Source organism: Accipiter gentilis, chromosome 10, assembly GCF_929443795.1.
Source record: "Accipiter gentilis chromosome 10, bAccGen1.1, whole genome shotgun sequence".
NCBI lineage: Eukaryota > Metazoa > Chordata > Aves > Accipitriformes > Accipitridae > Astur > Astur gentilis.
The window spans coordinates 9,824,287-9,968,465 of record NC_064889.1 but is presented as its reverse complement, the minus strand read 5'-3'; the positions used below and the strand labels follow the sequence as shown (position 1 = coordinate 9,968,465).

General features: G+C 39.8%; 2 protein-coding genes across 6 annotated transcripts; one reads left to right on the top strand and one right to left on the bottom strand.

Moving 5' to 3' along the window:
• Positions 1-40,153: 40,153 nt before the first annotated feature.
• On the bottom strand, positions 40,154-119,929 carry ALDH1A2 (aldehyde dehydrogenase 1 family member A2). Of its 2 annotated transcripts, XM_049812231.1 has the most exons (15): positions 119,725-119,929; positions 105,784-105,865; positions 100,468-100,584; positions 73,268-73,372; positions 72,930-73,070; positions 71,209-71,338; positions 65,289-65,350; positions 62,438-62,566; positions 62,193-62,306; positions 52,849-52,951; positions 49,840-50,024; positions 48,935-49,099; positions 47,786-47,943; positions 46,893-46,967; positions 40,154-42,365 (listed from the first exon to the last, which is right to left on the bottom strand). In XM_049812231.1, the coding sequence occupies exons 1-15, from the start codon at positions 119,730-119,732 to the stop codon at positions 42,293-42,295; spliced, it is 1,647 nt and encodes a 548-aa protein (XP_049668188.1). In that variant the 5' UTR covers positions 119,733-119,929; the 3' UTR covers positions 40,154-42,292. The 2 variants fall into 2 exon arrangements, with proteins under 2 accessions (XP_049668188.1, XP_049668189.1); XM_049812232.1 differs by lacking the exons at positions 100,468-100,584; positions 105,784-105,865; positions 119,725-119,929 and adding an exon at positions 97,117-97,305.
• Positions 109,613-137,787, top strand: AQP9 (aquaporin 9). Of its 4 annotated transcripts, XM_049812240.1 has the most exons (8): positions 109,956-109,973; positions 110,066-110,124; positions 116,409-116,514; positions 122,482-122,608; positions 126,182-126,319; positions 128,881-128,999; positions 130,642-130,859; positions 136,418-137,787. In XM_049812240.1, the coding sequence occupies exons 4-8, from the start codon at positions 122,542-122,544 to the stop codon at positions 136,578-136,580; spliced, it is 705 nt and encodes a 234-aa protein (XP_049668197.1). In that variant the 5' UTR covers positions 109,956-109,973; positions 110,066-110,124; positions 116,409-116,514; positions 122,482-122,541; the 3' UTR covers positions 136,581-137,787. The 4 variants fall into 4 exon arrangements, with proteins under 4 accessions (XP_049668195.1, XP_049668198.1, XP_049668197.1 ...); XM_049812241.1 differs by lacking the exon at positions 110,066-110,124 and having other exon boundaries at positions 109,886-109,973; XM_049812239.1 differs by lacking the exon at positions 116,409-116,514 and having other exon boundaries at positions 109,957-109,973.
• Positions 137,788-144,179: the final 6,392 nt, after the last annotated feature.

Below are 144,179 nucleotides of genomic sequence, written 5' to 3'. Positions count from 1 at the left end.
TTCAAGAAGTGCAATAGTAACAGATAACTTCTGCTACATCAGGGAGCTAGTACTTTGATGGGCAAATGAGGAATTACATCTCTATACTCCAAAAATACTTGATTTTGTATAAATATGAAATAACAAAGGGAAACAGTTGTACATCAGTATGTTTCAGTGGTTAACTTGGGTTAAATTAATATTAGGCTACCAGAAAAAGACCCAGTACATTTGGTTTTAACTTTTTAAAACGTGTGATGTGATGATTTTGGATGACATTTTGTGTGTTTGTTCATATGTTGCTTGACCACATTCTGGACTGTTGGTATGAAGTCAATTTTTTGGAATTTTCATTATGACACCAGATGTAAAAAGCATAAGAAAAATGTAGGCTAGCTTCCAAAATGGCTATTCCTGGGCATATAACTTTTAAGCAACTAAACGCAATACAATATGTCCCATTTTGATACAATGCATCTCAAATTAGTAGTCTCTGATTATTGGGATTCAGCAGATTTTTATAAGAGTTTGGGGAATTTTTTTTTAACATTTGTAAAGGACTCTTTATTAACTGTGCTGTTAGGACATGGGGAAAAAAAAACCAGGGCAAATAAGCTATTTGTTAATCATCTCAATAGCATGGGAATTTAAACAAATGTTACATATGCTTGCAAGCAAATGGTCAGCTTCTGAACCATGTGTTTAGTTAGTGAACTTCTGGTTCTCTGGTGATATTCTTTCATGTGCTTGCTGAGGACATGACTATGCCTGCATTTATTCTGAAGATATTAACTTAAAAGCAGCGTGACACTGAAGAGAATTTGGCAACCCTGAAATTGCAGCTATTCTTCATTATTCCAATGACAATAAAAAAATCACTTCTTTCATGAGAAGAAATGAAAGTGTTAAGAGCATATGGATCTGCATCACATACTTCATGGCCTTGTTCCCATGGTACCTGAATTTGACAGTGCTGCTCAGCTGCATCCTAGCTTTTAAAGAGAACACTTTGTGCTTCTGGTTTTACATCCTCTTATGAAACAAACACCAAGCTTTGAATTGGGGAAGGCAACTTGGGTTTGCTTTGTTGCTTTACTTTTTATAATCCAATTAGAACATGCACTGCCATATCTCAGTGTGTCAGAGAAGGACTGGAGAGCTGGGTTCTGAAACATTCTGCTTCATTACTAACTGTGAGGAATACTCCTGCCAGCCAGGGAGTTTTCACAATGTAGTGATCTACAGCAGCTTCTGTAATTCGTTTTCTGGTACATCCTCCCCTGTTATTGCAGTCTTCCCCCAATAAGACACAATCTGTTATAGCCAATAGCATGAACTGAAGCTCCATGAAAATTTCATCTAAGCCTGAGAAAGCCTGCATAATGCTCTAGGCGCCCATCTAGCATCAAGCTGATGGTCTGTCTTCTCATGGTTTCACTGCTGTTGTGCCAGACTAGTTAGATGAGAGCCAGTCTTGGCAAGTTACCGCAGACTGCAGTCATGCATTACATCACAGTTGGGCCAGTATGGAAAGTGCTCCAGAGTGATCTTGAAATCCAGCAGTGGCTGTATGAATACCTATGTGTTCTTTGACCTCAAACAGTACGTGGCTAATAAATGACACTACAAAACTGTTTCAAAGGTTCATATGAGTAGCAGGGCAGAGCCTTTATCCACAGAGAAAAATAATTTTTCAGGTTTTATGTTAAAAATGCTGAAAGTGTTTGATGCTGAAGAACCTGAAATGTTGTGACTCCCTATTCATAAGGCTGTTATGTTGCCTAATCTTTCAAAAACTCTTGGGGAGTGGGTTACCAGAACTGCAGCTGTGGTAAAGACTGGAAAGCAGGGCCATGTCTGTCACCAAAATCAGAAATGAAACTAGAAATTGTTATTCCTGAATGATATTTTGAATCATTTGGAATCCTGGATTTCCCATTCCTTTCTGAAGAACATTTAGAATAGGTTAGAAGTAAAATACATGCATTTCTTTAAAAAAGACTCTCGAAAATGTACATGTACTAGAGAATGACAACTTGAACCTCATTTCTCTTTGTAGGTTTTGTATGGTTTTTGGTAAATTGTCTGGGTGGAATATTATTGGTATCAACTCTACAGGATAGCTGAAGAACAATGAACAAATAGGATAATATTTCCTATTGTGTCGTATAGAACTTCTCCCATAAGCTTTTTCTGATATTTATCCCACCAAAAGTAAATAACATACCTGGAGGGCAGAGCTGAGATGACATGTGTTTGGGTTGCTGGCTGCACCAAGCACAGCTGTTGGTGTTTGCAGACAACTTGGCCCCACACCTCTATTCAGCAGGTAGTCTGAAGGTGATGAGAAACTCCTGAGATCCCTGCTGAGGAACAGAAGAAAGAAGCATCTTGTCCTTCACAGCTTTTATCTAAATACAAGTTAATCAATATGCTAAACACTGACAGCAAAATACACTCACTTAGACTGATGTTCTGAGGAGGTCTGGAAGGCACCATTTGTCCACAGCAAAGCTTTGTCAAGGGAAAAATAATCTGTGGAAGGAGTAAGAAGCTGAAAATATATTTATATCTTTGCTTTAGGGGTAGGAGATACAAAATAGTGATGACTGCAGAAAAGCACATCCCCATTAACACTTTCAAATGTCTCTACCACAGTTCAGTAAAGCAAGCAGACAAGAACGGCTAGAGAAATTATTCTTCATTTTTGCACTGAAATGGTGATTGAAATGATCTTGTTTTGGAACACAATAAAATGAACCTACTACTCCTACCAAATTATTTTTTAAATCATCACTTATTGCTCTGAATGGCTTAATAAACTGACATGTTTATGCAGTAGCTCTCATTTGGGGTAAAAGTGATTTTAGAAGACTTTGTCAGGACTCTGTTTCCCACAGGTTACAGTGTTGTGCCTGAAAGGACAAAGTGGTAGAACAGTCAAAGTTGTTATTTTGTCAGCATAGATAATTTCCATCACTACAGACCAATATTTCTTTCTCCATCATAATCTGTTATCTTCGTAAGAATAGATTCATGCACATTTCTACCATAATCTGTGTAGCAAATTAACAGATAGCTGGCCTGTTCTCAAAATTGTCCATTTAGACTGCACAGATAATACTTTCCAATGTATGATGATCCTGTTTTTGTTCTCACTTTTGTTCCTGATGACTATTAGCAATCCATTTTCTTTAATTCTTATTCAGCACTGAGTTGATACGAACAGGTTTTGAAAAACTGAGACATCTCTTTACCATGAGGTAATAGCTAATGATTATTGATTAACTTGTATCATTAAGGCTCGTTTTAACTTTTCTGCATTTCCTTGCACTTAGCAGCACTGAATTTCTCCTGTTATTTTATTTGCTCATTCGGTGTCATGTCACAAATGCTGTTTTCAGCTCTTCATAGTTATTTTTAATTTTGTGTATCCTGAATTCCGTGCTGTCAGTAGATTGTGTGTTCTTACCATTCTCTCAACTTTCAGTATAATTTGGAATAGGTTGAATGGTACTGGTCCCAGCTGTTTGGGACCAACTTCTGCTGCAACTTGTGGTGCAAAATGACCATTTAGACTCTACTTTTTGCTTTCTCTCTTTTAAAGGAAAGGATCTTTTCTGTGTTTTTACATGATAGCTGAGAGTCCTGAAGAGTCTTTTCTAGTGTTTTGTGAAAAGTTCTTGGTTTGATTTGTATTTACAAGGGTTGGCTTGTTCTTCCTTCTGTCATTTTTATCTGTGCATACCATTCTGTTCTCTCTCACAGTGTTACGTCACTTGCTCAGTATGGAAGAAAGGCTTGCTAATCTGTATCTATTCAGATTTATACTCTACCTTTTTTAAAAGCCAACCAGCAATACCACTTTAATCCTTGTTGATGTGTCTCTCCATCATACCTTCTTTCCTGAAGAGAATCTATGCAAGTGTGACTTTCAAGAGAGGTAAACCAGGACAGGATGGAGATAGTTAAATGTGAAGCAGTGTGTCTGATCCTATGGAAAGTTGATCTCTGGGGATCCCTCTAAGTGTGGGATCCAGTGTGTTCAGTTGAGTTCCATATACTTAAAGCCAACCTAAATGCATTAGTGATGGTAGTACCTCTTGAGGAGACTGTAACCTAATTAGCTACTATGTTCATTAGTTTGAAACCACATAGTCAGTTACATCTATGCCCATCTGTATTATATATATTTGTATATAATTTCTGCACCATCTGTATTGTATGTATTTGTATTGCCAAATGAAGGTGTCTGAATGGGAGTAATTAGAGATAGAGAAGTTAAGAGACTGTTAGAAGTTCATACTTCAGGTCCCCTTAAATGGGGCAAGAAACTGCCATTGCTTTTCACTTCTGCTCCTGAGGTAACCCTTGAGATTATGAATTGGGTAGAAAATGACTTAATTTGCAGGACAAAGCTCTCCAACCATCCTTTTTCATGTGCCAGCATTACAAGGCTACTTTTCACATAGAAACTTTAATTGTGACCTGATGGTTTCTTTAAGGTCAGAAGCTGATTTAAGTTATTTGTCTTGCTAACTCTGCATTTCCCCCCTTGCCTCCCCCTGCAGCAAGCTGCCTCCTCAATTAGTCCTGCATGCATTTGTTATGGGCATGAAGCAAAAGCTGAAGTTACTGTCTCATGTGGGTGCCCATCATTTACTCATTCTTCCTCAGGAGAAGGAGTTTCCTTCTGCAAGTTCCTAAGACTCATTCCTTAGTAACAAATTCCAGTTTTCTACATGGCAGAGAGACTGAAGAGATGGTGAGATCTGAGAAAAAACACTCCACATGGATTCATATTTCAGGCTTAATTGGGAGATTTTTAGCATAGGTTCAGTGCTGCACTAACATGGCTTCAGGAAACATGGGTATAAACCTTTAAAGTTTCATTTGTATAGGAAGTTATTTAGATATTAAAACCTTTAGTGTGCTGCTGCTTCTTCCGTGCATTCATTTAAGATTCTCTAAGCAATTAAAAATTACAAAATCAAGTCTGTATAAGCTTGAGAAATGTTTTAAAAATACAAACAAAACCAACACTGAAACAAGCAGGATCCTTATTAGAAATTTCAGCTGTTAGGAAATAAAATGGAAGTCAGTGGTTATTAACACTCCCTCTATCTAAAGATGCATCAATGGTTTTGTGGGTTCATGCTCTACCTGTTGTCTATTGCATTGCCTAAGAAATATCTTGCTTTGCGCTCTTGACTGCAGCAGTCTTGACAGCAGACTGTGTTTTCACTTGCATGTTCATGCTTCAAGTAAAGATGGAATATTGACGCAGTCAGGTTTTGCAGTACGTTTGTGTCACAGTGTCAACATAGGAGGGGAATGTCCCTCCCTAGCTGTTGTATTACAAAAACTGTGCATCTGGCTAGCCTGCTACATATTTTAAATGAGTTCCCACCTATAGGGTGCACGGCTCACCCTTCCTTCACAGCTCCCTGGAACACCCACTGTTCTAATACATTTTCTTGACCAGGACATTCACACACTCAGATCTGGACAGGCTCAAATGCTAACTGGGTGAGTCACCACATTAACTGATCCTGCTCTGGCACCAGCAGCAGCTAAGGAGTAAAGGATGGAATAAAAGAATGCACAGCATAAAAGCACACAATTGCTGACTTTCACAGAAAGGGAAGACTTTAACCAGTAGTATCAGGAAAGTATCATGGAGATTTATTAAATGGTTGAGTATTTGCCCTAGAGAGTTGGTGGAAGATCTATTTGATCTATGTCTTAGCTGGTTAAAGCTAGATTGCCCAAACAACTAGAAAGTTTGCTGCTTGAGGCAAACGTACAATGGCAGGCAGATAGATGCTGTGACCAAATAGATCTTGTTTCTCTTTGTTCCTTGGCCACCAGCTTTTAAAAGGAACAGTGTAAATGTTTGAAAAGAAGTTAGGCTTTTCCTCATCATCATAAACCTCCAGGTCTTTGTTTAATACCTGCCTCTATTGAATAAGATTCTTGCATGCAGACAGCTGAAAAATAGTTCAGAACTCACTGAAGATCTTAAAGTACATTATTTGGCTGGACACTTTAAAGAAGTTCTTCTGTGATAAAATTATTATAGAATGCTTATCAGAGAATAGAGGAATGCAGCTGAGGGGGTTTAGTTTGCCCTATTACTATGGATACACCATCTGTATGACATAGAATCACTTTAGTGGCGAATACTTGCTCTTAGCAAAAAAGAGAATACTGAGAAACCCTGATTATAAGACCACCACAATCTAATCTGTCTCCTTTCCCTAAGTTTATGGTTAAAATCTTTTGGCATATGGCCCACAACATATTGCCTCTCTTACAGCAGAGCAAAAGTATGCAGAAGTATTTCCTCTAACAATCAAAGCTTCAGTGCAAAAGTAGTGACCCAAATTAACTGTTTGGAAGAAAAAGGTTAAAGGTGTTTTAAAAAAGCATTCCTGACCAAACTGAAATAAATCAGCAAACTTCACTCACACATCCTCCAAACCTGCGATCAGCAATAATTTCATAGAAATAAAACAAATGGATTGCCACATTCCTTCATGTCTATTACACTTCTGTCTTCATTGCAGAAATTACTCAGAAATGAAAAGTTGGAAGGAAACTTGGCTGTTGGTAATAGCTTTATCACTTGTGCTACAGCAAATGTACTCTCTACAGAAATTTCTAGGATGCACTGTTGCTGGTTCTAAAAAACTATTCCCAAACTCTTCATATAAAAGCTCTAATGCTGTTTTTGTACATAATAGTAACGAGTTAGGCCTCTGGATAACAAAAGTGTATTAGAGCTACAGTTCAATTATGCCTAAGAAATTTTAGCCCCCATCCAAGAAAGGAGCTTGTTGTTTAGTAGAAGCACCTTAGCATGCATGTAAACTGTATTTTATACAAGGTTAAGGTGCCCTCTGGAACTGGGGCTTACCTTTAAAATAGATTTTTAAGTGCCCTATTTAGATGAAAAGATCAGTAAAATGGATCTTTTATGAAATCCTGTATTCAGCTACAAAACAAACAAGAACTCGGAAAAAACACCACCATATTCAGTGCTTAGTGTTGTAAGACATGAGATGGGTGATAAGTGGAGAGTATTTTGAATTCTAGCAGCATTAGAAAGGTATGTCAACTCTCACTTTTATTTACTTCAAATTTATAGGAAAGGGATGAAGTCAGCAACTTCTAATTAAAACTACAAAGAAATCAGTACTTTTCCTCCACAAGTATTAGCTAGGAATGGAAAAGAACAACTTGAGACTAGTCCAGAAGTAGGGCTGTGTGACTATGCTAGGTTTTGTGTTTTAATAAAGGCGGATGTGAATGAGAGATTATTTGTGAAGTGTTTTGCAAGAGACTTCATTGTACTTTTACCTTTTTGCTAGGGAGGATATCTTTGGCTCTGAGGATAGTGGATTTGAAGATCTCTAGCCTGATGCAATGGCTTGTCAGTTTTGACAGTGGACAGTAGGAGAGGTAGTTGGTGTTGCATGTGGTAACAAACAGGGAGAAATGAGAAGCTGAGACTGTCTAACAGGAGAGGTGGCATTTATTAGGAAGAAACCAAGTAGTGTACAATCAGTTCTGCCATAGTAAAAGGAGAGTTCCTGAAGAAAGTCTGGTTACAGGAAATACTGGTATAGGAACCACTGAGAGTGAGAAATAGAAAGAGCTTGGAAGGCATTGCTGAAGAGTTTATTGTGCTCCGAGAACTGGAGAGCATAGGATAGAGCCTTCTCCCAAGCAAGAAACCTCTTATTTTCCTTAATATTGTGATATAAAATATGAAATGCATTAAACTATTGAGTAGAGTACACCAATGTTTTTATTTTCAAAGCAAATAAAAACAGTTATTAATTTGGGAAAGGCACTGTGATGAATTCTTCTCACTTTCATAAAATGCACAAACTTCTTATACTGCTTGAAAACACAGACAATGGCAATGTAAATACACTAGAAATGCAATGTTTCAGCTTGACATCTCTCCCACTTAGAGAGCTTTGTGCTCCATGCCAGTGCTACCTTCCTGCAAATAATTTCTCTGAGCAGCAAATTATTAGCATTGTCTTTTGGCTTTTAGCACAGAAATAATGGCTGAAATGGACCAATAGGTTAATGTAATTATTCCTAATAGAAGCAGAACCAAAGAAAAATTAGTTACTAGGTGCTGATTCTGTGATATTTGTTTTATGCCTAGCCAAGTGCCATGCTGTGTGTGGCACCCAGGTTGGTTCTGCTCAGCACAGTGAAGCCCCATTGTGTCTCTGCTTTGTCTCTGCCCAACCTTTCATGTCTGCCATGCTCTGGCAATGGGAAGACAGTAGAAGTGGGAAGTGGACTCTGTCCCCTTTTCCCTCACTTCTGCTGATACTGTGCATCCCTCTTCCTGAAACCCTGCTCTGTCTTTGACTCCCACTGACATTTCTCTATATGGTTTAATAGCACTGAGATTCTTAGTAACATCATGATCCTTTCTTTTATGAAAATCATAGATGCATCAAATGGTACAAGCATCAAATGGCATAACAGGGTCCATACAAATACATTCACTTCTTCCTTAAATTGAAAACCCCATGTGTGTTGCAGTAAGGAAAGAATTTGATTATTAATGATTTGACTACTTTAGTCTCTGGGTTCTCCTGAGAGAAGCTTAAATCTCAATTACATTACATTTCAGTTTGATATAAAGTAATTACCTGAGAGAAAAGGTTATTATTTCAAAATTTGCTCTAAGGAGTCCTCAGAACTGATGCTGATTCACTTTTGATCAAACATATCCCTGGTGTAAATTGCTTAAATAAAGATATACTGACAAATATTGCCCTGTATATCAGCCCTACTTACAATATCGAGGAATGTGGTAATGTGGTGTTATTTGACACTGTGACCTTTACTTAGTAATAACTGCATATGGTACAATGGGTATCAGCTCTTACCCACCATGACTAAGACCATTTTGATTGTTTCCATAGATTTTTCTATGTATAAAAACTAAACAGTGGATTTAGGGTGGTTTCCCCCTCACTCCCTCATCTCCCAGCCACATATACTCCAAAACACAGAGCTTGAAACTCCAGCTGTTTATGTTCTGCAAAATGCACATCAGTCAGAAGAGAGAAGGGATTTGGCATTTCCATTTTATTAATGTACCTTTTATGGAGAGGAACAGCAGCTGTAACCAAAAAAAGCCCACGTGAAAGATAAATGATAAGGAGAGGGATAGGTGGCAACACTAAAGAGTCAGAGGTGGAACAATTGGAGAAAGTGCATACATCCGAACAGCATACCTTTAGGTATTCTCTGCTTTCACCATAGTCTTTTTCTTAGTGTCTTCCCTACATTTCCCCAAGATTTCATTGGGCATTGTTGACATGGAGCCAACTAAGTGTTAAAAACAATCCCTTACCCCCAAACAATAAAAGCAAAATGCACAACAGGTGCAATGATACAAAGGCCTCATCCTCTATAGAAGGCAGTAGACAGTACCTGAAGCTTTGGCTATAAAGTAATAAACATAACCAAAATCATTCTGGAATACAGATGTGAAATGAGGCAATACTCAAGTTCATAAAGTTCCTGCAAGAATCATATCCTTTAGATGATTTTTATCTCTCTGGATAGAAAGAACAGAGTCAGTGTGTATGTGCTCTGCTTTTAGTGCTTATTTTAGGCAGGCAGTCAATGTCAATGCAGTAACAAGGGTAAGAAATGCTGTAATTTTCTTTTGGCATCAGCACACAGGTCAAGTTGCATTATCATTGTTCTGTTTCCCTCATATTGTGTATGTTCACATTCACAAAGAGCTGAAACTCAGCCTCAAAAAATTAGTGGAATAGGTGAATTTTTCTTACTGCTGAGATCCTATTGAGAGTAGAAAAATAGATCTACACTGCTTGATTATTGCTTTAGTTTAGAAAAGAAAAAAGGATTTGGAGGGTAGTTGTGATATGGTTTTAAAATAAATATCTTGCATTGCAACAGAGGTCATATCTAGCTGTGATGGAAATAAAAATCCAGTAAATATGTTGTTCATATGTATGATTACAACATGAAAAGTAAGTCTGTCTGTCTTACTTCACTAATGCCAACTCTGACTCCCAGCATTCTTGAACCAAACTGTCTCGTGTTTTGCACTGTTGCAATTAATTGTTCCAAGTTAAACCAAACCTGCAATGGAACTCTTCATATCTTTATTAAGGCACAGATGACTTTTATCCTAAGATTTTCATGTACTTGTGCCTTCCGTGGCTGTCTTAAAGGTGAAAATACTGAAACATGACTAGAGTTATTAGCTGTAGTCATTCACATGGTTAGGACCTAGGTACTTATGCTACTGGAAACTGATTTTTCTGGGCTAGAATTTCAGTGACTTTTCAAGTGTTGTAGTCAGCTCTATGGAATAATTTGAGATTTGGCCATCCTTTATTTTTATGACACAGCAGTGGTGCTTTATGTTCTTGCAACTCAGTGCATTGCTGTTGCTGGATCACTCCTATGACAAATTTGCATGCTGTTACACTTGAGTAAATTGAGTCTTCAGTATCCATTTTCTTCAGTGGTGTGTGACTTATCATATCCAGCTGTATCAACTATAGTAACTACAAAGTTACATGCAGAAAATGTCCTTACCTTCCTCAGGGACTGATTCTTTTAAGATGGTGAATTTGTTGATGCTTAGAACAGGTGGGAGTCTTTTATCAGTCATTTACTGTTCTCCCTTCCTTCATAATACTTACATGCACAGTTCTGCCCATCCACAGATCTCAAAGCAGAGCAATTTTTGCCTTTTTCTAGTTGTTTGTCCTTCTTGGATTGTCTCACTTTTCTGGGACTCGAAACTATTTCCTTATCTGTCCTTCCTCTTAACCCAAAAATATGAAAGAGAAAAAACAGCTAAGCCACTACAACTGCCAGTTTTGCCCCATAACAGGCTTTAAAAAAAACCCCCAAACTGTTCTCATTGGCATAGACCTTCCTCTTGTGAGGCTGACTTCTGCTGGTGGTAGGAAAAGTCTGAAACTATAGCAATATTTTACGACCAGATGATGATGTTTAGTCCTTTCTCAATATGATAAGTTGACTTATTATGGAAGTGCATAAGAACTTTGATTCCATGAAATGTGCTTTGTGCTCATGGTAAAGGTGAGTACAGTGGAAAATGTAAAAATGGTGGTCTTTCAAACTTCAAGATATAAAAAGATTTTTTCCACCTGTCCTTTGGATAAGATATAATGTCAGGATTTTGCCCCCTTTGCAGAATTACTTTGTCCAAGCTGTTAGGGGAGTCATTTCTGTTCAAGTTTATAATCAGCCTAGTTCATGCAACAGGCTAATTCAAATATACACAGTATTCATCCTTATCTTTTCTGATCTTATTATGCAGTGTTGCTGTGCAGCAGTCAATAACTGTGCTTCTGCCCCAGATGATTTCCTTCATCTGTGAGTGGATGAATCTTAACGTATGGCCCAAGTCTGGAAGTTTTAAAGCAGCTAACTTCAGACCAGTAGTTGGTATTCCTGTTAGCTAATTTAAAGCTAAGTCAGGTATGGCCACAGTGCACTGTCATTGTAGATATCTTGCAGCCGTCACGTTATTAGGTCTTATCAATGTCAAAACAACTATGCAACTGGAGTCTGGAAGAACACTGCTGTCCTGTGATTGTCCCTCAAAGTACTTGTTTGGAGGTCACTTAATGAGGTGTTGTGTTGTCTCACTGTTAATTTTTTTCAGCATACCATCATAAAGTTTCTCATTCATACAGGGAATTAATATCACAATTTAAGTATGCGGTATCTTTATCTCTTCGATCCAGACATATCAGAGCCATAACATTTTCCTTATATAGCAGTATTCTTAGGACTATGTATATCTGCTGCTATCAGGATAACCACCTTGTATGGTTAAACAGAAGATAAAAAATGGCTGTTGCTAAATAAAGAAGAAGGGTAGAAGAAATAGGACCAACAATAGAGCTAGTATAGAAATTGTTACCATAGCAATCTCTTCAGATGAGCTAGAGAATGTTTAATTGCCAAGCCCATCATGGTATGGTTTATAACTTGATTACTCATCTCACACAGGGGAAGTAGTCATGGGGCATGCCTCAGAAATCTTATTCTCATCTGGGCTCCAAATGTGAACAGCCAGATTCAGCTTGATATGATTAGGAATAATAGAGAAGTTTTTGTCTAGACTGCAAGCTCTCTGGGCTAGGAACCAGGCTCTTTATTATTTGTCTATAAAGCACCTATTTTGGGTGGTGTCCCTGAGCATCTAATATAAATAATGACTTGGGAGATAATGAAAACTAACCCAACATAAATCTGCACATTGGTGACAAAACTACTGCAGTTCATTGAGAGTGCTTTGCAAGCCAAGGTCGCCATACTGGCATACCATGCTAATTTGCTATGTGATGTTTTCTTCCCTGTTTCTGACACCCATAGTCTTGCACCATTCAGATCCACTTAGAGTGAGGCTGTGGGGCTCCTTTCTTATCCTCCAGGTAAGCCAGGACATCACTCAAGTGGTTCCTACATTCTAACTAGCTCAGATTTCATTTTCACAGTCTCTCACAGCCTAGCCTTTCTGTATCTAGAGGACAAATTCTGTCTCAAGTATCTAGATCCCTAATAACAGAATCTGTTGAATATACTCTGATGCTGCCTCCTACACTTGGCTGGCACTCCACAAAAATCCACAACACTGTCTCATTGCTTCCCTTCTACACCCTCTCTAATCCTTTCCCTTGCTTATATGTCTACAGAAAACATGCCAGTGAGTAGCCCATAGGGGTGCTGTTGAGATGATGATTATATTCTCAGTTTCCAAGTGCATCTTGTCTCTCCATATCCAATTGACTGTCTTTCAGTATACGTACTTTTGGGGCATGGATTATCCTTGTTTAGACTGGTATAGATTGGTTGGACACCTAGCACAGATAGCGCCTAACTGGTGCATGGGAGTATGTGTTACATAATGACAGAGAAGTACAAGTAGTGTTCAGCCTTTATGTAAAATTTCAGAAGAAGTCTGTTCTACATGACAGTGAAGACTTGTTAGATTTATGTAGATGCAGTCTGAAAAGTTAATAGGAATCAGGCTGGTTGGCCCAGCTTGCTGACAAAGTCAAATCAGTCTTCCTTAATCTACAAGAATAGAACAGTAAAGAAGAGCGTAATTCTCAAGTGTCAGTTAGATTATTAATATACAGTCAAAACACGGTGGTAGTGATTATTTATGTGGTGGCATGAGGCAGAAACAATCACCACAGCTGATGCATATTACACACATCCCACAAAGTATGAAGTACTACACCCTCCAGGATTTCTGTACCTGAGCACGCTCAGTTGCTCATAGCTTTTCATCAGTTACCTGGCCTCTTTGCATTTTTGTAGTTTCAGTTTAAAAATGCCCTGTTTGTTTTGCTTGCTAGATTTTCTAAAATCCCAACAATCAAGGTGTGCCACCAAAATTGAAGCCATTTTTTACATTTTCACATCACTTTTTTACAACATTTTATATCTTCTGAACTCTTCTTTTTTTACATCAGTGAGTGCAAAATTCACTGTAGCACTGGGAGCAAGTCCCACCTGTGCTAAGAGCACATCTGCTCCATACCAGTTTACTGCTTTCACCACCTGCATCCATGTTACAGAGGAACATCTGGATACTATTACAATTATAAAAGGTGCAGGTTTTATTCTCAGTGCAGGATTGGACTCTGATTTCACAACCTTCCTCGAAGAGTGAAGCTTAAGTAAATACATCCTGTCCCATTTATAATCAACATACACCTAACATGAATAAAACATAATGGATCTTTATGTTAATTATATCTTAATCATCATCAAGCATAATTGAGGTAGTATTAATAATCACTGTTGCTGAAGAGTAAAGGCTATGAATTCAGCCCTCATCATCTGGAAGAGAATTGTGCTCTTTATGTCCTTTTCTTTTTTCAAGTAGCAAATTGGTTGTGGATTTCTTTATCTCACAGAGAGAGGAGAGATGGAAGGCTTAAGGCTAACTGGTTCTTGCTGACGAGTTCTGTCACTCAGAACGGAAGTGGACACTATTTATAATCCTTCAGAATTGTTTACAGAGTCTATTCCTACTCTCTGCACCCAACAAACAGTAGGAAAATGTCCACTGTCCTTGATTTGCATATAAGACTGAGTATTTGCATGTGCAGCGAGGTACAAATCCGTTCCACAACCATGGCCAGATAAGGGAACAGACCATAAGATGAACACGTGAAAGGGGACATGGAATGGAAAATGGAAAAGGTAAAAGCAATTTAAGACATTCTAACTGGGAAGGAGTATGAAGCTGTACCTGCTGCACGTGCTTCCTGCCTCTTTATGGCAGTATTTTGGAAATGTGAGAGACTGTTACTTTGCCAGAATGGACAAGAAAGCATAAATGTAACCACAATGTGAAATCCTTCAGGCATTTTAGCTCATTTACAAATGTGTTCACACCATTTTATCAGTCAGGCATTGCTAAACAGGTGTGACCGTTTCCTCCTGACATGTTTTCCCTGTTTCCTCCTCGTATGAGGAAACTCAGGCTTTTTACTTCTGGCTATGGTTATTTAAATATATAGAAGAGATACAAGCAGTTTGTGCAATACAACTGTGTGCTTGTTGAGTAATGGATTAGTAAAACCAGCATATTATATGTAGGCAGAAGCCAGTTTTTATATTACTTCGTGAAAGACTGTGTTTCCAAAATAGTTTATCACAGCACCAGATGATCAAATCAGCAATAACCTATCTGTGATACTGTGTCACTGCAGAGAGAGAACATTCTTTGGAAATAACATTTTCTGGATGTAAAGATCAAATCCTGAGCTTGCAGAGATGTCTGTACTCAGGCTGGAGAGATACATTATAGTTTGGCACCAATCTTCTTTTTATCCTCCATAATTTTCAATTAAGGGTTTTGTTATATGGAAGATAATGATAGTACATATATTCTGCTTTCAAATATATTCACCCTTCTGAACTGTTTCAGCTGTCATCCTCCTTCCAAGGTTGTATGTATATCATCCAGACAGCTGTCTCCCCTTCTACTTCTGTACGTAATGGTAATGCTCTCTGCTAAGATATGTACCTTTATACTGCCTAGGCCTCTGTCTTTTCCACTATTTTCTGTCTCTCCTACACCTTACCTTTACTCTTATTCCAGAACATGGACTGTGTTGTATTTGTATGGGATGTAAAGAGTGAATTCCTTATTTGAAAGACTTTATTTTTTGGTTACATCAATGAGGTCTACATCAGTTTTATATAATAAAAGATGCTACGCTTGCCTATGAACTGTGCCTTAGATTATCATGGCTTTAGTGATACTGTTATCACCCTAATCAGGTTCAACTGTAAATCTGTTCAGAGCCTTCAATAAATACCTTTTGGCTAATTTCTTCAACTAAATATCTCTCAAAAGCAGAGCAACTTTCTCAACATGACTGCATATCATCTGCCTCCCTTCTCTGCTCAGATGTTCTGATTACTTTCACTAATTACAAATTTGGCCTTCTGTTTGAACTCTGAATGAATTCCTCCTCTCAGCATCTATCATACCTCTACCACACCAAACGTGTATGCCAACATTCAGATTTGGTTTAGCCATAATCCTGTCTGTGGTTGGTTTTGTCTTCCCACCTTTCCTAATGCAGTTTCTTTCTATGTAGCTTCCATGCTTGCTCTCCTTCAAATTCCAGCTTGTGCAGAGCAGTGATTGTCTCACAGGCAAGAGAGCAAAACCCCATCACCCACATCCTCAAACAACTCAGATGGTTCCCCACTCAACTCACAAGCTGCTTCAGAAAAAAGCATTGCTTGATTTTAAAATTGTCTTGGGATCATTCCAGCCTTCTGCATGGACATCTTTTTCTCCCTTCTTTCCTCTGTTCTACTAGTAGAGGCCTGTTATCTACTCTTAACACTCTTCCATATTCATCTTTTCCTCATTTTGTTTCTCTGGATCATGGATTTCCACCCATTTTCAAAAAGCCTTTCAGCACTGATGCAAATAAAGTGATATTAATTTACACCATTTTCTTTCCATCTTTATCTCAGATTTTCTCTTGTGGTTTTACATTTCTGAAGCCTCAGTATTTTCACAGTAACACCTATTGTTGTGAAGCACCATCTGGGATATGACTCTAACGAAAATGGAGATACAAAATAACTTGGGTTTGGAGATATGCTGGTGAGAAACATTTGCTTAACCATATGGAAATTGCATTTCTCTAGAGTGCAGACCTAAAGCTGAAACAGTAGGGATGTCAAAGCAACTCCCGAGAAAATTCTTAAGAACTCACACAATATCTCTTAAAAAGTCTGTCACTGTTCCTTTTTTAATGGAGAAGTTCATTAGCAAGTTAATGAGAAATGGCACTTTAAACATGCTCTTCTGTAGCTTCACTGTGTTCCCCTTTAAGTCCTTAGCAAACTATGTACCTTTGAGAAGTGTTAGGCCAGTGTTTATGTTTTTGGTAAGTCCACCCAAGAAATCCAAGGCAATCATATTCTAAATCATTGCTATTCTTTGTGAATTGGATGGAGGATGTAAATGGTGTGCATACAAGTTGCTGTTTCAGATCAAGATTTGTGAAATCCTGATCAGAGAAAGTTTGAATGAATTAAAAAAAAAAGCAAGCTCTTTGTTGGGTAGGATGTAAGAACTGAGTCACAGTTTGCTTTGATAGATTTTTGGGGTAGGTAGGAAGGGATGTGGGTTTTGTTTGTAAATAGAATTTAATTTCACCCACTGGATGTAGAATTATGCAATTAAACCTTTAAAAAAGCTTCTGGCACAAGGATATTGCAGCACTGTAAAAAAGACAAAGGACATTTCACACCCAGAAGTTATCCATATGGCCACTGACCACATGTTTGGTAGAGATGTGAACAATATGTCATTGGTATTTACAATTCCAGGTAGTTTTCTTGTATGCCATAAAAAGTAAATACTTAAACAACAGTCTTTGCTCTGTAGATCTTTAATGGGTGTGGGAAATTCTCTTTATTTAGCCAGGAATGCCCATCATTTGCTGTCTTGGGAGATGTGTTGGCAACAGATGGGATCTCAAGAGCATTGTTTTGCTGTTATTCTGATTGTTAAAATGCAGTTCATTTCATTCCTTTTTTTTTTTCTTTCCTGCAGGGGTGAGAGGGACTGTGGAAAATAGGGGGGAAAGTAAAGAAAGCTAGAGAGAAAAAGAGAAAAGAAAATGAAATTTGAAAGAAACAATGGGATGAGAATCCCGAGAGAAGTGTTGAAAAATATGGGCGAATTGAGAGCAATAAATTTGGGTGGAGAATCCTGGCAAATATTCAGCACATACAGGGCACTGTAATGGCAAAAAGGGAAGAAATAAGAAAAACATACTGCTCTGAGTTCTGTGGTGTTTTTTCCCCCTTTTTCTTCTCCTTTACCTAATATACTAGGGATCAGTAGACATGGGGTAGGAGAAAACATACTGTGGGCCATGTTAATGGAACTAAATGCAATAGTGCAAGACATGGCATTGCCAGAAAGTGGCAGCTGACTTGGTCTTCCATGCAGCTGGACAGATATAGTGCCATGCACAGCTTAGCAAAACAAAATTTTGGTTAAAAACCTTTGATTTCATTCTTCCTTGGGAATTTTGTTTAAGGATGTCCTGGGAGGATGTTTGGAGATTCTATTGTTTTTCAGAATATGGCATGCTGCCCACATCTGTGTGGGGTTTTTCAGCAGAACCTTAACACTTCCAAACAGATGTTTCAAAAAAATTACTTTTCTGAAATGCAATATGCACAGGTCTGACTATATTTTTCTTACAAAAGTCAAACAGATTGACATGTTGAACAAGGAAGATAATGTTTTGAACCTAACATGAGAGGTAATCAAGAGCATTAGTTTAAAAATCCTGTCAACCTCTTTTTCTTGTTTTTGCCTATAAGCCTTGTGAGGAGAGTCCTTTCCCTCTCTTCACAGGAAAAGTCAGGAGTAATTTTGCATCAGATAACATGAAAAGAGACAATACCTGAGCTAACATGAAGGTGGCCTCACCATTTCAAAACCGTGTCAGTTGCACAGAAAATTATGGTTGTGATTTCTCAATATGGGAAGTGATTTGAGGACTCCCCAAATGCCATCTGTCCTTCACTGTTGAATTGATTTTCTGTTTTTTAGACTCCAGATTACCGTTCAAGACATGTTGATAACTTCCCTTTTTGCTCTTCCAAACATATTCTCTAATTTGAACATCTGGCAACTGGGGGATTTGAATATGAGCATTACCAGAAGTCTCGTGTTGTTTCCCTGTCCAGAGAAGGGAGTTCTATATAAGACATTCCAGGTGACTGACCAATTACAATGAAAAATGTGAAAATCATTATGCTAAACAAGCATGCAGTCTATCTCCTTGCACAAAGGAGTGATGTAGTCTACCTCAGTCATTCCCAACAGGTGTTTAACTATTCTTAAAGATGTCCAGTGATGAAGACACCACAGTTTTTCAGGTGATCTAGTCCAGTATAATATTTTAACATTAGAAGGATTTTTCCTACTACCTAATCTGAATTTCCACTGCTACAGTTTAAATTTGTGGAGGTCAGACTCTTCCAGTCCCTTTCATATAGCCTTTTACATGTTCAGAGGTTGTTACCATTCCTAACCTTCCCACCCCCCATCACTTTCTTGAGTGTTTTCACTGGGCTGTATACCTCTAGTTCATTGAGTCTTTCTGTGATCATGCTTTCAGAATCACTGGTCAGCCTCATTATTTTCTCTTCACTGTCTCCAGCCTGTAACTGTACTCTGTAAACATGTCTTCTTGCTTGTGCTTCTGTTTCTGCACTCTTGTGTTTACACTTTTTTGCAACAGCATAACATGGCTGACTCCTATTCAGTTTGTGATCCACAATAAACCACAGATACTTTTCTGTAAGTTTCCATTTGTCTGATGTGTCCACATCTGCTTTAGCTATGCCATATTTTGAACACCATCCGAAGTGGCAGTTCTGTTCTGATATTTTCAACAGAGCTGGTTTGTTTTTTCAAAAGCTTAGAAAGTAATGATCAAGTATTTTTGTGGTCAGGTATATTTTGACTCTTCCCTGACTCCTTTCCTCACTTTCCTTCTCTATTTTTTTGTGTCCTGAGGCCACCAGTGCTTAATGATTACAAATGAAGTTAAAATATTTGGAATGGGACCTCAGAAGAGGCTTATTAAGTACCTTGAATTTGATCATTCTCCTTAAGGGATTTTATGGTGACACGCCTGAGGGCTACTGAGAATAAAGGTCAATGTCCGTTTTCAAAGTGTTTTAAATAGGCCACAGTGATTAACCTACTCTGTCTTGTCCTAATTGTTTTCTCAGCTGACTGCTGCTGGATATTGTTGGGTTTTTATCTTTATAGGTTGGACCCAGATAGTTTTGAAATAGGTGCTCAGGAATGCATCATTCTGAGAGAGGCACACTCGATGGAAGTTACCTCCCCTTGCTTGTTTCTGTCATGGTTTCAGAAAACTCTCCTCATTCCCCATGTCAGGGTTTTATAACTCCTTGTTTCGTTTCCAGTTGGCCATCTTAACCCATTCAACAACTTTTGATAAAGATGCTACTTTGGTTTATGCTTTGAAGACAGGAGTCAATCAATGCTGCAGTAACTGTCAGTCATTACTAACCAGTTAATAGGATTTCAGGGGATATCATGAAGACAAAGACTAATGGGTTCTCTGCCATAGTTACAGGTCTTCTGCCTGAAGCTTGCATGGTGCTTGGAAGACTGTGTGACTGACAGCTGGTCAGCTCAGGGGTACTTCTCTGTGATCGTGACAATGAAAAGCCTTTTTACTAGGGAAAGGTAATCATTACAGACATTCTCTTGTTTTCTCTATTATTTAGGGGGAAAATGTTGTTTGTTAGTAGTGAATTGTGCTGAAAGTCTTTTCAATACTTGTCAGTTTAATGGATAGCTATCTCCCAAACATGGTACCACTGTGTCCTGTTGACCCAGTGTGAACAAACCTTATGGTTAATTATGAGTGTCTTGCAATGTTGCCATCCATAGTACATCCATCCTGAAGACTTGGGAGTACCTGCTGGTACTGGACTAGCACTGGGGTGATTCTGCAATTTTTTTAAGGTCTGAAGTTCTTGGAAGTTCTGAAAAATGTAGATGGTGGTGATAGGCAGTACTTCTTCCATTAGCCCCATCCTGGTATGTCTGTAGTCTGCAGTTAGCAATTAGGATCATCTCTGCGCTGTCTTACTTTAGCAGGTTGTAGCACTTCAGTAAAATGTTTCTGAAGATTTTAAAACACTGGTTATGAGCATTATGCTGTGCTGCTGCTGTTTGGTACAATGACTGCTGTTGCACTGTGTAGACAAGTGGCTTCCCTTTACTAGCTACTACCTTACTTTACTGTTTGAATTTCAGCTGCAGCTGAAATTCAAAGGGTAGCATTTTAGCAAACTGTTTGCAGTAATATTTGGAGAATGTGAAGTTGAAGCAGAGATGAACTCAGAGTCCAAGGAGCTCTTGAGTCCTACCTAGTGATTGAGGTCACCTTTTCTGTAACAGCATGATAGTTCTGGCAGTTCTTGAGACTGTGGGAGCTTAATTAAAGCCAGTGCAGAAATTGAATGGAAGAAGGTAGAGAACTAGACAAGACAAAGATACACTGTATTAGCTGAACATATCCTGATCTCATCACCATCTACACATGATCTGTAAATGGTAATGAATGTCATGTATGTTTATCATGGCAAGACATTATGGCGGGCATGTGAAGGACCAACCTAGTAAACATGAACTAACTTTTATCTGCATATACAGAGGAGGCTTCCATCACTGTGGATGGAAGAGGCTGTGGAATTCTTACATTTCTAAACAATAAACATAATAGTATACACAACATTCCCAGTTTCTTCCTATTCAACTCCTTGCAACTGTAAAACATACGATAGGAGCTCTCTGACTGACCTGCTGTGACTCAGTTTGAGTCATTTCACTTCTCTTTACCTCTGTTTTTCCTCAACTTCTTGCTCATCTTATCCATTAAGCTTTAAGTTTTTAAAACAGGAACTTTCTCTTCCTGTGCATATTTATCTTGTGCCTAACACAACAGCCTCGATCTTGGTTAAGGCCTCTTGGTGATACCAGAATACAAGTAAGAATAGTAGGAGCAGCAGAAGCAATAACAAAGTAGGTGGTTTAACCTTTGATGGTCTTTTCCTGAGTCATCTCTAGATACTGGAATAAAGTAACTTATCCATTCATTTACTTTTCTCTCTGTGGTGACTTTGAGTTGGCATATTGTCACGCTACAATGACAAGTCACCAGCGGTGCATGCATTGGCTGGCTCTTTCAGTCACTGATCATTTTTTATTCCATGTAATTGCCTTTTGTTTGCAGTTGTTATTTTAAAGGTGACCCCTAACCCTGCTCAGGGAAAGAAATAATGAATAGATTGAGGTCTGAGGCTTTCTTAGCATTACTACTCAGACCAAGTGAGTATTAGAAAGGGCTGGTACTGCTGCTCATCTGCACCTGCATGGAAGAAAAACTTGAAGGCTAGGGTGTGGTGGTGGTGAATGTATTTTTTTTCCTGCTCTCCCCCCCACCCTTCTCCAGCTGGTCCTTCATCCTGCTTCTCTCTTGTATTTCAGTTTCTCCTGTACTCATTTCTGTTGTGTGGAATTTGAGGTTTCTTAATACACATTCCCTGCCCCCAGCCCGAACACTCCCCATGGACCCAGCTTCCTCTCGCACATTCCACACTGGAGCGTACCACTCGGGAAGCAAAGTGGGCTCAGGGAAGAGTCCATCCAAAGCCCCTCTGTCCCAGGCTTGCTCCGTCATCGTCCTTACCGTGCGAGAGCACTTTCACTAGTGAAAATGCAAAGATAACTGTTCTCATGGCACTGTGAATTAGAAATTCCTGAAATATTTCCAACATCAGCCAGCAGAAAAGCAGGGTGATAGAAAACAAATGGTGACAGGAAGGCAACAGGGAAATAGGGAAGGGAAATTTAGGGCTTTATAGGCTAAGGCAAAAAAAGGGAGAGAAAGAGACAATAAAGCCAGGAGACAGGGAAAAAAAAGCAGAAAGAGATGAAAAGCTGAGAAAATGTGAGGGCAAATCAAAGAATGAACAAATGAACCATGCAGGCTATAAAATGAAAGAGAATAAAATTAAGTGCATAGAACAAATATTCGGATAGTGATCAAGGATAGAGAGCAGATGCTGAATATGAGTGAGAGCCAGAAACACAACAGGGATTAAAAAAATCTGTCAGAAGATTTGGGTAAATTCTCCTTCAGGTTGTATTTGGTTTGATTTGAGTAACCCATTCCTCATTTTCCTTTCAGCTTGTCCACTAGGAATCTGGTGTCAGCATATTATTTTATCGAGGGCTATTGCTGGTGTTTTGCTTCTTACTGCTTTTTTACTCAGTGCTAATTGGGCCTGTCATCCGGGTAGGTCCAGGATATAAGTGTTGTGACCTTTGTGGGAGAGGGTTTCTTCTATCACTTAATGTGTTTATGTTTGAAATCTATGCTCAAACACACGGTCATCCAAACCTGCCCGCATCTCAGAGTACACACTGTTTCTGGGAAGTCTCATGTTGCTGAGTATTGTACTGTCACTCCCTATACCCACCCTGCAAGGGGGGAAACCCACAGGAAGAAGAATCAGTGTGCTGATGTGTAACTTCTGCATTAGGAAGGGTTGTTATATAGCAGTTCAGAGTGGCACAATGAGCAGCAAAAAGTAACAGGCAGAAAGGAACCGAGCTAAATACAAAGGTTTCTCCCTCATAAAGTACTAAAGACAGATACCATATAAAACTTCATTTATGAGCTGCTCCCACTTACAAACCATCTCTAGCTTGGCAGCAGCACCTTTACCATACTGCTTTTAATAGAAGCTGTCTTCCTTTGGTACTGTACTTTTCCATACGAGCTTGAGGGGAAAGTAATTTAGTTTAATAGCAGCCACCCTCATTTTGAAGCAGGCCTTGATTTAAAGCCGGAAGTAATTAAATGTAATGAAGCCCTTAGCTTCTGCACTAGGATCAGAGCCATGTTATTCACAGCCGTACTTACACGTCCTTGTTGCTAATGTGTCACTAGTCTGTTTTTTTCCAGTCACTGTGGCCTGTGTTTTTAATTCCTGCTGGCCAGACTGTGGTACAGTATCTGTGAAGGTTAACAGCTTTACATCAGCTTTTTTTATCTCAGGACTGGGGTGTTTATGAGATTTCTGCTTATGATCTAAACATGGCTTTTTGTGCTCTGTTTGTTTTATTGGTTTATGTAGTAGTGGACTGTCAGTTCCCAACTCTAAGCAAAAGCCTTTAAGGCAATGTTTCCCAAATTTCCCTTCCAACAGCAAAATTAAAAATAAAGCTTGCCTTTTAAAGGAATTTGTATACTGCTGACTATTCCTTCTCCTTCTCCCCCTCAATAATTTAATTAGATTTCTCTGGGTGTTCCCTGGGTGTTCTCTGGGTGTCCCTTGCTCAGCTTTGCATCTACATGGCTCCTTCTTCTGTTTGGCTTGTTAGCTCTTTGGGGCAGGGAGTTTGGAAACTTCCTGAAGTCATTGGGAATTGTGCCATTGGCTTGAACAGGGACAGGCTTTTTAACCTTATGTTAACTCACTGGTAACAGTAACCGGACAAACCTCTCAGTGTCCCTTTCAACTTACCAAGATCCAAAAATCAGATGTAATGTGTGACAGAATCCCAAAAAGAGGGTCATCAAAACAATGGAATCATACAGGAATGCTGTGGGATCCACCCGCCAGTGTAAATAACTCTGTGACCTCAGTTTAATTATTCTTCCTTTCTGATGTCAATAACTTCCCACTGTAAAAGTGTAGCATGAAATGGAAGACATTTGAGAAGTCTGCCTACCAGCATGGCTCTCATATTCAGAGGTTAAGTAAAAATATATCTTTCAGTAATATGCATGTATACATGTGTGTGCATTTATATGCGGTGAGGCTTCATACTGACTTTTATAAACTGTTATTTCTAATTTTTTTAGAATGTTCTATTAAAAGCAGGATCATACAAAGGGCTTTTATTGCAGAGACTCAGGAGCGCAACCTCAGCTATCTCCCCCTTCCTTCACCCAGCGGTTCCTGAGTAGTCAGTCCTAGGAAGGGAATTTTTTCCATATTGTAATCATTAATAAGGCAGAAATATAACAGTGCCACAAACTTTAATCTCATTGCTCCTCTAAATTGCCTATGTTGATTAGTTTCCCCTTACCAGGCTATCCTCTAAACAACACTAAGAGTTTCCTCATTCAATTACTAGAAAAGTATGGTCCCAATATTTTTAACAAACAACTTTATAAAAATTACTCCATTAAGTTGAGGAACTAGCTTAACGTGTTGTACTGCTGGGGTCAGCAACATTTTATGAGTGGCCGGTACCCTATTTTGGTGTCCAGTGCCAAACTGGCTATTTCCTTCTGAAGTTAGAGGTGAAGTATGCAGGTAGGTCAGAGCTAATTGCAACACCTTTCTTCTGGCAAAGTAGCACTTCCAGCTCCTGTTGATTTCCAGACAGGCCAGCTGATGGGTGGTAGGGTGACTCCAGGCGGAGCTGAACTCAGTGGAAGCTGGAAGCTGCTACTTTCCATGGATACCTCCCTTCAGCTTTTGTAACTTTCAGCTCTCGGCCACACACTAGCCTTCCTACATGGTACTCTGAATTGATCCATGTGCTGACTTTGTTTGTCCGTGAGTGCCATGGGTTACTGATCCCTATTCTTAAGTAATTATTTTTGCATGCTAATGGGTGGGACAGTGTGCAAATTCTAGTGTCCTGTTTGAAAACAGTGACTTTTCGGAGCGGTGTTAGTGTGGGTTTACATTCACGTAGACTGCCTGTTATGCTGCAGGTTATTTTAGCAGTCTCCTTGCTACCATCCTGCATTCCTCTACCCTATCTACTCCTTTGCCAAAACAGGTCAGTCTCTTTACTTGCCATTCTAGAGCAAAGCTGATCTAATGGTACTTATTTGTTTAGATGCTGATGGATAGCCAATATCATGCCCTTCACAGTAGCACAGTACTAGGGTCAGTTTCAGGCGAAAAAAGCTGTAATTATTGCACTGTGGGCCACATTTAAATGAGCCTGTCTCATTTGCTTAGTGCCTGCTTGAGATTACAGCTCTTATAATGTAGGACTGAAAAGATGGCATAACTCTGCAAAGCATACATGTAGTTCCTAGATGCATATTCTACAGCATTGCTCATATTTAGATTTTTTGCCTTTTTTTTTTTTTTTCCGGCACAGGCCATACACTTTAAAAAGACTGTAAACTTTCTTTAGAAAATACATGAAAATATATAGAGTTAATAAGGCATCCATGAAGCAAGAGCATTCTTCCTTTCTAGGTTTGGAATGATCCTTGCAAAATCTCGTTTATTTCCCAGGAGACTTGTATATCTTTTGCATACATGCAGAATAATTACATTTCAAGGAAAGCGTTCTATTACGGCCTTGTTACTTGACAGATCTTCTTATTGTTTCTTCCACCATATGTAGAGATGCCTTTCCAATTCAGTAGATCTTGAAAGATCATTCGGAGGAATAACATCAAAGCATACCTTGCATAGCAGTGGAGACCCTTGTCTTTGAGACATACTTTGCATCTCTTAAGAAGTGACAGCTATGCTTTCCACAAGAACACGTGGAAATTGCTTATCTGACCTCCTGTAAACAACACGTCCCCCCCAACAGGCTCACTTTCTTTCCTCCTCCTCCTCTCCACAAAGAGAGCTGGATGTGTCTCAGGTATTGCGGGGGCAGTGTGCTCCACGTGCCACCCCACAGCCTCCTCTGCCCCCCTCCAACGCAGCAGAGGCTATTGGAAGCTGCAGGGTTTAGGAACCTGCCCGAGCTATCAGGGGAAGAGTCTGGTCTCTGGCACAACGTGACAGCCCTCAGAGGGGCAGCAGCCCAGCCCAAACCTGAAGTGAAGACTGCACAGCCAGAGGCATATGCATTCACAGTTTTTAAGTTTGTGGGTAGTGTTGAGCTTTCAACATAGTGTGCAAACTTTCACTGGTTTTATTAATTACTTGTTCTCAAGTTTGCACATTTTACTATGTTAAAATTTCTGTAAGAAGAAAGCATGTTTTTTAAACCCCTGTGGATTTTTACATTTTTAAACCCTATGGATTATATACAACGTAATGATACAGCATTTATCAAGGTATAGTTCCTGTAAGTTACTTCTAAAATCTGTCATGAAATCCATATGTTTTCATGAAGTATACTTATAAAATGGGTACACACATGTGGGAACGTAACAGCATATCCAGTCACATCGTGTCTCACCAGAATAATTTTAAGTGACAAATGATGTTTATTGAAAAGCAATGCAAATTTTCACAAAACTCCTTTATGCCATTCATGAAATTTGTTGCAATATGCACTAAATTTCACACCAATATTTGTGATATATACTATTTGTTATAGTCGTGACATTATTAGTTACAATCTATTAAACGAAACATTACAAATTGCAATCACAAGTTAAACTTCATCTGATTAAATTAAGCTTACTATATATAAAAACAGTTCTTAAAAATGACTATAATGTCGTATTTCACAGTTACCACGAACATCTATCTTTACTCCTTCAAAGTGGAAGGCAGAAATGCAATCCAAACCACATAAGGGAAAATAAACCCCAACCAGCTCCTGTTCTCAAAGTACCAACACAAAGCACCTAAAAATACTCCTCCATATGAGCATATTTTCTCAGTTTGGAAAAAAAATCCTCTCCCTCTCCCCTCATAGCACATGTAGAGGTCTCCGCACTTTTTGCTTACTGCACAGTTTTCCACCAGCTGCTATAAACTTAGGAAGGTAGTTTTGGCTGCTTTATCACAAGAAAGCACCGTATTTCACTGAAGTCTGTCCCGCACGGGCAGCCTTCAGCTGCTTGGGCTAGAGCTGCTGTGCAGCAGGTGCCTCTGGCCAGGCTGCTGGGAGAAGCGGCGCCAGGACGGCAGGGTCACGCCAGGGATATCCACCGCCACCGCGAGGGTGCGGGGTCACGCCAGGGATTTCCACCGCCACGGTGAGAGTGCGAGGACGGGTAACGGCTCTTGGTGCAGCTGACGATGAGGTGGCAGCTGGCGAGCTCGCAGTGCCGGACCACGGCCGCAGCTTCCTGCTGTGGCCCTGGCGGCACAGGGCAGTGCCCGGCAGCTCCCTGGCCCAGGCCGCCCCGGAGGTTCGAGAAGGTTCCTGCCCCGCCGTGAGGGGCCGCGGGGCCCGGCCGCCGGCCTGGCAGCGCTGTGAGGCTGGGCCCGCCCCGCTCCCCTCTCCTCCACAGGCTGCTCCCTGTGCGTGGCCGGCCTGGCTCAGGCAGGCTCTGGGGAGCGCTGTGGCGGCAAGGGCCGTACCAGCCAGCCTGCGGGCAGCGCTGCCCCAGCTGGCTGGCGTCACGGCTGGGGACGGCTCCCAGCCAGGGTGGCCTTGCAGCGCTTCGCTTCGTCCTGTGGCAGTGTCCAGAACGGGCCCAGGTAAACCTGCCTTTCCCCTGTCCTGTGTCCTTCCTGTGCTGGAAGTGTCATCCTCACCCGGTGCCACTGCCTTGGTGTATGTGGCTCACACTTGGGGCTTAGTGCAGTGCTCTGGAAAAGCGGGAAGTGCGGGTGGCTGAGGAACATGGCGAGAGTTAAGCCCATGCTTTGCAGTCTGGCTCAACTGAAAGCCGCTTTTCTGCTCTCTGGAGGCCCATTAGTGGGCCCAGAGCACATGTGGCCTTCAGGGATGGCTCTGCCATGGCAGAGGAGGGCCTCCGCCAGGCTAGGTGTGGGTGACCGAGCTTCACCCTTGGCTCACTGGCAGCGCATGGGCGTGGGCCGCCAAAACCTGGGAGGGGTGCATGGTTTGGGCACGGGAGCAGTTACAGAGAGGGGGGCTTAAACTGGAATCTGCCTTCTGGTCAGTTTTTCTTTTTCCAAAAGAAGCATGTGGGCTACAACCGGAGTGGTTTTATAGCAGAGGAGAAGAGCACGTGTTTGATACCATGTCAGCATTGGTAGGAGTACTAGAAAAGGGGTATGTATATAGAGTAACTGGAAAGCAGGGGACAGGAGGGTTGTGTTTTCTTCGGCTAGGGAACTCTTTTTTTTTTTTTTTTTTTGAAGTGCAAACGCCGAAGAAGCTTTCAGCGATAGGCCCCCAGGGGCTCCTGGCGGCGGTTCCTGGAACACTGTACCAGGGCGCGGGGCGGGGGCGCTCCGAGTCAGCAGTGCCGGCAGGCTGAGCAGGTGCGTGACACCTGATCAGTCACAGGGGCTGTATGAGGCAGAGGGTGATAGAAGTGGTGATCCGTTCCAGCGTCTTTAGAAAAACCCTGTAGATCATGTATTCTCTGAATGCATACAGTTTTCTGAAAGCAAGATAAATCATCTTATACCTGGGTCTGCTTTAGCTTTTTAAAAGATTGTACTGAGTGGTTGAATGCCTTACTAGCACCTACACACAACCTGACAACTGGTATTTTCCTGATGATACAAGGCTGTCAGACCTGTTAAAAAAAAATCCGATAATCTAATCCCATTAATAAATTATATTAAAATCATATAAGTACATGATGCAAACATTGTAGTTGTTTTCCCTGTTTATAGCAATCTTACAGCTGTTGCTTTGCTGGGATTAATTTGTCTCCAAGGGGTTTCAACACTATCCTCCCCAGTGCATTATGAGAGCCTGTAATGTCATGTAATTGGGGCCATATTATTTTTGTCAAAATCTCTGGGAGTGATGTAAGAGGAAAAAGGAAACTAGCTAACTCCCAACCATTTGACCAAAGGTTAAATTAGTCTTGGCCTTCTCCCAGCTGGACCTGAAGCTTTTCAGTCAAACATTTGTTCTGCCCTGCTCAAAAAAAATTTGATGTCTTTTCTTGTCTTTTCTCCCTCCCGTTTTTGTTTGTTTGTTTGTTTTTCTTTACCAATGTCACATGTTTTCTTTAGTGTTACACCCTTATTTATTGTGGAACACATCACTGGGGCAACAGATGTCACCTACTGGAAGGTCTGACCTTTGGTTCATGGTTCCTATAGATGCTATGGAATGCCATGGGTGTTAAGACTAAATTTTAAGTATGTCACATTACACTGTGCAAGAAAACCTGTTATTTTTATTGTGTATAGTAGCTGCATGATTTCAGTCCACTCCAGCCCAAGTTGCCCCAAGCATGGCCCCTTTATAACACTTGCAGAAGCTCTTTATCTGCTTGAAAGATGCTAGAAAATCTTGCAGCAGCAATGTTTTGTAGGTGGTATAAAAGCCTCCCTGCAGACTATTCCAGACCATGTAGAGTCTGAGAACCTTCCGGTAGTACAGCATAACTAGATCTGTTGTGTGTGTATTTTCATGTCTATTTCTATGTGCAGTGATGTATTCTGGTTTGGAATTTTTTTTTTTTTTTTTTTTTTTACATTTGTGTGTACACATTTAAGGCAAAAGGTGATAAGGCTCTTGAGGTTCTTTAGGCTGTTAGGTAAGAATTGTGATTTAATTGCAAAAGGCTAGTATTAAAGTGTTTTGTTCTGTGTTACGATCAAGAAATGTCTGAAAAGATCAGAAAGAACATTGGACTGGCCTTTCAGAAGTCTGGTTGCTTATCACCATTCTTTGGTGTGGAGAATGGGTTGAGCTGCCACAAGAAGAGATTTCCAACCAGAGTCAGCTGGACTGAGACAGTCATGACAAGAAAAAATTATCATCTGGTGCACTGAACTGTGAAACAGATTCAGAATGGGAATGAAGCAGGGGAATGAACAGGAAAAGAGGGGTACTTGGGTATTAAGCCTTAATAAGAGTTCAGAGATGTTAAACATTTTGCAAAAGTTCAAACTTTCTTAATTCATTTGACTTGTATGCCTTCTTTTAAATGCTTTTCTGCTCCTGTCTGGTTATATATTTGAAATACGGATTGACTTTTATTTGTGTAATCTATTATTAAAATCCTCACTATTTTGAAAAATTGCTAAAAGTCCAAACCCCATTAGGGGCCAACTCAAAGATATGTATGTAGCTGCTTAAAGAAGAGAATCATAATAAAAAAAATGCTATTTATGTACATCAGAATAACAAATGTAGTTATTGGGTGGCCAAACAATGATGGTCCTATAAAGAAGCTTGATTAATAACTAAAGAATTGTTATAGTACTAATCCGGTCAAATCCTTTGCCACACTAATATATTCTAGTGTTCTCTATTTCCACAATGCTTTAAAAAGCAAAAAATATAGAATTTATAATCTATTTAAATGGTGTTGTTTTTTCTTCTATTAAACCATTTTCTGAATGATAGATTTGGATGGGAATCACCAGCAACTCTTACAGAAACATAAAAAAAATAATTGAGGCTCGTGCATTTGAAAATTATACATGGCTTACACATTGATATGCTAGCATCTAATTTAAGCTTCCAAATAAAGTCACAAGAATTCAGTACTAGTCATGTACCTTTTCAGATTATCGAGGAGAATCTTTCAATCCTTGCAAGCAAAGCTGCAATTAATTAGTATTATGTTTTGCTCTTTGCTAGTTTATGTACTCTTTATATGAGCAAAGATAGTTCAGAGGTTAATTTTCTTTTCCCTTGGCTCTGCTGGGTGGACTGTGGCCCCCCCCATGGGAAGTAAGGGTTCAAAAGTGACCTTGCAAGTTGTTCTCCTTGGGAAGAAACAAGTTGAGAGTCTGGCTGGGGGATGCTCTCCACCCTTGGGAAGAACACAGCTTGCATTGCATCACTTGTTTGCACTGGCTCAAGCATATTATTGTAGTTGTGAAGGCAGCTGAATTGTCTGTAGTACCTGGTATCTTCTAGGACGGTATTACACTGTAATTGCACTGTAAAAAAAAAAAATACCGGGCGCTAAGAGCAAACAGCCAGTGTGACTATATGCAGTTTGTTCCATATTAAATAGGAAAAAATAGTACTGAGACTAGAAATAAAAAAATCAGAGAAAAATAACATGCAGGCTGGCATAAATCACACTATGTAAGTGCTTAGGTGAGTAAGGAGCCAAAAGAGTAAGTGGCAAGAGTTTAGGAAAAAATGTATCATCATTAATATTCTGATCAGTTTATAAAATCATTGGCATTTAGGATGGTGATTATCAAGAACTCAAAATGAACTTCTACTGTTTCTGCTTGTTTTCTCTCTCTATGTTTTTTAAAAATAATAGCTTTCTTTTTTGGGTTGCTTTTTTTTTTTTGGTTTTGGGTTTGTTTGGTTTTTTTTAGTTTTGACATTCTCAAGGCATTGTTGTGCCTGTGTTACAATGCAGTTGGATATTGGCACCTTGATGTTTTGAGTCTCCACGATTTAACAACAGAGTTAGTAAGAGGCTCTAATCAGGGTTCCCTGAGGGTAACCCAGCATATTGCATACATAGTTATGTAATTTTGCCATCAATTCATCAATAGGTTTGAGTTTAAAAAATGAAGCATTGAATATAATTTGAATTAATCTAGGTAAGGATTTAATTTTCAAGTAAGATTCCTAAATTAGGAACCTGGGCAAGATGAATCTCACCCTAAGTTGGTATTTCTATGCTGGAGGTGCTGACATCTGCTGTGTGGGTCTTATCTCCCATTGCTGTCTTAAGAGATCAAGTCAACAGAGTCAAGAGAACATTTCATCTCAACCTAGAGCTCTGACTTGTATGCCACTGCTTATGCTGGCTGGACCTCTGTCAGAAATCTCATGTAGAGGTCCATCTCTAGACTCAACGTTTCAAAGGTTTTTAGTCAGGCAACTTCAAACTGGTGTTGAAGCACAGCCAGCCACAAACTGATGCCTAATTGCTTCCTTGAGTTAAAGCCTTGCAGATACCTAAATACCTATATATCCTAGGTTCTCAGACATGCTGAACACTGTCAGTTCCCAGGGAACTCAGCAGGGATAAACAGTGCTTACGTCCTCTGCAAGCTCACCTCCTGTTGTGGGGAGCAAATGCAGAAACGGGGAGCGAAAGGGAGTGCAAGAGATTGAACTGTATGCATCCAAATAAAAAACCTGCAGGCTGAATGCACGTGCATGCATGCATGTGTGTGTGTGAGTGAAAATAAATAACTTACAGGCACATATAAGTATGGAGCTTGCCACTTGGCTGTGGAGAAACAGGAAACAACACACCAAAACTGCAATAAACTGATAAAAGTGCTGAAAATCTCATTTGTCTACGGTCAAGTCCTGGTGAAAGTTGATGGTATTATTTATTAGCTGAGAGATCCTGCACTGAGTCTAAATATGTAGAAATGAATGACTGATGTGCTCTTTGTAACAAGAAAAATCAGACCTCCCTATTTGAAGGTCTTAAAAAAATCATTAGTTCCAAAGAATTTCAAGGGCTTTCCCCAGCTCAGTTTGTCAGAAATGAAAAGCATTTAAATTCTACTCCTACAGATCTTTAGACAAACAGAATTCCTCTGTAAGAGTCTCATCAGTTCTCTGTGTATGTGTTTGCATGTATTAATTTTTCCTTTACAATAGTATAATTACAGTGTTTATATGCAAGAAACATGGCTCAGGAAAAAGCCAGTAGCAAGTAGGGCACTGTGCTGGGAGTCAGGAGATCTGTGCTTGGTCCTAGCCTTTGCAGCAGATTTTCCTCTGTAATCTTGGGATTAGTTGCTGCATTTGTTTCTCTCAATCAGCTCCTTGTCTGTAAAATGGTAATAACAATTATTTTCTTTTTTCCTGGCTTTTCATTTTACTTTTAAAACTTTTGAGGCCTAGACCAAATCTGTGATGTTTGTAGAGGACAGTGGGGCCATGGCTTTGATCGACTGCATACAAATGATCAGGTGATGAATTAACACCTTTTTCTTTTTTTGTGCCATGAAGGATTGACAAAGATGATGCAAAAGAAAGCAAATATTGTTGTCCCTGCAGGCCATTGCAGCTGAAATAATAACTTGATTTTATTAGAACAGTTTCAAAATGGATGCTTACCTTGTAACTGTAACTCCCTCTTGTAAGTTTGATTTGTAGACCATCCAAAGCCTATTTGTGTTGTAAATATATTCCATAGGAAGTGCCCATACCTGCAGTCGCATGAAGAGAGGACAAGTTTCTTTCCAGGTCTGAACTTCTTGAACATACCTGACATAAATAAGCAGCTGAAGCAAATTCATGGGTTTGGATTCTCTATGGATTCTGGAAATTCTGAATATAGTGTGAGATTTATGTAGTTTGATTCCTTATACGCAGAGGAACCTTTCAATTTAGATTTCTAAAATAATGCCACTTAAAGGACAGTTGCAGAAGGTTGTAGAAGAGGAGCTGTGCAGGAGATGTGATAAAGTGCACAACTAGGAGTGAGGCATGAGGCTGTAAGAGATGTGCTAAGGACTGTCAGGGAAAGAAATAGTGAAAGCCCATTTAAGCCACCCACTCCCACTACCCCTTCCCTTCTGTAAATTTCATCCTGGTTTATCAGGTTTTTTCTCTGCTCAGCAGCATCTGCAGTTGCTCAGATACTAACTTGCCTGTGATTACAATGGGAGATGGTTTATGACTCAAGCTAACGTAAGCAAGCATGTCTTCCAGAGCTTTAATAACATTCAAAGCAGGGAACGCTCAACTATGCATAGAAACCTAGCAAGTCTTTGTGATTGTTTATTTTTCCTTTTAAAGGTTATAAACCATGTTTGAACAATGAGTTCTGAACATATAGTACCTTTGCTGCTGCTTAACTTCCCAGTAAAAATAGATGAAAAAATTATTTGCTGTAAAGGTTGATATCTATAATTGGAAAAAAAGGCATGTTGGACTGGTTAAGACAGGCTGGTGCAGATGAGACTAATAATGACTTACCGAACGCTGGTTGCCATGACTGAGTCCAGAAAGTCAGTTATGTTTGCTGCCTTGGTTCTGCAGTGTAAATAATCCAGGAACATAGCCTAATGAGGAGCCACTGCCCGGCCTGTCCCGTGTTTAATGGCAAAGCTGGAAAATACTAGCAGAGATTATATGCACAGTGAAGTTAAACATTCAGTGCTTTGCCTCAGCCAGAACCTTTAGAGAGGCACGGTTTACTTCAAGAGGAGTAGGAATTAAGAAGGGAGAAAGAAGTCCATTAGGGAGAATAATGAGGAAGAAAAGTTGATTGTCCTGAAACTTTGTATAAAAATAAGACAAATTGGAAGAAGCCCATCAGTTTGTTTTCCTTTGTCAGGCAGAATCTGCTGCTGAATCAACACACTACAGTGCTGTGTGCAGTGTGGTTCTTGCTGCTGAACACAGCTTTCACAACGAATGCATGAAATCTACCTTTGTTCTTCTGAGCTTTGTGTACGAAACAGTTGAGAAGAGCATTTGCAGTGACTTAGGTTTGGTGACTATATTACTACCCCAAAGAGACAAATAGTAATACAGAGGAAAGCATGTTTTTTTCCCCACTTAATTTTCCAAAGTTCTAGAGGTATCATGAAATCTCTTGGCCAGCCCATAATCCTAAAGCTTTTAGAAAATTTCAGCAAAATGCCCCCACCCAGACAGATTCTGCAGTCCATAGTATGAATTTTGCTTCAAAAAGAATGGGGCCCCAAATGTTTGAAACTGCATGCTAGAAGGCTAGCTGGTAATTAGTCTTCCCAGAGAGGACATTGTAAAAACAAATCATTGAGCCATTTGTTGCAGTTCTACCTAAGAATACAGTTAGTGAAAAGAGCCTCTTTGCCAAAACCCTGACAAAGAGCTCAGGATGTTTTATGTGTTTTTAAAATAGAAATCAACTATCAACCCTGTCTTTTAGCACAGCTTTGCACCAGCCCTTCTATAATATATGCGCAGTTCACTACAGGGAAGAAAGCAGGTTTGGCATTTTCATAGGAAAGAGCTGCAAGGTGATTTGAAACAGTATCTGGGGTGATTTTGTCATCGTATTTTTTATGTCTGTTATAATGGAATATGAAATTAACTTAAAACATTTGTCCCAGAGCCTAGGCTATAAAGTTGCTACAGATGCAGGAGATGAGAGCATCTTTCTGGGTCTTTTTTAAAGGCATTGGGCAGTGGAGTCTACTGTCAATTTCCCACTAGAACTATCTGAAATGGTGGCATCAGAGTGGTTCACAAAGGGGATCTAATGGAATTTGGGGAAAGGGTCAAATGTTCTGCATTACCTAAGGAAACTCATGTGAAAGTCTGTTGTCCCAGTGGCATTTCCTGGGCATTTTTTCCCATAAATGTCTGGCAAATTGTGGTTGTCCTTGGGAGGCAAATGCTGCCAGGGGAATACCGCTGGAGGGGCAGGGCAGGAATTGCTCTGGGTTTTGCTGAAGTTTCAGTTATGGGAGTAGGTGGTTCTGTATATATTGATGTGATCAGAGGCCTGGCCAACTTAACAGTCCCCAGGAGCTCTCTAGCAGTGGCTTCTTGTGGCTTAAGGTGTCCAGTATGCACTGTGGAGAAACACAGGAGAGATTATCAGGAAAGAGTCCATTGCTCCAGTTTAGTTTCATGCCAGGACAGAAGCGGCATAGTGCTCTCAGCAACCTTACTAAACTTGCCTCCTCCACTACATCGGACATGGCAGCCCCTGTGATAAGGCAACCCTGGTGCAATGCAACATCATAGTGTAGAAGCTTTCCTTGTACTGCTCAGGGGCTCGAGGCCACTCAGGAGCACAGATTGGTAGCTCTACAAATGCCTGTTTCTTTGGAGGCAATGTGTTTTTCTCCTTTAATTTCACAGCCAGGTTGTATTTAAAAGAGAATATGCATGTGATGCTGAAGAGTATTTAGTGACTTTTCTGGACTTTTTGGAATGCTTGATTTGAATAAAGGCTCTCTGCTTACTCCCCATTGCTGTACAGCCTGGGGATAGGGCATCTCACTAGCCAGCTCTGAGTGAGAGCCATACTCTCATGGTGAATGAACAAGCTGGCAGTTCTGACTAGTGGCAGGACCATCAGATGCAAGGGGAGTGCTTTAGCCATCATCCTTAATCTGGAGTTTCTTGGTGGGAGCAAGGAGTACCTTTCCATTTAGCACCCTTCCCAGAAACTTGAGTGTTTGTGAAGTTTAGAATTAAAAACTGAAAGGAGGCCTCTCTTGCCAGGCACTGACTGTGCTTTGAGATTGGATGTCAAGTGCCAAAGACTGTGGGAGAGGTTTTGGACCAACAGAAACTAGGAAACAGCAGAAACTTCCCAAGAGATCCTGCTCTATGTCCCATCTTGTGTTCCCAGGAGAGTCTGAGAAAACCAGTGGATCATGAGCTGGAGCCCTTTTGCCAGGGGAAGCAGTGCAAACACATATTCTTTTTGTTTGACAGCAGGAGTGAGCTGCACACAAATGTCTTGCTAATTAAGCTGCTGTAGGAAATGGGAACTCAGCCAGGCATACAAAGAGCAGGGGAAAAAACCCAAAATGAAGTGAGTTAATATTAGCACAAGTTAAACCAGCCTCATCATGAAGAACCATAAGGGAGAAGGAGAGGGGCTAAACAAGGTCATGAAAAAAGATCAAATTGTGAGTGCATATACACAAATGCATGAATACTTTGACAAAAGCTAGTGGTGGATTCTTGAGAGGCCAATGCAGCTAAGTTCCTGCTTTGTTACATAGATAAATTGCCAAAGGAAACATTATCCAGACAGTTCTACTTCAAAGGCAAAACGACAAGCTTTGGGGAACTTGCGGTACTTTCAATCTGGCCAATAACCAAGTGTAAAGTGTAAAATATACATGTTTAGGAAGTAGGACACATGCCGTTCAAGACAGGCCTTTCCCATGCTCTCAGACCAGTGCAGCTTCATTTGATGTGCAAATGCATGATGTGTGATCTGTCCTGGCAATGTGCTGCCTGCCAGCAGCACAAACATTTCACAAGCACCCTTTTGGGTTACTTCAGCCTGCTGTGTGCACAGCCTCCTTGGCAACCTCTGCAGCCAGAGTTTTTCTTACAGTCTGTTGCTGTTGTGGTTGCACAATCCAGGTTTATTTAGCAGGTCTTGTCAAGAGACTCCAGGCAGATAAAACCACCTCAAAACCAGCCTGGAATTGCAGGATTTGATGTTAGATACTAGGATTAAATGACAATACAAGGAATGGTTACAGTAATGCACTGGGGAATATAGCAGTAATATAGACTTCATTGATCCTTAAGGGAAATTGTCCCCACAGATGTCCCAGTCTTCCTGGGCATTGGAGACTTAGGGGCATTACAACTGTTGGCAAGGGCCCTCCATAATGTGTTTATAAATGTCACCTGAAATCAGGTGAAATAATGTTCCCTGGAGTGCTTCCTGGTACTGCAGGCACAGCTAAATATGTATGTGCTGTGCACAGTACAGGACAGCCTCTGCTGCTTGATGAAACTCATCCTATAAACCCATGAAAAGTAATGGTGCAAATGCTCATCATAGAGAAGCAGTGGATCATGGGTGCAGTCCCTTTTTTCAGTAGTGCCTCGAGTGGATTTAAATTTGTTGATATCATTTAAAAATAGTTATGGTCTTTACAGTGCAACTGGTCTCTAGAGTACCTGCGCTAGGGGGATGAGATTCGCTTTTAGTGAGGGTTCAGGATTTAAACTCAGCTGGCTGAACTGGTTTGGAACTAACCATTCTGGTGAACTAGGGCACGTAGATGTGCTTTTTCTCCCCCTCTAACAGTAAGTAAGGGGATTAGGGACATTCTGCAACAGTTCTGGTGATTTATCCCAGTTGCACCAAGAGGCAAGTCACCCTTGTGCCTCTACTTAGTGTCTGTGGGACAGATTCTCAGTTATAATTGTGTGCACAGCCTCTAGGCCTCAATCTTAGATAGCCAAGCACTTGGCAATGAGCACTACCCCAGTGTAGCAGCTGTGGATACACAGACAGCTTAACCTGCTCTTCACTACTAAAATGACTCGATGCGCACTGCAGCCAGCTGTAATAATCTGTTGCTTGTGTTAACTTTGAATTCCAGTGTGTCAGTTCTGGTCCTCTGAGAAAAATTAGGCAAGTGCTTATTGAAACCAGCATCCCAGCACTCCACATTGTGCTGTGTGGAAGAGGAAAGTGGGACCCCAAGCCCTAGTAGTAGCATTTTCTAGCCACACTTCAGTCACATGAAATTATACCACTACTCTCACAGCAGCCTAATCTATACTTTTAAACAATGGCCCAAATTCATGCTGAAGTCCCTCACTTTGCTTCAGAAGTTCCAGAGCTTTCTGGCAGAGCCACACATATAGTTCCCTGCTATCTGTGCGCTGTCAGTGGACACAAGATACAGTGAAGATACAGAAAGAATTAATCAGTCAGCTATGTGTTTAACAAGGATGAGGAAGAAAGATGCGTTTTATGCAGCTGTAGTCTAATGTGCTGAGAGAAGTCTGTTTGAATGGGTTGGGAATGCTGATGGCACCTAATAGCCATAGAGGTTTTTCCCGCTTCCTGATAGATATAGTACTGAGAATATCAGTCATTGTGGTATGAGGTTGTTATGAGAAAAATAACTTCCTTTGTTGATGGACTTAGCATGCAGTAAATGGAGATGTATGGATGCAAATGTAGCGTTATGGTTGTAAATGTAGCTCACCAGAGCACTAGAAGTGACCATGCAGAGAGCCGTAACAAAACAGTAGAGTATATTGCTTGTCTTTGACTTCCTCTCAAGCTAAACTGGTGCTCTGAATTCAGTGTTATTATCGGTTCTCTTTTTTTTCTGGGGCAGAACTGAGAAATACAAGGGCACTGTATCACAGTGCCTCTGCATATGCAAGGTAAGCTTTTTTCATCTTGGCCTGTGTGGGGAGGAAGAGAAAGAGCATTCTTTGTAACAGGTCACCAATAAATGCATGAATGCTATTCAAGTAGTATCAATATCCATCACTTTGTCTGAAGGCCACAGAACTTAAATTCTTTTTGTCTTTCTTCACATCCTTTTCCCAGAAGAAATGCACAATTATTTCTGAACTCTCCCTTTACTACTACTGTATACACATTTATTGATACATTTACTTTCACTGGCTGGGGCTCCACAGAGTGCTTATTTACTATGGACTGAACTTTGCTCATTTCATTAGATGACAACACTCCTTGTTTTTCAGTGGGTTCCAGAACAGTCTTCATTTTGCTTTCAGAAAAGCACTCCATTACTTCTGCTTATGTGACTGCTTGGAGCGGTGAGACAGGTTGCAAACAGGTCATAGAGACAGGGAATATGGAAAGTGCTAATTGTCCATTCACAGTCCCATGACAGAGTGTTGTCCATGCCACTAGTTAAGTAGAAATGAAGCTCTGCTTAATATATTCCTGATATGCCAGACTTTCAGGAACAGGACTCCTTTTTGAGAGTGCAATTTCACTCCTATTTTTAAGTTTTATTCTCTTTTATGCCATCTGTTTTAGTCAAGTTACTTTATCTGTTGTGATTGCCTGTAGAGTGTTGATTAAACCAACAATATTATTCTGTGACACTGAGGTATAACCATTGCTTGCCATACAATGAAGTAGCTTCGCTTTATTAACTGAGTAATTACTTTATCTAAATAGGCACCATTTCAAAAGAGGAATGCTGTTCCTGGCAATGAAAGTAACCCTGGAATAAAGGGATTGCTTGAGGGAGAGTTGTATGGTACCTGGCCATGTGAATTTTTCTGGCTGTCTAATAACATTCAGTCAGTCCTTTTCCCCATTTTAACATTTTGAAGTTAAAGGCAAGTAAAATATCACTCTATATAAGATCTGGGTATTAATTTAATCATATCTGTGACTCATCTACTAGAGAAAGAAAAGGCATCATGATTTTTTTAAACATTATCCAAAACTCAAGCTGTGATGCAGCAGTTTGCAAGGGTGCCCCACTGGTTCTGCTGATTTCAGACCTTCCCCAATAGCTAAACTTTATGACCATGAGGGTGAGGATGAACTTCGGCTATGACCTAGATCTGCAATTCACAAGTGGTTTTCATACAGCTGCAATAATATTCCAGAAAATGTAACTGGCCTTTTACTTCATTCACTTTTGCAAATGAAAATGAAGCTACTGTGAGAGCAGATCTTTTGCTAAGAAAATATTTTAAAAAATATTTTTATAGCTCTGTCAACAATAAAGGAGTCTCACAGTCAAAGTCTTTCTCTAAACCTTTTTAATGGAAAAAACTTCATAGAAAATATCCTTTTGCTTTTTTAATAACATATAACTATATACATGATTAAAAACTGTAACAAAAAGCCGCAGGGACTGGAAAAATGTTTTGTTGGATCCATGCAGATGGTACATTTCACAAATCCATGTACATCAAATGAAGCTGCAGTGACAGGGTTGAAAAAAATGGCAACTCTGTATCATTTACCTGAATGTACTGGGAATAAAGCACAGACATACAAAATACACAAAAAGAATACAAAAGAGTACACGGTGTAAATGCTGTTAGCACAGGAAGTTTCTTTTTTAAGTAAATAGGAGAAAAGTAAAATCTCCTTTTTCACATTTTATATTGCAGTTTAAAAGATAACTAATCTCTTATTTGCTGTATTTTGTTTTTCTTCACTCTGACATACACTACAGTAGAAGTATATGGCATTTGCATTTAACAACTCAGGAATAAGTAAGTTGATTCATCTCCATGCCTGTGAATGTACTGTCATTTCTGAATAACATCGTGTATTCATATTGCTTTAAAAACCACATACACAGTTTAACATGAGTTAGAAATACAAAATATTGAGGGCCATCACACTACAAAGTGCTGGATACTCTTGTCCTGATCCAGCAGTATGTTTAAGGACACACACAACTTCAAATCTAAGAGGAATTCCTCAGAGAGTAAAGGAAGTTAAGAACGTGCAGAAATGATTTGCTGATCAGGTCTGGAGTTTTCAACAGTTCGTAGTAAAGACTCTGCAGCTAGGAAACTGTTACACCTGAGGCCATAATTCTGTCCTTACACCCCAGATAATGTAGCTATACAGTGTAGATGATTTACTGTACTTTTAAAATAAATTTTCTTAATTCTAAGTTAAAACATAAAATGAAGCCACTTTTTAAAAAGTCTGGGGAATTGATGAGCTCCGCAGCTGGAAAGAAGAAAGAGATGGTGTTTAGTTTGTTGGTTAGAAGAGATTCTGTAAGCAGCAGGTAATAACGTGACAAGTTTTATAAACACCTCATATTTTTGCTCATATTTTTGTCCTGGGCCAAAAAAAGAACAGACATAATTGAAAAGTCAGTACCAGCCAGTAAGCTCACCTGAGGCTCACAAGTATGGTGAGGATGGCAAGCCATCATTTAGTAAGAAAAAGTCAAGCTTACTTCTTGTCAGGTGGCCTTTTGCTGGGTTCTTCTTGCTGTAACAAATACTTAATAATTCTCAGTGTAATCACAGGCAGTTTAATAGCAGACAAATAAATGGAGTCTGCATGTGCATATACTTGTTTCAAAAAAAGAAAAAAGGTGAAAACAACAGTAAAACCACCACCAAAACTAGACAAGCAGTGAAAGCTGAAATACTTTGTGAAGCCTTGGGATCTGTTCCTGTTTGCTATAACACCCTCCCACCCTGTCTGGCCGTGCTCTTTTGGCAGGCAGGTAAAATCTTTTAAGTTCCTGTAAATGAGGGAGGATTTTTGCTTATAGCAAGACATAAAGTAATTATGAAAATAAGCTTTGAAAACCAAATCGCTGTGAGTCATGAAAGCCAAATCTCACTGATAAGTATTTGGATTTTGTTGTCCATATAATGGTTTGATTCCCTCCCCAGTTTGACCTCTTTATGTTAGCATGCTAATTGGAAAGTTGCCAATATACCAGTTTTTGCCTCGTTACCATTCAGAGTTTTTTATTTTTTAAGAGCATCAATGATACTTGTTTATGTTGTTCATTGCTAGCATTTTGGGTAAAAGCTGGCTTGTAAAGCCCTGATTGAAACTAGAATGTCAGTACAAGGCAGGTTTGAGAAGGCAACCTGAAAGCAGTAAGACTTTGTTTATTTAAACAAGAGATAAATGTGTGTATGCATGCATTTGCATTTAACAGTTTTATAGCTAGAACTGTTATTAAATTATGCCCAGTAGCAATTTTATCTCTTGTTATGATTTGTTTTATAAAGATGTAATGATTCTCAGGAGTGTTTTATGAAAACATGCAGAGTTGGTTTGCATTATGGATGCAGTTATGTGCCCAGTATATATGTTGCAACTTAATTTCTTAAATAGATATTGTGTATCACTTTTTATTCCTGAGTGCTGGTCTCCATAAGGAATAGAGAGGGTGGCATCATGTGCTCTTCTGCACAGCATGGTCCTTTGTCATTTTAAGAATTCTTCTGAGGGATCTTTATTGTCACAGTTTTAACTTCAGAATATTCTCTCAATCCACATTCACCCCTAAAAAACAAATTGCAGCATCAGCTTACACCAGACAATTCTTTATCAAGCAAAAACCTGCAAAGTGATTCCTTGATAAAGTTAAGATACACCTGAAATTCTCTGCTTAGGTTTTTGTTGTACTATGATTTTGTACAGGTTTTCCTTTCAGAGAACCTGAACATAAAGTTTCAGTGTAGGTCAGAAGAACAATGGATGGCTCCAGCATTTGATAAGGAGATACAGAAACACCGTCCGTTGATGGAACTGCTGGGAGCGAATTGATGCCCTCTGTCCTTTCCAGATCTTGAAAATATCCAAACACCAAGACCTACACTACTGGCTAGTGAAATTACTGCTTATATTTGCACTCAAGAGAAGGTCAAAACAGTACTATGGAAAATGCACTACTCACAACCCTGGATAAAGATGAACTTGACTCCTAACCCACTGATCTTTTTTTCCCTGACATAATATCCAGCAGCAGAAATCAGCATTTGCACAGTGTGACCAAGCGTTCTGCTTGATCAGATTTCCACTAGATTTACGTAGAAGACCTCTTTTTGTCCTGGCACAGCATCTTATGTAAGATCCTCTATACTGGTAGAAGCTAGCCACTTACTAGGTCCCAGTCATCTGACACATAGCTCTGAGGGGTACATGTTCTGTTTTAGATAAATTATGCTTAAGAAGCGGGTGTTTCTGAATGCCCTGTAGATTTTGTTGTAGTCAGCTCCAGCCTGGCTCATCTCTTAGGCAACTCTGCTGAGGTTTAGTGTGGATATTGCATGGCTTCTTGGGAGTTATGCTTGTCTTCTCTGAAGTATAGGTATTTGCATTTTGCTGTGCATATTTTAAGTAATGGAGAAGTGTGTTCTCCTCAAGTCATTATTTAAGTTCTGATATGTCTGCTGGATGCTGTGTATGAGGTAAAGCAAACAATGTTCCCACCTCAAAACAGGTATGATCCAAATCTGGAAGTAGAGTATCTCTTCCATACAAACTGACGAGGATTCTGTTGCACAACATCTTACAGACGTTTGTTTCTTGGTTAAATTCTTATCCCCACCCTTAAACCACACACAATACTGCTCCCTTACTTATATTAAAAAGTGCTGGCATGCATGTCATGTTAGCATGTTTACTATTTGACACTGCCTTCCCTCTGGATCTCCCTATGCAGAATTTAATGGCAGCTGCACCATAAAAAATATTTCAGGGGAATTCCTCAGAACCTCCTTATAGTAAGTGTTGCTTTCAGACGGGAGTGAGGGGCCACTGTTCAAAGCAATTAAACCCCTCTGTATGGTCCTGGTGTTGCATAGCCTACTTTGTATTTACCTCTACACTGTAAATTTTACACAAAATATAACATCAGGGGAGGAACTCCTGTAATCTTCCTTGGAAAGTTAATTCATTTGGGCAGAAATACTAGTATTTACCAGCCCATTTTACTCCATCTGCAGTCTTGAAAACTTTCTGATGTTCCTGTTGGCTTGGTAAGCCTTACATGTGATACAGTGGTTGATATTTAACTCAGCCTGATGATTCAGTAGGCATTTTAAGATTTACTAGAGTCTTAAGTACAAGGTTCCCATTGATTTGGACCACCCCACCCCCAGCTTTCAGTAGGAAGTGGTAGATTTGCTTCCAAAGAATGACCAGAAACTTTAGTTATTTATCAGACTCAGCTGAACCACAGAACCATTCCCTTTTGGCTCAGTGGAAGCTGTCACCGGGAGCTGCATGGAGCCCAAAAACTAATGCTAGTAAGTCTCTCTGTGTGAAAGTTTCTGCTTGATTCAGTAGGGCTGTGTCTTGGCTCCAGGCACCTGTTAGATACATGTTTGCAAGTCAATAGATAACCTAGCCAACGGAGTATCCAGTGCCTTTATGTATGTTCCAACTGCCAGTTGGTTTCTTATCTTGGGCTGGCAAACAAAATTATATTTATTGTCTGTTTCTTCAGCTCAAGGCTTCAGGGCATTACACATTTGTTTTCTGGCCAAAAGTTTGGAAGTGGACAACTGTGATGACTTCTAAGGCAACTATTTTTCAAAGGTTAGAAAGCTGCTCTAGCTGAATAGGAAGGTGGGTTATTCCAGATATTCAGAGCAGATAAGTCAGTGTGTGTTCAATTAATGGTCTCACTTGTCCCCACAGCCTAATACAGGGAAGTAGGGCAGGGTGAGAACAAGAGTCGTGTCTGTGAAAAGGAAGGAGCCCATGGGTCAAGTTTGCATGATGCTATCCCTTGGTTGTGTAGGTGTGAGGGAAGTGGAACATAAACTTCATAAAGAAGTATTACATACTCTCTTCCCTCCCTCAGTCCGAGAGAAAAAAGATAAGGACAATAATTATAACTCCAAGTCATTCTCCTGCCTGCACTTCTTTTTGGGAATGCAACTATGCACTGCTGTATCTCGGAGCTATCCAGACAATAATAATTCCTATGACATTAAAGGATAGCTCTGGAATAGAATGGCACCTCCTTCCCATGAAGACATTTGGACAGAGACCAGAATTTGGGGGGAACTCTAATATTAAACAGCCACATGTGGATATCTGGGATGAGTCATCTGATTTCTAGTGCCAGGAGTTAAATTTTACACTACTCAGGGAGTGATAAGAAGCTTTAAAGAAGTGTAAATGTAAAAAACCCCCACCTTTTAGACTCCTTTAAGAATACAAGAATATTGTAAGTAGCCTTAAAGTAAACAGAAATCAGTTGTATTGTGCACATGAGTTCTGGTTCTCTACTGGTATGCACATACCCTGCTACATTTTGTGGGATTGTAAAATGAGTATAGAAGATCTCAACTTTGTATTCATTTTTTTATCCATGTGTGATACAAATCTGTGAATTTAAATGCAGGAACAAAACAAGTTCCAGATAATACAGTGCTAGCACAGACAGCACAGTAGCACAATTATGATCTGGCTGTAACATAGTGTTAGCTTAGCAATGACACACATATGGACACTTTCTCTTTTTTTTTTTTTTCTTCTTGAATTGCCTGACTCAACATTATTTCTGCTGTAAAATGTATCCCTTAAAAACAGGGATCTAAGAAACCATGGCATTTTAATAAAAAATATGCAGATATTAATGCAGGGGGGAGGAGGTGATTTAGAAGGTGATATCTGATCAAAGAGGTTTCAAAAGGAGTAGAATAATTACTCATAGGTAGCTTTTCAGGCATCTTTGTGAGAGAGAGATTACTGGCATTCCAAATATTTATTATGATTAATATTTTCAAAGCTGTAGATGGGAATCAAGTGTACGACTACCATAGATTTTTCCATGGGAGCTGGGGTGCTGCCTGTTTCCCCCCCCTTTCAAAAACTACGATATCAATATGTGAATATTTTGCTTGCACAGTTAACCTCCCTGAAGTCAATGGGGTCACTCTTGGGTATCAAGTTACTCATGTGCTCTATCGAGCTTAGTAGTTTTAGAATATTTTCACAATGATAAGAGTTAGATGAGCTGACATATTTATGCCAGTGTGAGATCACCTCATAACTCATGAATGTGGAGAATAGTATGAATGTGTTATTCAAAGTACTCCCTAATGAGGGAAAATATTTCAGACTACATAGAGCTTATTTTATAGTTGTATACTTCAACATATTTAAAGTTTTAAAGACTTTGACCTTACTTCAGTTTTACTGCTCAGTTTGCCATTAGCCATAAGCTATTTTGAAAGCTTAGGTGAGACATATCTGGTATACATGCCTCCTGCACAGAAATTAATTGAATCCTTTGTATGCATAACCAATCTGGGGCTGATGCAATTGCTAAACTTCCTTGTGATTGTAATGAGAATTAAAAACTGGTAAGACTTTTAATTAGCTACATGGGACAGTATTTGAGCATGGAGCTCCATTTCAAAATATTTGCCACTTAGTTCTAAATGGAGTAAGACAGAAAGCTTTGTAATGGAAGGTGGTTTTTTGAAAGGGATGTAAACACATTTGTCTATCCTTCTCTAGGCCTGATTTTATTTAACATTGTTTATAAATCTGGAAGAGACAGATAACATTTTAATAAAATTCAGATGCACCTATATTAATAAATGTAGGAAAAAGTGAAGAAAGGAAAAAAATAACAAGAGAGACAAAATATAAGGCAAAAGAACTCTGAAACAAGTACACTAACCCAGTCAACAAGCACACAGCAGTACCAAAAAGAGAATCTTTCTGCAAAACTGCTGGTTAATATAGCTAAGAAAAACTCTCAGAAAACACAGGTTACAAGTTCAGAAAAATGCTCATAATTTTTCAGTTCCTTTCAAAACAAGAAGGGAATTCCAGTAACTTTATTCTGCTATGTCAAAAAAAAAAAAAAAAAAAAAAAGAAAAGAAAATGGTCTTACCATGTAAATCAATTGCATTTAGAACTGGCAGTGATTATCAGCATATTACATTATGTGCTGATCCTCAGATGGGAATATTTCCTGATCTTAATTTGCATGGAAGGATCCACTAATGTTTATTAAGTTGTAGAGCTGAAAACAGTTTAGAAGACAGCAGTATAATACTTACATCTCTCTCCCATTGCCAGACATTTTGAATCCTCCAAAAGGACTTTGGGCATTTAAGGCATTGTAGCAATTTATCCTGTAAGAGGAAGAGGCATTAAGTCCAACTGGGCTGTCAGAGAGACCTTTGGACAACTGAGGGAGAAGCTGAAACTTGTGGAGCTAAGGACACTGTATACCTCTTACTAATAACAAACTTGTCTTATGTTGAAAAGAAATGAGGGATTTATGCCACAAAACCAACATTCTGCTCCTTATTCAGGAGGAGAATGGGATTTGGCCTGTGAGGACTGGAGGAGGGCACCAAACACTTGGACTCAGCTTCCATAATGAACTGTTAATCTGCTGACAAACCTCAGTGCCAGAGGTTATAACACGGAGCTATTAGATTTGAATTTGTCCTTTTTCTTCCTGATATCTTGTGGATCTTTAGTTTACCCAGGCTTGACATCCCAAATTGCAAGCTATTAAACTCTAGAAGTGGCATTACCTACTCCTAAGGACTAGAGAGAAGAGGTGTCCCCTCAGCTCCTGAATGATGTAGGAAGTACATGATTCTTTCTGCCTTTAGCAGAAACCTCACAGGATTCCTCTGCTCTACAGAAAGGATCGTTTATACTCTGCTTTGTTTGTTTGCTTTGTTTGTTTTCAGTAATGCCATTCAGCAGTGTGGCTAATGGGAAGCAAGGCACATTTACAGTTTTCAATAGCATTCACCTGCAGTGAGTGGAGTCATAACACCTCCCTACAGCTGTTCCGTATCTTGGTTAGTGGTTCACCACTAGGATGGTCTATATAAACATTTTTCAGACAAAGTGTGCAAAACTGAGGTGCCATAATGATAGTGAGTCAAATTCTTTATCTCCAAGAACAGGAGTGTGATAACTTCTGCCTTACCAGACTGTCCCAGCCTGCATTGCTGAAGAGACTGTCAGGGCCTTGTTTATGTCATTTGTAAAGACAGCAGCTACCAGCCCAAAATCAGAATTGTTGGCTCTCTCTATAACTTCATCCATGGTTTTAAATCTCAGTATTTCTTGAACAGGCCCAAAAATCTGCAACAAAGATTAATCATTAATTAATAAACCAGCCCACTCAGAGACAATTTATTCCTGTTTTATTCTGCTTTTTTAATTGTCTTCTCTCTCCTGTTGTACTCTTTACAAATTCCCACAGCAACATTTAACAGTGGTAATAGCTGTCTGTAAAACTGCATGAATTTCCCAAAGCAGTTGCCTCAGTGGAACTCAATCATTCTTCCCTTATCTCTTTGTCCTGGTTTTGGCTGGAATAAAGTTAATTTTCTTCTTGGTAGCTGGTATAGTGCTGTGTTTTGGATTTAGTACGAGAATAATGTTGATAACACACTGAAGTTTTAGTTGTTGCTATGCCGTGTTTATAGTAAGTCAGGGACTTTTCAGCTTCTCATACTGACCTGCCAGTGGAGACTGGGAGGGGACACAGCCAGGACAGCTGACCCAAATGAGCCAAAGGGGTATTCCATACCATGTGATGTCATGCCCAGTATTTACACTGGAGGGAGTTGGCTGGGGGTGGGGGGGCATCATGGCTCAGAGATTGGCTGGGCATCAGTCAGTGGGTGGTGAGCAATTGTATTGTACATCACTTGTTTTGTATATTCTCGTAGTAGTAGTATTTTCCTTTCCTTTTCTGTCCCATTAAACTGTCTTTATCTCAACCCACAAGTTTTACTTTTTTTTCCTGATTGTCTCCCCCATCCCACTGGGGTGGGGGGGAATGAGTGAGCAGCTGCATGGTGCTTAGTTGCTGGTTGGGGTTAAACCACAGAACTCTTCTTTGAGGTCTGAGACTTACAGCCTATGACAAAAATTGATCTCCTTTACTCAACTGATGTCATCAGTTGCTGTGTGCATAAGGAGTTCTGAAAAGATTTTACTTTTTTTTTTTTTTTTTTAATATAGTGGTAACTCTCACTTTAAAGCTTTTGTCTCAGGAAGTAAACAAAAGAAAAAACCCCCCATCTTTAGGACATTCTAAAATGATCCTGTCTGTGTGTGTGAATACCTCCTCCTTGGCAATCCGCATGTCGTCTGTTACATTGGAAAACACCGTAGGTTCTATGAAGAAGCCTTTTCTTCCTAGTCCTTTACCCCCACATTCAAGTTTTGCTCCTTCAGTAATGCCACTTTCAATCAGTTCCAAGATCTTGTTGTATTGTTTTTTATCAATCTGAAAGAGAGAAGAAGCCATTTGGCTTGCAGACCGTGCACTTGACAATCAAGTCAAAATTGGTTTTTTAGGCAAGTCATGTCCCAGTGGGTAGACTTAAATGCTTATGTTCACTACTCTTTGAGCTGGAGATCCCACAGATCTACACATAACTGCTGACTGTAACCTAGGCTCAGTCTTCTTAAGGATGTGTCGTCTTATGTATGTGGCTCAACCCACATTCTTGCTAAGCAATCATCTGGTTTATAAGTACAAAGCAGATTATTTTTTGTCCCAGGTTAACTTCCTGAAAATGGTATAAGCCCAGCTGGTTATTAGTGGCAGGAACATTTTCTAAAGACTTATTTCTAATTCTGCCCATCTTTTGCTTAGAATTCTTGACTGTCTAGTGGTCTACAAGCACAGTTATGGTCATAGGCAATTCTTGAAATTAAGTGCCCACAGCGACTTTTGGGAGCTTCTCACAGTTTACAGCCGTATCTTTGGGGCTGAAGATCAGAATATTGCAGTTAAAGCTGGGAGACAAACTTATTGATATTTAAGATGAGAGTTTTTACTTAACAAGAAACACCTCTGAGCTGCACGGATTATCTACTCCTTTAGAATTTTAATCTGTAAAACGTTTATCATGTCAGCTACCCTGAACCGTGAGTGAGTATGCAGTGACTGACCTCTGTCTTGCTAGTTTAAACACTTCCAGGCACCTTCAGGGCTGTAGAGCGGAAGCACTGTTCCTTTACCTGTGGACCTTGTTCCGTAGTTGGGTCAAAAGGACTCCCCACAACTCTCCGCTTTGCACGTTCTACACTTCTTCTAACAAACTCTTCATAGATTGATTCTTCCACATAAATCCGTGAGCCTGCAGTGCAGCATTGACCTTGATTGAAGAAGACCCCTTGGTGAGCTTGTTCCACAGCATAGTCCACTGAAAAACCAAGACAGCATATGTTGCTCTGAAACATCATAGACACATCTGCTATGCTACCAGTGTCATGTGTATTACATAGTGCCATATTCCCAAAACTTCAAAGCAGAAGTAGGATTTGGTTAAAAAAAAACCAAAACAGTGACCAAATCAAATCATACTATTATTGTGCCACGTCATAAATGAAGATAATTTGTTTCATTTTGTGTCATAATTCCTGTGAATATACAGAGTTTTTAAACATGTCTAAGGTTTTTTTTTCCTATTTATTCCACACTGGACACAGCCATACTGGAGGGATATTAGGAGCATTACAACTGTTTCAGAAAGACTAGATTGCAAGGGACCACTTTGGACTTCAGGCATTGTCTAGCTAAAGAAGGGTCCATAGGTAATACATTCCACATGCCATCTTGTGACACAAGCCACAAAATATCGCAGATTGTGCCCCACATTACAGAAGTCTGTCTGACTGGGGTCAGTAGAGGAGGGGAAAATTTGTCTGTGATCCCAAGTTTGCACTTGGTTTAATACTGCGTGTGTGAGAATTACAGCCAACCAAGTACTTGAGAGAATTTGACTTTGAGAATGGCAAGACCTATCCTTCCCAAAAAGCCAGATTATTTTTCTGCAAGACAGAAACATCTTCCTGGCCTATACAGATGACTGGATAAGGCTTTAAAAATATAGGTCAATTATAGAACAAGATTTTTACTCTAACCTCCTCGGAGGTACAACTAACACATCCTCTACCCAAGCAGGAGAGAGGATCCAGCCATATTTAGACATTCAGAGCTAAATACTCCCATTGGGTGTAATAGCTAACTAGACAAGAATATTGAATTTATCCTTAAACAGTGATGCCCTACAGCACTGTAGTACCTCTGTTATTAGCTGTAGCACTTTAGAGCATTGCTTAAAGTATGATCTTTTATGGAATAAAAAAAAAGCAACAGTGCTTTACTTTCAGCACATCCTGGACAACTCCATCTAACAAATGTCTTACTCTGCCCTGAGCATGGTCTTGAAAAAAATATTATATAGGACGTTCCTTGGACCACATTCAAATTTTCCCAGGCAGTTCCATGAAGATGGAACTCATGGAAAACACTAGTGGAGAGAACTGATTAACTGATGTTTCTTCCTCTATTGTTAACACAGGTTTTCACCATAAGCGGGGCTCTAACCATTCTCCTTGGGTTTTTTGGTGCACTAAACTTTGACAGCTTTGTCATGCTTTCTGCTAACTTTTGGCACACAGTGTTCCTCAAACAGAACAAACAGCTCATTTGGAATGGTGAGCAAATTGTCTGCTGTTCTTAAATAATCAGAGCTTTGAAGTCTGAATCTCAGGTCAATTACTGGTGGTCGTAATTATGGGAAGACCAGAGAGCTTTAGTATGATATACTGTGGAACAGACAGTCCTGAAGAAGACTCTGCTCTCCTCTGTGCCCTGTTAACTCCCCTGTTGCCTGCACCTTCTCCCCAGGTCCTCAACCTTATTTGGCAAATATAGCAAGTCACAGATAAACTACAGCTCTGTGTGGCAGCTAGGAGCATTTGCCCTTCCCTGTGGAAGGCTCTAACACAGACCTGCCCCCAGCATATACTACTTCTACTAGAAGTGTTCAGGTGATCCAGTCTGAGTTAGAGTTAGTAGGTTAGGAACATCTGAGATGTGGTGATTTCTGGTGGGAGATGGAGATAAGTAACTGGGGTAGAAGGCTGTAACATCTGCACCTCGCTCCAGTTGACAGGAGCCTTTTTAGCTTGCCAGGATGACTGTGGCTGTAATTTAGACCCCCCCAACTTGGTAAAACATTTCTCTGTAGAAAAGCTGCTATAAGTTCTTAAGTTTTACCTAGTCTTTCAGACGTTGGTGAGTTTTGAAAATGCATATAGGATTGTAACCAGCTCTTGTAATTCATGCTATTCAGAATCATTCTTCTATTCACTTTCCCGTTTTAAATTCAAAGACCAACTTCTTATATGTCTATTTATTTGGGTTACAAAGTTCTCCGAAAATGCATTCAGTACAGTGTGCCTGCGCACAGCCTGAAACAATAGCTCAAAGCAAGGTGTGAACTGTCCCATTCATCTTAATGGGGTATTAAGTTCAAAATCTCCTGCTGACAATTGAGATATCAACATTTTCAACTATTTAATTGCTGATCATTTAAGCAGAAGCTTCCAGTTTGTGTTTTTATGCTATCCTAAATGGCTATCCTGTCCTGTACCTTCTCAGGTGCCAAAAATCTCAGCTGCATAACATCATCCAGCTGCCAAAATCTTCAGCTCCCTGCTGACAATGGCAATGAGGGTATTTCAATACACAATTCTTCAATTGTGAAAATTTAAAAAATGGAATAATCTCCATTTATAGCTACTATCAAAACAACCTAACAAAGGAATACTGCACTGACTAGAATAGCAACTCAAGTGTAAATTAAAGCCCTGCCTTTTTATAATTGCCATGAAGCAAAAAAATCACAGAATTTCCAGATTTAAAGCACTAAACTACCTTGCTGCAGAGTTTAGGATGACAAATGTGTATGGGACCATGACTGTGAGTAACACCATTTCTACATGCTTGGTTATAACTTTTTTCTGTTTTCTTGTTGTCTGTGAATCTGTGGGTTCAAATGTTCTTTTTATAAAAAATATCGCATCTTAGGCTGCTTCTGTAAGATTAAAAAGTGCAAGTAGATACAACTATATTGGTCCATTTCACTTTTTATGAAACATATGCCCTAAAATGAAAAAGAAAAAAAAAAGACACCACACAAACATGTTTTTAAGAAAAATGCGGAAGTGCTGACTTACAATCAGCATCTGCAAAAATAATGTTTGGGCTTTTCCCACCCAGCTCCAGTGTAACTCTCTTCAAATTACTCCTTCCAGCTGCTTCTTGGATCAGCTTCCCAACCTGAAAGGAAATGGAGACACATTTTACAGGGAATGTAGTCATACAGTTCACTTTAACAGCCAATGTTGGCTATCATTGGAACAGAGCTTTAAATAATCCAGCAGGTTGTTCAATCCAAACAGATTCTCATCAGCAGTGGACAGCTTTCCAGGTTTTTTCTAGAAATTGAGGTGCATAAGGCACAGCAGAAAGTGTTTGTACCCTTCATCCCTTTGTATCTATGCTAAAATGGCTTGGGGCTTTCTTTTAGGGTGCTTTAGGATGGCTGAATTAAAAATCTGAAAGTGGTGTAACTAGAATTACTTCCATCCCAAGTAGTGGGATGTTCACAAGGCTTTAGATACTATTATTAAGAGCTTTAGTTACATAATTTTAGTGGGAAAAAATAGATCTGATATCTGAGTATGTATTAAGCATGTATTAAACTTATTACTATTCATTAGTAATAACTGCTATCGTACTTCTTTATATAGTCTAGGTGTTAGTTACCCCAGATGATCACTGCTTTTAGAATTTATTTAATTCTTACTACTTAGTTACTAAACTGCTACCCAAGATGTTTGTAGGAGGGTGTTTATTCTCATCAAAATACAGTTTTCAGTGCCCAAAGGTTTAAGTAATTTGACCATGAAATCATGATCCAGAATATGTCAAATTCTGAGGAAATCATCAGCCTTTTCTGCAGCATTAAGAGCACATAGTAGAATACCAAGTAGGACAAGAAGTTACAAAAGCAGCATCTCAGAACTGACCCTCAGCTGCACCAGATAATCTTAATATGACGTTAAAAGCACCTCCAAAATGTCTTTGTAGACTGTGGGGTCAGCTGGAGCAGAATGCAGGCCTGTGGCTGGAGCAGCCACAAACTGCAGATCTCACCAAGGAACATGAGGGTAGATTAAATAAAGTAGCAATCTGACAGCTACATGTTTGATGTGTTTCCATGTCAGTACAGTTGGAGAAGCAGCTGTGCTCCTGGGAAATTCTCCCCTCCCTGGATCAATGAATCCAAAATAGATCAGATTCTATACTGTTGCAGTGTAACTACGCCCATTTTGCAGCTAAGGAAATAATCACAGGTAGGTTTAGGCCCCTACATGGTAAAACACAGGATTAAAAGTATCTATTGAATACTGAGAAGCTTGATAAGTGCTTTCTTTTAACTGAGACATGTTTTAAGGTCACACAAAAAATTAGATGTGAAGTGAGATGGGAGTGAGTCCAGAGCTGGACTTTTTTTCCCACATAGTACTCTGGTGTCTCTAGCTGTTTTCTATTTCTAAGGTCATGTGAGTGAGATTCCCTGCAGGAATGGGTTAATGGATGAGAAGCTGAACATCTTAGAGAACTGAAGGCAGTCTGCTGGAGAAAGTTAAGTAAGTCAGCACTGGAGTAATCAGAAAGCAAATGAAACAGAAACCAGGGCCCCCCACAGAAAAAACAAAGCAAAAACCCCACAGTATAATGAAGGAATTGTCAACCACTTCATGTACGTTTGTGATTAACTGTTTATCTGGTGATACCACAGTCGAGTGAGTATTTCTTTAAAAAAAAAAAAAAAAGGCTTATTTTCTTTACCCCTGTATTGATGGAACGGAGTGTTGACATTATCATGAAATTCCCTGCATATACCCTTAATTGGAGCTGATTTTATTGCTGTGTTTGACTGACAGCCAGACGTGAACATGAAAAAGAAGGACCCTTTCTGCCCTCCCCTCCATCCCCCCACACACTGAGCACGTCATCTGGAAATTCCAAATCTCTCAAACTGTGCTGAAAATATATACTGGAAACCAGTGAGAGTGCTGTGTTTATAGCCAGTGCCAGCCAATGCCATTCACACTCTCACTGCCTTGAACCTTTCCCTCTCAAAGAACAACCACCACCTATTTCCCCTCAGAAATTCACAAAGAGCAGAACAGACCAAGGAAGCCAGAGCAATGTGTCCAGCCCACCATCTCTCTGCCTTCCATTCTGCCACTTTAATGTCAAAACTCTTTTGTCCACTTAAATAAAGATTTTGAAAGGATTCTATGCAAACAAATGATTGGCAAATAATGCAAGTCCAAATATAATGTATATGGCAAATACTAAAACCCAAAGGGCATGGAGACAATGGTGTTAATTTGGAAAAGTATGGCCCAGACTATTGTTAATACAGGGAGGTTTTTGTCAAGTTTCCAAGTATAAACTTAGACAGCTTCACTGTGTCTTTCCCTTTAGAAGTCAGTGTAGACATCAGGATGGTAGGGCTCATGCTGCTCAGCATTTTTGTTCCCTGTGCTCCTATTGTGCCCTATGTGCTTAAAGGTTGAGAAGAGTCTTAGGGAAGGCACTAGCGCTGTGATTATTCAGTGACAAAGGCAGCCTTTTGTGACTGACGTTCTCTTTTTGGAGAAAGACAGCATGAAAGGGATAAGTGATAGTGTTGCAACCTGTATGGTCTTTCAGTACATGCTTCCTGTGGTGTCTCTCAGCTCTGTCTGTGAGCTCCCAACAGGCAGTACAGCCTTGCAGGGGAGCACTGGAAGAGAGGACTCCCCCACAGATAATGGAGCTGTATGATTATTCAGCAGGAATGTTGGCAGAGAAAGCCCTGACTCCCCATCATTGTTTTGAATAGGCTTCAAGATTGATACAAGGAGTATTCCTGGATACCTTGTGAAGTACCATAATGTTGTAAACTGCATGGAGGGTGAGGCAGATGTAATTTGGCCCATCTCAAAGAAAACAATTTGTTATTCAGAACAACAATAAAAAAGATTAAAGAAGCACTTTGCAGCACCTCTGTGCAAAATAGCTGTTTGAAGAATAGTCCTGGAAGGCTCTGTTTCTGGACTGTGAACTGTATGATGTTGGGCATTGAGAGCATATCATGATATAAAACATTCGATTGTTGCTTATTTATTTATGCCTTCTGTGTTTGGAACTTTAATGTCTCTTTCAAGAGGAGGCTTATGCAGTCACATTTTAAATACTTTGTACAGAAATTCAGTCTGTTGCCATTCATGTTCTCTTAAGTTTCTGTTTTCAGATAGAAATCAATGTTTCTAAATGGTACAGGTGGGTTTGCCTGTTACTGTTGAAGCACTGGAAGTCTCACAAGTCAAAAGCAAACCTCCAAGTTTTGTGATACTTGCTCTACAGCTCTGTCAGAATATCTGGCTTCTCCTCTGCTCTGAACCTTCCTCTGATCGCAGATACACATTTAGTCATTAGGGGAATATAGGGGAACAGCAGTCTAGCTGAACAGCAGGTAATTTTCTTGCACACTGCAGTAGACAAGACTGTGAAGGTAAGACAGACACCACAGGAAGCTATGCAGATTAAAAGATTCCATGAACTGTGCAAAAATTGACAGAGACGGACATGTTCAGTTACTTCAGCATTTTAAGTAACTGAGCTGCCCATCTTCGCTATCATACCTTTCTTGGGATATTGAGAGAATATTTGAAGAACAGTAAGTGTTTTAAGTTACAAGAGATTAAGTTTTGGAGAGATGATATGATCAGACAGAAACTTTATATGTTTTCTGGAACTGCAGTTTTCCCTCCAGCTATTGAGGCACTGGATGTTAGTTTTAGGGCAAAATCTTCAAACCCATGCTGCTGCTTACTTAGTCTGTCTCTTTTTTTTTCTTCCAGATTTTATGCAAAATCTTTCTGAGAAACATTTTAGGGCCACATGGCATGTTCAGGGTGTGTCTCCAGCAAAGACAAGTGAATTTTGAAATATTGACATGAAGAGCAGCTTTATTTGACTGTGCAATGCCCTGTGTGAGAAGCAGCCCTGAAAAGAGCATAGTGAATAGTGCAGCACAAGTAAAAAGGCAATTCAAAACAGAAATTCCTGGACAGAATCCTAAGCTATAAATGTCTCATTTGTTCCTTGGGTTAAATCCTGACCCCATGGAAGTCCGTGGCTAAACTCATTAACTTTAACAGGGCTGATACACCACCCTATTTGTTTCATTTTTAAGAAGGCGAATCCTTTTGACATATATGTTCTATAGGCAAAGAGGCACAATAGTTGTCCAAAGATGGCTCCCTAAATTCTACCAAAAGGACCAAGGAAGGAAAAGGGAAACAACTACTTTTCATTCAGGAGGCACAAGCTGTCCAAGATATGATCAAAAAGATTCAGCAGAAGCAGGAATGAAGGGTAATGTAGCCTCCCTAAATCCTCCTTATATTGAACAGGATATGTGTGTAGCATGGTGAGCTAACAGGCTTCTCAGAACAGGTTAAATCACCTTTAGGATTCTTGTTGCTAAAGCAGAAAATGCCAGGATGTAATTCTTCATGATACCCCAAACCAGCAAGAGATTGTGTGATCCAGGAGAGCTGACACAACTCATTGCTTGTGTAGTAGGTAGACATTCTGTCTACATCGTGCATTGTGACATTCAGCTCACTTCGGAAATAAAGGGAGAATCCTGCTGAGTAAATTAGAATCAGTGGTAATACAGCTGTTAGCTACAAACGTTTGTTTGGCATGAATCAATCTTGACTCTCCTGTAGTTTGCTTTGATGGTCTCTCTAGTATCTTGTTGACTAATGATGAGATCATGGTTTGTTAATCTAAGTGCATAAAGAAAACATTCTGCCAAGCAAAATGCAGACTCTTTTGCTGGGGTTTATTGCAGTTGTTTATAGACCTTTTGTTTACACAGGCATCCAAACCAATTTGTTGGATATTTATTTGGGTTACTCTACAGAACTGCATGGACACAAGCCTGAATCCTATCTCTAATCTGTCTGCATTTTAATGGGTCATAGTTTGAACGAAGTGGAAACCAGCCATTTAGGATACATTTCTTGTTGGCCAGGGCTTCAAATGTTTTGTGTGCCATCTATAATTCTCATCCTGAGAGCATTTAACAACTGGAGAGAGTTGTAAGCCACTCTGATTTGGAGGTAACCTATTTTTGAACAGAAGTGATTAGAACTCATTAAACTTTTGCAACAAGCAAAATATAATTTTTAATCCAGCCAGTGCTTTGAATGCACAGTTTTAAATGTATAACTTCTTGCTCTTCATAATCACCTCTAATCTTAAGCCCAGAGCATACTGTACTATTCCATGCGCACCAGGAACTTAGAGGTACACAGTTCCCATTCCAGTGGAGCACACACAGATGGCCAGACAGCTCACAGCAGTCAAAATGACTGTACTTGCAAAGCCTGTAACTGAATTCACAGATTTGAGTGGAAATAAAAGGCAAATGAACAGTAAAGCAGCTTCTGATGGCTGCTTTTCTCCACTATTTGAAGGCCTCTCACCTTTGCTACTTAGCAAAAATAAGAAGGTAATATGAAGAACCTCTCTGAATTTCTGATATGTATAAAAATTGTCCCCTCATTGGCACTAGTCTTGGAAATAATAAGGTCCACTGTTCATTTAACTGGGGAAGATAAAAGACTTGTATAACCTTTCCTGACTTCTGAGATCTGCAGCCCAACAGCAGACACATGGGTAAGCCACACATCCTGAGTTTGTATCTGTTCTTAAGCTCAGAAAATATAAATGACTGAGTTTTATTTTAATTAAAATGTTGCTTGTAATTTTTTAAAAGGAACCCAAACAGACAGGAATACATGGAACAGTGAAGGAGGTGAGGCAGAGAGGGGCAGAGCAAAAGGGAAAGGCATGTATAATGAACAACTGGGATAGTGTGGGAGATAGCTTAGCTTTACAGAACCACTCCCAAGATCCTAGTGAGTGAGAGTTTCACCCTACAGCTAGGGACCAGAAAGATCAAGGAGAAATACACTAAGACGTAATGAGATATTTAAATTGATTATGGGCATTCAAGGGAAGGTAAGAAAGGGATAGGAGCAAGTGTTGACATGGTCAGATTGGCTGGAAGAAAGATTGGTTTTGGCAGTTTAAATTTCATCTGATTGTGGAAGATGAGGAAAAAACATGTCAGTGAAGCCTGAGAGGAGATTGCCATAATTAAGGATGATCATGGATTAGCCCTGGTTCACTAAAAACAACACAGTAAAAATAAACACTTTTGTTAAAATGCCCATACCAAACAAGCTGCTGAAGAGTATGAACCAAAGCAACCAGAGAAGCCAAGAAAGCTGCTGGAATCTAAGGCAGCACAATATTTTTAGACTTGCTTTCATACTCAGTATGATTTTCTTTCTTTCAGTGTGACAGTTGTCAAAGTGAAATCCATAGCCTGCTGGGTGTCTGCAGAACCCTTCCTAGTGAGCTGCAGAGGGAAGAGTTCTGAGAACCATGCACTAGGGGACTGGGAGAGGAGGTGATCCATGGGAGGGTGTTTCATAAGAAGCAGGCAGGCTAAGGGATGAAAGAACTGTCAGACTGCTCTTTTAATGTGTGTGAGCTAACCCATAAAAAGAGGGGTCAGAAGGAAAGGGAGAGAGTTGGAATCGGTGATGGTACCACAGAAAAAGATCTCTTCATGATCTTCCACATATTACTTGGGGGGGGGCGGGGTGTAGTGTGTGAAAAGTAAATAGTAGTACTTAAAACAGTTTTCAAAGCACTAGAGATTCTAAGAAACAGAGAGTACAAACTGGACCAGCATCATAAATTAGAAGTCAGGATCATAAATTAGAAGTCATTTATGTGTTGTCATTGCAAAGGCGTGGGCTTGAGGCCTCACAATAGTCAGGAGTTTCAAAAGGTACTGGACTAATGCATGGATGACAAGGCCATTGGTTCCTGTTAAATACAATTGTCCACATGCACCTTTGGGCTCAGGAAGTCTTTAAATTGTCGATTACTAGAAGCTGTGAGGCTACAGCAAGGAAAGGATCACTCTACACATCCTCTCGTCTTCTATAAGCATTTGTTACTGGTCATGTTGCAAGATAAGGTGCTAGGCTGGATGGATCTTTGGTGTGGCTGTGTCAGGCTTTACTGAGTTAAGGTCATGAACTTGGCCTTTTGGCTCATATTTCTATGGATTGGGTTCTCCAAATTTTGGAAAACATTAGCATTAAATTTTTTCTAGGAAGAGCAGCCTGTTTTCTGCCTTCAAAAAAACGTTGCAGGGTTTTGTGATTTTTACAGGGAAATGGGGAGTTTTCATTAGCCAAAGTTTATACTTCAAAGGTAGAGAATTTGTATTTTTTTCCAAAAGAACCTTATGGTGAAAACTTCAGAAAAACATGTGCTTCAGACATCTAAACTTGAAGATCTTTGCTTTTGTACTGATAGGTTTTATCATTAACTTGCTCAAGTTAATACTTTTAACTGCCTTAACTAGCACCTGGATGAAATTGGGAAATGGAAGTTAATATCGTGGCATTTATGTATCCGATGGCTATTGGAAATCCACATCACTGGAGTATACAGTTGATATGCCTCAGACAAGACCAGAGAGACAAAATATTTCCATTATTGTTTCATTAGAAATTGAAATCTGTTTTGGAGAAGTCAAAAGACTCTGTGTGTTTAAAATGTTACAATGTTGACTTGCTGTTACAAAAATTCAGTGTTACAGGAAATCAGAAACAATATGGAATAGTTTACACTAACTCTGCATTAAAATGTTCCATCTGTTCTTGCTTTAGGTTCTTAGAGAATTGCTTTTTCATCTCTGTAATGCTTTTCACTTCCTATTAGTAAGGCTTTTAAAGGTAGGCACTGAGTTAGTATAAAACCCATAGCTTTTGAGTTTAAACGCCTATTAAAACTAAAGCTGTCTGGAACTACAATAAAAATTTATTTTGGCTACAAAAGACAACTTTGAAACCTAACCCATCTGTATTTTTCGTCCTCCAAACAGTGCAACATCCTGTATAATATAATATTTATCTTAAACAGAGACCACATATCTTTATGAAAACAATTGTTTCAACTTAATTTATGGGGGGTAATCAGTTCATATTAAAGTTTTCAGTATTCCAGGATGCTAATATAAATTGGTTACAGGAGATGTAATGACTAGAGTAATTCCATAGAATAATCTGAAATCTGATGTTGCCATTGATGTAGAATGTAACCTGTGTATATTATAATCTAAAGTTGCCATAAAAAATTCATCTACAGACATACAGTAATTGCAAAACAACTGTGTGTGTGCAAATTAGGCATACAACTGCAGCTACATTTTACTGGTAATTTAGGCTCATGTATGGTGACTTCCAAACTCAACTACAGGATAATTCCACCAGAATAATTAATCTGAAATAATTGAGCTGGTCTCTGCAATCCCTGGACCCACCAGGGAGATACCCACACATATCTAGTAGGGCTGCTTGGTCAGTGAATTTATCAACTCAAATCAAAACCAAATTGACTCACTGTGAAGAGCATAAAGCTTCCCACTGCCACGAGTGGGAGTCAAACATATCAAAGGGAGTCTGGATCCCTGGGGTTTAGCTCCCTCCATACAATAGTTTGTCACATTTTGAATTGAAAAGGGCTGGGTTTAGCACTCTCTAAATATAACCAGCCCTGAAACTCCCACTGAGATTCCTTTCTGTCTGCCTTCAGACGATAAGGCCCCTTCCCCTATGACTTCAGTCTGGAGTACCTCTATCATCCTCACTCCACCCCTGATAACAGCCCGCTTTGCACGTATTTGAGAGCAAGACACGATCTGAGTTTTGAGGAATTCGTTACTCTTTCTGTAGATTACAGCCTTCGTTTTCAGACTGAACCTCCTCTGTAACATCTGCATCATAGACTCATAGCGCGACATTTTGGCATCCAGAAGACAACTGACTCTCTTCATCTTCTGACCAGCTTCTTTCCATCATTTTGGGAACAGACACCTTGGACAATCTCCTTTTCTCCCTGCATTCCTTCCTTTTTAGACCTCCTCCTCCTCCTCCTCAGTATACTTGAATCAAAGTTGAAGTACATTTGCCCCTTCCTCTCCCCTTTTCCCCAAATATTTCAAGATACACAAATTATGGATACTAAAGCAGCATTTATGTGTGCTGTGATATACACGGCATGTTCTGCCTACTTGCATGTGATTCACATCCTCATAAGCCCACAGGAAATCCCAGCAATATTTTTCCAGGCATATCTCCTGTGCTGAGGTGCTGAGCACAGCAGGGGCTGGAGGAAAGGAGCCATTTCTGCTTTGGAAGTACTGCGGTATGTAAGTTTAGCTGGGAAGGACAGACCACTGTTATTTAGATGTAGCTCTTTTACTCAGTGACAGTGAGAAATGTAGCACAAGAACTTAATACTATCTCCTTAAGTCTTTACTCACATTTTACAATAATGTGTCTGTGAATCCTCTTACCTCAGTGGATCCAGTAAAAGCAATTTTATCAATGCCAACATGAGATGCTATGGCTGCACCAACAATTGGACCAAATCCTGGCAAAATATTGACAACTCCTGGTGGAAAGCCAGCCTGCCAAAATAGGAAGGAATGAAGGGAAGCATGATTTATGAAACTGACAGAGCACGTTAAACCAGGCATGTGCTGGTAGTTCCTTCCCCACAAGGAGAGACAGGGGCATTATTCCTGTCAATTATTCTTACCTCCTTGATGAGGGCTCCCATATAGAGAGCACTGAGTGGTGTTTGTTCTGCTGGTTTAATAACTACTGTATTGCCACAGCACAGAGCTGGAGCAATCTTCCATGCAAACATCAGCAGGGGGAAGTTCCACTGTAGGAAAAAATAAAAGTTGATAGATGGAAAAATATTGCAGTGGTGTTTTGTTTTCAAGATGTCAAGCTGCTACCTCACTTATTTCTCAGGCTGATCCTCAACATAAATCTTTCCCAGCACAAAGCAAGGATTTTTTTTTTAATTACTGCCATTAAGAAAGCGACAACAGTGACCTTTTAGTTCTTTCTCTCCTGTTCAAAGAATTGCAGCCTCCACCCGCAGTCTTCATAAAAGAATCTTCTGTTATCTGTTAATTTTTTTAGTCACAACTTATTTCATTTACTGTTTTGCAATTGGCACTTTCAATTCCCACCAATACTTCTTGCTTCTGATACATTTGGAAAGAACTGTTTGTTCATGCTGAAGTTTTTTTGGATTTAAATTTCCTATCCTTGAATACATCTTAAGATATAAAATTTATACTCAGAATTATATAATCTGTAATTGAGGGGATTACAATTAAAAAACCATAAATGTCAATGCTTGGTCACAGCATTTCATTTTCTTGAAAACTTCTTACTGAGCAATTTTATATGGAAGACATTAAAAGAACAGTAAAAAACAAGTTGAGAAACACTCTTTGCTGATACAAAATTTTGTATCATCATTAATTTCAACTTCATTTAACTGCAGCAGAAGATGTAGTGAATTATATTAGTTTGATGCATAAACAAGTTTTGGATAAAGGTAAGAATAACAAGCCTTTCTGCATCAAGGCCTGATCCTAACAGGTTAAGTGGATAGTCATGCTGATTTCAATGGAAATGCAAGAGCAATAAAATAACTGTGTTTGCACAGTCACTTTTATAAATGCATGTAATAATCTCCTCTGGAAAGAAAATAGAAAATATCAGTCACAGAGTCAGCTGCTGGCCAGAGTATGTTATTGCCTGATGTATATCAGCTGCCACTCTCAGGGACATCTCTCTAGCCCCTGGCTAGCTTGAAAAAATACACAACTGTCTTTCCTTCACCGAACACCCAATTTTTTACTCCCTCAGTTGTTTATAAACTCTGGAGACAAAGTGATGTTTTAATTCCATCTCCAGTATATAAACCTGGGAGGGGAGCTATAAGGCCAACAGTGTGCTGACAGCCTGTACTTCTAATGGTATCGCAAGGAGAGCTCTGACGAGTTTTATAGGTTAGTATATAGCCCTGTTTATGCTACAAAGCTGCCAAAGAGCATATGTTTTGATGGAAGCTAGGATGTGAAAGAGGATGAGGAGTTTAGTGTTAGGCTTGCTGTTTAATTTTATTTTTGTAATAACATATTTGCTAGTGTAATGGCTAAGTGCATGCAGTGGCCCAGGGGCTGTACTCTGTGACTGGTAGCTGTAGAGGAAATATGTATCAGATTAGCAGCAGTGTTAAAATAGATGCGTATGACAGCCATGTTTTGGAGGACAGACTTGGGGGAAGAATGAACAAGCATGGTCGATGACTGGGTACCCTGAACGAAGAGTTTTACAAATCTAAACTAAATAAATCCTGCTTTTGGCATGATCTTCAGTCCATGGCCAAGTTTCTTCAACAGTTAAGCAAAATGAGACAAGCCTAAGAGATGTCCAGCAACTTTGGCTTAGATGTTGGGGTTGTCATTTTGCAAATGCTTGTCCATGTGCTTGGCTGAAGAATGGGGACAGAGCTGTGGAATCATTCATTCATAAGGACCACTCGTGAGTCAAGTTAGGAGAGTGCATAGGTGTTTGCAGGCCAGATGTAGCCACAGACTCTCTGAGTTGTTTGCATGTTTCTCAGTTTCTACAGAGTGCCAAACACAATAGCCACCCCTTAACAAAGACATGAAATAACAACAAATATAAATAGGGAAAAAAAGGGCTTAACATTGTTAAAGTAATCTTTTCTGGCTGCTCCTCTTTTAATGGAATTGCTGCATGTTGCTGTTTAGTGGCTTTGTGGTTAACATGAACAAAACAAAAAAACCAACATCAACAAAAATTTCAGAGAATGTCCTGATTAGTTCCCCAGTGCTTTGTCAAGGAAAAAAGCTTCCACACAATATTTTAATAGCTATATGTGAGCCTCCCATTGAAATTTCTGCCAAAGCCAGTTAATTGGTTCTTCTGAAAAAGTTAGCCTTTCAGTGTAATTCCCATGCAGTGTTCAGCAAGAGTATATTAAGGATGTATACTGGGGTGTAGGGGGAGTATTAGATTTGATGAAATGCTCTGTTTCTCTCTCATAACAAATAAACATTTCATGTCTTTTATTAGCTACACAATGTTAATTGTTATGATATGTCTCCTGGAGTTTCCTTTTCTCCTCTAGCCTTGTAAAAGAAATAGTAGGAAAGAATGGAATTAAAATGCATCACATTCTCCCAGGAACTGAGGAGCCTGTTAAATCACAGTAAAAACTAACTAAATAAAAAGACTACCACAGCAAAGCATCAATTTTCCATAAGTTGTGTGAACATCCATAACCACTGACAGCATATTAACACTGTGTTTTGCTTTGCTTGTTTTAATCATGAGAATTCTATGACTTGAGAACTTAACTCCTAATAACAGAGCCTAAACCCTATTAGCATGTTCAAATAAGCATTTGCAGGGAGGCTGTTAAAGATATGTCAACAATATGAGCTCAGCTTTTTTCGTAATGGAAAACACACATAGCTGAGGACCATGTTTTATGTGTCTTTAAAGAGAGCTGGTTCAAATGAAAATAAATAGAAAGCACTAGTAGAGATACTCACAGGGATGATCTGTCCACACACTCCGATGGGTTCGTGTCTTGTAAACGTAAAATAATCTCCATCTGAAACAGATGAGCATGGTTACTCTCAAGTGCAGTTTGACTTGGCAGAACAAAAAAAAAAAAAAAAAATAGAGGAGGGGGGGAAAGCTCTAAGGATCAGCCTTTGATGACAGTAAAAGAAATAAAGAAGTCATGGAAATATTTTTTCATGAGCCAGCATGGGAAACCTAGGTTCAGGAGCAACCTAATTGTTCTTTCTGTAGAACAAAGGAAGCAGGCATCCCATCAGAAAGTAACCTGCTTTGTTCCTTGGGAAAGAGGACAAGCTGTACTGCACAAAAAAGGGCAGTAGCAAGGAAGCCACTTACTGGCCTCTGCTGATTTCAGGGTGAGAGAAGTGAAGGAAGAATCACAAAGGCAATTTCCTGAAAGGCATGACTGGAACACAGCAATGTAAAGGTATATATACAAGCAGCTGTGAGATAATAGAGTAACATACATCTCACTCATCTTCCATTGAAGACACAGGCAGTTTTAAGTAATGGAATGATATACCACAACCTGTAGATGTGGAATGAAGAGGGGAAGCCTGTGACTGATGTGTAATTGAGCATAATTTGCTGCAGAAGACAACAGTAAGAAGAATACAGGGATCATCATACAGCCATGCTCTTATAGCTGACTTGTAGAACAAGGCCTGTATCAGAAACAGCCTCAGGCTAAATTGGTAATTAATTTGACAGGGAAAAGTTGCATGCAGCTAGACAACAGAGAATAAGAAAAGTTTTCACAAACATTTTGAGCAAGGTAAAAGTGAATAAATAAATTGAAGGAACCAAGTAACCAGAAACTTGGAAATTATGGGCTTTTCTCACTGGAATTTTGACAGAAATAAAAACATGGGCTAAGAAAGATCCTAACAGCAAAGATGCAGGAAAAGCAGGCTGCATATTCATGAACAGTAGGTGAGGACGGTATGAGGCTAAAGGGAATTACTTAATTAACTCTCTGATCTGGTAATTATTTTTAAGGTCCTGATGAACAAAAATGGCAAAAAACTCCAGGGGTGAGAGGTATCATTAGTTAAAGTGAGTGCTACACTAGATCTGTACTCCTTAACTAAAGCACTGTTGAGCTCAGGGCAGCCTGAGTCAGGTCATGAAATAAACAGATCCGTGATTTGGGGTCATGCCCGTGGTCTGTGGGAACCTTTCACATGGCCCAGCCTGCTCAGAGCGGCAGGTTTCTGTGCTGGCTCATTTTGCACAGCTGGTATAAGTGACTGCCATGGGGGCTGATGGAGTTCATGCTCTTTCACAAAGCTGCACGGTTGTTGCTGCTTCAGCACTTGCCTGTGGTCTGGGAGTACATGCTGAGGTTATACATGCTGTGATACGATGTAGGTTTCTTTCCAGTTGATAAAGAGCACGAAAATGACCTGCTATGTGTGGGGACCAGTTAAGGTATTTTCTAACCATCAGCTTTGTTAGCATGCTTGGCCTACATCTGTGCAAAGTACATTTACAGCACTTTTGTACCTGAATTGAGTCTTGTAGCTCTATAAACTAGCCGAGGCTCAAACCACCTCTGAATTTAGGTCAAATGGTTTTCAGTGAGGCCACAGCTGAAGGAAGGGCTACACTAAAGGCATGAGCTGAATGTGCCCCTTGGCCTGTAGTGCTTGGTCATCTAGAAAAATTTGAATCTCTTTACTTAGAAAAATCATTTCAACTAAGTATGCGAGAATGATGAGGTTATCTAGGCTCAATGGAGATGATTTACCAGGATAGGAAATGGTCAGATGGAGGAAGGGAGTAAGAGGAGGGAATATTACAGTGCTTTTGCTCCCATTGTCACTGTCCAATGCCAGGGGTATGTGCTTTCCTTCACATGGTGTGAGAGCATGCAGGCAGCTGTGGCCTCTACCCCATTCTGTCCAGAGCTGCAGCCAGCCTTGTTTAGTATCGGGGAAAGGGCTAACTTTGCAACAGGGAGTACATTTCAGGAACCTGCTTCAATGTCCTGTACTATACATCTGGTAACAATAAATGGGTTAATCCATAAAGCTTCTTGGCTTTAAGTAAAGACTTCAACTTGAATTTGATTAGAAATAACTTATTTTCAGGTCTGTTTATTTCTGTACATCTACTTTACAGGATTTGCTCAGCAGAAACCTGAGCTAAAGTAGCTAATACATCAGCTGGGGGCCAGATACAGAGCAATTATGAGAAAGGTAACAGTAGTCTGCAACCAAGACAAGGGACAGAACAGAGGAAATAAAGGAGGGAGGGAGAGAGAGAAAAGAGATTCACATCAGGGAGAGGAGGAAAAGAATAGCTGATCAGTCAGTTTGCTTTGCATTGACAAAATGTCATTGCACCATTTTGATCTCTAGATGCTTAACAACTTCCCAGTGGAGATGAGAATATTTGTTTCACAAATTGAGATGATCAGTTTGATTTTTCTAGGTCATCTTTCACAGATGCTAGCAGCGGTTCACAGACCATAGGAATAATCATCAGACCAGACAGAAGTGAAGTCAAAATACAGAGAAGTATATACCAGCATAACTGTCTTAAGTGCTCAAGAGGCACATAGAGGAGTCAGCTAAAAATACCAGCTTGTAGTCAGTAGTACTGTGAGAGGTGGATTCTCAGCCAGAAGGATGGTGACAACATAACAGTAACAACACAGTTACGTTAGCACTGTCTGACTTTAGATTGTCACTGCATAATCATTGCCACATGGTCTCCGTGCTTCATAACATAAAGTTATAGATAACCTGAACCTGCTTGCCAAGTCAGACAAATGGTGGTTAATTCTACCAAACGTAGGCAGAACATTCTTTCTGCAGAGCAATACCTCCCATGCAGAGTTGCTTGCCCTGCTTTCTTCCACTAGGCTCTAAACAGCTGCCCTTTTGGACACCTACTTCGAAAGTTCATCACCCACAGACTTACTGTTAAGATGGGATATCTGAGGTTGCTTTCTAACAGTATCTTTGTGAATGTATGTGACTTGAAATTATTCAGAAGCTTCAGATGCCTCTGGACAGGCCAAAGAGGTATTTAAAAGCTACCTCGTCGCTGTAAAATAAGCTGTTACCATGGCAAAATAACTCAAGATTGTTGAAGTGAATCACTTTTTCTGAACATTGAGCATAGAAAGCTCCCCTATGCTCAGAAATTAAATAGGAGACTTTTAAAGACATTTTAGAGTTTTAAGATTAGTTTAAACAAGTCATGCTAATGACACTTATTCTAAGATGCTATTGCTGATGATTGTTACTCTTATCCTTCTACTAGATGGCAGCCAGAAGAACATTGCCTGAGAGGATCTGACAGTCTGATCCCACATCCAATCTAAAAATTTGTCTTTGAGAGTTTTTTTTAATATTCTCAGCTGATGTAAACTGGCATTCTTCAGTGCTCACTGATATTAATAGAGCCAGATCAATTTGCAGCTGCTTAGCACCTGGCCCAAGGATTTTTATTTTTTAATCAGAAAGAAAGCCCCATTTATCCAGGGATCTCACTTTGGGACAGCAATACCTTCCACAGATGGGTTTGCTCAGATTTCCATCAGGAGTCTCTGTCCCGGATATTTGATTTGCATAACAAGCATAATAGTCACATGCCTCATATAGCAGGACACAGCAGACAAGTGGGTGAGGAGAGCTGAGTTGGTTCTTTGCTGTATCATATCATATATTGATTTAAAGATACATTTTTGCTTGCATTCAGTTTATTAGTTTAACGTTTTCTAGTCTAGCCTCATTCTGTTTTAATTTAAATCATCAATGCTTTACGCATGGGAGCAAGCAAAGGGCAGCTCTGGGACCAAAAGGAATGTGACTGTAAAACGCACTGTTCTTCTTCTACTTGTCTATCACTTGCCTATTTTTATTGTAGAGGAAAAGAAAACCTCAACAGAAACAGATGAAAGATTGGGAGTTTTCAGATTCATTAGCACACTGAACAGAAAGAGAAGCAGATTTAATAGGGTTTTTATTTTGGTTTTGTTGTTTTGTTTGCTTTCCTTTGATGAGCTGATGGTAAGCGAATGTAAAAAGCGCCATTGTTTAACACTGGCCTTGCTCTAAAATAGCTTTATAAGAATGACAAATTTATGATGTGAAACTAGAGGAATACAGAGGAGTGTTAAACCAAGAGGAAGAACTAATTGATACCCTGAAAATCTGTGAATGGACCTACAATTCTACACTACTGTGTTAGCACTGAAGTTTGCATTTAGGAAGGCATGCTGAAAATGTGCCTTTCTCTCCCCCAGCATAGCCCACCTCACTGAAAAAAATCAGGGTTTTCACCTGATACACTACTTGAGGACAAGAGTAAGCAGAGAATATTTTTTCTCCCTAACCTGGCAATGCCTTTTGGTGACTAACCTGAATTCTACATACCTGCGGGGCTAACAAGTAAGAAGGAGGCATTCACTGACCAGAGAGAAAGAGATCAGGGAACAGGAAATTTGCTGAATATATGAATTTATGGTGTGCTCTGCACTTTTGCATGTTTAAATGTGAAGTGCAAGCAGCAAAACCAGGATTTATGGATCTCAGCCTAAATGACTGTAGAAATCTTCAAGAGTTCTTACAGAGGAGTCTACACCTGAAATACTAATATTGTCATTTCTTTGGTGAAAAGAAACCAGTGATGATAAACATCAGTCAGTATATACTGCGATTTTAACAAGCTGAAACACCGTGATGAGTAACTCTGCAATAAGAGTTGCATGATCTGTTTTCCTGCCGAAAATTTTGGGGCCACATTTTCAATTTATATGCTTGCCTAACTTTGATAGTTTTGTGCTTTGCTGTACAGAGGCAAGCTAGTTCACTGCAGATACTGTGTTACATAATGTAATTTTATGGAAATAGATGGGGCACAGCAAAATTCATTTACTTGTGAGTGTGCCTTCCTGGTCTCCAGTAAAGTGTAATAAACATGCATGCTCAATGAACAGTGTGCACCACAAAGCCAAAAAGTATCCATAGAATAAATGTTGGTTTTCTTTACTGTTTTTCCAAGGATTTATTTTATGCAAAAGGTAAAAGATGAGTACATTTATCTTAATGACTGCACCTGCATAAAATCATTCTTTGCTATCATGTGCCATTTTGCATTATTATAGCACTTGGTACATCTAGTCCAGACTGCAAATGTGTATGTTCGCAACAGAAAATGCAGCTTGTATTTGTTAAATAGCTGGGAGGGAGGGGCAGGAGGAAGAGACTTGTTAAATAAAAATAATGTTAAGGATTTTTTCTTACCTCTTTAGCAAAAAATAAGAGCAGAATAACTAATTTCCTAGCACTCATAAAGATCTATCTCATATGTACCATATAAAACTCATCCCACTGAATAATTTGAAGAAGCATATATAACAAAATATATCTGATACGTATGTACAGGTCTCCATAGTAACATTACAAACTCACCCAAAGTATAAATGAATTTAGATCTAGTGTTAGTCCCAAGTAAAATTATTTGCATAGGCAGTAAGAAGACATATATAAACAAGATATAAATATGTTAAGCATACTGTTTCTTAAAAAGGCAGCTAACACTGTTGTCATGTGTTCCAAGGTATTTGTCAGGCTTATACCACATCCATTTTTATAAGTGCAACAATATTTAAATGTAGGTATTGAACTATCTCCTTCTTAGATGGACACATACAAAAGAAACAAAACACTCTTTGGGATGTGCATGTAGGGCAGAACAATAGCAGGTCATCTAGTCCAGACCTTGCTCACTTTTAAACAGCTGCTTCAGCAACATACTACACACTAGAAGACCAGAACAAGGTTCTCTTCTACCTTTCACGAAGCTGTAATCTATTAAGCCATTTGGCCATGAGAAGGTTTAGGTGCATACCTGTGCTTTAATCCCCCTTACCTACAGGAATGGTCATTCCATGGATTTTGTCTGCCCAACCGGCATAATACCTCAGGGTTTTTATGACTCCCTGAAGATCTACATAGAAAGCTTGCAAGAAAGGTTTGCCACTGTTCAGTGATTCCATAGTCTAGAGGACAAGAAAGAGTTAAGAGATATAAGCACAGTAGCATTTTTAGACTATTGTACTTAAGTATTCACTGTCTTAACAGCTCTTCAATCATGACAAAGATTTTAATCAAGACCAACCAGTTACACCTTGGCATAGTCTTAACCCAGAAGGTTCAGAACAACTATCTGATCCCCTTTGTTACTTCTTTTTGCAAATGTGAACAAAAAACATTTTCCTTAAAAAAAAATCTGTTTTCTTCTGGAGTGTTCTGGAATGACTATGATTGTAAGAACATGTATGTATGTGTGTTTTTGTGTCTGTCTTGTGGGTTTGTGTGTGTGTCCACATGCATGTACATGTGCCTGTGTGTATTTTGGACCCAATAGCCACTGTATTTGGTCCAGATACATAAATGCTAAATTGCTTTAATCAGGAGCCAAGATAAAAATGCCTGTCAAGCTAGGTTCTGTTATGTTAATGATAACAGCTGAGAAGGGGCTCCTTGTAACCCCATATTAATGATGTGAATCCATAAAGAGAAGAATGGACATATCCCTCTTTATATAATTGATGTGAATATAAAAATTTCTCTATATGGCTGCCAAGACTCCTGCTGAGGTCTGAGATATCTATACTGTACAGCCAGTTTATTTATTGCCATCAAATAAACAAATTCTCCTCTAGGGAAGCTCATAAATTAACAAGTTAATGTCCTTATTTTTAAGTTAATATTCCTATTTTTAAAAGTATCTTATAAGCTATCCTCTTAGGGGTTCCTAAGATCACTTAGCAAAAAGAATCCTATACAATATCCCAAGATGTTGAGTAGCTTAACTCATTCTCAATAGCTGTCTAATAGAAATCGTTAAGAATGGGCAAAGTACACCCATGTGTAACACACCAACCATCAAATGAGTTTCTGTAGAGAAGAATGGAGGCCTAATTCTGCACTGACTTATATCCCCAAGAGCAATTAATGGCATTGCCTGCAGTTCAATTCAGTAAAGAACTTGGCTCTAGAAATAAAAATCAAATGACAGGCAGAGTAAACTTGATTTGCTGTGCACTTCCTTCTCCCTATGGCGATTTTACAGTATACACTGGTGGTAAGATGATTTAAGTGTCAACAAAGCTGGAATTAAGATGTTCACCAGCTTAGTTCAAAGCACTTGACATGCGGAAAACAACATTAACAATGCCACCGCTTAGATGGCTTCAAACGTGAGCGAAATAGTGCAGTACCCAGAATTCATGTTACCAGTTGAGTGTCACTAAGCATTTTACCTGCCATTTCATTAATATCTGCACAAATCACTTCACTCAGTCTTCCATTTTTTATTTTAGAAAAGTTACAAGGATGCAAAACAGGCATACATGTGTCTGCACACCCATTCATTTGTCTGATGTCCAATTTTAAAGCTCATTTTAATCAATTGGAAGAATCTTGTTGACTTTTGTGAGCTTTGGATCAGGTCTTAAGTAGACAGCCATCTTAGCCGTCAAGCTGAGTGTAGTTTTTAAATATAATTCATATTAATACATTTATGAACTGAGTTGCTCTCAGAATGTAAAACTGCAGGTGATTTGACAATTTTCATGTGCCACTTACAGCAAGTATTGCCCTGTCTCTTTCGACCAAGTCTGCAAGCTTATCCAAAAGATGGCCTCTTTCCGATGCATCCATTCTCCTCCAGACTGAACCTAGAGAAAAAGCAAGGCGAGCTGCCCTCACTGCTTTGTCCGTATCAATCTGTTAAGAAGGAAGAAAAAAACCAAAGGCACTGAGGTAAATAATATTACCAGGCTTATGAAATTTGCTACTGTACAACCTTAGTCACATGATAGGTCTTGGAACTATGATTAATAAAAGAACTGTCCAACAGTGCTATTCTGGACCTGTTGCTTTGATCTATTTATGCATTTCTACCCATTCATGGGATGCGTTACCTTGTCAGCTTCCTGGATCTCACAGATCTGCTCTCCTGTTGCTGGATTATATACTGGGAATATTCTCCCACTTTCAGAATTTTGCCACTCATTATTAATGAAAATCTAGAAAAGGAAAAACAGTCATCAGTCCTCCTGCATGAACAAACAGTAATGTATATAACAACAAACTCCTAGGAAAGACTGCAGATTCTAATACAAAAGAGTTGAAACTTATTTATGCCTGTGAAAATTATGGTTTTCAAGAGTTCAGGCGAAGGGTCAGCCCCTGACGTGTTTCTGTATTCTGTGGCAGTGTCACTATAGAAGCAACATCAAACTCTAAATAACTTGGTTGACATTCAGATTTGGTTCAAAAACTGTAACAAATAAACTAAAAAAAAGACATACCCATATCAGACAAAAAGCCTTGAAACTGCTGGAGACAAGACAAGGATTTGGAGTAATCATTCAAGTCAGTAAGTAAACATTTGGTCACTGATACAACCCAGTTAAGGCTGAATAATCTCAAACATCACAGTTCTTCAATACACAGTCAGTTGATTATGGCTACAGTGATGGCTTGCAGCACAGAATTAACTTGCTTATCTGCTTGGAACAATGGAAATTGTTAAATTCCCTCAGTGTTGACATAATTTTAATTGTTGTGGGCAAACCAAATTTGATTTTTAATGGTTCTGACAACAGCTGTCTTGAGAGAGGTAATGACAAATGAGTTTATTTAAAGTAGATTTTTAGTGGTAGCTGCATACATGCCAGCTATTTTCTACTGAATGACTTTCAAGAACAGGATGCAATTATTTATTAGCAAATACGAAAGAAAAATGACCGAGTGAAAGGTTTTCCAGGTATTCTGACTCTTCCTGTCCTTGAAATCTTTCTAAGAATGAAAGTGTTCAAAAATCCAGGCACCAATTCCTTGGCGTTCAGGTATCAATGTTCTTATATTGTATTCCATGAAATACAACTTCAAATGTATAAGGGGAGGTTCTGGCCTCATTGAAATCAATGGGAATTTTACCACTGACTTCACTGGAGGCAGGAGTTCACCCCTAGATAGAAGGAATGTTCACCACCCTTTTTTTGTATGAGGGGTTAAGCTGTGTTAATAGAGGCAGGGACCTTTCTCTGGTTAAAGCAAAGCAAAGCCTCGTGCCCCATACAGATCCTATGACTGTGAATGAGTAGAAAGCCAAGGGACCCTTTGAAAGATTCAGGAGTCTCAGTTCCAGAGATACTCAGGTGGTAGAAACTGGCCTATCTTTTTAGACTGTGGCTACAGACCAAGAACGAATTATACCGGTCCAGTTTCCTCACAGAATCACCACAGACGCCAGAACAAAAATCTATCCCACTGATTAGGCAGACTAAACATCACAAACAACATGTCCAAAGTAGTAGTTTGTCACCACTTTAATCTTGCACTTTCTGCTGTCTTGCTACCATGCAATAAAGAAGCTGTTACATTTGTACTGGTACGTGGCTCAGGTCAGCCAGATGAGTCCAGGGAGACAATGGAAGACAGTTCAAATGTAAGGATTTTGCTTAAATGGTGTCAGGTTTTTGGTTCCTTTTTTGTTTGCTTTCTTTATAGCAAAGTTTGATGTGGCAAAACCAGGACAAAAAATTTACATGGTTTTCACGTGGAAATGAATGAAATGTAATACTTGTCTTTTCTAGTCAAAGAATAGTATGATATGATTATAGATCAGCTGCTGATTTTTTAGGCTTGGAATAGTACAATGAGGATAGCTGCACCAGCCTGCCAACTAAATAGTTTAAAACTTACTCTAACTCAAGTGTTTACAAGTTGCTTGATGGCAAAAAAAAGCATAAGCATCAAAATGCTGGGTGTTTAAGGAAAGAGCATCACCAAAGTTTTAACATATCTGTAAGGAAGGAGGGAAGCAAGTAGAGAGCTAGTTATAAATTGATGAGAAGAAACTGAGCTGGGAAAAAAAACCCAACACTGTTCCAGCAAAACAAGCAGCCAAGAGAAAATACAGTCAGAAAGCTCAAGAGGAACAGTTGCAACACCAAAGGGTATGAAGTGTCCGTAAAAGAAAAGAACACGGTGAGCACACTGGTGTGCCTGTGCATTTTAAAGTAAAGAAATTGCACACTCATATTTGCACGTGAATGCGCATGTGAGTTTTCTGTTACCAGACGTGAGCTTGCTCAACCTATTCTCCAAGCCAAATGGAAGCCATTGTAGCTGTGTTCTTCTCAGCAGGGCTTATTAGCTCAGGCTCAGTGCCACGCTAACTGCAGTGACATAGCTTCTGGTTCAGAGCTGACTCATGTCCAGCTGACTGAGGACATGGGCAGAAGGAACCTGTGCCTGCCTGGAAAAGACCCTGGCAATGTAACAACTGTGCATAGAAACCAACAATTACATGTGCTTTTGCTTTTATGGGTGTGTTTCCATTGTGTTTCCTCATCTTCCCTGTGCCTCTAGCCTCAGCCACTTTGCTGTGTGCCCTTCCATCCATTTCAGAGTCCACCCTTTACTTTCCCCCTGTTTTTGTTTTCGTTTTCAGAGGCAGCGGAACCCAGGACCTACTGCACCATTACTCATCTATCGCTTTCTTCGCACACTGTATTTATCTTGAACCTGTTCATGTCCTTGGACTGTAAGCTCCTCAGACCATGGGTGGTGTCTTCCTGCTCAGTGATTACACTGCTTTGCAAACTGAAGTACTGGTCCCCGTTAGGTCATTTTGGAGCTAACTCAGCCAAAGTAAGATAATGACAGAGTCACCAGTATGATCTCTAGGGACTAACACCATAAGCCAAAATCCTCCTGTATATCATTGTCACTTTTTAGACTGTAAGTGAAACGAAGAATCTCTGAGATCTGTGACTTGTATGGAAGAAGGATTTTGCTGTCATCTTTTCCACTGAGTTCAGTGGAGTTAACTCCATGCTCAGCATGTGGTGGGGTGCACTGAGGAGGGAGAGGAAGGGAAAAAAGCTTGCAGCTTCAGGAGCAGAGAGCCAAAGGGGATATAAGGATGTTTGTTTAAGGTTGCAGTATATACATAAACGCATAGGTTCCTCGCGTGATCTGTCTTGAAAGAGTAAAACACGTTGAGTACAAGAATCTGAGAAGCAGTGGCAACCGCAATTCAGTACTCTTCCCTTATAGAAGTGGTCTGTTCTTTTTTAAAAAGTTTAAAAAATGTTAACTACATTCTGCTGGGATGAACACCTATCATCACAGGATACGTATTTGTTCTTAAAATACATTTCACCATAGGAATAAGAAATAGCACCTTGGAATTACAAAAGAGTGTTGCAATTCATGTTGACTGGAACTATAAGGTGTATTATTTTATTGAATGCTCCATTTATTCCACAGATTTAGAAGCAGCACAGTAATAGCAAATATTTCAGATAGGACATGGGAAGGATCTATTTGGCATAAAGTTAGAGTTGAAGGCAAGAGAAATTGCTACTGTTAATGGTTAATGTTAGTTTCTTCCTGTTCCACTTTCTATAAACAAGGTATTGCCTATACAAGCTCATTACTGTAAACTGAGCACATTTAAATTGGCAGTAAAATCAGAGCATTTACTCTAGTGCACAAATAAAGTACCTAGTCCCGTGTTTTGGAACAGTTTCAAGTCTTGAAATCCAGCAGCTGGCGGCTTTACAAGCAAAACCTTACACTTAAATAATTCACTTTTGAAAGTTTTAGGTGTTCTGTGTCAGGTAGTACCATTCAGCAGATATTCCTACCACCAAGACGCAGATTCTTTTGCAATAAATTTGCATTCACAGAGGCTTTTATAACTCTTCCAGCACTACTGACTCCAATGGCTGTTGATTAAACATATATATCCTGTACATTTAATCTGACTTTCATTATGGCCACTTCGTAAAAATGCCATGAAATGGACAAGCGATGACACATTGTAAGAACAAGGAATCCCTGCAAAGCCTCAAATTGGGTTTTTTTCTGCCTTATTTATAGTGACCATGGTAAAGGCTAACTCTAAATCAGGGAGAATATTTGACAGCAAATGTTCCTATCTATGGATTATATATAACCCATCCTAAACACCAGATGAAAAAGCGGTAACCCTAGAAAAAAGAAGGGCTTGCTTCCACGTAAATCATGCTACAAATTGGACAACACCCAGTGAGTTCATTGTTCAACCTCAATTGTGAAGGCTATTCACATTTACTATTCCCCTGGAATCAATGTTAATTAAGGCTGACTGGGGCTGTAAATCAGCCTTTGGTTTTTACAACTTAATTCAGCATTAAGCATATATATGTAAATAAAAGGTAACTGATTAACCACTTGAGTTTTCCAGGAGTTACTGAGGTAATTTGTTTTTGTTTGAGTCCTAGTGTTACCTTTTGTGATTTGCAGTAAGGAAAAGAAAAATTATATAGTATGTCATGTATTTGCTATGCGGTATTGTGAGTAGTTAAATAATCTGGCCTGTTGGGTGCTATCAACAAAACTGCCAAAATGGAAAGAGAAGAACGCTTGAAAAATTTTGGAACACATGAACATTCAGTTTGCCATCTACTCTCAGTAGAGCCAATAACTGCAGTAATGTTAGAGCAGGAAGAGAAAAGGCAAACCTTCCTGTTTTACTTAGGTGTCCCTGTCAGTACAGTGATTTGGCCAAGAACAAACCCAACTGGCAAAGCAGACAATGCCTCTTGTAAAAGTGAGGAATCTGGCTGTAGTTGGCATACAGTGGTCGAAGGAGGAAACTGAATACTGTTTGTTCACCAGCAATGCCACCTAAGGCAACACGCAGAACAGGGCAGCAGCTGAGGTAGCCGGTGGGTGAGGGGTATATGTATGTGGGATGGGGAAGTTTCAAACAGGATTTACAGTGTAATAGGTGCAGTTGGAGGCTCCCAGTTGCCCCTGTGAATGTGCCCTTGGAGTGTCGTCATTCTCGTGAGATCTCATTGTAAAGGTCTCTTGATAATTTCCATTCCTTTCCAAATGAAAGATGAAGAGGGCATGGCATTTTCCTAAAAGAACAGGCACATCTCTCCTGGTACTGACACTAACTTCTTCCTCACACACCCATGTTCTCATAGACCTTTAGATAGAAGTTTGCAAGATAATGGTCCCACCACATATTTGCTAGGTTCAAATTCTGCCCGTGGTTAATTACATACGGCCGCTGTTGACAGAGTTCCATAGGACTAATCAAGGAAGCAATCTGACACATCTTACAGGGCACGTGACTGTTCAGAGCCTTTGAGATACCGTATCATACAAAAAAGTATACAAAGGAAAAGTAGAATTCAAAGTTACCATGTAAAATTCAAGTTACTTTGAGACTCTGCTGACATGCAGTTGGAAGGAAATCATATATTGCATTTTGCATAACACCTGCATTTCAAAAGCATTATGCACCAAGTTCAAGAGCATTTTTGGATGCTCATCAGTTTTGAAATCAAGCCAAGAGGAAATGTTTTTAGCATAAAGCAAAGCAAATTAAGCTTTGCAAATAAACAACTACAATATCTTGTTTAAGTAGCCATCTGTCCCAGTTGGCTTACTAATAATTAGCAACTTAATGTTCATTTCAAACCATGCAGGTAATTGGAGTGGTAAGTATTCAAAGAGAAAGTGAGGTGTACAAAACCAGGCTGAACAATCTAATCTACAAAGCAGTAGTAGCAAAATTTAAAGCAGGGAGAAAATGGATAGGATTTTGTGTTTTCATCACTACTTACCAGTGAGGAAGTACAAAACAACTATCTGTGTGCAGGTGTGTATAAACAGAATTAATTAAAATGCAGCACAGAACTAATACCTTCTTTGCAGCTCTTAGTTGAATGAGATTTGGTTTCGTGGCACTACACATTCCCTCTGACATTCACCCAGGGGCTAGCCCTGGATTTGGAAAATGGAACTGTTTTTTAAATTCACTGGGGATTTCTGAATGCTCACTGCCTCTCTTTTTTTGTATTGTCTTCCATTAAAACGTACAGAAAAAAGTAATATGGGTGCCTTTAATTCATAAGAGTAATCAACACAGGTGGCAACAACGTAACTTTTCATTTCCTTTCTTGAAAATGTTCTTAAATGATGTGTGAGTGAAATGATGATCTACATTCTTAATTTGATATTGCTTAGTGGTGATGTCATCAGACATTTTCTTCAGGCTCCCCAGCTGTATAAGTAAGAACTTCAGCCAGTGGACAGACAGCGGCCTAGCATTCAGCTCTTTGGAGGTGGAATTATTTTCCCATGGATTTAATAAACAATGTTTTTGTGCTGTTGCAGCTCCAGAAATGTTTTTTGGTACAGGAAGGGGATTTTAACGTCCAAATAATAATGGCTTCCCACAGGAGATAAGGTTCTGGATGAATGGAGGAAGGAATGGGAATTTCCTAACTCAATTGATTTAGTAGCTGGTTATAGTTTCATTCCATCAAAGATCTTTTTTTCATATGTGACTTTCTCCTTAGAGATCCTTTGACATTAAATCTGAAAAGATGGGGGAGGGGGCATCAGATGCCAAACCACTTTATGGAAGAATCACAGCTGTTCAGCCCTCAGCATCTTCTTATTGCTGGAGACATTAAGAAATACATAATGGCACTTTTTTGGGGGGGGGGGGGCGGGGAGATGGGACGGGACGGGACAGGACATACAACAATTTGAGAGGCATGCAAAAAATCCAGCAGCAGCATTTCCCTTGGTAAATACTGCATAACATCACAGATACCGGGCACCTGTGCCTCAGTCTGGTCAGGAAATTTCATATCCTTTCCCATCTCAGCAACTTCATTTCCTCTCCTTTGGAAACATTTCAGGAGTCCTAATGATTAGTACAATTGTAAGGGAATGAAGTAGAAGGGATTGCCAATCAGAGGTGCAGCTTGTTTATTTTCTCAGGCTTTGTTTTCCCTCACTTTTATGGCTGTCTTGATACAATAAATCTCTCACGTTCTAGCCAGAGTGTGTTGTGGGGCACTCCTGGGAGTGACTGGAAACCAACAGCTGGCTATGGAATCAACGAAAACCTGGTTTATAAGTAGGCACTAGGAAAGCAAAAGCCAACCCCAGCAGACTGATTGCTGACTGGCCAGCAATTGATCCACAGTGCTGTTTTACTTTGAGAAGGGGATCGTTCACATGAACAGCAAGAGTCACCGCTCCTTCCTGGCAGTTCACAAATCATGAGTAACGGGCCACAGACTTTGAGGCCAACCTCCCCATTCTCCGTGCACAATCCTGCTTCTCAAGGCAATCCACGAATGAGCCTTGCACTGGGCAGTGCCAACGACTGCATCGCTTTCAAATGATACGCCTACATAAATCAAAGCAGGCTGGCTGGCTTGAGCATACAAAGAGAAATGGTTACCCTGTCGTTCATTATAGTTCAGTCACTAGAGGTCTGGTCCCACCCACAGTAAAATAAAAGGAAAAATCAAACTGGTTTCAGTGGGAGCTGAATCAGGACCCCATTGATGAAAAGGAAGCAATGGTAACAGCCTCCAGAGGGATGTTTGTACTGAGAGACAAAGCTGTTTCACTGGAAACTTGACACCTGCTCTAGAGCCTGTGAAGTCTGCGAGGGCCAAACAAAAGCAGAACATGTTAATTTTTATTTTTCTTCTTTGGCTGCTGGGTTGTCCTGGCTCCTTCCCTGACAGCCTCCCCACCTCCAAAAAAAAAAAGAAAAAGTAAAAGAAAGAAGAACTCTTTTCTAAAGCTGTGTGTGTTTGGGGGTGTTCAGTTTTTTTTAAAACTCATTTGGACCTCAGAGCCAGAAGGATAACGTCATGGCTTTTAGACATGGTCTACCATAAATGGGGGTTTCCTTCATAAACCCAAGCTTGCAATTTCATTCAAGATATCTAGACTCCAAACTTCAGAGTGTACTGAGAGGGTTGGAAAATCTTAAACATTTACAAACATACTACAGCAGGAGGATCAAAAAAGTGGAATCAGAAATAAAATGCATAAGTGAATGAGGCTGCTCTGGTTTCGCTGTCAGCACAGCAGTACGTTAAAATCTAGTAGACTTATGCTTACACAACCCGAGTCCTGTGCCAAGGGTACATGTCCAGATGAGAAGACTAGAGCGTTCAGCTTTTCTGGATGTAACTAGTAGCAAGGCCTGAGCCAATCCTACTGAAATAAAAACCAGTCCTTGACATCAGTGGACTTTGTATCAGAAGCGAAGCATTTAAAATAGGTGAATATATCAAGGTCTCAGTGACATTTCAGTGTGGAAATCGTACGATCTAGCACCTAATGGTGGCATCTAATGCAGAAGCTCAGTCTCTTTCCAGTCCCTGTGGGGTGGGAGGAGAGGGAGCAGCACTCCCTCAGGGCAGCACCTGCGCCTCAGGTGGGCTCAGCCACCCCCATCTCTGCCCACCCCCCATAAGGGCCTGTCTCACCAGTGGCTGCTGCACTGGCCCACTCAACTAGACATCTTGTTTAGGTGCCTAAAGGTGGATACAGCGAGTCCGCCACGGAGCCAGCTCACAATATAGGTTTGGGGAATGGTATGCTAGGAAATGGGCATGACTGGGAGGAGAAACGGAGGGAATCCAGGGTCTCTGAGCAGCAAATGGAATTGGAGAAAGGGCTTGAAGCCTCCTGTCAGTCTGCTGTGAAAGTGGAATGTAACATGACTTTTTCTCCGCTATGTCCCAAATCCCTCACACCAAATGCTTGACCTGCCTGTCTTCCTGTCTTAATTAGTCTTCTGTCTTTCTGGGAGTTGGGTCTGTTCTTTTGCAAATGGCAGCACATCAGACAGGGGAAACCTGTCATGTTTATTTTCTAAGCTGTAGGGGGCACCCATTTGAAAAAACTCCCAGCTTATCTAAACGTCTTTGTTTGTATGATTTTGAATTAGGAAGTGTGAGTAATTAGTTAAGAAGATTAAATAAGTCTTAACAACATGCGGTAGCATGCTTACTTTCCTCCTCCCCCCACCAAGTATTTCCTGCACAAAACCCAGGCTGCCAAACTGTGATGATACTCTTTTCTATTTTAGTTTCTCACTGTGCCACATGCTGATATCACATCAGTTATTTCAATTCAGTCTCATTAAAGGGATTATTTTGTGCCTGGTTGTTCAAGAAAATTAATCTAAAGAGAAGAAACTTCAGATTGTATTGTCTGTTGAACTATACCCACCACAAACATTTTACTCCTTTTAGCTGCCTTATTAAACCTGCGGGAAGAAACTTTACTTACAGCACATAAAGGCTTTCCTCATAGTAATTTCTACTTTTTTTCAGTTAATGAAGAATTTATCTGCTGTTAGTAGCACAATACAGGAGCAATAACACTTTCCCATAGCTCAGATAGTACTTCATGTATTCCTAAGAAACTAAGCTCCCAAGCTTTACTTATCCTTTCACTTGTGAGGCTCTCTAATTGCTGGCAAAGAACATTTACTGTCTTGCTCAACTGCATCAGAAAACATTGTTTCTGAAGCCTAGATGACTAAAAAATTAAGTATGCTGTACATTTCCACTAATAACAAAGAAAAGCCATGACTGAATGATTTGGGTAAGGATGGCAGTGTTTTTTATAGAGTATGATCCTTGATGTCACTTACTGCAAAATGAAATAATGAAGGATTTCTAAAAATCCATTAAGTCAAGAGTGGAGAGGAGGGAGTATTTGTTTACAGAATCTATTATTGGCCTGTCACTGGGCTTTAATGAAGTTGTGGCTATTAAGAACTTGATCCTGGAAACCCTTCCACAAGCACGCATTTGAAATGGTGGGAATAAGGAGGGGTTTGTACAAATAAGACAGGTATTAGTCTGTATAGTTTTCCTGTGTTTTGCATCATTTGCATATTGCAAGTCTTCTGTGCTCATTATGCATGACCTAAAACGGCGTGATCTATTTATTTGTACATGGGAAACAAGTTCTGTCATTTAAAAAGAATCTAGCAGATCATCACTTGTAGGTAACTGCCATTTTAAGTGTTTATCACCAGAGAGCAAGTTCTTATTTCAAAATTAGCTATGCTGCATAAATAAATACTCCTAACTGGCTTTCAGACACTATAAGCAACACAGAAAAATAAAATGGGCAAATTTATTTTGACTTAAAAGCTCTGAGAAAACTACCTTATAACTACACATGAGAAATTACTGGAATGTCAACTACATTTGCAGTGGCCCCTTATGGCCTGATCGCCCTCCCTGGCGCGATAAATCACTGGCAAGATCCTTACCTTAACACGTTTGATCTCAGCTCAGCAAGACTTGGGTTTGATGTGAAGAACTCCAGATCTGTTAGGTCAGAGACAAATAGCAGAGCCACTGACCTGCAAAGTGCTAACTCTGTATTAGACCCAAGTGAGCAGCCTTAAGCTCCTGGAAATTTTGCCTTCACTTCTACTTTGCATCCTGAGTATTTTCAGATATTACTGTTAGCATGTTTTGCTAAATGATGCCAGTGACATTTCCTTTCATGTCATTCTGCACATACAGAATCCACAAAGTGTCAAACAAACAAATAAGCATGCAGTATGAGAAGCATTATCTTGGATAAACTGTTAGAATTATCTTCATTTAGGGCAACATGAAGTAAGACTCAGTATTTATCAGTTTCTACTTCATTTACATAAATGACTTGCACTGGCCCTTTTCTACCTAGACCATACTTACTAATATCATAAATAATGATATTCACCAGTACACTCATTAAGATGATCAAAAGTGCTTGCATGTACATGTCTGTACATACAGAAATTCAGACTACTCCAAAAAAAACCCACCCAAAACAATCCAGCTTGTGACATTTGCATTCAAAGTCTGAACTTTCACAAAGACCAGTTTTGTGGCCACCCAGTTTTGTGGAATTGGTTTGAAACTTCCTTATTGTCCTGGTTAAACAGTCACTTATCTCTACGATAGTAAGCAGGAGTGTTAGTCTACCAGAAAATTGGATGTTCTTAATGGGCTTTGGGGGAGAATAGCTTTGCATCATCAGCATTAAGTTAAATCACATTTAAGTACCCACTTACAACATAGGGATTACCACTTATGACATCTCTGGTGGAAGCCTTTAAAACAAATTGTTGTTTGTTAGAAGAAGCTGTGAGATAACAATTCCCAGAAGTCTGATTTATAAACTCTCTTTGCTCTTCAAGAAGATGCAAAGGAGCCCAACACCTCTCCTCTCATTCAATGCTGCAATGAAATCTCTCTGGCTGGAAATAATTTTCAATAAAAACTCTTGGGAAATACTGATTTATTTATTTTAGAATACTCTTCTGGAGAGAAGAAACCTGTAGCTAGATCCCCTTTCCTCAGAATTCAGTTCTGATTTCTCCTCCAGTTCTTTCTGTTGATAAGCCATCGACTTTACCTATACCAAACTGGAACAGGTCTTTCTACTTTTTAGTATTCATAAGGCTGATTGGGGAGAACTGGGCTTAAGCTGTCAAAGTAGCCTGCTGTGCTTGGATACCTGACAAATTTACACCCCAAAGTACACTGTGGTGCTAAGACTAAAATTGGATGTGAAGCATTCTTGCAAGAGCTGATTACAGTCCCAAGCAAATAAAACACATCAGGGTATAGCAAAATAATGCCAATATTTGACAGAGTTTAATATTTTTATATATGACTGGCAAGCTATTCTGTATAGAGATGTAGGCCTGCATGAAAAATGAGCTCTTCTATTTACCTTTAAGTAGAAGCAGACTAATAATTTTGAGTGTGCAAATTAAAAACATGACCCTCAACTTTTACCAAACATACAGCATTAAAAACATGGACTATGGCAAAAACAAAACCTAGCTCTACTGCTATTTCCTTAAATAAGCAAAGTACATTATAAGCCTTGTTAATAAAAAGCCTTCCTTAAAAACAAATGTTCATATAGGCAGTCCTGAGATTTCCAACCCCCACCCCCCCACCCCCAGCTCCATTTCCTTTAAAATTCATGTTTCTTTTCTCCTTTCTAACCAAATTCCCTTTTTCTCTGCAGGAACCCCTTGTAATGATACCAGAATGTGGGCAAACCTCATTAGTCTCCCTGCTGTTTACAAGACAGGATTTATGCTCAGCATAGTGAACACAATGACACATGATCACTAAATGGCTAAAATCACCATCAAGACTTTAATCTGTGAAATTTTTCACCCAGACACTGCAAATACTATTGGCATGTAAAGGTATGAAAAACAATATTAATTACAATGAACATAAGTCACCCAATGCCCAGCTTTCTGCAAGGAGTATACCAATAACTAGCCATTTGTGAAGGTTAATTTCATGCAACCTTTGGCAGTTATCTGGTATAAGGTATGTCGCCAATTCAATCCATTAAGTAATAACTAAATTCTCCTGGGACCGAGTTGAAGTCAAATGTTGTTATTCCAGGTTCACTGCTTTTAGTCTCCCTGAAGACCATTTAGGCAAACAGCTGGAAGAGCTGACTACAAAGGTTCCCAGTCACAAGGAACCACTAGGAAAGCAGGTAAAGGCTTCTAACCAGGAAATAAGTTATCAAGGATTTGTCCTGTTGCTCCCTCAAAGAGAGAAATTAACTGAGACAGAGAGCAAGAGCATGAACACATTTGTGTTTCAGCTAGAATCCAAACATTAAAAACAATTGTCTTGGCTGATGGGAGGAAAAGCTGTGCTGCACCAGTTGCTGGGCATGTTCTGCACTGGGCTCCTGGTTGTCTTCTCAATAGCGGGGCCTGCCTTCTCTCTCCATGTTGGAGTACCTTACTAAAATAAAACCTTTGAAAAGCGAATAGAAACAATACCAGAGACAACAACCTGGACTTCCCAGTACTGTCACTGCACTGCACCAATGGAAATACTCCTCCTCCAAACAGAAAAATACAGAGGGGAGCAACATCTCAACCTCCAGCTTCATTTGAACTCATTATACAGCTGTTCCAGCAAGGAGGGCACTGCCTCCCAGACAATGCTTAAGGGAATAACAACAGAGACGACAACTGATAAAGTGACACAGAAAGCAAGCAAAGAGTACAAAGAAAGGGGTCTTTTCATCGATACTGTGTGCTTGTGTATAGGCGAGTGCACAGAGAAGTGTGCAATTAATACCAATCTAGAATTGTAGACATGCATCCACATGTAAACACTAGCTCTGAAATTCATCTGTATTTCCATCTCCCAGAATAGTACGTACAGAAAAAGAGGTTTTATCTTTTAGCAGTCTGGCTAGCTTAGCAAGAGATCCTGCCTCTGACACTGACCTACTGTCTGAGTTAGTCATGGTTACACTCCCACAAATTTAAACTCCCCCATGTGTGAAGGGGCCTTGTCACCAGTTTTATAGTGAGACTGAATCAATTAATGCTTTCTAAAAGCTTTGATGGAAGGAGCAGAATATTAACACTTGCAGTTGAGTGATGCTAGCTAAAAATGTCTTTAGTAATGTAACAAATGGATTTTAAAATCACTGTCAAAGGGTTGGACCACCAAGACTAGGTCATCATCAGCACAGCTACGCCATTCAGTGTTAGTCTGGTATCACAATTTCAGATGGGCAAGTGAGAAAGCAGAGCTTGATTCTCACCTCTCAGGAAAACAGCATCCCATAGACTTCACAAAAGACAGAAGAGGCTGTTAAGTAGCTGTGGTAAAGAAAGTGTGATAAGGACAAAAAGAGGAAGACCAACAAAACATCAAGCACTGATGGAAAAGGGGCTGAAGGCTTAGCCAGATGTCCTGAAAAACACATGTGCATGTTTCTCAAGGTCTGTGCAGGCCATTCTGGTACAGTGTTGCTGCAACCATACATCACAACTGAAGAAATTGGAGAGAATAAAAAAAACCACCCTTGATTGGGAAGGGCAGGTGGTAATTTCTTGGTAGTTTCTAACTACTCAAGAATAAACTTAAACTATTTCTATTACAGCTGAAAAAAACCCCACATAAGCAAATGTAAAATGCATATGTTATGGTATACTGGTAAGTTTTGAAAATACCCAGTGGAATCAGGACAGTGCTTTTATGCCTGGATGAGAACATTTAAAATAAATTCCAAATATGTTTCAAACAACAAAATGAAGTGGGTCTTTTAAAAAAAAAACCAACTATGTATCCAACTGGCAGTTATATAAGTGCCTTCTCAAATCAATTTGACAGTGTAAAGAAGTATTAAAGCCAGTTTAAAGCTAATGTCTATTTTAAGGACCTTTTACCCTAGCAGAGTGGTAAATAAGAGTGAGCTGCAATGCCATATGAAGTGCTTTAGTGGCTGAGCTGAAAAGACTTTACAGGGTTTTTCAACTAACTAGATCACAATTTTCATCTAGATCATCTTATAGTTAGGAAATAAAAGTTCAAGTGCCTATAAACCAGCATAAAAAAAAAATCTTAAGTGTGAAAATGGGTGATCCTGACTGTATCACGGAGAGGGAAAAAACTAGCATTTCTTTGAGCATAAGGGGATGAGAATTATCAGAGGCATACCATGATTTCTAGCTATAAGCCACGTAGGGAGGACAGGCCAAGCTGCAGAGAGGGGAGAGTAGCAATGTGTGCAAGGAATTGCATGGCTATTTCTTGGAAGAGAAACATAACACATTATGTAGACCCATGGATATACAGGTGGTGTAGGTTGTGAAGGATAATAGCAGGAGTGAAGTACTGATTTCTGAGTAAGAGCAACTGAAGTGGCACTCAAGTGGAAAAAAGAATATCAAGTCAGTAAGACTGGTGCAAAACTGCACATTAGTTCAGTGAGAGCTGCATTGAGATAGCGTCTAGAGAATACAGAGTTGTCTGTATCCTAATCTAAACAACATTTGGCATAGTCCTGTCAAGGACTAAAAATTGTGTCTGAAGCCCTGAGAAATGGTTACCACATAAATAATTTCAGCTTCATTGCAGGAGAGAAACACATGAAGAAGCCCTACTCTCTGGGATACTAAACTTCAAGAAGCGGATTTTTTTTGAAAGAGGAAGTAACTTAGAAACTCCCTGCTTGAAGCTAGGAAATTAAAATCCATAGAATCAGCATGGAGGCTTAAGAATGTGAAAGAGTCAAAGAAGATTTGCATTCCGAAGGCTAGAAACGGGAAGCACAAGCAAGAAAATAAATGGGGTGGCTAAGAAGGAAGATACAAGAGGAAATGTAGGCCAAAAAAAAAGAAACAAAGTGCTAACTTTAAAAGGCTGCAAAACACAAAAATTAAAAATTGCTACTAAATATTCTGAAGAAAAATACCAAAAAGGTAACACAAATAAAACATCCAAGGGAAGCCTAAGTTAAATAAATAAGCAAATATAGGCTGTGGGAGAGGCAGTGGATTCTGAAAACAACCTGGCTATGAAAAGACATAAAAGGGAAAACTGAAGATATTTCTAGAAATGGCTGCTCATTTTGGGGGGGGATCTTAATTTGGCTGTACCAAAGTAGATTATATTTCTGGCCAAAATTTAGTATGTGTTGTAGGGCCAAGGGAAAAAATCCCAAATGCTAAGGAATCTCAATTCTTCCAGTTTTCAAAAGCCGAGGCATCAGGAATTGCACAAAAGCCACTAAGGATATAACAGGATGGTGGGGGCAGTGATGATGATGATGTATTAAGTGGTGTCTTTCCCACTGAAGCATGAGAGAACAATGGCACAGCACAGACCTGTAAGGACCTTCCAGTTGGAGAGATCTATTTCACGCTAAATGTAGACCTGAGGTTCTGACCAGCTCTAGTCTCTTGAGGCCAAATTTAAGGCATGCTGACCTATTCACAAGAGGATAAAATCAACTTTTATATGACAGTCAAATAATACCTGTATTTACCTGAAATAGTAAATAGCTCTGCTTTGTAAATAAATCAGTCTTACTTTAGAGTGAAGCCTTTACCTGTGTAAATATGTGTGTTTGGAATTTCTGTAGGGAAAGGCACCTTCTGATAGTTTCTGAGTCAAAACAGGGATTTTGTGTAATCATTGCTAGATGATAAGAGCATGGTAGGAGGACAGCGTCTCCCTGGCATCCCCTTTCCATCCAAGTTCAGCAAAGAGGATGCAGCCTGTTCTTCTGTGCAACACTTCCTACGTCTTTGTGACTTTCCAAATGGATTTTTTTGTAACTCACTTATTTTGAATAGGGGCATACTGGAAATCCACATAGAAATTAGCAAATCCTTTTTGTAACCACAACACCTGCTGTAGGCCTCTCCACAGCTGTCCCACCGGCATCCCTTTAGATTCTGAGTTCAATTCAAAGTCTTCATTACCTACGAATCCCTCACAGATTAAGGTCTATATACTCTAGTGGTCAGTGCCAGCCTCATATTTTAACCTCCAGCTGAGGTCAACTGAGATTGAGCTGAGTTTAAACATTTTCATTTGGGTCACAGAATTTGATGTGGATGGTTCTCTGCTCTGAAGTATTTTCCCACTTCAGTCCAGCAAAGCTGGAATGTATTATGTTTCAAGTCATAAGGTAAAAATCTAGTTCACTAGGCTCTCTGGGAAATGAACTGACTTCCAAGTGAACAAGAATGAAGTCCTTTTTTTCGTTTGTCAGTTGGAGACTATTTCAGCAATGCTATTGCAGCAAGGCTTTGATGTGGCTTCACGTATCATACTTTTAGTAATGAAGTGTTCCTAAAACTTAGTTACACTGCATAACTTAAAATTGATGCGTTGCATTCATGTCACAAAGGTAGATTGCTATTAAAGGTAACAGAAAATGCTGGTCAGTAGAAATACATTTTTAGACAAATTCTGAAATATGGAACTTGGTTTTTTTTGAGAAAAAACAGTTAGGTGTATGCAGTCTCAATAGGAATTTCTCTATTCATTTGAGCGAGCACAAAAGTAATGAATGATTGGGCCCTTAGATGGCAATCGTTTTTTTAGACTTCATCTTGCTCAATATAATACTTAGTAGTAAGTCTTCACATAGCTATTTATGCACATATTTGTACTTGAGTAGGAATGCCAGCACTTGTCTGAGGATTCCTCACTAGAGGACTGCACAGAACTGCAGCTTCCTGAGGATTTTTTTTTAAACCTTTACACATCTGTACTTATATTGAGATAGCTTCCTTATAATGTTGTCTCTGTATAAATGCATTTTTTGTCGCTCATTTCTTTCAGCTGAACTAAAGTTGATGTTTTGGTTACTTGTTTCAGAGAGCAAGTTCTACTCTTTAAAAAAAAACCCAAAGAGATAAAAAGTTGTGATTTTTTAGAAGTGGAGAGAATTAAACAATATCCAAAAAATAAACAGAGAAATGTTACAGTTCAGTCTTAGGAAAGATAGCTGCAAAACTGTAAAAGAAGAAATGTGACTTTATGCAGGATCTGACTAAGAATTTATGATATGGACCACTGAACTCATCTTTTGTCATTTATCTCTGTAAACCTGTGAGATTTCTTGGAAGATAGTTAGTCAAATGACGAGCCGAGATGAATCAGTGGATATAATTTATTTAGACTTTAAAAGGGCTTTTGATGATAAAGTCCTTAGCAAGAGGCTATTAAGGAAAGTTAGTAACCATATGGTGAAAGATAAAGTCCTGCCATGGATTAAAAAGTGGTTAAGAGATAAGATAAAAAGACTGGAAATAAATGGATAATTCTCCCTGGAAAGGGGTTAATAGCAAGATGCCCCTTCATTACTGTGACTAGCAATCGATATCTTGGTTCACCTGCTTTTGCAGATTATTAATAGTAAGGTACATAGTTTGCAGATAAAAATAATCAGAGTACTGAAGAAAATATCACTAGGGCTGAAGTTCAAAGGCATTTGGGCAACTCAAGGGTAGATGAAATTTGCCAAAGGTAGTAAATGCAAAGCCAAGCCTGTTGGAAGGAAAGGTTCAAATTACTTTTAGATGCCGGTATGTTCCCAGGGACTTGCAATGTCTATGGACAGCTTATTGAAGGCAACTGTTAATGTGCATTGTAAAGAAGGGAAGAGAAATAGATACAGTGGTTCCATTGTGCGGTGCTCCCAGGAACAAAGCAGTTTATGGCAGGGAATAACTTCAAACTGGCAGAGCCCATTAAGGTCTGCGAGGAACAATTTTCATGGACAGGGAGAGGGACAAGCTAGGCAGACATCATCAAGAACTTTCGGACTGGTGGGATTATAAAGAAAATGCGGATACATCAAGACAGAATTTAAAATGAAAATGTACCAGGATTGGTGAACTTCTGTGGGAAATGTTTCTGAAGAACAAAATGGAATGGAGAATTAAAGAGGGATTTTTTTTGTTAGAATGAAAGTGTGTGTTCAAGACACCTTATCCCAACTCAATACTCCAATATTTAGAGTCAATGCCTAGAGAGCCATAGATCTTGGATCAAATCCTTGCTCTGTCTGACATCATGAGTCTGAATCCTACTTTTCCTCCGTGAGTGTCCTGCCCATGGGGCTATCAAGTTGATATCTCTCAGGCCTCACAAATACTTACAAGTGAATTATCTAACAGGAGAGAATATGAGACTCTTTCCAAGGATAGCCAAAGGTAGAAAGCATCTACAGTTGGGACCTATCCACCATCAGAAAGTAGGGATCCATATTCAAGTTTCTGCTCTGTTTGCTTCAGAGCAGGGGTATCAATTTGGCTGCTCTTCAGCTCAGGCAAGTGCTCTGATTATTAGTGACCTTCTGGTTTTGGTGTGCAAATAAATACATGCATCTTTTGTATTGGAATACTTGAAATCATAACTTTTTTTGCAAAGATAAGAAAAACACTAATTGCATAGCTCTTGTCTTTCAGTATTATCTGACCTTACAGACTGCACAAAGAGAAGAAAATTTCCCGCTAGCCAGCAATATAGTATTGTACAGCTTGATGTGTTAAACCAGTCTGCATTTCCCCTTAAGATTCAATCTTTCCCTAAAAATTCAGCACAGTAAGAGGTCGCTGCTACAATAGTTACCTACTCAGTAATATAGTAGTTATCTGCAGTAGTTATCTAGTTGTTGCCAGTTTCAGTCTGGTAATTTCTGTATTTTTAATGCTCTTGAATTAACATTGTTATAGCAGCTGTATTGGAGTAAGCAAAGGCAGGGAACTGGACACTCATAAGACTACCGTTGTTTCTTGATCCCTCATGCAAAACCTGGGTAAATTGGATTTGTGCAGAAGACCTCAAAGGTTTGGGAGGAAAGAAAGAATCCTATATTCAGGCTGTTCATTGAAAAGAAGTGCATAAATAGTTTGCAATTGCTATATGGGTTGATGAATTATAATACTAACCACAAAGTATGAACACACTAGAAGAGAATTCAAACCATAGATATAAACAACTGTAAATCTAAATATAGTATATACGGTAAAACTTCATATATGATGATACAGAGGAACATATCTAGTGTCAGCATCAGATGCTGAAGTGTTCCACAAAGGGGAAAAGTAGCTGTTCTATTTGTCTATGCCTCATGCAAACTTCTCTAATTCTCTGTGCCTCATCTTTTGTAACTGGACAGCGCTCAACTGAGCTGACCCGAAAGGCTAGCTGATTTCTTGAAGTATCAGTCACTGAATCTGATTTCAAAAGGCATTGGTGAGCTCATTTAGGGAAAGACGGGTGGAAAATAGCATGTATTCATCACTTACCTGAGTTTTGCCAAAGCTTGTCTTCAGTTCAAAAAAAAAAAGACAAGTATTCTGCATATTATTCTAAATAAAATAGATTTCCTGCCTCCTATCTTAATGTCAGTCTAGAATTTTATCTGGAAAACACGTGCTGGAAATTGTGGTGAAAAGAATTTATAACAGTGTTCTGCAGCATTTATTTCTGGGCAGTGCCAAGAAAGCATAATGGGAATGAAAATACAGAAACTGAGTAACAAAACACTTCACAACCAAATGCTTATCATATGAGAATTTGAAATGTATTTATTAGTTCTTGTCTACCCAGAAACAGTTTGCCTAGACTTAACACAAACTGCCATATAGAGTTTTCTGTTGCAGTGCTGGGCAGTTTATCTGGTCTGTGTTTAGAAACTGACCTGATTTTAGCCTATGGTGTAAGAGTAGAGGCAAAACCCTTTTATACAGGACAAAAAAATACGGTTGTCAGCCAATTTACAGGCTATTACTACAGAAACATTTCTGTACCTCTTCACCTCCACTTCACCCCTTTAGAGCACCTCTTTATAAAAAGCTTTCAAAACCACAATTCTTCAACTTTTCCTTATGCTAAAGTTCTTCAACTCTTTCTCAGACTTAAATCAGTTGGCAAGCAAGAAACAAAACATCCAGCTGGATTAGTGTCCCCAACATGATGCAAACTTGAGAATGTTTGTTCACTCGGTTATATGATGTAGTGAGAGAGGTAGGACAGGACAGAACCCTAGGGTCCTCATTTTATACCAAGCTGTCTTTTAAAGTCAACATGAGTTACTAAAACCACTATGAAAATACTTTGTAAAGCAGATTTGATTATGGCATAATGAAGGATAGCCACGTCCTGTAGAAACACCTTTAGCCCCTCAAGTGGAGATAGCAGGAGGAAAAAACTGCAAAGGGCTCACTCTGTTGGACTGATTCCACGTCTACTGTCAGATAATTGGGAGACGCTCAAGTCTCAGGAGGGAGAACAGATTTTGTAAGAGCATGAAAGAGGGAGGCATCAATATAGTACTAAGCTGAGAACCCTCTGATCACCCTCAGAAGCTATCAGGTTCTCAGAGCCATCAAACACGGGGGCGGTGCTTCCTGTATAAAAAACATGCTAATAACATGCCCCTATTGGATGTCATACTATGGCTTATCTCGCACATCTGATATTTCTGGAGCAGCCCATTCTGGGAGAGTTTCTGGCATAAAGTTGACCTTTGTAGAAGTATGACTTGTTGCCAGGGAGAGAGCTGGATCTCCTTCCTACCTACGTGCTTACTTATGGAGGGAGCATAGCACCACCAACACGTTCCTGACAAGTCTGAGGAGGGCTTGCTGTGCCACAGGGCTGTAGAATAACTTAATTCCATGCAATACTGAAAAATCCCCTGTTCTGCAGATGCAATCCGTCCCCAAATGTTAATGTTAATATGTAGAGAATTAAAGAGTCATCACAATGAAAAGACAGAGAATCTTGCATGTAGCAGTTTTAGTACTTGCTAGCCACACAACAAAACTTAACCCTGTGTGCTTGAAAACTCATCGGCATGTCTGGTTCACGTCCTGTTCATCAATTCTTTATTACGCACATCTAAACCACTTTATTTTTCACAGAGACCATGTCAAGGTATTAAAAAGCTGGGAAAAATATTTCTAATGGCTGTTTTTTTTAAGGAAGCATAGGCTGACTCCCAACATTGAAGTCACAATAGATACTGCTGCACATCTTACATGAAAACATGGCATCGTGTAATTTTCATCACCAAATATTATCTTTTCTGACCAGTGAAAAACAACATTGCCTCAGTGTGCTACATCAGGTGTACAGATCGGAAGGACTTAACACACGGTTTTCTGCTCACTTCAGTAAACTTACCAGCGAAATATTTCACAAGTTTCAGTAATTCTGCTAAATAATCAAATACATGAAAATTACGTGGGTAGTATCTGTTTCATCTATGTTCTTGGAAGGAGCGTCATAGTAATTCCAAGGATAATCAAGTGTTTTAAAGATTAATGAATAATAACTTTATTTTTTTCCGGTAAATATTACAAATCTTTAACAAAAAGTGTTTAGGGATTCCTGGAATTTTAGCGTATTCTATCCTAACAAAACTGTCTATTTCCCAATTAACTCCTAAATGGTGAAGATTTTACATTCAGAGACAGCTGTAATAAAGAGTTCAAGAATTCTGTGTCCTGGTTGGGTATTTAAAATTCTCAGCTAACAAGCAGGAGAGAGGATGCTAGGAATGCTTACAGAGGTCTGATTTTACAAGGTTTGGGGTTGGGTTTGGGTTTGGTTTTTGTTTTATTTTGGTTTGGTTTTTTTTCCAAAGTGCTTTAGTCTGATGTTGTTTATGGAAGTTGTTTGTCATCTACGACATGAAGCGACCATTCCCCCAAAAGAAAGAATCAAGTTACAATCCATTATTTCATTTTTGATTGTTTTTCTTTGTAATAGGTGGGAAAGTAGATCCTGGATAAAAGTCCTGCCCAAGACAAGACTCCAAGCTGAAGACTCCAATTATGTATAAATAACTTGTATTTCCTGCAGAGAAAGAGAAAAAGGAGGGAAAAGCCAGACAGAGAGACAGAGACAGAGGATATGCCAAGTGAAACACTCAATACCTGTCCTAAACCAAATTTCTCTCAAAAGCAACCAGGAGTTATCCAATATCTGAAAACCAAGCTTAGAAGAAACATGCTGCTGTTGTTTTTGGCTTATTATTGAAATACAATAACTTTCTTTTACTTGTTCTATTAGTATAAAATATGTAACATCTTACATATTTCTGAGAAGATGGCACTATATATTCTGAACGATTAGAAGTTACTATCCAGCTTACAGTTCTCACAGATAGGAAGATATGACTGCTGATGACTGTTACCTTTTCCAAAGATTTTTAGAACCAATTCTCTAGTTTTAGAACAGAGTATTATCCACTCTCAAGTATTATCCACTGAATACCCATGAAGCATATTTTACACCGAAACAAGCAATAAACAAAATTCATGCCAAATACTATTTGCACAGTATGATTGCTCCCAAAGCGTAACACCGCACAACCCCAAATAACTATATTCCTTATTTATTTAAACTATTTTCAAATAAATTATATGCAAGAAACCACATGCATCTTTTAATTTGCATATTGCAGTTTGCATTAAACTGTAATGAAATCTAAAATAGTTGACTTCCCTCTGAAACATTCTTCAGGAACATGGAATTGCTGTAACAAATTAGAGGACAAATTAGTTTTGGCACCCACTTAAAAAAGAGAAAAGATGAAAAGCTTTTAAAGTGGTGATATGGAGGAAAAAATTACACTACATCGGCCAAAATGAGTTTCCTATCAGCTTTAAAGCTCCTGAAGTTATATTTCCAGTAGATAAAAATGTTATCACCTTTTTCCAGTGCTGATGTGCTTATTTTCCTATTAAGTTACTCGGTAATTAGAAACAAAGTCTGACACATTGTAATCTGTTTATATAATACATTTGAAACTTTTCCAACAAAAATGAAAACATTCTTTAACTAAAGATGCAAAGACTCAAGACATATAAACGAATTTAAAAATTCAAATTGAATTTACAAACAAATGAGTGATCTTAAAGCCCATTTTAATCAACAAAAACAATTTAGTCCCATAATCTACCCCAGAAAACCAGCAGATTTTTCTACATCAACCCAATGGGTTTGTTCTTAACCCTCTCCTTATGAAAATTAGTTTTTAAAGGTTAGTAGGAAAAAATACGCCCTCTTGCAATATTGTTCAAGGGTATATTCAAGTATCACGGAAGTTAGTAGAGAGACCTGTTTCAGTGCTGTAACAACCTGGTAGTATTAAGAGCCCTCCAGGAATTGCAAAAGAGTCCCTTGGGCACAGAAGGTAATTCAAGAAAGAAAACATTTTATTTTCTGATTGAGATATACACATATGTATAGTAACTTCCTCAGAAGTACATCAAAAGCAACTGAAACATATTCAAGAGGTACTGATTTTGCACTGAAGATAAAGCCCAACACCTCTGTAGAAAAATACTACGTTTAAAGAGAAGCGCAAAGCCAGTCCCAGAAGATCTAATTTGCTTTTCTATTATCCTGTGGTTTTTCAGATGATTACAGGGCTAAAAATCCGTTTCCTTTATTACAGACTCAAGGCAGTCTTTCAGTAGGTTTTTTTTCATCTCTACACTCAAGTTGGGTATGGCAGAATGAAACTGATTTTAAGCAAAATCCCTCCTTTGGGGGGACAGCCCTGATTTTCCCTGCCAGAACAAACGAACACAACTTACCTTGGTGTATTTGATTTCAAGGTTGAGAGTGGGAGAAGGCAGCAGATGCAGAGATGCCATCAGAGCTGCAGGATCTGCCTTCACCTCCCCTGGCATCTCGATTTTACTGGAAGTCATAGTCGTGGGGGCTTTTATAGTACCACCAAGCCCCCCGCTCTGACCTGATGTCGTGTTGTGTTTTGGGTTGGTGTCCCCCCCCCCCCCCCCACCACCTCCAAAGACCAGCGCTGAAGACGTTGCTCTCGTCCTCTGTATATAGGCAGGTGTCAAGCCGGGTCTCTTCTTATTGGACATGGGGGCAGAGGCAGGGGGGCAGGTCCATCCTACCTAGGGCGATAGCGGCACAGCCCCGCTCACTCGCGCGGCGCAGCCGCGGCGCCCCGCCGCCCCCCCCCGGCCCGGCCCGGCCCGGCCCGAGGGCCGGGGAATCCCCCGCCGCCCCGCGGGGGGACGGAGCTCCCCGGCGCGGGTCGCTGCCTCCCGCCCGAGGAGCGGATCTGGGGAACCCGGTCAGCACCGGCGGGGGAGCGAGGGGTCACTGAAACTGTCGCGTTCCCCCCTCGTCTCCCCCGGGCCGGGCGGGGGCCGGCGGGGAGGCGCCGCGTCCGGGAGAGGCCGGCCCCGGCCCCGCGCCGCCCCGGCCGGGGCATCCCGCGGGGAGCCGCGGCGGGGAGGGTGGCGGGGAGGGTGGGCCGCACTCGGGAAGCCCCGGCGAGGCAGGGAGGAGCGCGGGGGACGGCGACCGGGCAGCGGCATCGCCTCGGAGCGCGGCCCCGGGCGGCCGGCTCCCCCCCGGTCGCGGAGCCGCCGCGCGGCCCCTCAAGAGGTCCCAGGCCGAGGCGCGGTGAGGGCACGGGGCCGCCCCGCAGCGCGGCCGCTGGGCCGGCGGGGCGAAGCCTCCGCCTCCGGGGCGGTGTGTCCGTCCCCGCTCCCCGGCCATCCACCGCCGCCCACTACTTTCCCTGCGCGGCCCGCTCTCCCTGCCGGGGACTCCGCGCAGCACCTGGCGGCTGTCGCCGCCGCCCGCTCCCGCCACCGGGCGCTCTATGCGGGGCGCCCGCCGCTCCCCGGACCGCGCCTCGCTTTAATTTTTACGTCAACCGACATCCAAGTCGTTGCGCGACCCCGGCGACGGTGACGGCTGCGCGGAAGACCCAACACCCCCCCCCCCCCGCCGCCCCGGCGGCGCCATCCCCGTCCGCCTGCTGCCACCTGCCGGCCGCGCGCCCGCCGCCGCCCGCCGCTACGGCAGGGGGCCCCCGCCGCCCGCGCCTCCCCTCGCGCTCCGCTGGCCTCGCCCCCGCCGCGCGCCCCGCGGAGGGCGGCTGCCACCCGCGCCCCGCGCCCCGCGCCCCGCTCCGACGCCCCGCGGCGCCTCCCCCACGCCGCGGCGGCTCCTCCCGCCCAGGGCGGCGTTCCTCGGCTCGGTCCCCGTCGGGCGCCGAGGCCCCCGCTCTCCAGCAGGCCGGCGGTGCTGGGCGTGCTCCTCGCCCTGCGTGCCCCCGGCCTGCGCTGTCCTAGGGCCGGGAGCGCCCTTCCCCTGGGTCGGGGGGGGTGGGGTGGGGGGGGTGGGTGTCGGTCGTGCTTATCCAGGGTTTCTCCTTCTCCCTTTGCGCAGGAGCGCCGTACGCCTTTCCTCGCTGCCGCTTGCGAGGTCCCGTGCTTGGGTCCCTCGGGCTCCGGGCTGCGCAGCCCTACCTTTCCCCCGACCTGCGCGACGGCCCCCCCTCCCGCAGGGTTGGGGGCACTGCCCCTGCAGCCCCGCCCGCCGCTGAGGGTGCGCGGCCGCCTGGAGGCGCAGGGCCTTGGGGGTCGCGCAGCGAGGGCAGCCAGGCGCACCTCTGTTTCCAAGTGGCGCTCGGGAAAGAAGGCAATGAGGAGGAGCAGGCGCTCGCTCCAGGGCAAGTCCTGCAGGTCAGCTGCGGCTTTCTCTCATCCTGAAGGTTCTTTGCAAAAGGAAGGGGGCCTAAAAGGCAGAATAATTTGCTGGAGCAACAGCCACCTGTTCCCGGCTGTTATCTTGGGGTGCCTCTTAGTGGGAGGCCACGCCAGGCAGGAGGTTGGGCGTGCCATACATTGGGCTGCTGGGAAGTCAGCAGCCAAGTAGAGCCAGATCCAGTACCTACTGTCTCAAAGTCATCATGTGTACCGCAAGCAACACGGGTACAGTGGACATCCGTCCTAGCTTGCTGGTTGAAACAGCAGATGGCTTGAGCTTGTGCTCTGACTGGGCTGACGGACATCAGAAATTTACAGCCAAAGCCTTACACTCTCTCTGGTCAAAACTTCTAGGCAGAACACATCTGAAGCCCAGACCATTTTTGTTACTTTAGGCAAAAATCAATGAAGTTCTGCTTACTGATGCAAACACTCCCAACGTTTTGAAACCGATCAGATGTCATGTTTTGAAGTTATCACGTTGCAGACAGATAAACAGAGAAAGGACACCAAAGCTACAGCTGTCCAAAGCTGGCAAAACAAAGCAGCAGGAAATATACCACGTGACCTTTCTATTGACCTAGTCAAGAATAAACAATGGGATCTGGCCAGTCTTGATTTTGTTACAATATCCGTTTGTTGATTCCATAGATATTCCTTGCTCCATGTTTTACGAGTTTGCAGACAATTGAAAAGACTGTTCCAGCGTTCTCTTGGTGTCTGTACAAGAGCACGGGACAAAGGTTGCTTCTGCACAGACAGGCAGCACAAGATAGAGTGCCATTTAAGTCATTTCAGGGTTAACATACATATTTCTGTAAATTTCCAGCTCAATAATGACGAAGGAGACTGCAGATTTTGCTTTCTCTCCTTTTTCATCTTTTTTTTTTTTTTCCCCTGACAGAGGAAATGGATCCATAATACTGTGCTGTAATGTGACATGCAGAGCTGTCAAACTGTGACACTTGGGATGAGTGAGACTTTTCAACGTCAGAAATTCAATTTTTAATGGCACACTGGCAACACAGACCTAACACTTCATCACAAGAATGACATCTTCTAAAAGCTGTTTTAAAATAAATCAGAGTGGGGATGTGCTCCTTTAAAAAAGGGACTGCATTTAAACAAGCTTCAGGAATGAGAAAACTGTGTAACAGTTTCCTTATTAAATCAAGTCAATAAAGTTCAAAAGATTTTGGTGAGAAGGGATTCCAGTGCATGTGGAGATGCAGCTCTCCACATAATCTGGAGCTGCTTAAGCAACCTCCATTAACTACTTGTCATACAAACCACATTCCTCTTACATCTAAAAGCAATTCAGTTTGCGAAAGCACTCGGAGATGACCACACTTAGGCTAACTGCTGCCTATGCCTCGCTGGCATTCCCCAAGTGGAGAATGGCGCTGCACTTACCACGCTGCAGGCTCCTGGTCGACAGCTAGCCTCAGAGGGCTCCCCGGAAGAACACGTCGGATGTGTGCTGTGCTCTTCCCCACAGCGAGTGACCAACCACAGTTCCTCTTCCACCACCTGGGGAGACAATGATGTAGGCCTTAGTGCCAAGACCACAAGCGGGTTCTCGTCAAGTACAATGGTAGCTTTGCTGAACAGAATTACCAGCAAGGTCTATAACGCTATGCTGGACACGCTGATGAATCCGGCTTCATGAGCTGCTTCAAAGATTCAGCACTACACTGGCTAACTTTATGACAGCAAATTGAGCCACGGTTTCAAATCCTGCAAGTGAATATTTAACGCAATACCTTTGTGGAAGGGATTACTACCCTTATTGCCTTGGACGTTAGGATAATAACTCAGTAATAACAATGAATACAGAAGTAAACCAATTAATTTGTGAAAGAAAAAAGTGAGTCCACCAACTGCCAAGAAGAGAAAGAACAAAAACAATACCCCAGGCTCAGCCCGAGTTCTGTGGTCCCTAAACACCTATGTATGGCAGAGAAACCACTTTTTCTTACTGCAGTCCTGTAGTTTCTGGTTTTATTGTTGTAAATCGGCAATACTAAATCAACTGGCAATTAAGTCAGACTGGCTTATTTTCTCTCACATGAATGGGTTTTAATTAAACTCCTACTTAGACAGCAAATCAGGAAACAAATATGTTCTGGTTTAGATTGTAATGACAAAGATATTGCTGTCTTCACACTTTGTGAAGAAATGGCTGTCAAAGAAATAGCTGTCAAAGAAATGAACAACCACCAAGTGACTGTGTCTCTTACTTCAGTGTTAGAATTTAGGCTAGTATATAGCCACGATAAAAATCATTCCTGAAGGGTTTTATTTTTATATTTAGATCAATCTGAATGTATAAGTTGAAGAAGTACCTTTGTTTCATTTACAAGTCTCAATTTCTCCACCCACCCCCAGCAACTGGTATTATTTATAGACAAAGACATAGACATTGTTTATGCAAACACCATCTGATGGAAACAGGACCTGTGGTAGCTAGAGAGGGCGCAAAAGACAGAGCTGTGATGCTGAAGACAATACAGTTGTAATTAAGGCATTCCTGGGTTGCTCAGAGTACTGGCATTTTTCTGCTCTATACTACTGTGTCCCCACTGCCTAGAGGAAGTCATAAAACTAGAGGATTGGGTGAACTATTTGTATCTCAAATACCTCTTTTGGGCAGAGTAGCTGTACCAAAGCATATACTGATACACCACTGAAATGGACAGTGGCTACAGCAACTCCAACAACACAAAGCTCTTTGTTCTTACTACAAATTTGTGAATATTTCTTATGCTCCTTAGTGAGCTCCAGACTCTAAGCACTTTGTCACACACATGAAGGAACTGAATCACGTCATTCTGTCAGATGCTTCCAGTGATTCATTTCAAGATCAACTTCAAAACCTGCCCCAAAATTATTTCAGTCTGACCCATAAGTTCTTTTTTTATATATATTTCTCTCAGCTGTCCCACTACCATTTAGCAAGGATATCCCTAGTTCCTCATACAAATTCAGCATTGATTGAGAGACCCTATTCCTGTGTACCCTTTGCCTCCTGCCTCCGTAAAGGTCCCTTCCTATTTCTTATGTGCTTTATATAAATCACTTTTGGAAGAAAAATAGGGACTGAAAATAAATTTCCACTAAGTTATTTTTCAGCTCAGATTTCCACTTACGATATCTGAACTTCATTTTCTGGTATATACAGTAAAAGCTTCAGCCTCAGGTGTCCTATTTTAATTGCCTGCTATTTTCATTACTGACCATGATGGCAGCAAATGCTCTTCAGGAGATACTTGTATTTTAATTTATCTGCAAACATAAATCACACATTATAGCACTTTTTTCCTCTAGGTTAATTGAATCAATTCTCTAAATGTTTCTAAGCCTGATCATTTGAAAAAGGCTCACTGTTTGAAATATCTTAAGAATTATGGCCCTTGAATCGTGTGCAGGATGGTATCAGTCCTTGCTCCAAAGATATTTTATACATATAAGGTAAAAATATTGTTATACACATAAGCAATATTGCCTGTAAAGCAACACTCACAATACTGTGATGATCCTATAAAATATTGTTTCAGAATTTTTTCAAATATCCCAGTGAATTAATTGTCTTAATATTATAAATCTTATTAAAAATTGTTTAAGAATAAGTCTGGATATATTTGAAGTTCTAAAGAGAGAAAAGAAAATCTACTTTTATTTTTCTTATTTCTACATTACCTTTAACATAAAAAAATAAAATAAATGCTAATGTCAAGAACAACCGTTTTTATCGCTGAAATTCATGAATGGCTAATGAAGAAAACTTGATTTAACATAATTCTTACTAACAAGGAGTCAAATGGATCAGTTTTCTTACCTGTGATATTGGCCATTTTATGCCCAGTAGAACTTAATTGCTGCTACGGTAAATTCAGTCCTAAACTGAAACTCAAATTTAAGGATTTAAGCAAACCACAAATAATTCAGTGACAGTGATAAAGCAGAACATGCTTGGAAAGACTGTCAGTGTTTGGCTTACTTTATAACTGGGTCAGTTTCAAAATTAGTATTATAATTTAAGTCGACAGTTGAAATGTAACATGTCCCTCACTGGACTGTTGTGCAGAATGCTCGTTTTACCAGTAATGGAGTGAGCCTGAGGTGCCGCTCCTTTAGCCTGAAGACTTTCGAGATGATCCAGCTTACAGCTCTTCCTCAGCTGGTCACCACCCTGTGTAAGGCGATCCACAGCAACACAAAGCCATGGGGTGGTTTAGCCCAGTCTCTGCAAAATAGCACTTGTCTTCTCCTGCAGAGTATACATGGCAGTGAGTGACAGTGCCTCCGGAGAGTGCTGTAAAGAATGGGTGCCGTTAACTGTGAAGTTATAGACAATGTGCTCTTGGTTGTAGGAATTCTATTCTGAATTTAAATATATAAAAAAACCTTTCTATTTTTAATTTCTCTTCAGTTTACCTGTTTGAAATGTATTATTTGTATAACGCATCAAGCCTCAAATGGATTGACCTTCTGCTAATATAGATCACCTAATAAATGGATGCAATTAACTAATTCATATTGGAATATTGCACTTTCCAAATCACATTTATCATCACTAAATGTGTGATCTAGTTTGCAAGTTTAAATTTTTTATTATTACCCTTTAAACTAAAGAAATAAGTCTTATATTTAATTACCTGAACTTACATATTCAATTAATAGCTTCATTACCTTAATGAACATAGATACTGCACAGAAGTAACAAAAGATTGCTGCCTGAGTCTGCTCCTAAATACACCCTATAAAGGGTCTGCTGTGAACCTCAGAACAATTATTTCAATTAAAAAATCTTGACTGGGGAGTTCCAAAGGAACTGGGCCTAGCAAACCAATATTCTTATACAGGAGCCTGAGTTAAATTTATCATCTATATTGTTAATACGTAAAAGGAATCCCAGAAGCAAAGCTTATGTTTCTGGAAAGACAGAGGATTTAAACATTCAAATATGAATCATTCTGAATGAAAGGGAATTAAAAGAATGAGAAACAGGCAGACTGGTACCTCACGTACTGAAAGGCACGAACAAACACTCTTGTTGTGGGAGAGAGGGGACAAGCACCAGGAACAGCAGCTCTTACAGAAAATACTTCTCCAACAGAGAGTCAAAGCATGGCTGGATGGCATCCTTGGGGGTCCACATCAAGTGGGAGACAGCTGAAGGTAGGTGGGTTGGCAACTCACATAGAGGAAACATTGTCACTTTCCCGATGGTAATTAGGTTTTAGAAGCATGAATCACCTGTCCTATATAGTTATATCTATTTGCTTGCCAAACACGCTACTTGGCCTGTGTGTTAGTGGAGTCAAACCTGTCACTACCTTTGGCTTTCATGTTAAATCTCTTTTATTAATTAGATAAGCTCAGATCTCCTGCTCTTCACAACCCTACAAGGTAGCCCTAAGTCTCAGGGTGTCTATTGCTATAGGGAATCTGTGCCCTGGAGAAAGATGAAAGGTTTTGACAATGTACCCCATTCAGGTTAAGAAAATGTAGGGCTTCGATCACTGCAAAGCTCATTGGGTATACTTTGAGGTCGTCTTCATGCTACATAGATATATTTACCAAGATATCTTTTGGTTTTAATAGCAAAGGTGAATTTAAAATTTTGATCTCCATTTTGAGGTCTTTTTGTGAAGAATTCAGAAAGGGAAAGAGTTATTTTAAAAGAAACATGCTATGAATAATATTCCCTTACATTTACTTTTCATGTACATTAACTGTTTGAGAAAAGGGAATACGCATTAAAAAAGAGCAGGGAATCGGCTGCAGCAAAGTGTTTGTCTGTACAAAATTGATCTATTCCTTAAAAGCAAAATTCTTCTTGTACTGAAACAAGTCTTTTTCCAGATGCATTCAGAAAGTCAGACCTGCCCATACTGTAACCTACCAGCTAAGCTTATACCAGAAGCGTATCCCAGCACATTCAGAGGGAAGCACAGCCTAGCGCAGCAGGTAACACTGGTGCACGTAACCATCTGTACAGCATTTCCCCAACACTCTCACATTTTGCCAGCACTGACAGTCTTGTCACGGAGCCCTTCGGTGTGGAATGTTGTCTGTGCCCCACTATGCCAGTGTGGCTATTGCAGAGATTAAACCAGCTTGGAAACTCTCAGGGCCTACGTTATACACACGCGTATCTGTACAACAAATTTTAAAATTTACTATTGTAAATTATATAACTACATATAATATAGTTACGCATGCTGTAATATCAGTTATGCACTGAGGCCTAATGGTGTGCTCAGCCAATCAAGATCAAAGAAAAGTTTGGGGTCCTGCTTTAGAGGAAGTCCGATTTAATTCTCCCCCAAATCAGTGTCAGCAACAGCAGACTTCAACAAGCTTTGAATAGGGCCTTAAAGACTATTGGCAAAAAGCTTGAAACACACGTGTGGTGTATTTTTGATCTCATATTCATGATCTGGACTGAAATGTTTTATCTGGACACCAAGATCACAGAAATAGAGAAGAAAGAACAAAGAAATTCTCAAGGGGTCACCTCGTGTGCCTTGCTCCTCCTCCAAGGTAGGCTCAGCTAGATCTGAGCTGCACATTGCAGATGTTTGCCACCATAAGCACTTTTTCACCAGGGACTACAGCAGAGACATAGGCATGATCAGAAAACATGAGATCTAAAGAAACAGGTTTTTTACATACTCAAAAAGCTTAGAATGCTGAATTACTGTGTGTTCAGACCTTCCTCACCTGAATTTTTTTCTTCGAGTTGCCCAGCAGCAGGATCAATCCATAAAGCAGAGAATGTCCTTTAAGGACCACATAGCAGTTTCTGTATGAAAACATAAATATAAATTAGGCAAAGGCATTTGATTGGGGATGTGAATTATAGTAGATGTACACATTCACACTTTGTCTAATTCAACTAAAATCAGCAGATTTAGACTTAAAAATAATTGGTCTCATATTATTGCAATACAAAAAATATGTGGTGCATTTATAGCCTTGGTCTCTCCAGCTGTGTTGGTTTAGGTTTTATTACATCAGTAATAAGAATTTATGTGATACTCTGAATAATGTGCTATTAAAAATTCAGTACAGTATATACTGTTACCCATGGGATTTAAACTGTGGGAGCTATGTGTATTATTCTCTACTTTGCTACTTCTCTATAGGAGTGAAGATTACTATAAAAAGGGTTAGGTTATATGCACTGTGTGAATTCCTGTTCTGCTTGAATCCAGGTGAAGAGAAATAGTTCAGTCCAGACTGACTTGGTGTAAGGGTCCCAAGGGTCTTAGTCTTGCAATCTAAGGTTACACTGATCACACATTCAAGCACGAACAATAATATCAACGTGCTTTTTGATGTCTTTAAAGAATGCCAATAGATTTGTGAGGCATAACCTCCTTTAAGAGAATCCATTTGATGCTTCTACAGAGTATCAGCTTTATCTGTCTGACTATTGATTTTATTCTTTACAACAGTTCATCTAATTTTCCTGGCATAGAAGTCACATTGGCAATTTTGTAGTTCCCATGTTCACCCTTGGAGGACTCTTTTAAAACACCAGTGGATCACTGGTACATTTCCCATTTTCTATTTTGCTGTCATTAGGATTGGGTTCCACAAAAAAGAACCCACTGGGCAATAGCACTTCAGTAGCTGAACATATGAATCCCTTGGCAGAAACACTGCATAGCTCCAGCAATTAGTTACTGTTTAACTTACCAATTTCTCCTGAAGTCTTTCCTACTGACAATTCATTTTAGGACAACTCCTCACACTCAGTCCACCTAACGTTTGGTTCTTTAGCAAGGCAAATAATTCTTTTAGCTTTTTAGCTGTGCAGTTACCCACCTTGAATGCTGCTTCTACATATTCATCCTCTATAGCTTTACTTACTCTTGCAGGACTCCTCTGGTGATGGAATTTGAAAAAGTTTATATTATTACTTCCACATTGTTGGCAAAATCTTAAAATCTTTTTGGTCAGCTCTGTTGTGGTTCTACATTTGATATGACAAAGTTTATGCTTTTTCCATGCTCCTTGCTTATATACAACTTCCATTTTTTAAGGATGTCTGCATTTTCTTTCCTCAAATGACACAGCTGTTGATAGTTATGGTTGGCACTGCCAGTATCCTTACCCTTATGACTCTGGGAGCAGGGCCCATGTGAGGGAAATCAGTAGAAAACAGTAATCGCAATGTATTTTCTTTCCATTGTTCAACCAGGTGGTCCATTACATGTGACCAAAAGGCAGTAACATGGAGCATGGATCACACGGGTTAGTAATGAAGGTCAAAGCTTTCATGGTGTTTATCTTTACATTTTACTTCTCTTTCTTGTAATGCTATGTATATATTTGTTAGATTTAGGAAATGTTTTTAGAACCTCTTTCTGAATGCAATAAAAGGAGAAACTTAATTCAAGTTTTCTGTGCTGCCTCCTTTTCTATTTGAAGATGATTCCAAAGTGTAGCAGTGACTTTAAATTGCCAAACGTTGAAGGATTTAGCAAGTGAGCAATCATCCCCTATGTACTCTGTTCTTCTATACTTTCTTAGGGCATATGCTTGAATCTAGTTATGGAGCTGAGGACGACCTTTGGTCCAACTTAGCATCACAGTTCTTATTAATGGAGTTAAATCATATGATTTCTATAAAGTATTGAAGAAAATCTGAAGAAAGCAAATTTAAAATATATGTATTTGTGTCAGTTCTCCACCCTGTAAAGACAGAAAATTGTTATAAGGAAGGCAATTTGATCCGGAAAAATGAGTAGGGGTTTCTGTCTCTGACATGTTATTGCCCTATTTTTAGTTGAAAAATAGCACTAATGCCTTCACGCCTGTTATGAGACTAAACTAAGAGGTATCTGCATACTCCTTTGTGAGGGAAACCTGCATCTGCATAAAGGAAAGAACTGCTATGGACAAACAACCGAAAATTGCTTTCATAAACGTATTTATTTATTTCTCATTTTCCTGGAAGAGAGGAAGTGGTTTATCTCATTCCTGCTGTAATGAACGGCCTCTCCAGCATCCTCCCTCAGTTCTACTGTATACATAATTCTGAAAGACTTATTTCACAGACATAATAAACATATTCTTCAGCATGCTGTGATAATTAAGGTCATGAATAATATCTTTGTTTTGCAGTGGTGTAGGGTAAAGGTTTTCAAACTGCCATACACAGGCTATTTTCAGGGGCTTCCCAGAGGCAGTTTGCAGCTGTCTGTGCAAGTGCAGACCCGCACTACAGGCTGGTCCTGTAGCGCAGGACCTGTAGCACTCCTACAACAGAGCATGCCTGCTGCTGCGCAGGTGCTTACCCTGGCTCATGCAGCACCAGTACAGATGCAATCATCTCATAATTCATCAGCTCTGTGGCTTTCCACAGGCCAACATTTTCCAAATCAGCTAAAGGCAGAGTGGTATTTGAATGCAGTGGTAGAGAAAGATGAGTAAAAAGACACAGAAAAGCAATTAAATATTAAAATTGGGTGGTGGGGGTGAACAGGGTGGGTTAAGGACTGAAACTGATGGTGGTGAATACAGCTGCAGGGAGCATGCATCGGGTCCTAGCTTGGGGCAAGTAAGAGCACTGATGGGATAACAGAAATGGCCCATTTGCCCAATCCTGTAAAGCTCTGTCCTATTCACAGCAGACAACAGTACTGACAGGCCTAAACATATTTACCACCAAGGTGAAAAAGGTTTAAAGATACAAACCAAGGCACTGAGCATCTACAAACACATGCCAAAATAATCTACCAGAGCTGGGCTAAGGTTTTGGTATCAAGTCAAATAACAGAAAATACTTGTAAATCAACCAGACGGCATGTTAGTCAAGACAGTATGACATCTGATAAAACCATTCAAGATGCTTAAGAGATTAAGACAGTAATATTTTTCTCTAGGAGGCCCAATTCTTTGAGATATTCAGCAACTTCATGTCTTAAGACCATGAAAAATAATATTATAACATTTCATATTGTAGCACCTATGCACTTTTAAGCTAAACATATTGGAGACATATAGTCACGCAGTGCCTCACTTGCCTATACTGCATTATAGGGAGCCACTGGACTGAAGCAGATTTCATTAAAAGTTCCTAATTTATTCTGCCTCGTTGTTTTTTTGTAAACGGGGTGGGTCACTAGAGAGCAAGGCATTTAGTCCAAAAAGAGTATTGTGAGTGAATATACAAATTCAACAAGTTAAGATTCCTCATTAGACACTGAAATCCCTCAGAAGTGACAGGATAGGAACTTTTGTTTACAGGGTAGAGCACAGTATTCTCACAAGCATTCATTCTCTTTCACAACCTCCCCTTGAATATTTTTTGGACAGCCAATAGCAGCATAGTTTAAATCCCAATCTAGGTCAGAGAGAAATTTTCAACCATATTTTGGTTCCTTATTTTGTGGTTTCTCTTTTTGCCTTTCTTTTTGATCAGGGTGGCAGGAACAACTTTTTATTCATTTTTACAAAAAAAAAAAAAAAAAAGTAACATAGCAGAAAAGGTAATGATTAATCCATTCTGCAAGAAAAAAAAAGTTCTGATTGTGAACTTACTGGCATTATCTAACCAGTATAAATAGAAGTGTACTCAGAGAAGGCACAGGATGGAAAACTCATGATGAATTGTTAGGGCATGTTGAGTTGGTTCTGTCAATGCCTGCAGTCAGATGATTTCACTGGCTGTACAAGATGAAATCTCATATTTCAATGTATAAGTGAAAGTGTGAAAGTTCAACTGAAGCAGGGACAAATACAGAACAATTTTTGTGTGTATTTGTAACTAGGGCACCAGAGCAATAGAGGAAGCCAAAATGAGCCGGAAAAGCAAAAGGAGTTTAAAGGAGAAATTAGCCTTGAAGAACAGCTTGGTTAAAGAAGCCCTCTCAGAATTCCTGGGAACTTTTATATTGATAGTAAGTGTCAGCTGCTTTCCTTTCTTCCTACTAATCTAATGTTGGACAGTGCTTGTAAGGGGACACGTATGCTTTTTCTTGTACTGTACCAGAAGCGTGGTTACTGCCTGACAAACATTGTACAGCCTTGAATTAATTGCTTCTATTTATGGTAAGTTTGTAATTCCTTTCTTCACCTGATGTAATTATCAATGGCTATTAAAAACAGGTAGCTTTAGATATTACAATTGTCTGATAAGCATTTGATTTCATATAGGAACAGAACTTCAGTGAACCACCATGTTCTGAAAAATCCAGATATGCACAATGAACATTAATAATACTCTTGCTTTTGTTTTTTAAAAACTCAGCACTTTATTCTACTTTCACTTCTATGCAGAACTTCCATTTGCTTTAACAAACATAGTGTTTTGCACATTAAGAGAATTTTAGCTGAGTTATTTTTCTGTGCAATATAGAAATTTAGCTGTATGATTTGTAGTGAATTTATTGGGAGTTGCATTGCCAAATCTTCAGAGATTTTGTAAGTTAACTATTTTTTTTTCTTTTTAACTGTTCTACATAAATTATACAGTTACTTGGTCCTGTAGAACGCTACAATTTAGGCAAATACCAAACCTCCCAATTTTCATACCCCCAGATTTTTTAAACTTAATTTCTTGCTCAATTTTTCTGTGCATTTCGCACTGGGACACAGAGCTCTACCCTGTGATTTACCAGGGTAGAGAGCAGGCTCAGTAGCAGAGCTGGAAGTCAAGCAGCTAGAGTATTTATGCCAAACTCTTTCTTCCTCCTTTTAGTCTGAACAAGACAGTCTTGCTTATTGATAAATATTTTATCATAGTGAAAGGACAGGAAAAAAAAAGAAGCAGGCATAGTACTGACATAGTCTATTCTATAACTGTAACTATATTAGCTAAATTTCAAGTAAGTCATCTAAAAAATTCCAGTAGCTCATAAAATACATGAAAATAATGGTCTTTACTACACTTCAGCCAACTGAAGTGCACAGGTACTAACGTAACATTATTCTCAAATTTAATACCATCCATAAGACATTACTACTGTAAGGAGCACATTCAGAAGCAAGGAGCACAAAGCACTTTACAAACATTAATGAATTAAGTGTCACAACACCCTGGTAAGGAGAGGAAATGTCATTATCTTCATTTTATGTATTAGCAAACCTGATTACAGCAGACTGCACAGGAAGCCTGTGGCAGAACTCTGAATATAACCCAGATCACCTGACTTCCAGTACTCTGTCCTCGCCACAAGATCATCCTCCTCTCTCCATTAATACAATTAAGCAAGTGAAGAAAATGTATTAAAGTGCAGATTAGACAGCAAATGCTATTATTTAATGTCCTGCTGCACAAGACTAGAAAGAAATGCAAACCCAGAGCCCATTTTCTAGTATATTCACCATATGAATATAGTAGAAAATGAAGCTATGAAATTGTTGTTGATAACCTGACTTTCTCAATTCTATCTTACACTTTCTAGTTTCAACCTTGGCTTAAAGCAGAGAAGAGCCTCAAAGGGATTGAACTGCAGCTTTCTCAGTGCTTGGATACCTCGGTTTATGTTTAGACTGCGGAAGTTAGCATCAGTACAAAGCCTTTATTGTGAAGAAACTGACTTTTCTGCTGTTGTATATTGCTATTGCTTTTAGGCTTTGTCAGCCAGTAAGTAGTTTCTCTTTAAGAACAGATTAATATTAAACCCTTAACTTAAATTGGAGCTAATGAAAGGGGCAGCCTGGTAAGTCAGAGGGCAGAAATCCTTGAAAAACAGACACCATGTATGCAAAAGAAGTGAAAGCTTTCTTCCATCATCCTATTACTATGTCTTAATCCTGTTACAAAGTGAAAGTGAGATGAGAGTTCACGGCCTACAGCACAGTTGATTCAGATCTTTGCTGAAAGCCATTTCATGTCACTCTGATGGGTTTTACAGCCTGTAGGAAGCACCTGCACCAGGGAGTAAGGCAGGGACAAACCCTTCTATTACCCACAGACTCTGGAAGTCAGTGCTAACTGTGCCTAAATCTGCAACCAACCTAGCACTTCTGAAAGTTAGCCAGGTGAAATTCTTTCCCTCCAAATAACCTATTTCTATTTTTTCTGGAGAACAACATCATGGGCCACATACTACTAAGAGCTTAAACTACCATCTTTGGTAACTCTCAAGCCTTGCAATGTTATTTTCCAAACTGGAAAATGTACAAACTGTAAGATTAATTTCAGGACATCTTGAAAGTCAAATCACTCATCAGGCAAAAACCAAGACTTCACCTGGGGGTGAGAAGGGCTCTGCCTGCAATGTAAAACAGATTTGAGACAACAAGCCTTGAGAAAGTCACTGGGTATATGGTTTGGATAACATCTCTTGGTCACCCCTACTGACTATGCTGTGGTTTGCCTTGCAGCATGGTCTCAGAGCACGTAAACTGAATTCTTTTCAGATGAAACTAAAGTGGAAGGTGAGCTCCAGAATCACAGGAAATGTGCTGACCATTAATGGATGAATGGATGCTCAGTCTAGTGGGTCAGACTGGAGATACTCCTAAGTAATCCCTCCTGAGATGTCCATATTCAGGCTCTCTGAACCAGCTGCTTGCAGTGCACAACTTGATAATACAGACATAGCCTGTGTGAGCCCTTCTCTCTGCTTATCAAAGCACCCAATTTCAACCTCTGAGGGTTCAGTGAGAAACACTAAACTCTAGGAACCTGCAAGTGCCCTGCTGTATAGGCAGATCCAATGGTATACAGAGCAGTTGCTGTTACCGCCTGTCTGGGTAATCCTGCTGGTGATTAGGCTATTTTACTCTTAGACCTATTCTGCTGGGGGAACAAGTATTTCTTTCAGTATCCAGCCTTGAATTATTCCCCAGGGCATAGCACAGCTGCTCTAATTACACTCTGGAACAAGAATTGGGGCAGAAAACCCAAAATGTACAGTCCGTAACCAAGTGCAAATTGCACGTGGTTTTGGTTACACTGAGCTTTTGGTTACTGTCTTGAACTATATCGTATTCACCTTATAAGGTTCCATCAAGCTGAGAAAATGTTGCACTTCACTTCTTATGATACTTCTATAAAACAAATGGATGCAATTTTAACATAACTAAGTTACATTTGTAGTACAGGCAATGAGGAGCACGCATTATCCTGAGTATTTATATTTGCAGATTATTTGTAAAGTCCTGCCCATTTCTTGCATTTACCTTGGTGCTGCCATGTGGTAAACCCCCAACCTGCAAAGTTTAATTGTGCCATTTGCAATTTAGAATAAGCATCCACAAAAAACACAATCTACCCATAAAGTTTTCAATGAACATTTGAAAAGGATACAAGAGTTTTCCAGGAAGTGGATACTGAGTAACGTGGGTTTTACACTGTGTGTTTCAAACCAGCTTTTGGGACAGGTCCCTCCAGCCTACACCTCTGCAACAGGTCCCTGAGGTGGGAGAACACCCACCCATTTGTACCATGGTGCCTGAGAGGCCCATGCACACACGTTTCCCAGCCTCTGACACAGCCTCAGCTTTCTGTAGCTGGGGCTGCCTGAGACCTCCCTTGAGACAGAGCTCTCTAGACACCTTTTTGTTCTCCAACATGTCTCCTGGTTCAGTATATTTCCTCTTGGGGCTCCTGTGGATTACTCTGGGGGACAACATCTAGGTGCCAGCACAGAAGAGTCAAGAAGCCATGCTGCATCAGGTAGATGGTTTATGTGACTTTTCAGTGAGTCTGTCTGGAACTCACCTATCCAACTGCCTCTCTGCTTTTAATCATGCTTCTTTCCATATTTCCCCTTTGGAACTTGGCTGCATTGCTCTCAAACAAAATGGGATTTACTCTGGCTTACGCCATTAAGTATATCTGAATTGGAACAGTTCCAAAAAGAGATGCCAAATGGGCCATGTTGCTTCCTTCAGCGGCTACTGCTCACCTAACATAGTTTTTATTTCATTTTCTCTCTCAAGAGCTTCTTACTAAACACAGTTTCCCAGAAAGGAGCTGCACAGGAGCCAGTATCTCATGAGTCCAGAGCAGTCTATGCTTCCTTGCTGAAACAGAACACAGGCTTCCATTTAGCATTATAAAGACAAGTCGGTAGTATATATATTCATACCCCAAAGCTTAGTCTCCAACTGGAGGTGGGGATCCTCTTACAAAATTCCCACTGAAGCAAATGTTTATGTATGCATAGAGGATGCAGTGCAAGAGCATGAATTGAATGCATGGCACCCCACACTGCACACAGTCCAACTAATGAGAAGGAAGGCCATTTATCTTTTGCACATCAAAATCTTCATTATGTAAGTTATCACCCCTGTTTTGTTGCAGAGTTTAGTCTTGCCTGAAAAAATCTTTAAGTGTGACATTCCATGGATTTACTCAGTCCAGAAGATTAAAATTCAAACAACTTTTCCATATCTTTCTTTTTGTGGCCCTACATTGCAGTACATGTTAATTACAATACTGTATGGTAATATATATCCCTTATTCTAAACATGTGTTAGAATCCTCATTACATGATGTTATTACATGAAAGCAGATGTAGCTTTTGATCACTTACTCCTTAAATAAGTGTTTAGTGTTTAATACAAAATTACTACTTAGAAATTTTAAACAAAGATAAATTCCATGTTCTAAATTTTTGTGAAAGGAAGACTCTTCGCATAGGATGAAATTGCTTACAGTGAGTTTAGTTTTAAGGTAGAAAATTAAATAGCAGTAGCTTCTAACAGCTACCTCGTTTCCCATCAGCAATGAATTTCCTGGAGTAGAGAATCTTGTATAATTAGGTCTTAGTGAACTTAAGTTTGTCAAAGCTAGATAAAAAAGGTTATTAACACTTATTTATCATTGGTATTTTGATATGTCACTCAACATTTTTTTAAATATTATACAATGCTACAAATACCATGGACCTTAGCAATATTTGCACTCTAGAAAGCAGCTCTTATGTCACAGAGATCCATACATTAGGGTGTGTAGCAGCAATACTATAGTACAACCAATAAATAATAAAAGTCACTCATCAACCTAATGTCATAGAATTTAATCCTGCACTTCCAGACCAAAACTGCTCATTTTATGGGAATAAGATGCTTCCTTTCCCTGTCATCACCAACTCGGAGTCCTTTCTGTTTCTGCAATTGTATCAGTTGCATATGTTTGGATGGCATGAAGTTTTGCTAATGATTCTGCTGAAGATGTACAAAGTCTTCCTCTTTCTTGCAACTGTATTAAATCAGCATTGCAAACAGAAGTCAAAGTAGTAATGAAGACACTTAGTTGTGCTGAGGTTAAGGAACTGTTCTTGCACACTGGTTTATTTCTATAATTTTACTATTATCAAAATATATTAACTTTTTTTTTCCTTTTCTCTAGAAAACACTTCTATTTCCCTGAAGTCATTCTTTAATTCAGCTGAATAGTTAGCAGTGTGAAAGAACTGAAAAGAAGGTTACCTAATTTTTCTTTTACCTTGAAATGTTTATTATGGCAAATAATTCTGAAAAGTCACAGGAAATCTTTTGTTTTCAATACAAACTTAAGTTTTCCAGTATATGACATTTTAAACTTTCTGGTGACTCAGATGTTCTGTGTTGCATGAAAGTTTTAAAAGAGAATTATCTTCATCTCTGCAACATCAACCCCAACATATAACTCAGCTCTTCATTGTTTAACCAAGAGGTTCCATTAAGTTGAACTTAATTTTCCAAGACCTTTTTCTGTAGATACACTTTTTTCCAGAAAGTTTGCATCTATAGGGCTGAAGTGTAGGCACTCTCCCTGAGAGTCTCAGAGCAGACTTGCATCCTTCCAACATTCAACTGCGAGTGCAAAACTTGCATTTACGTTTTACAGACACAAATTTACAGGCTGTTTTCTCAAAAGTTTTGCCAAATAAAAAAAAGGTAATAAAAGTAATAACTTTTTAAAACTGTCATAAACAGTTGGAGAACAGAATAAAAGATAATAAATGCAGTTCATGCCATACAGTGAGTTTATATCTTTGTGATCTCAACATTTCAATAAACCATTTTGGCTAAAAGTGAATTCTAGTGAGCCCTCCAGTCCATGGTCTGGTTTAAAGGCAAACTTGACTCAGTTCCTCTAACCCATTCCTCAACGGTTTCTTTACTTTTAAAAGCATTCAGCTTTTTTTTTTCAACAGAAAACAGCTTAGGAAGAGAACATTCTGAGGCTTTAATTACTCATAACCATGCACCTCCAACCATGAGGGCACAGAAAAGATCCAGCCACCCTGTTTCTGCACAAAGAGTAAATGAAAAGATACATGTACCCTTATACTCTGAAGGGAGGACAGTAAACCTCCTTTCTCAGAAACTGCAATGCTCGCTCCTGCACTCTCCAAATTTTAAGGGTTTAGAAAGATTTTTAATCTTTTCAGTTGGTGTAGGAAGCAAAGCAGAGAAGCACATCTCAGCTCAAGAATGAGTAACCGGGGAGGGAAGCAACACCTGAATAGGCTCTTTTTCTCCTCAAGAAGCTACTAGGTAAGATTTTCTTCCCTTGCCTAGCCTTTTCTTCCAAGCCCCTTTGCAAGGGGCCATGTTTCACTCCTGAAAGTTTGTATCTAAATATGAAATGTTTCATTTCCTTTCTCTCCTGAATTTCTAAAACTTAGTAAGAACATAAAAATAATCTTCACTGAAGAAACTGACTCAAGCCAGTTGCCCTATATAATTCAGGAAAGAAAAGCATTTTAGCATTTCGTGATGAAGAGTACAATATTAATCACAATAAAATATGAGAGAATGCAGACCTTTGCATTCTCTCCAGGTGATTTCAAGCTTTTATTTGTCTCTTATTGCATGTGCAAAAGCAATAATAAAAATTTAAAAGCATCAGTTTATATAACACAGCATAGTCTGTCCCTCAATATTTTCACTGTATTTTTTCCCCACAGAGCAATTTGAACCAGATCCTTATATGTTTTAAAAGCTTTATATACACAATTCATCCAAAGCCTTATTAAAATCTACATTCATGTCTCCAAGTAGTAATGCTTTCTGTCGTTAAAAAAAATGGTTTCAAAATGGCAATCATTTTAAGGCTTATGTCTACACTATTTAATTAACTGAATGATAAGGGTTTTTTTCAAACCCTTATTTTATTAGATAGTAAGTCTGAAAAAAATAAAGAGTAAATCCATTTGAACCCAAGAGGATATTGGTTGTGTCCTGGGAGATTATCAGGAGAACGGATATAGGGATTTTTTATTACTCCAAGTTTGATTAAATTGTAATGTACAGAAATCCCTCCCACCCCCCCCCCCAATATTTAATTAATGATAAAATAAGAGCAACATGCTTTTAAAATATTTTAAAATTACTTGACTGGTAAGCTGTATTTTTATCTCACCTTATTTGAAGTACTATCTGATTTAACAAAAGATAGGAAGTATTAAACATGAAATTAGATGAAGATTGCTCTTTCCTGGAAGAACAGGAGTTTCCTGCAACTTGAATTCTTGCAGAGCTAATGCCCTGAATTTTAGTAGATCTAACATGTCTCTATTTTTATTGCTGTTAGCATTACTGTTCCTAATGAAAGAATGCTTAGGAGCCCAGTCTGAATTCAGGCCCTTACATAATACACAAACATAGCAAAAATATGTCTCTGTATAGAAAGAGTTCCTAATCCATTATAAAACACCTTGTTATGAAACGCAGTAGGCAAATTCTTAAGCAGACTTGCTGTGTAAATAAAGGGATTGGAAATGAAAGCGAGTTCTAAAATACACTCCAAATTAAAGACCTTTAGAAGGACACCATCATTTCAGTAATCAGCCCCTCTGAAAAGTTTATTTACTACTTTTAAGCGCAACACCCAAACTAACCATATATGGAAATATTAACGGAGGGCAGGGGGAACTGTACAAGACTACAGTAAACTACAAACAACCCTCTAACATTTTCATGGGCAATTTTTGTCAGAGATCCCTACCTGCAGTGAAGGGCAAACGCAACCACTTCTCCCATCCCCCAAAGGAGTCTCTGCCTCTTCCCACCTGTATCCCTGCTTTTAAGGGCCTAAATATGTGGTGCTAACTCTGACTGCTTGGAGAAGTCACAGAGGTTTCCCTAAGTGAAATACCTCCTCAAGTGTCCCAGCAATATCGCTCTGCTTCCACAGATTCAGAACGAGTCACTTTAGGACAGCGCAAGGACACTCACCGCAAGCACAGAGCTTGAGCCTAACGCACTGCACAGCCCCTGAGAGCCCGTCCCCTCCACAGCACTGCGCAGGAACACACGCAGATGCGGCAGAATCCAGAGCAGTACTGCAGGTCCGTCCAGGCTGAGAAAGGGGAGCAGACAAGTCGCAGGCTAGCAGGAACAGTAGGAGAACATAGGCGGGACCGTGGCCTGGGAAAGGGGCAGGGTTGCCCCCTCACCTGAACAAAGGCATCCTTACAGAAAACCGAATTGGTGGAGGGATCTGTGGAGATTCTTCATAATTAGCTGTGGTTGTTTAAGTAGGGTTCTGTCCTGAAAACTGACTAAAATAGAAATTCTGAACTATTTTTCTAGCGTTTCCTGATTGGAAGTGTACACCTTGTAATTAAAATATGATTATTTTTTTTTTGTAACTGCTGACTCTGTATTCCTTATAGCACAGTGAATTGTTATATTCATGTAGAGCATCGTCAGTTGTGTGGCCATCAAGGCCATATTCTGCCCGAAGGGCCATAATGGTACCCCACCATAGGTATGTAACTCACCACACCTTGGCAGCTGGTGATGTACAAGATATGCCAAAACGCACATCATTGTCTCCATGCTGCTAAAAAGCGGGAGACTTGGCTGCTGCTTTAATGTTACAGTAAGAGTGTATGGGTATGAATGCACACTACCCCTAGATCTGTTCGATAAGAAGGGGCCTTTTTATATAAGCATTCTGCTTTAAGATATCTAAAGCTCTACAGGCCATGTAGAAAAATAGATTCCCTAAAATTCTGGATTCAGATCTTGCAGGAAATCGAAATCCTATTTACACTGAAAAATGCTATTACAAGCATTTGTAAAAATCCTGAAAATAGCACAGACTGAGGCAAAATGATCTTTAGTCTCTCTGATGAGTGGGATAGAGACAAAGTTCTGCAAGCTTCCAGGTGCTAACAGGACATTATGCTCATTGGAGGCCTGTTGTTTTCCTTTCCTAACATAAGCCTTGTTACCCAAGACAAAGAGAAGGATCTAAAGTCTATGAAGCAAGTTTTTGGCAGAGAATGTGCAGACAGCTATTCCACACCCGAACAGGTTATTTATGACAGCAATCTAATTACTTTGTGAACAAAAAGTCAGTACTGAAGCTACTCCAGTAAATTTAAGCAGATCAGACTACAGACAACTGCTAAGATGAAAACCTGCTAACATAAGGTAAGACAAGATAAGATAAAGAGATCTGGCTATATTATACTGTAAATTAAACTCCCATTGACTGCATGGGCTTCAGTCAATGAGTTTGTGTGGGTGCAGCTGATAGCTGAGCTTGGCCTAGAAACTCAGAATATTTAGTTACAACTTGATGATCTAGTTGGTCCTAACTCAGCCGAACAAAGATTCACAGGGTATTAAATTGCTGCTCCTGTAATTACATGATTAGGTGATAGTTTCCAGTTATGTCAACCTAGCTACAGTAGGTATGAGAAATTTTTTTTCTCTGCTTCTTAAAATGACGACAGATGGAGGCAATATTACCGTAACATGTTTCAGATTTGCAGGTTCAGTTCCCAGCTGCCCCATCCCAGAATGGGCACACAGTGACTGTGCCTGCAGTAGCAGCCATTCGTCGTACACGAGCAGGCAGCCATTTACCAACATCCACCGAGCAAGAAGCCAGTGCAACTGTGTTCAAGCTTGCTTGTACACCTTCTTGTTTGTAGACTGAGTTTTCTGAGACTGGTTAGCACAAAAAGGGAGTGTCTGGAGTTGCATATTTCCCGATGACGTACAGAGTGGAAGTCTCTATGCAAGAGGACTACACAGCTGTTTCTGTATGATTCTCCACAGTTCTGGTAAATAGGGAAGGGATGTCACAGCCTACATCCTATTTCCTTCCCTCTTCTTGTGAATTTGGAGTTGATATACACAGATGTGGTTACTGTCCCTTATCCTTTTCTATACCCATCTTCTCCACTCCTTTTCTCTTTTTTTTATCGTTCTTACAGAAAGGGGTAATGTTTTCAAAAGAATGGCCTTTTCTTGAATCTGCAAAAAACTTTGTCTATGCCATTTCAGATCACAAGTGCATACTTGTAGATCTAACAGCTTGCCTGAACGCAAACTGCACCCCAGTGTACACAGGGCCCCAGAAGAGCCTACTGAACTTGCTCCATGTCTGAGCCATATCTTTCACAAAATCTTGCTTGGTGCAATTTCTGGAATACTCCCTTTGAGAAGTCTGGAAAATGAAGCTAGAGCATGCTAATTCCACCTCCTCGAGGCTTGTGCCCTAGTCTTAAACTTTATAAATTCCAGCATACCCATTCTTTCCATATTAATTAAACATATAAATACATGAGTAGAATTGTCTTACATGACATTTTAAAGATACATGTAATTTCAGCTGCGAACAACTAAAATATATTTTGGTTTGGTTTTATATCTGTATGTGCATTTGTACTTACCATTTGAATTGCTAGGTATACGATACTAATGACAATGAGAGAATGCCTAACATAAGCTTATGTCATTCATTGCATAGCAGTTGACAGCAGCTCGGAATACGTCTTGTAACCTTCAATTATACAGTCCAATAAACTACTGCTATCTAACACCACCCTACCCTTACGTAACCTGACAGCTGTAAGACTTTGGCACCAGACAGTGTTTTGTTTGCTTGCATGATTATAACCTCAAGGCAAGAACTGCACCTGGGTGTATGACAGAGTCTTGGGGCACTTTAACAGAAACTCCGTCTGCATTGCAAAGCTGGTTAAGAGTATAATTTTATTGAGAGCTTTTCTGTCACATTTTGGCTTTAGTTAAACCCCTGGGGGAAATAATGGAAACAAAATTATGATTTTTGCCTGTTTAAATTGTATCTATTCTAGCAGGACTTGCTTGTTAAACCTCAATCAACATATCTTTTTGGTACAGTCTATTTCTAAGGCAGGAGAGGTTTTTCCATTACTTTGCAGTTTCTGAATGCAACTGCCTTGCAAGTGAAAATAAGCATGTCTAAAAGAACTAAATTTTATGTATTCAAATAGGCATAGTTAGGAAGAATATTTACAATACAGTCATTGGTGACACACGCTAATGGCAGAACACTAAAGCGAAGCAAGGAGATTAGCCAAAGCAACTGCATTGGCTAAGATGGAATGATTTTATACATGGAAAAAAAAATCTGATTCACCTGTACCATCAAAAGAGGAATATATATCTCTCTATATAAAAATATGTATCTCCAATTTAACATCAAAGTAATTAAGGTTGCTCAAGATAAATCTAGTCACATCCCAGAAAAGATAAGATTCAGATCACTTGCAGTTGCAGAGAAGCAAAAGTTTTCAGACTATAGATATTATTTGATATCTTCTGTAGAGTGTTGGGTCCTTATTCAGCAAAGCACTTAGGCATATATTTAAAAAGAAGATTTCCAAAGCCAGAAATTGATTTCTGGCAGAAATGGGTCAGCTAGGCTGTCTTAAACTGAAAGCCTTTTGTACCTTTGAAAATCTTTCCTACCAACTTTAATAGGACTTAAATATATGCTTGAAGCTAAGCAGAAACTTTAGAATTGAATATACACGATCTTAAGCATACATTTAAATGTGTTGCTGAACTTCATTCTGAGGGGAACCAACATAAAACGGAAGCCAGTTTAAATCCACTGAGAATACTCCCATGTGAATTATTCAGTAATCCCCACTCCAGTTAATTGTTCAAGCTGCAGAGCCAGTGAAATATTCTGATAGAGCAATATATGATATCAAGGCAGCACAACAGTAACACACACTCTAATCTCCAGAAAGCTGTCTCATTCCAGAGTTTCAGCATTAAACATTAAAAGCTTTTTGAACTATATTTCATAACTTTTCTAGTAATTTTTTCACTGCTTATAACAACAATCTGGAACTGACAACTTACCACACAGAATTAATTCCCTCTTCACTTTCAGATGCAGAGATTTGTTGTAGAGGCTGTGAGATCTTGTTTAGGCTCCATGTTCTGATCTGTTTCCCATCATTGTACTTGAAAACTGTTTTCTGGGGAGAGAGAGGTCCTTATTAGCAGAGATTCTTCCTGGTCACAGAGCAGGGGAGAATAAAGAGTAAATGCTCATTACAGCAAAGGCAACAACGGCACACATGCCACTAGTCTCAAACTCTAGCATTTTTTCAATAATTAATGACATTTTCAGCTATACCTGGACAGCAGCAGGAGTTGCAAACTGGCCAATAACATTTGACAGACACACTCATGTTTTTACATTTCTCTTTCAAAATACAGGCACTTGGATGTGGGTGTGTAGGACAGGCTGTCCTTAGCCGAGGAGCCCATGGTGGGCCCATGACAGTATCAGTTGGATTTGCAATGGCAGTCACCATAGCAGTGTATGTGTCTGGGGGGGTTTCTGGTAAGTGACTTTTTTGTTCTATAGCATTTATTGCCACAGTTTTAAGGCTACCTTATTAAATTACTTCCACTTCATGGTATAAACAATTATGTATCTAGCAATAGCAAGAACCATTACAGCAGAATCTGCATCAGAGTTTCATTAGTACATCTTTTGTGTTCTTGTTTCCCTCTATTCTTTGCATTTGGCAAAATCTTCCACCAAATTCTGATCTGAACTAGTGCGCAAACCTTGGCAGACCTCTGGCTTTTATGGAAAGTGGCCTGTGCAAACCAGAAATCTGCTTGGTCTTGCTTTGAAAATTCTGTCAATAGAGATGATCCTGGACATCACAGGCACTGCATTTAAGGAAATAACCATGAAAAGCTTACAGAATCCTGCAGTCACCAGCTAAAATGGTTGCCAGCTAGGTAGAAGTTAGAATGACCCACTAATGGGTATAATGAGCAGGGTTCACCTTAGAGAATGCAATTTATCTCTTCATGTCCTATGACAGGCAACAGCAAGTCTGCTCCTGTCTGCTTATTCGCAGAAGCAGCAAACCACAGAAAGCAGAAAAAGCAAAAAGATTCAGTACTAGAGATACATTCCATGATATACTGCCAATGTACTGTCATTGCCCCTTTGTTTCTGCTATAACATTTCCTCAATATATATTGGTCAGGAATCTCTCTTATCTGTAGCTGGGCTAACTAATCAGTGTCTATGTGTGCCATATTGGATGGTGCTTTGTCTCCTATTTCCACCATTCAGTTTGGCCAAATTAATATCAGAAACATTAGCATAAGTGCATTTAACATTTAAATTCTCTCTTTAAAATAGAAAATGATGGGTTGTAATAATACACAGTGTTGTGTATTATAATATATAATACTCCATTGTTGTATGCGGAGTTTATATTGCCCTCTTGTACTCCAGTTCTCATAGAGGAATTTCTTACCCTTCGTAAAGAGGGTAAAGCCAATGTGGGCTGGTATCTCTAGGTATGACTAGGCCATTATGAATAGCTGCTATAGCAGAAATTACTGTGGCCATTTGTCTTCTCTTTTACAAATTCTTTTACAGAGACACCACGCATGAGGTTCCTAAGTTCACATTAGAAAGTGCTCAAGGTACAGCAAAACAGGCAGTCCTGTTACTCTCATTGAAACAGAGCAGAATGGTTCCTTAATATCACACAAAGTTAATTCAGCAGTACATTCCTATTATCTGAACAACTTTAAAGTACAGCCTTTGGTTTACGTGTAGGCAGGTAAACTCTTCTAATGCAGTATCATGAAAAAAATCCTGTAAAGACACAAACCTGTCCTACAGTTGCATCTTTAAGGGATATTCATCCCCATTCTATAGAAGATTAGAGTTCAATCCCAGAAGGGCAGAGCAGTTGCAGATGTCGCAGTATTGCGTTTCCTGTGTTTTTCCCATGACAAAGGATTCTGCATGCAGTACATTTTCTTCCTGAAAGAATAGGAAAAGATATTTCAATAGGCTGTGACTATCCAACATAGGATTACTAGTGGACACCTAAGAATATCACTTCCTATATAGAATTTGTTAGCAAATTCTGTGGCTCTTTGACCATGAAGTCTCATGTTTAAGTACTGCTAAAATATTTCGCATCAGTTCTTCATGAAATTCTAAATTCATGGTAACACAAAATATATAATCTGCATATTTGCTGAATTTGAGGTCTTTTATCTAGGAAAAATATCCCTTCTTGCTTTTTCTCCACCTAATTTTCCTCCATGTCTAGATAATTTCCCCACCACTTTTTCCAACTTAACACTTCAGACAAACTCATAACTATGATCACTGCAACTACAAAAGAATGGGGAACACACTGCCCAAAGTGAACTTTTTTTTAACAGGAAACCACCAGTGGCACAGGAGCCAAGAATCTTTTAACTCCCCTATCTCAGCATGAGAGCCTTCAACTAGACTTTTCCTTTCCAGATTTAATGTTAATCAGACATCTCTACTATTATTATGACTTGTCCTGGCCATCATAACCACCCTGTATTATATACAGGTGGGGAACAATATCAGGTGTTGAAAGAAAGGAAAATTATTCATTCCAGCTAGAGTAAAGAACAAAAGACAAGAAAACAATTTAACAAAATTCAGATGAAGGGCTGTTAAATAAGGTGTCATCTATCTATTTGCTCTGTGCTGAAAAATTTGAAACACAGTGAGGAATTCAAAATTAATTCAAGACTGGTGCTACTAGGTCAGAGTTTTGGAAATGATACAAAGAGGGTTTTATCCAGCTTGTTATCTGTGTTTGTCAGTTCATTATGTATCAAAGGTGCCTGGATTTCATAAGATAATGACTCACTGACCTGAAGTGCAAACAAACACAGAAACTGTACATAGAGGCCCTTTCTCCATCACTAGCCTTTGATAGACAAAGGTCACGCTCTTTTAGTTATTTTATGAAAGACAAAGGCCATTTTTTTTTCTGATAACCATACCAGCTGAAATGAGACTTCACCTGGAAAGTAACCAATGGATCTGCTATGTCCTTGCAAAACTTGGGGTTTACTGTATTTTTACTGTGGAGTACTGTTTCATCTGTTTATTTATTTGGCAATTTATAGTCCTTAAGTATTAACTACATATGTGTAAAAAATGAAGTTTTCCAAAAGCATTCAACACTTTTTTCCATGTTGATAAAAGATGTTGAGGGAAGTGACTAGCATGTGACATAAAATATAAATATATTTTAGAAACTAAAATTGTCACAAAGAATTCCAATGCTGCTGCAATCTTTTCCATGCGTGAGTTTAGGTGTAGCTACTCCTAAATACAAAGGAAGGAAATTCCACAGGAAATAGAACTCTCTGTTTCAGCACAGCTACTTTTGTCAGTTTGCTTAGCATGGACCTTTCTGGAGGGTGTAAGAGCTTGATGAAAATGTGTGATGAAGAACTAAGCACTGCTGTCCCCAGATCCCATCTAGCTCACCAACGGTCAGCATAAAGCTGGACAGACCTAATATTATTTTATTTTATGTTCATGAAAACTGAGTTCTTAAGTAACCCCAGGTTGAAGACTGGGACATAAACATGACTTAAATCCAGGGTACTCCAGATCTGCCTCAAGATACACGATCAAGCCAGTAATAGTCCTTAATCTTAATACACGTTTGCTAAACTGCATGAATGTTCTGCTGCCCCAGTCCTCCCTTAAAAATAAAAAGCCGAAGCCCTTGATGAGAGAGAATATGTGCAGAATGACGGACTCTCCTATTACGACCAATAGTGCAGGTTTAGGCTTTTTCTAGAAAAGTTGTCTATAGATCTATAGATTATATACTGCAGGACAGCAGTCTGATAAATAGCACAGTCTGCAAACATCATGAGGGAAGTTGGATCTTGGTGGCTTTCCCCCTCCCTCCTCTAATTTAATCCAACTTGTTTCAGTTTCATTGCAGTCAGCATTTAATTGCAAAATAACATCTAGAAAAGCACGTACTAGTCTCGTGCTCAAAAGTGCCTACATTTTTACAAATCCTTCACCTATTGTCATGTATCTGAGTCATCCATATGACTGATTTTGTGATTTATTTTTCAGGTGGTCACATAAACCCAGCCGTTTCATTAGCCATGTGCGTGACTGGAAGATTAAAATGGACCAAATTACCAATTTACATATTAGCACAGCTCCTGGGAGCATTTGTTGGAGCAGCAGCTGTCTTTGGGATTTATTATGGTGAGTACACCTTAGACATGCTCACAGGACAAAGTAGAGGTCAGGCAGTCTCTAAGGCCCCAATTTTTCAATGAACGCCAAGCAGGCAGAGGACTCCGTTCACACAGGGCTAATGGCAGGACTGAAGCTAAAGCCATAAAGAAGAAAGGAAGAAGCATAAATAGCTTGAAGGAAAAAAGAAAGGCTCAAACCTTCCAGGTTATCCTACAACTTTTTGGAAACACTAATACTCCAGGAAACGTTCTGAAATTTAGAAAAATTGTTTGTGGGAAATCAGATACTCTGAGATCATGTATTTCTCAGTAAGGATTTTAAGTTACTTAATAGCCAGGATATAGGGCTATTCATCTTCCAAGCAAATTAGAAACATTAAAGACCTGACCCAAGTGCCTGTAGGCAAGTATCACCAACATCGTTCATTAAGGTTACAGGATATTAGATCAAGTCCCTCCTGACTGAACTTCAGACCACCCTATAGAGCTAGCTCTCCAAGGCAATGAACTCCAGGTAGAGTGATAAAGGGGTCACATACTAGAAGAGAAAAAAAAAAGAAAAAAAAAATTACCCCTATCCTTGAGGCATGTTTCTTTTACACGGTGTGCCACAAAAGGAAAAAACTTAGTAACAGACTCCCTGACTTGATGAATCCACTCAGTCAGATCAGTTGCTTCAATCACCTACTCCAAAACTGCATCTACTGACCCAGCCCATCTCCTCCAAAGCCTCTCTCTGTGTCTGTAGACAGTGCTGGGTCTAGGTGCAACAGAGAAAAAAAACTAAAATAGAAATGCCTATTGTATATCAGCTAGGTGCTCAGTACCAGTAGTAATCACAAACAGGAAAATCTTTAGGAACTGTGGTAACTGATTTGGGTTTGGTGGGGTTTGTTTGTTTGGGGTGGGGGTGGGGGGGTAGGGAACTTGTTTGTTTGTTTTAAGGTTAGTGTTAGAATTAGGAAACTATGGTATTCCAGAACAGGATTCCCATCTGAATCTAGGTCCTCCTCAAACCAGACTACCAGAATTAGGGCTGTGGCCAGGATGCAGCAGCACGTCAACATGCACATGGGGTTGGGGCGATTCATGGCATTCTGCCAAAGGGTAGCAGTAGGATAGGGAGCCAAGATAGAGAACTTAGGGCTAGGGTTAGAGACTTCTTCCTGTTATTAACGACCGCAGGATTTTCTCATATCCCTGTATCTGTTCAAGTACTTTACCCTCCACTTAATCTTATTAATTCCCAATCCTCTTCTGTACTTCTTCCTTCCTGCAACTTGCAGGAGCGTCGTGTACTCATTGAGGTCCACTGAAAACTCACTGCTAGAAAAACAGACATAGGAGCTCAACACCTCCACCTTCCTCATACACATGTATTTAAGCTAGGTACTTTCATTTTCAGCAATGCCCCTGAAAGAGCGAGGGAATATATATGCTAGGCTACTGAACATGAGGCCTTTCTAAAGGTGTACAAAGTAATTCACAGCTGAGAAATTTTCTTTTCCTTATGCTTTTTTTTTTCCTAATAGTTAAATGCAACAAAATAATCTGGCATTGCAAATGAGAGAGCCTGACCAAATTAAACAACTAAATATTCTTGGCACCCATGCTGTGGCCTTAAGCAAAGCTAGAAAAAACAGGGGCAAGGAGAAATAGATTTGTCTGCTAGCTTCAGGAGAAGCTAACCATCCTCACCATGACTTCCATGGGAGATAAGGGAGCTGTTTCTTTACTAACAAGTATCACCAAATTACTGGATCCAGTAGTGAAATAAAGTCATAGCGTTTGTTATTCATGTCTGTCTGTGCAGATTTTTGAGTGCTTCATCTTAGTGTCTTCCTATTTGTAACATTTCAGGGCTTGCCAAGGCAGCAAATTATTCCAACACAGAAGTCATATTATACTATTTAAAATATGCTTTAAATACAGTAACATAAATATACATGTATTTTCAATACACATAGATCTTTACAATACATATAAAAATACACTAACTTAAATACACAAAGAACTGAAGTTCTGAGGCTAGCCTCTCCCCTCATATCTTGGATGACTAGCATAGCAGTTGGGTGTAAAGCCCGTGTAGAGTGAAAAATTCTAACTCCTTTAGAAGAGGAGGTCTCTCAGGAGAGATTCTTCCCAGGAGAAGTCATTGCACAACTGTCAAATGGAATAGTGGTGGCTGGGAATCCACAACAGTACAATCAGGATGTATGCATTTTTGGGGGCATCATGCCAAATATAGCACCTCTTTCTTACAGAATAACGCAACTGTGTTCAGAATCAGAAAATGCTCCTTGGCACTGAGTTAGGAGCAATGACCAGGGAAAAAACAGCCCCATTTTGAAAGCTGTGATATATAAAACAAGTACTTCAAGGCACAGGAGGAGAGATGAGACAGGAAGGTATGATTAGCATATCACCTCAAATCCATTAACTATGCTCCCAGAAAAAATGATAAGTTTCAGTCAAGAATGTGAAGTGCACAGATCTATCACATATTCTAGTCCTAGAAAACCTAGTGTTTTTGGAGAAGTGCAACCAGGTAATGGCTGTTTTCTATAGATGCCTTTATGGATTATAGCAATGGAAACCTTGAAGTCACAGGACCTAATGCAACAGCACATATCTTCGCAACATATCCAGCTCCGTATCTGTCCCTCATAAATGGATTTGCAGATCAGGTAAGTGCACTTGCTGTCTTGATTCTACAAATTGAACATACTGAAAACTGTAAAACCAAGCAGTAAAAAACCCAAAACATAGATCTCTAATGAGTATGATGAATCTCACCATTTTGGTCATACATCACTGTGTACAATAGCAATGAGAATGCGATGCTGTTTATAGGGGTTACACTTTAGTTGTATTTTACAAGCAAGATAATTTCAAGTCGTTCTTTTCACATACACCATACTAATTGTTGCACTCTACGTCTTTAATGCAATATATGTAAGAGGTTTTCCCCATCATAAATCAATGTTTCTCCATAAAGTTCAGCAAAGCTATGTCCATTTACATAAAAATCCAGCCCATTTTGTGGACCTACTATTTCTTAAGTAATGCTTAAGCAGCCAGTTTAACACATCTTGAACAACTGAGTTTTCTGCTACCATAAACCTCCTCTCCAACCTTCTCTTTGCAAATAGATTCGTATTATCTGTTATTTTTCAAATGACTGACTCTGAAAAAGTCTCCACTTTATTTCCAATCTGTATCCCCTAATCCCACTCATCCAACAGTGAAAAATGAGGTTTCATATCTTCTATCTACTTCTAATCAATTTACCCATCTTCAGGCATACATGAAATAAACACTGTGTAAGCAAGCTATGAAAAGTAGGGATTGCTGAAGCACAGGAATTCCTTACGTAAAGGACTTGAAGATTGTGCAATCTGGCTTCAAAAAACACAAACATGGTTTTGAAATTTTATAAGAAAGACAATTCTGATCTTTGGATCAGTCAGACTTTTCCATAAGATCTTTTTACCCATGGATGTTTTAAAACAAAAATTAAAAACAGATGAAATTTAAAAATTATTTTTAACCCCCCCAAACTTAAACTTCTTTAAATCAGTATAGAAACTGAACGTTTTGACATTGCTGAAACTTTTGTCTGTTTTTCCCCTAAGTTAACTATTAGCAAAATCAACATTTACAAAGCATTTAAGCAGAGCAGCACTTCCATCAAAGTAATTCCAAGAAAATTTCCTTCATCAGCTCAATTAGCACATGCAATAGAGTTCACGTTACAGTTACACATGCAACCTTAATTTAGGTAATTCCTAGTTTTTAACTGCTCAATTTTGACTTTGTAGACTTCACTTTTTTTTCTTACATTATGCAATACCTGGTTAAAGAGGTGCATATTTAGTCTGATTTATCAGTGTAAGCTACAGTCACATAAAATACTCTTATATCAATGTAACCGATTGCACTGCCATAGCAGAACTACCAAAAATCAAGTAAATGCAACTGTTAAATTGATAGGGGAAAAAAAAAATGTGGAAACAAAGCACCAGACCTCACATAGCAGATGCCTTTTAAATCCTCTATTCTTTCCACACCAGGTTGTTGCAGATTATTTTTTTTTCAGATGTCCATAACACATGTCTTGTCTTTTTCTTTCAGCACAGATACAAAAACTTCTCATTACTGTAAAGTAGAGAGGCACTGGGTTCCAAATTTTGCTACTCTGTATAGTGGGATAAATCTAAATACCATCTCTAAGCCACCACAAGCCACAGAGCTGCCATAGTCCCTCTTTTCATTATTGGAAGGAATCTGCACATATTTACTCAATATTCTTTTCTTTGCATTGGCCAGGTGATGTCAACAGCTGTTCTTCTTCTGGCTATATTTGCTATTTTTGACACCAGAAATAACAAGGTACCAAAGGGCCTGGAGCCAATTGCCATAGGACTTCTTATAATTGCTCTTACTTGCTCCTTGGGAATGAACAGTGGCTGTGCCATGAACCCGGCCAGGGATCTAGGCCCAAGGCTCTTCACAGCCATTGCAGGATGGGGGATGGAAGTATTCACGTAAGTATGCCTGGATATGAAGTAAAACGCTCTTGGCTAAAATTGCTTCCTAGGAAAGTAAGATCCTGATTCAACATGGTACCAAGTCAAACTTTATGTACATATAGGTAATTCTTTGCATACCAGAAGAAGCTATTCATGCACTTTAAGCCAGACATCCTCTAGGAACTGGGCTTTAAAAAGGATTTCCTGCTCCTAAGGCAAATCAAACATGCATTATCTCTAATATCAATCATTGTTTCAAGCAGACCCTTCCCAAAATATTAGAGTTCCTTAGAGGTCACTGGAAATATGAGTGCTTTCTTCTCTTGTCCTGCAGCTTTCAGAAAAAAAAATGAAATCGTGAGAGAGTTAGGTGGGAATATTTATTGGGTGCTGTAAAAAACACAGACATATCAGATTGATTTAGCCTATTATTACTACTGAGTTATTGCAGAAATATACAACAATCTAAAAGCCTGACTTCCTGCCTGGGAGCGAAGGAGTGAATGAAAGCAAACTCCCTTCGTTTTCCCACATTTCAGAGCACACTCTCAAATCCCTGTGCATGCATGTGTGCACGCACGCACACACACACTCTTGGCTGGCCAAATGCACAGCTAATTAGTTGCACATCAAATCCACAGCTTACACATATCCACTGTAAGAGGCACTCTGGGATATCTAAGTAAGAGTAATCTGTCATCAGGAGGTAGATCTTTTGGTTTATTTTTGTATAGTTTGTTTTTCCAGTTATTTACAAGTAGGAATCCCCAGAAGTACTGCAGACCACTAGAGAGCTCTGTTTAATAGAGATTTCATTTTAGCTACTTCACCAAGTACAAGTAATCTGTATTTATTTAGTATGACTTCCATCTACACAAATCATGTGCCTTAGTAAAGACAAAACCCCAAAAAAGCTAGGCACAGCATAGAAGAAATGGGCACATAGTCACGCTGTAGGCCAGATCCAAAGCTTGGATGTAATGCAGCTCTGGGGAGCTGCTGGCAGGAGGTTGGCAATCTAGCCCATTTACCTCCAAATATTTCCTCGCCAGCAGCTTTTACCACTGTACCATTAGACTGCACTTTCCCCCTCCCCCACCAAAAAAACAGCAGCACACAGAGTGACATCCCACACCTAGGTTTCTCCTCTCATGCCTATTTAATTATAAGTAGTTGTTGACTATAATGTTAATTATAGTGTCATGTGCTATAATCTGTAATATATTATGAAGTTGGCTATTATGTTGCTGAAAACGTTTGGAAGCCTGATGGTACTGTAGTCTAGTCACAGAATACCCGTGAACTCCCCTCTTCTCCAACAGTAAGGTCTTATTTACATTTAAGAAATTAAAAGAAGACTCTACATCTGTACCGATAGGGGCTCTTCCCTAATTTAGTTTTAGGATTTATATACAGAGAGGAAATGCATCCCCACTGTAAAGACCATACTAAGAAATTTAAAAATGGGAACATAAAAAATGAGATACGAAATCTCTGGTCGTTGCCAGAATAAAGTTACAGCCGTCTGAGGGACATATAAATTGAGGAAGAAGTCTTCCTCCCTGCCTTCAGTTTTAAGGCTACAGCTATAACCAAGTTTTCAAGGGAATGATACAACAGGAATATATTCTCATCTAGTTACAGCATAGATCTAGGTTGGACTTAGGAAGAACTTGAGCTTTGTTAGGTAGCTGGAAACTTTGAATCAATTACAGGCCACAGGAGGAATCTGAACGATTGTAGCTGGGATCCTGAACCACCTAATGCTCTGCTGGCATTACACGTGTGTGAGAGACTTAAGTAATGCAGCAACAGTTGACAGCTAAACCTTGGATATGTCAGCTTCACAGGAATTCACAACCTTGAGGCAGGTGCTTAAGCTCTCTAGTGAAAGGCATGCCCAGGAACTGGGACCTAAGCATTAAACCTCCACAGTAACACGAGAGGAGTGCTGCACAAACCAAACAACAGGAAATACTGAAGACGCATTGAACATTCATTGGAGCGAGGGTGGAAGCATTGCACAAGGTAACCCAGTCATTCTCTGTCCAGGCCAGTGAGTGTTCAAGTGCTGCCTACAGAGCAGCCAGGGACCACCAGGAAAGCCTCACTTTAGAATAGATCAGATACAGAAGGATGAGACTCTCTACCCCCCAATCCCAAGCAAATGCTCTAAACATTGAGATAATTGGTTCACAGGGGGGAAAAACCCTCTACCCTTCTTTGTGCTTGCAGGTTCAGTAAATTCTGGTTTTATCATGTTCTCAGGCAGGGAACTGCAAGTAGACCGGAGGGGAGCTTTTCTGCTGGACTATGGAGTTGTCCAGAGGATAGGGAGGCAGTTGAGCAGGGATTTTCTAAATGTTGCTGTTATTACATTTTGCACAAAGGCACCTGGAGCAGCAGTTTCCCTGAGAATCTAGCTAGGGGACGCGGGCTATGGTGTGGTTTCCCTAGCCAGTGCAACTGGCTTTGTTTTGGTTAAAGGCTCCAATTAGAAGCTGTTCTGACCTGCTGCAGCTGAAAAGGGGATATCTGTCCAGCACCCTGTCGAGAGCACCATTTTGCACACAACAGATGTAGTCAGCACTGTGGCCTGCTCCTGCAAACTGCTCCTCAACCTGCTGGGAGTAGGTGTCACAGATGGCGACCATCCCCGTCACTGGGAGACAACTGCTGACTTTAGAGACCTAAATGCTTCTACCGATTTGTCCTAAAACCACGGAGATAACCAGGAGGCTTGCTTAAGCATGCGCTTAATATTCTAACAAGCTTATGAAAAGTTTTGGGTCGTGAAGTTTCTTTCGTCCGTAGCGAGAAAGCAGCCAGAGCTTTGAGTACAAATACCGGGCTCCAGGTCCTGAGGAGCGGAGCGGAGCACGAAATGGCAGCGAGAGCGCGAGAAGCGGCCGCGCAGAGCAGTACTTCCCACCCGCATTTGAAGCTAGCCGTGGAACGTTTCGCCCCCGCTCTACTACGCGCTCCTCCGCACCTCTGCCCAGGCGGGGTCTGACCGGCCACGGCCGCAGCGCCGAGGCGCGGTTCGCCTTGCTCCCTGACGGCGGTGCGGGCCGGGAGCCGCGGCGGGCAGGGCCCGGCCGCCGCCGCCGCCGCCAGCGCGGTAACGCTGACACCTCGTGGCCACCGGCCCCGCCGACGGCGCCGGGGACCAGTCGCCGGAGTGAACTGAACTGCGTTTTGGGGAGAGCCGGGAGACGCCCCTCTTCTCTGCACGGGGGTTTGGATGGCGACGCGGCCTCCGAAACATTCTGCGTTCCTCCCCGAGCGTAGAACGGTAGCCAGGCGCCTTCCACGCTGCCCAATGCCTGAATATAGGTACGTATCCCGGAATGTGTTATAGCAAACAGCGTTAGCTCACCCTCCCACAGCAGCTGGCTAGGCACGAAACGTATTTGCAAGTCTAAAATGGGCCAAAGTTCCCAGTCCCTATAGCTTATACGCTTCAGTTTCCTGGAAATTTTTTGCAGTTAACCAAAGCGCTGCTTGCCAGGCCCGTGTGCTGCCTCCTCCCCTTCACGACTGGCTCCCCCCGCTCTGCCTGACAGCAAAAACACCTGATGAGGACAAAGGCATAGCTGGATGTTTTCCTGCTAACTTGGCAGCAAAGCTGTAAACTAGGGTATGAGGGAACTAAGGTTACTTCGGTGTAGCTATCTGTACTTGGCACAAAGTTCTTGCTCCTGTGTCAATGAAGGAGGATTGAGTGCCATGGAAACTCATGTCAGCTGTGTCCTGATCGCATTTCAGCTTTGGCATCGCTCTCTATAAAGATTTTACGCCCATCACCCTAGCAGAAGGGTGTCTAAAGCACAGCTGACAGCAGCTGCTGCAAATACAGGCCATGATTTGGAGAAGGTCATGCAGAAGCCAATGAGGCACATGTCAGTTCATGGAGCAAGCAGAGAGAGAAACCTGCCAAGAAACACCTTCATTATACGCCAACGTACGCACGCGGGCACACAGAAGACTACATGCAAGTACTTGATACAGATTTTGTTGTGCTGATTAATTCAATAAAACCTTAGTCCATGCTTGTTCCAGAAATTCAGGGGCTCAACAGACATTCATGACTCAAGAACACACAGATCTATAAACTCAGTAGAACAGTATCAGGAGTTATTTTATATCCTCAGGGCAAAATATAAATAATTCCAAAGGCAAAACATGCACATCTAAGGCATTTCTGAACAAGGAATAATATTACCATCAATAGGGCACTGTGAGATTAGCCCTGTTCCATTCTCGTGTTGTAACTTAACCACAAGTTCACTTCTGCAAAAATCTATACAACTGAGTGCTGAATAATTATCCTTACAGTTTAAAAATTCCCCTGGCAGCTTCCTGTGAAGTTCCTCTCACAGATGAATTTGTCCCTTTGTATTTCTGGAAGAAAAAAATTGTTACTTCCCCATTTTCAATATGCATTAAATTGAGGTAGCTTGGTTTTCACTGCAGACCCGCATATTCAATTAATACAGCACATTATCAAATCAAAACACCTTCATGCACCAGTACCGTTAAGAAAGTCTGTGCTCTGAAAGCAATACTCAGTAGTTTACTGTCTGAATGTGGACCTCTAGGAAAGGGAGAGCAATTCTACAAGCTCAAGTCTCCTGCATAAAGATGTTGTTACTTGTTGTTTTATACCATTTAATGGTGGATGGTGGACTTGCTTCTTTAAAAGTGTTCATAAATCTACACATTTAAAATTAAATCCTAGTAACTGTGCAAAGACAATGCAAACATTTCAGCAGAGCCAAAAAAAAGCCAGACTTTCTCACTGAACACAGCAATTCTAAAAAAGATTAAGTTTTAGGTGTATAAAACTTCTAAACTCTTATTTACCTCTTACTGAAAGACACCACATTTTAAACACAGAGATAAGACTCTACATCATGAAATTTGAGTCTTGACCACTCTAGTCAAGTATAAGCCACTTTACAGTTGCTGTGTTTTATTACATTCCTTAAGGCACATATACTCAAAATCAAGTATAATTGTTATACTTGTCAAGAGGAACACCATATATACTATTGCAGGCCTGAACCTGCAAATCTCCATGCAGATGAGATAACCCATCTTTGCAACGTATATTTGCATTAATCACTCCTGAAAACCTATTCATGAGCATCTGACAACAGCATCAGTCAAAACTGCTGTGCAATAAATATGTCTCTGTTTATTTCATTGTAAGTCAATGAAGCCCGTTTTCCACAAGGGAGAAATTATCCCTTGCCCCCAAAGCACACATGCAGTAAAGAGGCCTTATCTTCTGAGGTGCAAGTACAGCATGTAGACCAACATGTCTGGTGGTTGTTACTTAGCATTTCAATCACAACATGGGCAGGACAGACAGGGGTTTCATCCATTTACAGAAATGTGAGACAAAATAGAAATGTCTACAGTATAGTGTGTGACACACCACTGCATTTGCTTAGTGTCAAATATAAGGTAGGGTATTCACTACAGTAATAAATAATGATAATTCTTGGGGTTTTTGTTGTTTGGGTTGGTGTTTTTTTGTTTGTTTGGTTTTTTTTTTTGTCTTACAGGGCTGGAAATAATTGGTGGTGGGTCCCTATAGTTGCACCTATGCTGGGAGGTGTACTTGGAGCAACGATCTATATTGTTCTTATTGAAATTCATCACTCGGATACTCAGCCAGAAGAAGAAAACGATGTGTACGATAAATATGAACTGACCAATATGGAGTAAGAAGTGAAGAATTTTCTCTCTCATTCTGTTGTGCAGTTTTTACAGAAATGATTGTTTGGACCATTTTATTAAACCTGTATGCCTCAACTGAAAATTCACATTTCAAAGCAGAAAAAAAATCTATATAGAAAACAAGTTCAAAACTGACCTCTTTCCATGAAACATTGGGCTGATTGCATTCAAAACTGGGAACTTGGGGGTGGATAAATTGTTGTTCTTTTCATATGGCTTTCCAATAAAGTTGTCTCCTAGATGAAATTGTAGTGAGATGATGCACTGACCTGTTAATTCAACACATATGATCTTAATCATGTTGCCTAATTAACTGAAAATAGATGAGATATTGTTACAAAACTGCATACATAGGTAGTTAATTGGTTCAGTGCTGAATTAACATCTAAAAGCATCACTCACTTCTTATAGCCATTATTTAAGAATGGCTTGTCTGAAAATTGAAAACAATATGCGAATTACCAAATGTCAATCGAAGTAGTTTTAAATAACTTACTAAATTTTTATGGAACCACTAGTTGAACAGCAAGGAATCAACTCATCAGCGATGAGCTTTAGTAACTCAGAATACGATCACAAAAGGTAAAACCCATGCGTTACAAGATCAACACCAAAAAGACAAAGCTGTACTTCCACACAGGTTCTTCATAGTAATAAAGTTCAGTTATTTTTAAACTATTTACTTGACCTTTATGCTACCCAATATTAAAAGCCCAACCTAGAATATTATTCTGAACCTTTTCCACTGTGCTTTCTGGATACAATTCATTCCTGTGGAGATGGGCCAGCAACAGAGGCTTATGCTGTGCAGACATCAGCACAAGGCCTATGTCTATACTGTAAAGCTTTAAAGAGGCCTTCTGCTGCTGATCTACGTGGGGGGATTTCATCCACTTTGTGGGAGTAATTTTTATTTTGGTAACAGTAATTAAATTAGAAACTGTCTCAGACCTAGTCCTAGATCTGAATTCCCCAAGGAAGGCCGGCTCCGCATCAGAGTTCTGAAGCATGGGTTCTCTATTACTAAAAGAAGCAGTTGGACATGTACCACTTTCTAAATAACCAGCCTTGAAAAATGAAATTTTTTCTGCTTAATCATTGTGAATTGAAGGTATCAAAGTTCATTTCTAATACGTATACATATATATATGGTTGTTGGTGGTGATCATGAATAAATAGACATCCTATTCAGTGATGCTCGCTCCTGAGCTATTTTCATGGCAAAACTTCAGGGTACTAGTTCAATGTACTCATTTTGGGGTGCTCTTCCCTTTGCATTCCTACAACTCTGCTCACTAGAATTCCACACTGTTTTCCAATTTCACTCTTGAAGGGAGGAACCCATTGTGTTGCCAGTAGTAGCCTGTGCACTTTGGTGACATATCCACACAAGTGGTTTGGGAAATACTGTGGTCAGAATCTGCCTCGGCATTTGGGCAGATCAGGCCTGTGTCACTGTATGTCTTTATCACGCTCCCTGGTATGCCACGCCAAATTCATGGCAGCAAAGGGGTAGCATTAGCAGGTAAAGCAAAGCTTCGCTTGCTGCAGCCCTAAGTCAGATGATGCTGTATACTCGAGGGAGCATAATTCCATTTTTAGTTATGTTTTTGAAGAAAACTTACAGAACTGTAATGAACTCAGGTTGCCCAGAGACCATATCAACCCTGTGCAAAATGCTCATTTGATTCAGCATTTCTCTGCATTAAAAACTGAGTTACTCATCCACATTTGACTACACTGTGCCATTATCTGGAGTGCCACAATAACAAGAAGCGAGGGTTTACAGAATCAGTCCTCAATCTGAACAGAGGCAGATACAGGAAAGTCAGGAGTACAATGTGATAATTATTCCTAACTGTAGACCTTATACTGGCAGCACAGACAAGATAGTTCATCTGTCCTGTATATCGATAAATTGTGCTATATAAAACAAGATGGTATATAAAAGCGGTTGCAGACTGAGCCTCCTTTTGCTCCCCCTTGCAATGAGCACTGTCTCTTGCCCCTTGGTGATACCTTGCAGGAGCCCTCCTAGGTGGCTGCCGACCATCTGTGTCTGGAGAGGGATTACTTAGGTAGGAACAGTCAGAGGGCTGCCCTCAGGTCTGAAAGGCACTTACTCTTCCACTGTACATGAAGTCGTACATTTTTTCAAAATCCTCCTGATCACAACAAGTTCTGCCTGTAAATCAACATGAAATCTTGTTTTGCCTACTTATGCCATTCCTATGCACTGAATTTCTGTATAAGTGTTATTTACTTGTCTGAAGTTATCAACATGCAAATCATAAGCAGTGACACACTAGCAAGATAGCATAGCAATATCTAAAATACGCTCTCGAGTTGTCGTCAGTTCTGTGCTTGCTTAAAGAACTTATTTTTAAACTTTAATTAATCATTGAATGTATTTGTAAATTCTTTGAAAACACCTGGTTCTAATACCACAATTCATACCAACTTCACAAAAGCCATAATTTCATTCAGGAGCAAGGTGTTATAGACCTGTCTCAGATTTTACATAATTTACATTTATAAGAATGAATTCCTATTTTAGGGACAAAACTCAGTTGGGTCTTAACTACAGAACCATGACCAGTATCTCCATAATATAATGGGAACAATAATAACCATCTCATGTTGTGAGCTTACACAGACATCATGATCTGTTTTGTGCAAAGCAAAAAAGTATTTTTAAATTGCATAAACTATGCAATTTTCTAATATCAACTGATATTCAGTGGTTGCACTTGTGTTGAATTAATGTGATACAGCTTGTGACAAGAAACAGTTTTTTCAGCTGTAAGACATTCTGGTTAATGAATAGTAATCAGGCTTGATCATTTTAATATTGAAAAAAATTCATTTTCAGAGCATTGCTCAACTTTCAGTCTGTGTTTGTTCTTTTTCTTTTTTTGGGCAATGTGTTTGTTCTTTAGAGCTAAACTTAGTACTGAAGTAATTTAGAGAGTCACCCTGCAAATAGTACTGGGTTAAAGGTTGGCTACTGCGTGTTCTTTCATAGAAGCCAGTGGAATTATTCATAACAGGAGGCAATACAGGCAAGGATAAGTGCTCAGAGAATCGAGCTCAGACTAGTGGAAACTGTACTTTCTTGTAGTTTTGACTTTGGATCTGCATGAATGTGTTGTGGTTCAAAATAAATACAATCAATCCCTAATAAATGCATTCCAGCACTATTTTTATTTTTATAAAAAAATCTCCCCTCTGGCACCTAAGGATATATTAAGAAATAAATAGCTGCCTATTATGACCTACAATGTTTTATAGCCTTGTGCTGGAAGAACACATTGACTAACAAGCTGTATTCCCAGAGCGCAGACCCTGTGGCAGATTTTGTGGGTCAGAAGCAGTGCCAAAACAGAGAAATGCTCATATATGAATAATGACTACTGCTGGGCCAGGAGGCACCCGTGCAACAAGAGGGCCAGACCCGTCGCCTCTGGACCTTCTCCTGTTCCTGTCTGCAGCCTGCCTAGGGATGCTTTCTGCCACAGTTTTCCCACTGGTCTAACAATAGCCAGAACCTAGGTGGGATATTTTGCTTAAGTCCTTCTTCAGAGAGAGATTGCTTTTGAGGCATGCATATATCACATCAGATTCAGCCTACAGTTCTTACAAAATGCCCCAAGCTAATTTGTCTATCTTCTACTCTATAGACTTTTAACAGAGACACACTTTGCTCGTTTCATTTAAAAAACACATGAAAACCTGTTCTGTGGGGGCAAGGGGAAAGGGAAAGATTAGGAGCTTAAAATATACTGAGGAAGCCACAAAAAAAAGGAAAAATTTGAAGTGGCAGCAGGTACTTTATCCTCCATCCATCCTGATGACCCTTACCTTCCCACCAGTCTTTCTGATTTTCTGTTCTCCTTTCTTTATCCTGCCAACATTGTGTGCTGTGCTCTGTCTCTATACAGTACAATACACCTCCAGAGATTTAAATACAGCATGCTTTTCTCAGTTACTTATGAACCTTAAAGTTCTCATGAGAGCAAATTCAAGTTTCACCTCACATGCTTGTTTTTTGGCAGTTGCTTGCATTTTTTTCCCCCACTGTTCCCACCAAACAACCTTGTGCTGGAAAATACAGCAATTAACTGTAACTTCCAGTAACAGCTGCTCTTTTTCTGTTTAGTACAATTGTTATTGCATAACAGATTACTTCTTTCAAACATGTACAATTTTTAAAGCCTTCCTTTTTCAAACCACTATTAAAAATAGCACAAGATCATCCAGAAAAAAATATTCTGTGCACATCAGTTAGTAGTTTTGATTTTCATATTCTAGTTTGCACTTACAACTTGTTAAAAAAAATTATAATTATTGTACTGTGAGTGTGTCTTCCTTCTTATTTGCACACTCTAAGGGCATAGTCTCAGAGGAGAAAGTAGTAGGCAAATATTTTTAGCCATTGGTGTTTCTTTGTATATTTGAATCACAGATTAAAGAAATCCATATAGTATAAAGCTAGATATGACACATTTATGTCGTTTTTCTCTCTGCTGACCACAACTTCCTTCAAAAGGTGTTACTAAGATAAGGAATATGAATATTACAGCACCTTAAATCAGCAATAATCAAGCTTTCTGGCTGGATGACCCTGTTACCTCCTTCCTTTTCTTTGACAGAGGAGGACAGACTAATACAGTCCATCTCTGACCTGCCCAGAGACTGAGCAGTCTGCTTTAAATTATTAGAAATCAAGCTTTCCTTTCACACTCCAAACACTGCTCCAACTATCCAGAAATCAAGGATCTTGGGTACACTGACAAATAAAGAAATAATAAAGAAGAGATGAAACTCGAAAAGCTGGTAAAACAGAACAAGCCCTTTTGGCCAGGTCAGCCAAAAGGCTGATTGATAAATGCTTGGTTACTTCAGAAAATGGTGTACATTTTACTGGGGAACACAGAAATAGACAACAGTATGAAGTAACATTGTCAAAGATTGTCTTTCTGTTCACCTATCAGAAAACTCATGTCTGTTTTGGATGCAAATTCTAATATTCTCTGTATCACCAAGACAACCAGTTTGGGCACATTAATACTATTATTTCCTCAGCATTAGGCACATAATAGTCTAATAGGTCAAGAATACTTTCCACACCCTCAGAACTAACAGTACTTTGTTTCACTGCACAACTCTTCTCAGGAAACCTTGCCTGCCTTCCAGTTATTAACAGGTCTGTGAATGAAAAAGCAACAAAGCAAACAATATGTTAAGACTTGAAAAGTCAGCATCTGAATAGAAGGAAATGAACAATCTCAACCAGAACTGAACAGATGCAACACTTTCTGTAGCGTGACCGAGGCATCGAATAACAAACATGAAGCCTAAGCAGCAGCACGTGCTTGACAACAAACATTGCTAAATTAAAGAGTCGTGTGTTTTGTGAATGCCTTTTAAATAGACTTACAAAATAAGTTATATTTGACAATAAAAGGACTAAACTGCAGCGGTGGTGTTTTCCAGAGAAAAGGAGCAAAATTTGATGATTAGAACATTTTCAGATTATTGAAACAAAGTAAAAAAAAAAAAAAAAAAGGAAAAAAGGAATGTAAATCTCAGTGGGAAAACAGTAGTAACTTTCTCGAATTAATTTCCAGCCCTGCAGCCCATCACAAGAGGCAGTAAGGACCTTTCCATTAAAACTGCACAATACCAAGACCAGAGTTGTTTTATCCTCATTTCCATCTCAGATGTTCAAGACATTGGCAACTGATGGCTATGCACTGCAGAAAACTTCTGCTATGTAACCGTTCTACCACCTAAGGAAAAAAGCCTGTTTGGCTTCAGTGCAGAATTTCATCTCATACACATGTAATCCGCAATGGGTTCATGTTTTTCAGGCTATAGAAAAAAACCACGTGTTTTTGAAGATGCTAGCACTGAAGAACAGCTATCAGAAACACGAATAAAACCAGACATGAATCCAGCTGCCAGATTACCATGGAACCCCGGGGGACAAAGCAAATGCAAAGACTACTCCAGCAAGTCTTAGGGGAAGAAAGCAACAACAGGCAAACCTTGACCCAGAAATACACTGTCTTCACACCTATGAATAGTCTTTACAGAAGAATGCTTCAAAGACACAGGCCATTTGTAAACATAATGTATATGCAAACACCACTAGCACTTCAGAGGCTTCTGATCCAAGAAAATATGATGGCTGAACAAAATATGGATATGAACACACACATATTTCAATCTGCTCTGTCACAAAAAAGACCTACTACTGAAAGCTACAGAATACTGGAAGGCATTATAAGCCCCATTTGCTATCACAAGTGGTTTTCTGAAATTAGAGAAACACAAGGAACCAAACCATACATCTTTAAAACAAATGACAAAAATCTACCTAAAATATTTACCCTGCCTGCAGGTGGATCTGTAGCCTTTTCTTCTTCCAACTCTTTACCTGGTTTTCTAGTACAACTGGCAGCAGGCCTCTGGTTCTTTGTCTTGGGCTCCTTGACTGTGGCCTTTCATATCCATTGAGCACCAGGCCCCATCCAAAATATTCCATTAAGCCAAAAAAAGCAAGTTCAAGACATATTTCAAAACGCATACAGTTCCACACAATTTCAAAATGTATACTGCTAGTAAACTGGTCTTCCAACAATTCATCTGGCAATTACACTCCTTTTCCTTGATTTTGATCAGATGTGCTGCTTACAGCAACCTGGCAGGACAATAATTATCTCACTAAGGGGGATCTACAGTACATGGGATTTGGACTTACCCCCGGGGAAATCCTAGAAAAAGAGACATAGCTCAGGCAGTGGTGGATTTTATTTGTTATACACTATTGACTCTGAGAAACTGGGTAGTTAGCTACACCACGTTACAGGATATGATGCATAAATCAGTAACAATCAGCTTGTCTTCCAGATTCTGGATGGAAAATGTTTAAGGTTAACAGAGTTCTTATTTGTACATCTGATTTCAGGTAATTTTGTTAGAAATTAGAAAACCAGAAACAAACATATTTCCCTAAAAAATACTAAGTGTACTTTAGAGCACAGCTATCTGGGAGGGAGGAAAAAAAAAAAAAAAAAAAGGCCATTCTCTCCAGATGTAGAAACTTCACTCCATTCCCAAATAGCAAATGTGTACAGTTTATAAAAATGAAAACTTGTAAAAGAACTTCTATGATCTGAGCCTTTTTGATGGTGTTTTAACATTATCATGACTGAGATAACCATGCTCAAAAATAATTAGTTTGCTTTACTTTCAAACTCACTTTTCCTTAATAGATTTGTAACACCATACCATCTGGCTATGAACTTTGCTTCATTTTTTCTGATGCTCCTGAAGGTGTTCTACTCTGTTCCAACTCTTCTGGACTTTTTTTTTTTTCAATAAACACAAATGTAGTCCTTTGTGTTCTTATATTTGGTCTGATAAACACATCCTCCTCCATGATCACCTCACTCCTCAGCTTTGGTATACACAGTGAAGCTCCCTGACTCCATGCACGTGGTATATCTGACTGCAGAAAAGCAATGTGTTAGACAGCAGGCTTCCAAAATTTACAGCTGCTCAGTAAGCCCTAGAGGTGGT

Excerpts from the sequence above, each read along its gene's own strand:
- AQP9 (XM_049812238.1), top strand. The coding sequence starts at position 109,872 with ATGAGCCGGAAAAGCAAAAGGAGTTTAAAGGAGAAATTAGCCTTGAAG. Across the intron at positions 122,609-126,181 it reads TGTGTCTGGGGGGGTTTCTG|GTGGTCACATAAACCCAGCC; the intron begins GTAAGTGACTTT and ends TTTATTTTTCAG. Across the intron at positions 129,000-130,641 it reads TAAATGGATTTGCAGATCAG|GTGATGTCAACAGCTGTTCT; the intron begins GTAAGTGCACTT and ends TGCATTGGCCAG.
- ALDH1A2 (XM_049812231.1), bottom strand. Across the intron at positions 65,351-71,208 it reads TGGAATGACCATTCCTGTAG|ATGGAGATTATTTTACGTTT; the intron begins GTAAGGGGGATT and ends CATCTGTTTCAG. Across the intron at positions 52,952-62,192 it reads CTTTTACTGGATCCACTGAG|GTTGGGAAGCTGATCCAAGA; the intron begins GTAAGAGGATTC and ends ATTTCCTTTCAG.